This window comes from Diuraphis noxia, unplaced genomic scaffold, assembly GCF_037042655.1.
Source record: "Diuraphis noxia isolate RWA-SAM2 unplaced genomic scaffold, SU_Dnox_SAM2 contig0003, whole genome shotgun sequence".
Lineage (NCBI taxonomy): Eukaryota > Metazoa > Arthropoda > Insecta > Hemiptera > Aphididae > Diuraphis > Diuraphis noxia.
This window is the reverse complement of record NW_028301713.1, coordinates 24036372-24164502: the sequence shown is the minus strand read 5'-3', so window position 1 is coordinate 24164502 and position 128131 is coordinate 24036372. Positions and strand designations below refer to the sequence as shown.

The 128131-nt window shown below is 29.0% G+C and overlaps 4 protein-coding genes, 2 long non-coding RNA genes and 1 pseudogene across 16 annotated transcripts; 4 read left to right on the top strand and 3 right to left on the bottom strand.

Moving 5' to 3' along the window:
* The first annotated feature begins 5151 nt into the window (after positions 1 to 5151).
* LOC107165823 (uncharacterized) lies at positions 5152 to 20180 on the top strand. Of its 3 annotated transcripts, none has more exons than XM_089224201.1 (3): positions 5152 to 5327; positions 17341 to 17491; positions 17568 to 20180. In XM_089224201.1, the coding sequence occupies exons 2-3, from the start codon at positions 17432 to 17434 to the stop codon at positions 17802 to 17804; spliced, it is 297 nt and encodes a 98-aa protein (XP_089080327.1). In that variant the 5' UTR covers positions 5152 to 5327; positions 17341 to 17431; the 3' UTR covers positions 17805 to 20180. The 3 variants fall into 3 exon arrangements, with proteins under 3 accessions (XP_089080327.1, XP_089080326.1, XP_089080328.1); XM_089224200.1 differs by having other exon boundaries at positions 5156 to 5483; XM_089224202.1 differs by lacking the exon at positions 5152 to 5327 and adding an exon at positions 15756 to 15865.
* A 3653-nt stretch (positions 20181 to 23833) lies between these two features.
* Positions 23834 to 27081, top strand: LOC149057083 (uncharacterized). The gene is made up of 2 exons (XR_016191091.1): positions 23834 to 24076; positions 26371 to 27081. It is a non-coding gene; the product is annotated as an uncharacterized LOC149057083 (long non-coding RNA).
* Positions 27082 to 30096: 3015 nt separating this feature from the next.
* On the top strand, positions 30097 to 33327 carry LOC149057082 (uncharacterized; annotated as a pseudogene).
* Positions 33328 to 36963: 3636 nt separating this feature from the next.
* On the bottom strand, positions 36964 to 40171 carry LOC107171847 (transcription initiation factor TFIID subunit 9-like). The gene is made up of 5 exons (XM_089224992.1): positions 39843 to 40171; positions 39635 to 39771; positions 39265 to 39393; positions 38641 to 38740; positions 36964 to 37201 (listed from the first exon to the last, which is right to left on the bottom strand). Exons 1-5 carry the CDS (start codon positions 39964 to 39966, stop codon positions 37014 to 37016), a joined length of 678 nt encoding a protein of 225 aa, XP_089081118.1. The 5' UTR covers positions 39967 to 40171; the 3' UTR covers positions 36964 to 37013.
* Positions 40172 to 40367: 196 nt separating this feature from the next.
* On the top strand, positions 40368 to 48950 carry LOC107171844 (U6 small nuclear RNA (adenine-(43)-N(6))-methyltransferase). 5 transcript variants are annotated; one of them, XR_001506337.2, is made up of 8 exons: positions 40370 to 41024; positions 41150 to 41366; positions 43628 to 43768; positions 43833 to 44058; positions 45722 to 46013; positions 46076 to 46424; positions 46844 to 46979; positions 47906 to 48950. XR_001506337.2 is itself a non-coding variant. In XM_089224991.1 (7 exons), exons 1-6 carry the CDS (start codon positions 40920 to 40922, stop codon positions 46421 to 46423), a joined length of 1329 nt encoding a protein of 442 aa, XP_089081117.1. In that variant the 5' UTR covers positions 40368 to 40919; the 3' UTR covers positions 46424 to 46428; positions 46844 to 47592. The 5 variants fall into 5 exon arrangements, 4 of the variants coding, with proteins under 4 accessions (XP_089081117.1, XP_015377589.2, XP_015377588.2 ...); XM_089224991.1 differs by lacking the exon at positions 47906 to 48950 and having other exon boundaries at positions 40368 to 41024; positions 46076 to 46428; positions 46844 to 47592; XM_015522103.2 differs by lacking the exon at positions 47906 to 48950 and having other exon boundaries at positions 40369 to 41024; positions 46076 to 46428; positions 46847 to 47592.
* Positions 46426 to 60544, bottom strand: Traf4 (TNF receptor associated factor 4). Its single transcript, XM_089224990.1, has 7 exons — positions 60169 to 60544; positions 49018 to 49119; positions 48630 to 48884; positions 48339 to 48566; positions 48133 to 48277; positions 47787 to 48061; positions 46426 to 46963 (listed from the first exon to the last, which is right to left on the bottom strand). The coding sequence occupies exons 1-7, from the start codon at positions 60340 to 60342 to the stop codon at positions 46763 to 46765; spliced, it is 1380 nt and encodes a 459-aa protein (XP_089081116.1). The 5' UTR covers positions 60343 to 60544; the 3' UTR covers positions 46426 to 46762.
* Positions 60545 to 68184: 7640 nt separating this feature from the next.
* On the bottom strand, positions 68185 to 126471 carry LOC149057081 (uncharacterized). 5 transcript variants are annotated; one of them, XR_016191181.1, is made up of 5 exons: positions 126084 to 126471; positions 125324 to 125439; positions 123549 to 123671; positions 122638 to 122819; positions 121163 to 122065 (listed from the first exon to the last, which is right to left on the bottom strand). It is a non-coding gene; the product is annotated as an uncharacterized LOC149057081 (long non-coding RNA). The 5 variants fall into 5 exon arrangements; XR_016191180.1 differs by lacking the exon at positions 121163 to 122065 and having other exon boundaries at positions 122522 to 122819; XR_016191182.1 differs by lacking the exons at positions 121163 to 122065; positions 123549 to 123671 and having other exon boundaries at positions 122522 to 122819.
* Positions 126472 to 128131: the final 1660 nt, after the last annotated feature.

Here is a 128131-nt window from a genome sequence, read left to right as displayed (position 1 = left end):
CGTCAAGCGTTAAAAGACTTGCTTTTTATTCATTTGTTTTTTTCCTAAACTCATATAATATATGTATTATTATTTTTAATGTACATAAAAACTAAATAATAATAACCTAAACAGTTAAATGATTTTATAGTTGCCATAAAAAAAATGTAATTTTTAGCATTGCTTGACACATTAATATGATACAATTTTTTCGTTTCGTGAATTTTTTTTTTTTTTTTTTTTTTTTGGGGGGGGGGGAGAGATGCATCGCTCCCGTGGTCAACCTTGCATCCACATCTGCATGTATATTTAATTTCTATAGATAGGCGTAGGTACGTATACGAGTTAAATTAACGTAGATTTTATTTCTAAGGATTTATAATTCCGAATTTTGTCTTATAAACGAGAATATGTGTAAATGGGACGACTTATACGACTTGTTACTCGAATCGTGATGAGAATAATATTTGGCATTGCCGTGAGAATAAATATCTACCCAGTACCCATTATATATGGTGTCACATGTTATTATTATTTCACGTATGTTCCATACGTACACGAATCGTCTTCCTTATGTTATATATTATTATTTATCTTACGGTATCTATCTTATATTTGAACGCACGGTTAGGTGCAGTTATATGGTATATTATACCTATTTTGCTTTAGGAATGGTAATTTATCAGTTGTATACTGTTGATTGTGTTTGAACGTGAAAAGAACGAATTCGGTCACGATTAAAAGTAGATAGTAGAAGTAGGTAATTCAAATGTGCTTAATATAACATAGTTTATCCGTTATTTGTAGTGATATTATACTTAATCTAAAACAATAACGATACATTCAAATTATATTCATATTTACAGTATATACCCACTCGGTTTAGGTTTAAGTATTTCATTTATATTTTAACTGGTACACTTGTGTAAAATACTAAAATATTGTAACTATTCGTATTGTGTAGACTGTCGACTGTGTTAAGTCAGAGTAGATGGTATGAGAAAATAATAGGCATTTTTGTTTTGATTTACCTATGTTTCTAATTTCGAGCACAAAAAAAAATGATACCATATATGTACTATGTATATGTATTTTTTTAGACGATATATTAATTGTTTACCATATGCATGTCTATATTGTGTTTTTATTTACTCAGACGTAGGTACTTTTACATTTCTATTTTGTAAAATAATTTTTTAGATTCTGAACGAAGTGATGAATGTATTGATTTTACAATGATGTGTTTTTTTTTTTTTTTTTTTTGTGTCTGTGTACAGCATAACTAGTCGAAATAATGCTTCGATTTCAAACTTTGGGGGTGGTTTCCGATGTAAAATTGAAGATCCTTGGTGCATTATAGAGGTCAAAAGTAAACATTTTCCAACAGTTTTCAAAAAAATCGATTATTTTATATGGTTGTAATTCAAAAAATAATCACTTTAAATACTTGAAATTTTCACCAAATGTTTATGTTAGTGTTCTCTATATACAGTTTAATTTTCAAAAATGTTTGACTTTTTTTGAGTTATTTATAGACCACTGAAATTTACACTTTTTTTGAGAATTTTTTTTTGAAATGTCGGTAAAAAAATGTTGGACGACCAAAAAAACTTGAAAATTTAATACAAGGTTCCTTATGAGTTTTTCTTATTGTAGCTAAAAAAAATTAAAAATCGTAAGTCACAATTTTTTTTAATAAGCTTTTATAGTTCAAAATTTTACGAAATCTGTCGAAAACGCGAAATTTTGCAAGTAATTTTGAAGTTGAAAAATCATAAAATTTTTTGCGTTTATAACTAAGGATTAAAAATACAACACTAAGTTCTCCATAAGTTTTCCTTCAATTAGCTATAGAGAAAACTCGAAGTATCATTATAGAAAAAATTTTAAGTGCGTTTGAATTTTAAATTTTTACGAAATAGCGTAACGATAACGATTTATCCTGAAACGATTTTAAATATTTGTTATTATTCAAAAAGTATAAGTCATAGATACTTGAAAATTTTACCAGTTATTAGGATTGGTATTTTCTTTACATGATTAAATTTTCAAAATATTTTGACTTTTTTTGAGATATTTATAGACGACTGAAATTTTCAATTTGTCTGAAAATTTTTTTTTGAAGTGTCGATAAAATTTTTTTGGCCCTATCAAAATACTTGAAAATTTAATACAAAGTTCCTCATAAGTTATTCTTAAAGTGAATAAAAAATTATAAGGATACATAGGCATAATTTTTTTTTATTAGCATTTGAAGTTCAAATATTGACAAAAATTCGTCAAAACCATGAATATTTTTTTTTTGTGTTTGTCATTACGTTTTGGGGCAGTAAAATTGCTTTGACTTGTAACTTCAGTACCTTGTTAAACCAGAAAGTGAATCTAGTTGATACTTTGGGAGATAAAAAGTAAAAAATTCTTAATATTTTTCTAAATAATCGGGATAAACAAACTAAAAATTAACGGAAAAACAGGAAATTTTACGTACAATCAGTTTTTGGACAAAATCGATTTTGATTTTCGATGTAACTTTAAAACGAACGACCATTGATACATGAAATTTTCACTGAATGTTTATATAAGTACCTATATTCTATCCACCATGAAATTTTTAAAAATTTTGACTTAAGTTTAACTATTCATAGGTATATGCAATTTTCGATCATGATTAGTTTTTTTAAAATTAATATCGATAACATTTTTATTTTGTGGGTAGAAAATATTGAAGATTTTATACAAGGCTCTTAACATATTGTTACAATAGCAGTTGAAAAATAAAATAAATTCATAGTCACAATTTTTTTTTATAAGCATTCAAATTTTGAATTTTGACAAAAAACGTAATAACCACAAAAATTCACAAATTGTTTTAAGCTAGAAATTCATAAAATTTTTTTTTTTAAATCTAAGATTTGAAAATTTAATACAAGATTCCTTACAAATTTGTCAATCTTTATCACAAAAAAAAATGTCCACCGGAAATTCAAATTAAATTTTTATTAGCATTTGAATTTCAAATATTGACAAAAATTCGTCAAAACCATGAATATTTGCGAATTATTTTGTAGTTCAAAATTCATAATATTGTTTGTATTTATATCTAAGGTTATAAAATTTAACACCAAGTTTCCCATAAGTTTTGCTTCAAATAGCTATAGAGAAAATTTGAAGCGTCATTATAGGAAAAATGATTTGAGCGTTAGAGTTTTAAATTTTTATGAAATCGCGTAATGATAACGATTTATCCTCAAACCAGGTATATGTATATCTATGATGATATAAGTTATTATGAATTATGATAACTACATGCAATGTTTTTGGAAAAATTGATTAACCATGCCTTATGCAAAATGCGTCCTAATTGAAAAATAAAATATTTGTTTCAAAATAGAATATATATGACAATATTTAAATATAATATATCCTAGACTGACAAATCATCTTCGTTCAGAATTGTTTTTCGTATACAATGATACCTATCATTGCATTCAAATTTAATCCCATCCATTACAGTAACCTACTGTACATCATAGCGACATCCACGACTTACCCGCTTTTTTTTAACGTTGTTATTCTACCTGAAAAGTGTTTAAAATATTTTTTCTACTCATTATTAGTTCTCACGCAGTCTTATTCGATATATTATATATCAATATACCAATACCACAGTTTGAATATTCGGTAACACTAGCTAGCTTAACACATAATTAACGGCATTATATATTTAATATTTTATGTTTATGGTTTATTTAACTCTTCCATATGTAAATGCAGTTTTATTAAATATTGTATTATCATAATTATAAATAGTTTAAATATTAGTTATGACTTAAGATTGTTATGAACAATGCATAACATTTTTAAGATTTACTTGTGTGCACATACTTAAATTTTTGGACTGCAATTGATTTAATTATACAATTATACTAGAAAAAAATAAATAATAAATAATCTTTCAGCACTTTTATTACTGGCATTTAAAAACCGGAGTCAACAAAAATATGAATAGCAAAATGCAGTGTCTTACAACTATAGCCTATAGGTGAGTAATGCCAAGTAGTGCAAGTTCTAATATTTACCATGATAACTATAGGGCTCGAATGTTTATGCACTTAAAAATACTGCAATATGTATGCGTTTATGCACTAAAAAATTACAAAATATGCGCTAAACATAATTATAATTTAATATACATTTTAAGCTAATAAAAACAAAAAATATGTACAAAAAAATTATTATAATTCATAATACATAAATATTTTATTATTATTAATGTTTTGTTTTAATACAACAATTAATCGGTAATTTAGATACTAATTTAAGTAAAATAGCATAATATTATGATAAATACAAAGCTGCTTCCTTTTATTGTGAAATACTAATAGTTATGACTATCGCCTAAATGAGCATCCGCATCTTATAGTTACGTTTCGGTCAGGTTCAAGACTTATTAATACCATCGCCTGGAATAAATAAAATACAAAACTTATATTTACATCATTTATACCCCTTATACCTGCGAATGCAATGAACCACTGATTATTGATAATCTATCAATTATAAAATTTAGAGCTGGCAGAACCGCTCTTTCGTGCCTTTAAGTCATTATCGATAACAACAATTGAAAAAAAATAATAGTTGTAGATTCGATAAACGTAAAATCGTTTTCCACGGTCAGATATAATATATTGTTTCAAAAACGATTTAAAAGTCACGGCGGCATAACGCCGAATTCGATCGTAATATATTATTGTTATGTATAGGTGCTGACTGCTGACAGGCGGGAGAGCCATCGGACGGAGACTGCATCGGCAGGATGAGGTACCTATCGATACGAGCGTGACGAATAATAGGCAATAGTAATAAGTATATAATATATTATAATTGTCCACGTACGACCGGACACATAACTCTCTGTATAATGATAATAATAATATGTACGCATAATTGTTTACCGATATATGTATAATAGGAGTTTACATCTGTGTGATGTAGAAATTTTATATGGTCGTCCGAGCCGAGCAAATTTTGTGTACAAGAGAGAGGGAATACAGTTAGCGATGGAGACGCCGCGTGTACTAATATTATTAAACGAATAGATTGCCAGACACCGAAGACTCACACAGGTATACGTATAGGTAACCAGCTGGTATAAGTAGGTATGTACCTAACTGGCACACGGCTGCTTCGGGAAATGCTCTCGCGTTAGTCGTCACCGAACTTAACCATAACGAGGTACTCATCAGTCGTCATCGTTTCCTAGAATATACGTATTAAACACTCACCAAATGTGATCGCGTGAACACACAAGTTCATCAGCCGTTGATACTCATCATTATATAATCAACGTACGTCTATAATTTTTTTTTTTTTGTTTTTATCTTCCCTGCAGAATCGCGTTTTTTATTTTACCTAAAAAGCCGACATGAACAATAATTAATTTCGCGGAGGTATTTCTTCTGTAGTATATTTATATACGTGCAAGTACATATTTTAATTACCAGGTGAGTGTACAGACAAGTTTATAAAAAAAAAATGTACTAGTTTTAGTTTTGATACAAGTTTAAAAAACATTTTGTATTATTGAAATGATTTTTTTTTTAATATTTTACGAACCAAATATAGAGTTAACTGAAAAATGTTAAACATTAGGTACATCATCGTATGCGTATTAAGTAGGTACTACAAACAATGTAATGCAAAGAAACTGTTTGACAGATGAAAATATAATTTTATTTTTGCTGTTGTGAATTAACAACTGTGTTCATAAGACAGCTAGTTGTCATTCACGTAATTTTTTTAATTTTTTTTTTTATTTGTTTTATATAATATGAGAGGTATTATTATTTTATTTATTAGATTTTCAGTTGACCATATAGGTGCTACTCATTAAGTATATCTGCTTAGTTTTATGGTATTTTTTTGTCATTATTATCATTAAATATTTTCTTAAGAAGTGAAAAAGAAGTCAGCGCACTGTGTATGTTTTCTTTCTCTGATCCTCGTGCAACTTAGATAAAAACTATCAAGTATTGAGCTTTCACGCAGAATCATTTTTTTAAATTTTGTTATTGTTTTGAATAACCTTAGAGTAAAATCACTCATTACAAAAATTTTAGAGTAATAGAGAATAGTATTTCCCGAGGTATGGCTTATTGATTTGTATAAATAATATCCGGAAACAATTTAAACTTACAATTTTTTTTATTTTGTAATTCAAATAATAAAAAAACATCATACCCTCAAAAACATTATAGGTACTCTATAATTTTTGTAATAGGTGATTTTATTCTAGAAATTTTTAAAAATCATAAAAACGATTTTAGGTGAAAGTGTTTTGTTCATGTTTCGTATTGGAGATCCGAGTTAGAAAACAAATATTCCGCTGACATCCTGTTAATGTAACTATGTTTTATAATTAAGTTGTATACACGTACTCTTATACCTTTAGCAGGAAATTATCTTTTTTTACATTTATAGACACTAAACGGACGATTGCTTTTAATCCACATTTTTAAAAAAACTTTTATTGCCCCATACGGCCATTTCTATTCATATACGGTGAAATCGTATAAAGCATAATATATAATATCATATTATTATATTTATCCTATTTACAAGCGCTGTAAAATCGAAAATCCTATCCGCCCTGATTATGCTACCTACCCAAGTAAACAAATAAATCAAATAATAATTTGTAATGAATCACAATTATTTGTAAAATAGGTACTAAAATATAGTATCGTAATGTGACTATAAAATATAATTATTGTAATATGATCTATAAATAGTAAGGTGCAAAATACGCGTGATATTGTGCCAAAGATGGATTCAATCAACTTTATCAAACTTGACTTTTAATAATTATTGTTTTTGAACTCTTACTATATTTTATACTGTAATATATATTAATTAATTGTGACCTTATTAATCGTATAATATATACCTATTTACAATTATTGAGAATTGTAATGTTTCATCGTATCGAACTTGTATGGTATAATATTTTTGTTTTGGAAAAAATTTTACCCATTAATTTTACAAATTTTTACATTAAATTAACCGTCTAGATTTCAACGCTTATAACAACGCATCAACGAGTTTGTGGAATATTTCACGCATTCTTACTGAAATCAAATTCAAAACCGATTTAATTTAACGATAGGTACAAGAATATAACAATTATTCTCAATTCATTATTGTGATTGACACACCAATTTCATACTTAATTAAACATAACATACCGTGTACGGATTATAACTTATGTATACCTAAATCATTATTATTTTTATTATCATTGTAGTTTCACGCTGTAACGCCAAGTGCTCTATCTACCTATCTATTATTGTAAATTGTAATTATATTAATTAATATCACGATATTATCATAGTAATATTATATTATAGACTTGTATAGCTGGGTACTTCTGTACCATGTGATGTGTAAATTGTAAATTTCTAGTCACCTTAAATTTCCCGAAGAGTTTTCATACTAAAAATATTTTTGGAAGTTTTTGTTTACGTCAATATAGTTTTGATAAAATAACAACGCTGTGATTATTGTATCTAATCTAATCTTTAATTTTTTTTCTACATCAATGCCCATCAACCAATACCAATAAATATATTCAAGTTGTATTTCGAAAAAAAATGTAATTGTTTGTATTACATACATTTCAAAAAATAGTATCTACTGTATATTAATAACGATTATTATAATTTTAACAATTACAATTTCTAATTTCAAGATTTTAACCCAAAATGTTTCCATTCATTGTGCTTTTCGGTTGAAAATACGTACCTACCTAATTATTTGAAATAGGACTTGCAAGAAACTTTCCAATTATATTAATTATGAAACATATCAGGTATATCTCTCGCTTTACCTATGAATAATTTAATTATCGATTGACAATAAATTTCCTTCTTTGAAATTTTTTCTATAAAATTAGTAATATGATTGAATATAGGAATATGTGTGGTACGCGAACTATTAATATTTAATACTGATTAATAATTTTAATTAGTTTTCACGTTTTATTATTCTCTATATAAAATGTTACAGTGCTATATAAATCTATGAGTAATTAAGTGGACAATTATAAAACCGTCTTCTACAAATCCTGTCATATTATAGGTACCTAAAAATGGGAGCATCTTTACATGTACATTGCTATACTTTTGAAAAGGTCTCCAAATTAAAATACTTAGACATCATTTTTTATCATAACCTTACAAATGGAATGATCATATATACTATGTCTCGAACTAAATTAGAAAGTTATTTTATAAATTCAAAATATTAAAAAAGATTTTAAACTTAAAAAATATTAGAATAATTTACTTCACGCTTGCCCAATTTGTAATTTCTTATGGAATTTGTGTTTGAGGGTGTGCTTATACATCACATCTTTATTCTCTTAATATTACAATTAATAACTTATTAAGGATAATTTTAGAGAAACCTAGGCCATACCCGGTTAGAAGATTACTTTATTCTAATTTTAGTATCGATAATCTTAATTCTAATTACATAAAAATATTTTGTATTATATTATGTACTACCATAATTTTGAATTTATAAAGTTTAACCATTATTATAATATAAGGTCTAAACATAATTCTAATATTAGGTCTAAACATAATTCTAATATTAGATCTGTTTTACGTGCTATTACGTTTGGTCAACATAGCTCCGTTAATATTGGTATCTATTTAATTCATTAAACAGTTTAAAATGCATGTAAATTATTTTTCATTTAATAATTTTTTAATATAATATTGAATTCTGCATAATATTGTGTTCACAACAACAAATTTGTTAATCTCCCTTTATAAATTGTTTAATATACTGGTGTTATTTGTTTATTTATTTATATATTTTTTCTTTCTTTCTCTTATTACTGGATTTGTATCTTAATTTAACTATTTTATCTATCAGTTCTTCATTTTAATGTATTGAACTCTCTCTTTTTAGTAAAAGCCTAGCATTTAAAGATAGAATTAAAAACTTAATAACATTTAATTCTATATTAATTTTTATAATTTTGTTACTATTATTATAATTGTTTTTGATATTAATAAATATTATAATTACATCACTTGTAAGGCTTTGGAAAATGTATATCTTCCCAAAGTTACTAAAATATAAGTTAAGTAAGGATATGTCAAACATTATTTGTATAATTCAAGGTGTTGCTTTACACGAATTTGGAGTTAATCAAGAGTTCAAAATTATATTTTGATCATAACGGTTTTTGGCGACATAGTATCGAAATTCGTTGTTTGTGGTCCATTTTTCTGGGACTCTCCAAAAATCATAAATGCATATGTTAAGAACATCAATAAATAACTTTTGTACGTATAGTATGTAGATATAACTGGCACTTTATTTACGACGGTATGGATACTTTATTTATTGATTAAAAATAATTTAAAACTACCAGCTTAGCACTGACTTTTATCAGTTTTATCACTTCTATAAACATATGTTTTATTTTTGTACCTGAAACTATTGCATAGTGTAACCTGGGAAATAAGTGCGCACATATCGGTGCGAATAAATAAAATAACCGTAAAACAAATAAAATTTAAATAATATCAATTGTCAAATATTAAATTATTTATTCTGAGTTAATAAAATGTTTTTACTAAGGGTAATAGTCATTAAAAAGCGGGTAAGTCATGGATGTCGCTCTGTTGTACAGTAGGTGGGTTACTGAATGGATGGAATTAAATTTGAATCCAATGATATTATATTATCATTGTATACGAAAAACGATTCTGAGCGGAGACGGTTTATCTGTCTAGGATATATTATTTTAGATTATTAAAAACTTTCATATCTTAAATTTAAAAAGAAAAAAATTTTATGACTTTCTAGCTTAAAATAATTTTCGTGATTTTTACGTATGTTGTCAAAATTCAAACTTTGAATGCTTATAAAAAAACATTGCGACTATATATTTATATTATTTATCAACTACTATTGTAAAAATATGTTAGGCGCCTTGTATTAAATTTTCAACCTTTTCTACCCAAAAATTAAATTTTTATCGGTATTAATTTAAATAAAAACTAATAATAATTGAAAATTACATATATGACTATAAATAGTTCAACTTAATTCGAAATTTTTGAAAATTTTATTGTGGATAGAAAATACTTATATAAACATTTGGTGAAAATTTCATGTATCTATGGTTATTTGTTTTAAAGTTACATCAAAAACCAAAATCGATTTTGTCGAAAATTTTGCGTAGAAATTCCCGATTTTTCATTAATTTTTAGTTTATTTATCCCAATGATTAAGAAAAATATTGGGAACTTTTTACTTTGACCCTAAAGTACCAACTAGATTCACTTTCTGATCGAACGAGGTACTGAAGTCAAAAATTGAAGCACTTTTACTGCCCCAAAACGTGATGACACACCAAAAAAAAAATACACACGTCATCATAGTAAAATCAATAATACATTCCTTGCTCTGCTCAGAATCTAAAATGGTTTTATAAAAATAAAAAACTATATCTAATGTTAGATGTAGTATTTACTATACTTGGATAATTTTTACAAATTATTTATATTGATAAATCAATAGTTATTGCGAACTTTTTCAAATCGTCTAAGCTAAATTCTTAACCCATTGCCATATCGTTCTTAAAAAAACATTTATATAACTCGAAAACTACTAGCTTGAATTTTGATTTAGATACACCAAAATTCTCAACTAAAAAATCTAATTATTCATAAAAATAAAAAATGGAGTTTCCTTATTGAAAAACAGAAGTTTGTATTGTCACAAAAAATGTCAGTGATTTGAAAAATGGTTTTCAAAATAGGCTCAATTTTAATAAAGAAAAAACTAAGGGTGTTTATTGCTTAATAAGATATGCAATTTGTAATTTTTTTTCTTTGTAAGAAGTTTTCGATATATATAGCACGAACATCATTTGAAGGTGCTATATAATGTGAAAAAAAGAGTGTTAATAATACCCCCTAAGTCACCTCCTATTTGCGTCTATATGGTTTTCAAGTGTAATTAAAAATTCCAAAAATCTGAATTTTAATATAATACAGATGATTTAACCATAAAAGTATGATGAGAATGCTTAAAATATCATGAATAAGCACACACAAAATATATAATTATAATACCTATACATTTTGATATAATAGTATAATAATTATCATTATTTATAATATTTTTAGTTAACAGTAAACATTTTGAGAATACTGTATTTTTATATATTTAATTCAATATACGATATTATATTATATTCTTACCTCATGAACAGAAGATGATATTAAAAACTTGTTAAGAAATAATTTATAGACAATTTTATTTTACCTTATGGTTTGCGAAATATTGTAAAAAAATATAAAACATTCTCATAAATATTCAAAAATTGAATTAATTCAAACTTTAGGTTCAATTCGGCATGGGTTAACCTTGTTTGATTGCCTTAAAACTTTTCGAAATTCATTTGTAAATGCATATACCCGTTTTTAGGGGGTGAGCGGGTGAGCCAAAAAAATATTTAAATTTGAAAATAAAGGAACACCCTACTATACGTATTATATCTAGTTATCGATATTTTAAATGCGAAAAATGAACGCCTTATCGTTACTCGATTATTGCGTTAATTGAATATAATACTGAAGTAGGCTCTTAAAAAAATATTACACGCTGTTAAGTATTATACAATATAATGACAACCGTATTAGTGTCTTGTGTGAAATCGACTTGACAATGAGCGTATAACTAAGGTACCTACTTGTAATTATTATGTTATGTTATTGTTCGAGAAAAATAGTCGCGATTAAACGATATAATAGTGGACAGTTGTACGAATTCATTATGATTTGAATCGATGTTTGTCGGATCCGGTATGAATCGTGTAATATACGTTTGTATAAATGTATAATATATAGACGCCGGTCGGCTATTGCGCAGGTCACATCGCCTACCTACCTACATACGATGATATGTGTATACAGCGCGTTGTTTAATTTTTTTTTTTTTTTATCAGATAAATGCTATATAAAATATGCGCGAACGGTGAGAAAACTCGAAAAACTTAACGAAAAGAAACTCATCTGTTCGACACCCATCATCATTGTATTATACACAAACGACGACGTATCATCACAATAAATACACATCTCAATAATTGTAATAACAATTAATAATAATCGATAATGTACGACACGACATTTTGTGTATGATATTTGTATTGTAATGGGAACTTTCGCCGGACCATCGGCAATAATAAATAATAATAATAATAATATTATATTGGCTTTGGACACACATCACGCGCGTCGATCGTCTGCAGCGATGACCATTGTTCGAGATGGCGGTGGTGTTTGATTAATGAACGTCTGTCGCCGGGTCACGGACAATATCGTTATTAGTTTATTACAATAGAGCTGCATTGTTCTACGATAGAATATGATCGTCGACGGGACGGCGTCGTTTGAATGAATCGAAATCGCGGGTAAAAGTGGAGGACCGTCGTCGGTCGCCGGACTACGGGGGTGCCGAGAAAATATTAATACTAAATACATACCTAACATAATGCACTTGCGATGAATGGTGTTAATAATAAAATGAACGACTGTTCACCTATATATTGGACAACTTTACCGCTACGTATATATAGTATGTATACAGGGCGATTCACAGAGTATACCCTCGTCCTCGATTTTGTCTTCAACTGCAATAACGCAGATACTCAAAACCTGATTTTAAATATACCATATCAAGATAAAGGCCACATTTTAAAATTCTTGAGATTTTTGTACTACTCAACCACGCAGGGTCCTGTAAAGATACGCAAACTTCAAATGAGAACTCACCTTTTCTGTTGTTATAATTAAGTAGCGAAAATTATGTTTTTAAATAATCTTGACGAAGGTGTTAAAAAAAAAAAAATGTTGTAGTTTTGAGTTATCTGACTTTGTGCGTTGAGTATAATAGATGACCGTGATAACAATGGATTTGATGGATATACTGCAACTATTATATACGATGGTTTTAAAATTTGAACAATATATATTATATTAATATATTAACCTCTATATTATAATTTGTAAAATTGGTCCAAATATAATTAATATAAGATCCTACAATACCTATGATGACATCTATTTAAAATGTTTGTAAAACCATTTTTATGTTATATCCTCATTCCTTATAGTAGAAACATTTTAATGTCTCAGAAAATATACTAATTCAAATTTTGTTTGTAAAAAAAATAATAATATCATCCACTGAATAATTTACAAAAGAAGAGTGAGTTCTCATTCACAAAACTAACATTTAAATCGCCACGGGATGACTCTCGTTATATTATATAATCTCAATAATTTCGAAATATAATGGTCTTAAGTACCTATTTTTAAAAATTTAAAAATTATCAAAGGAAAAAATGACAATGAGCATACTTATAGCGAATCACTCTGTATAATACTAAAATGTATTTATATACACACGTAGTACCTAATAAAATAAAATATCGTTAGAAAGTCAAGGACGCAGCGTTTGTAGAATCTAGTCTATTGGAGACCAGTTTTAGGTAGTTCCGTTATTATTTTTTCCACTCCGACAATACCGAATAATATACTGACTACAGATGACAGTCAGTACCTTTAAATCATAATATGTTATATAGACATGAAACAACAAATTAATAAATATCTAGGAAATAATTACAAATATGTTTTGCATTTTATAAATTCATAAATAACAATATAATACATCGTTGTTTTATAGTTAATTTTTTGTCAACTAAATAATCTGTGTGACTATACTTTGTGAATTATTATGCTCATCTTATAATAAAATATAAATCAATAATATGTGGCCTGGTTTGGCGCTGATGGTTGGCCTCAGTCACAGAACAGTCAACAACGAAGTCCAGACAAGAACTCAGTCACAAAAGGACCATATGTAGATGTTGTACCTTTTAACTCATTAAAAAATAAAACATTAATATGTTACGAATATATTTCGTACGCCTAACTCAAAAATTTCACACGATTCTACAATCTAAATTAAAATGACTGACTGCGGATCGCCGGATACCGATATTTCTGTCTCATCTAGTCTCAAAAACTATGTCTTTAATAATTATTTTACATTTTACACTTCTCGATCTATAGTTAGGTGATAATAGCAAGGAAACAGGAGTATTCAAAAATGTATTCGGTTTTATCCACATGTATAGCAATGCAGCTATATAATATGCAATAAAATATGTAGTGCTATATAATGTGCTATATACATGCTTGTTTAGGTACTATATATATACATAGGTACAATAAAATATAATTACTTTGGGACAAGGACTTCTAAAAAAAATCATAAAATATGGATTTGTGCATACCAAAAAATTTAAAACAGGCGATCAAATATGTCCTGCATTTAAATTACATGCCCAAAATTAAATTTTTTTTTATTTGAATTATTATTTATTTTACTTAATTCAATTTTCTTTGTATCTATATGTAATGTATGTATAAAAAATTCAATAATACCATCCAATACTGCAGATCTTATTCTTTTAATTCTTCTATTGATGTATATAAAAACGTCTCCTCCGTGGTCCATTTATAGCTGTGTTAGCATACATATTATAGTTGTGACGTAAAACTTATTGAGTAACAAAATTAAATATATATATATTTTATAAACGAACTTAAAACTATGTTATTTCACAACTTACACTTCACAACCATAATCGTTTTGACACGTATAATAATCTAATAATAAATAACTACGACTTCATACAACATTCGTATTAATAAGTCAACCTTTTCGTGTGACATCTTAACCTGTCTATAGCCAATATACTGACGTAACAAGACGATCAGGGATCACTAATAAGACTGTTTTCTTAGAAATATTATATATTTAAGAGGATGCCAGCCCACTGCAGTTTGTTTTCTTTCACTGGCCCATGCGCAACATAAACAAAACGCATTTACGTAAAATCATATTTTTTAATGTTTTTAAGTATAATCACCTATCACAAAATGTATAGAGAATAATATTTTTGGGATATGACGTATCGATTTCAAATAATTTAAACGTTTAAATTTACAGTTTTATTTTTGTTTTTATTTTGCAAGTCGAATTCAAATACAGATGATGGCAATAAAATAAAAACCTCATCATATCGGATATATCATAATTTATATATTATCCTCTATGGCTCTATAATTTGTCTTTAAGATTACTCAAAAATCATAAAGAACGATTTTAGCTGAAAGATTTTTATCTATTTTGTCTTGTGATGGGTCTGAGAGATGATACAAAATACATTGTGCTGACACCCTCTTAACATTTATTTAAAAATGCTGACCTCCACAAAAAAAGTCCTAGATTCGTCAATGACTGACCTACGCATAATGTTTAAGTATTATAGCAGTGGCGGCTCTAGGGGAGGGGCCCAGGGGGGCATGCCCCCCTATAGCAGTGGCGGCTCTAGGTGAGGGGCCCAGGGGGGCATGCCCCCCCCCCGAAATCCAAAAAAAAAAAAATAGGCGAGTTTTATATAATATGATACGCTTTTATTATTACGGATTATATCGTTTATGATATCATTATATTATTTCGGGTTTTCCTGTGGCCGACCGCGATAGTATCCATCTGAACTGACCTTTTTTCTATTGTGAGTGTTTTATCGTCGGCGGCGTATAGATATGAATTGTTACGAGAATTCTCTATGTATCTATGTGTTCAGACGTTTTTCGTAGTTCAGAGTAATATCGTTTTAATGATTGTAGCTTCATTTTACAACAGCGATTTTAAGCGACCAGACGACCAATATAGTTACCATAGTAAAAAATTTAATCTCCGGCTTGCAATTTACGTTGTAATGGTACGTATTATTTTAGCATATAAAATTATTTGATTAATTTCTTTACTCTAAACTCTTTATTTGATTTCAATAAGTATTTACTGTATTATAACCACGGTTTATTATAGTATACCATGATTATAACATTAGAATTTTTAGATTATTAATTAGATTAAAAAAAAAAAATGTTTTTATGATTAATGTTTTCAATAACTACTATAAAATATAGTACATAATATGTATTTTAAAGTTTTTTAAACTACTGTAAGCCATTTTATACGGTACCTTACATTTTTAAATATTTTTACTCTCCAAAATTTTTTTTATCAACTTTTTTAAAATAAAACTTAAAAACCAAATATTTCAAATTCCTATAAATAGCTTAAAAATGATCGAAATATTTTGAAAATTAATGTATGTAAAGAAAATTCCAATTTAAGCATTTTGTAAAAGTTTAAAGTTTAAAGTTTCTACGGATAGTACCTACTTTTTTATAAAACGAAAAAAATTTAAAAAACATTATTATAATCAAAAATTATAATAAAATTACCAAAAATCTTTCCAAATTCCAATGTATGTTTTTAATGTTTTATAGGATAAAGAAAAAAATGTAACTTTTGGTGGTAGTAGGAAGAGACAATTATCTAAGCCAATAGATTTTTTTTTTACAAAAAAACCAAAGAATGAAAGTACTGATAATTATATAATAAAACCTACTGAGACTAACGCTAATGCTGGTGAGCCATCAACGATATCTACAACCAGCCCTACTAAAATTGAGAAAATTGAAAACAAAACTATAAATATAGATAGTGCATTTGATTATGATATAGGCCGTTATTTTGATAAAAATATTAGGTTGAATGATTTCACTAAATTTCAATTGTTAGAAAATCCATGGTTTCCATCCAATACATATAATTTTCTTTTCTCACTACATTCAAAAGGTGGTAGAGACGTTAAACGTTTTGTTGGACTCCATCATCTTAAAGCTCTTATGCACATTCACCGAGACATATCTATTTCTATAGATATAGAGAAAGTCATTGATAGATTTGCTAAAAATAAAAATAGAAAATTAGACTTTATTTTATAAATTGTAATGTATTTTTTATGTAATTTTTATGTTTATTTTGTGTATTTTTATAATGACTATTGACTAATGTGGGTAATATGTGGCACTAATTTTAATAAATATATTATTAAATATTAAAAAAAAAGTGTGATATTTTTGCCCCCTCCCCCCCCCCCAGAATCAAACTCTAGAACCGCCACTGTATTATAGATAGTGAATAGTTTCTAATTTTATCTTATACGATTCACATATTATTATTTATAAATTTGAAAACGAAAATATATGGACGACTAAGGAGCTATTTTAGTGCGTAGGTATATTTTAATATTACACGACGTTGATGTATTATAAAATATGAATATAAGTACGCGCAAATGCTTTCGACATTCATAATTCATAATGTTTGTAATATATTTTTCAGAGATGACGTAGTGATTATGTGAAAAACCAAAAAATATTTACCGTCCAATCGATACCTATTCAAATATATAGTTTACTGCGAGAACGTGATAATGACACTGCGACGTCACCTGACGTTAGCCCTTTGTATCGCTCTGTTTTGCGCGATAGAAGTGAGTTGGCGTTATAAAAACAAAATATGTCGAAAAAAGTCGAGTTTTTTTACGCGTGTGTGCGCAATTTTTATAGTGGACTTACGGTGCCAAGTTGAAGAAACAGCAGGAGACGACGATGATGAAGTTCGTCAAGTTACTGTTCTATAGGCTGATTTACGGTTTCGCCAACATGATCGGCTTGGGAGACGCGGCCGAAGAATTCGGTGACGGGATGCTGGCTCCTCCGGATTACCGACAAGAAGACACAGAGGACGACTACTACGACGACGACAACAACGATGATTATTACAGTAATTACGAAGCATATTAATGCCGAGACCGAATAAACGAACCCACCACTATATATATATACCTACGCTTATTATCACATATTTTATAAAAAATATTATAGTTATAATAATGTGTCTGATTAATACTATAATTACCTATACTAAACTCATCTGTTCGCGTCGAGTTGACCCACTTTTGCGCATGCCTTTATACTGAGTCTACAACCGTGAAAACGACAATGTATAATCTGCCGTCATATATTAAGCTACTGTAAGCAGTAAATCCATTTTTTTTGGCGGAATCGATTTTTCATTTGATGGTGTCTATCGATACCTATTTTAATAATATTCTCTATTGATTTCTCATTAGAAATTCATGCAAAAAGACAAAAGTTTACTGAGAAGGCCTTATGATGCAGTATAAATGGTTTTACTGTTTCCTGAAAAACTATGTTTTTTGGAGTTAGATATATTACTTTTGAAGTGGCTTTTGACGGCTGAACATACGCATGTCTCTCTATATTGGTTCCTTGGGCGGAAATCCATTGAAATTTCTGAGATACTTAATTTATTTAAACACAAATTATACCTAAACAAAGTTTGTACAAGCAATATGAAAGACAGAAATCCGGTGAGATAAGCCTCACTTTCCAAGTTCGAAACTTGTGCCCTCGTGGTGTCGACTCGAATACTGAGTAAGGCTTGTCGCTATATATACCATCTAAATTACCCAGCTTCACCCGAGTGTCAAGTGATGAATATTTATTTATACAAAACATTTAATATTTTTACTATTTTCAAAATTAGATTTACGCTCAAAATGTTATCTTGCAATGGCTGCATACGAATTGCATCCCAAAATACGAAAATATAGGTACATCGCGATATCCGAGTTGCGTCCGTGATTTTGCACAACACATCTGAGTTGCTTCCGCAATTTTTTCGCAACAAGTACAAGTTGCATCCTGGTTAATAATTGATTAATTGGTTAATAGTATACATATCTATACGCGATACGCCATATACATATTTTCCTTCCCGCTTTTACAGACTGAAGACTGCCATTTGTATAAATGGTGTGGTTTAATGATGTATTGTAGGTAATTAATGATTATATATATTAAATTATTTATTGTTCTAAAATGAATTATTAATTTTATGAAATGGTGTAGTTAAAAACTGTAATTGTATATTATTTTATAAAATGGGTAAATTTTTGTATGCTGATTTTTGAACGAACTAAGACCTGTTAAATTTGTGTTGATTTGTCGAACATGGAATGTCGAAGTGTGACTGATGCTAACAAGCTAACATGAACAGAATTCATTTCCAACAATAAATTGTAAGGGTGTATTTATAATTTCCGAGACAGATAAGGTATCGATAATTGAGATATCTATATACCATCTACGAGTTTATCACTTAACATAATTCTTAGTCGCTGAAAAACCTGTGGACACAACTCGTATATGTGACGAGAAAACCGCGGACGCAACTCGGACAAAATATAATTTAGGGACGCAATTCGAATACGCCGCTTGCAATAATGACATAGCGATATAGCTACATTGAATGTAGTACATTCTTGCTTAATGATTTGCAATACTCGTTTAGAAAATTTCTTAACAATAACGTATTGTAATGTAAATTTTTGTACCTTATAATATTATTTTTAATTATTATTGTAGGTAACGAAGTATTAAGTTATTATTTATTTATTTAATATAATATATATGTGTAAATGTGTATGTATAATACTTTTATATTTTATAATGATCTACATATAAGTAAACACATAGGTACAACATAATGTATACCATTTAGGCAAGTTATCTATACAGTTTGACATCTCTGGAATATCAGATTTAGTTGTCTCGATGGTATATGTAATACATATTATATGGTGCCCATTCATAGCGATGTAGATTGTATATATATAAAGACACATCAAAACAGGTCCTTCTACTTTCTATAGATATGTCGCAGCATCCAAAAGTCAGGTTTAAAGACGAATAATATTACACTTGAAATTATAATTTGGTTTCATATCTCATAGGCGAATCTCAAATTTTTAATTTTATTTTAATTATCGGCTGCTGCGATGATGGCATATTTTCGTGCATTTATCTTTGTTTATTTTATAATAAGCCGTTTGCAGAAATTTAAATTTGAGTGATGGTAAAAAAATGTATGTAAACATTATTTAGACATATTGACTGATTCCTGTCTATTACCCTATAGCAGCTGCTACTCATGTCTCATTATATTATATTATAATAAGGTTATAAACTTTTGTATGATTAATTTTAATACCTATAATTTATTAAACTGTAACTTTACCTATACATATGTAGCTAATTTATTATTGTATTGATGAGATTTTAGTTGCATAAAAATAAAGTGATATCCAGACATCAGACGCGTAGAGAGTTCAATTTAATTGTAAATATAGCAATCTGTACCTATACCCTAAATGTGTTGTGTTTTATAATATACAAATAATCAATGAAGTAAGTATTGGGCAGATTATTGGAGGGGGAGCACTGTAGTGATCAATCTTACGTTTTGATTTTACAACATTTTCGCGACTTCGGGCATCAAGGAGCCCGCTGTCAGTTTATCAAATTGTCCGCAATCCTACACAATTTTAAAACTATATTTTATATTGTAGTTGCCATCTTATTAGGGACGTCTCTGTGGTGGGAGGGGCGAAGGGAGCGACCGCCACCTCCCCAATAATGTGGACCTACTTGCATAGTAATTATTAGTAAATTTCACAATTAATATTTAAGTATAATTGAAATTTTTTTTTCACATGAATTTATAACATTATATCAAATTTCTTCATATATCGTTAACATAAACACATAAAATTCAAGTACAGCCACGTTAAATTAATAGGTAAGTATAGATTATGATCGTTTAATATATTTATTGTAATATAATATATGGAAAATTGATTATATATATAACTATATAAGCATGTATGATGTGATAAAGGTAACATCATTGTTTCAGTGTATTGAAAAGTGGTGAGTGATGACGTGGTCTTTTAAAATAAGGAGGGTATGCATTTTTTACTATAATAATAAATAAATAATATATTTAATATTTATAGTTAATTTCAAATTTTAAACAATAAGTTTAACTAGTTAAATTATGATTTTTTTTTCACCTTTTGAGCTCTTTCAACTATGATAATTAGCTATTGTGGGGGGGGGGCAAGGATTCGTTGCTAAAAACTCGGGTGGTCACCAATCCGGAAACTAGTGGCACCGGCCGGTACCGGCACTCAGAAGACATATAAGAAATGAAGCCAGTCAAGTCAGATACCGCGTGACACAATTATAATATTTATAGGAAAAAAAAATTAATTAAAAATTTATATTTTATTAAATACTTGAAATTACGCCACTGTCAATAAAAATAAATTTGACTTCTGTATTTTTCTAGTATATTATGTATAATTGCTATTACTGTTTATAACTTGTTTATTTTATTCGACAAGCATAACAACTAATTATTAATTTTATTTTGTATTTCTTATAGCAACTCAATAAAGTTTATTTATATAACGAATGCCATTAAACTGCATTTTTGCCATATAGAATATCTGAGTTTTTCCAGTAGCTGCAGGTACATCTAGGAAACATCTTTGAAAATATGGACGTACGTATAAACAGGGAATTTCAAAAACTCTTATACGTCAGTAAAACGGTGCACAAAATGCAAGAAAATATAGTGAAATCGACATTGAAACTATATCGTCTAAAAAGTATAAAATATATTATAATATTGCACATTTCTATATATTATTAAATTTCAATGTAAATTCGGAAATCGCTATCATCTGTAAACCTTCATTTTCATTTATGATGATACTTTTATAATAATTAAGGCACAGAAGTTATTACAATATATAATATATCGTTATAATATAATATATTATTACAATATATTTATAACACAATAAATCAAGTTCCGATTTATTGCTAGAAGTAAATTTTAAACTCGTTTCATGTTATATATTAGTACTAATTAAAATCTAAAAGTTTTATTGACTTTACTCATTACCATAAAACATGACAATGAATTTCTCAATTTTGTTCATTTAACTTAACTTTGGTTTTTACTTTTCAGGTAAAAATCTAAGAACGTTTGAATATTACATTTTTTTTTTTTTTAAACATATATTCATAGATAGGTAGTCCAATATTCAATGCAATGATGTTTGATTTAAGGTTTCGGTTTAAGTTAAACTAAATTTTTCTTTGAATTTAAATATCGTTTAAAAATAAATAAAGATGATTATTTATTACATTTTAATTTATAGTGCCTATACCTACTGTGAAGTAAGAATTGTAAAATAAAAAATAATAATAATATTCATAATGATAATAAGTTAATAACAACGAATTAAAAACATTTATAACGATACACGTTGTGACCTTTCAATGCAATTTTGGGTATTTATTTTTTTTTTATTTTTTTATATATTTTACGTGCGAAGCCCTCTTTGCATGAAGATGCAGTGGCGTAATTAGAAATTTGTCTTAGGGGGGGATAAACATTTTTTTCCACACAATATACTTAGATTTTCAAGTACAATATCTGGGAAAACTATTTTATCAAAAATTCTTAAACTAATATATATGTATACAAAATGTATTAATAAATGTGCTTTAAAATTCTACACAATTTAGTACCTATACAATATTATAATAATTTCTTCAAAATGTAAATTTTGAATATATTAGAATTAAAATTTACTTTTAAATTAAATAATAATTTATAGATTTCTTGATATTAATTATATTTAATATATTTCGTCGTGATGTCAGCACGATAAAACATATAATTCCATAAGCTTCAAATTAATATATAAATATACACATTATATAGGCTCTGGGGGGGATATATCCCCCTCACCCCCCTTAATTACGCCCCTGTGAAGATATGCATGAACTCGAGTTGACAAACCTACATAAATTATTTTTAAAATATAATAGATACTAAATATTAAGAAACCAAAAAAAAATATCATTATAGGTATTCTTAGTATAATGAGTTTTGTGGCTTGTTGAAGCGGGGTCGTAAGCTCAATTTGTGGAAACGAACTGAGCGTACGTACCGGCCGCAGTTGCTAGCTCCCGGGTGGGTGACCACCAGGGATTTTTAACAACATATCCTTGCCACATATACATGAAATACGCAAATACGTGTTACAACCTATCAAATTAAAAACCTACAAACACACAAAGATAACCCCTATACCGTACTGTCACCGGTTCCCCCTAAAAAAAAGTATTAATTGTAGTAGCACTAGTAGCAGAATAATTATTCATACCTTAAGCTAGTAAACTAGTCTCACTCTCTCTAACAGCTTACATTAACTGATAAAATATATGTGAGCAGTGTAAGGTATAATACTAAACAAAATATAACAAAGGTCATAGGAATACAAAATATACAAAAATTATAAAATAATCATTAAATGAATTCAAGTTAATTAATCCACGATAATACAATGCAACAATAAATTTTACCACCACAACATCCGTACACCATATCCGGTGTACAATTGAGTGACTTAAACTAAGTGATATTCTGTATAGATCTCAAATATGACCTCCCCGGTTTATGTCCATTAGCTATCCCATGGATATTACTAAAAATCTATCCCAAAAAGGACTTCCCTGTGTAGGGTTATTAAAATTTAAATTGTAATGCAAAATCATGAATCTCTATGTGAAGTTGTATAAAGATTTTAAAATTGACTACAAATTTAAATAATATTTATCACCACACGGAGTTCACTAAAATCGACTTACAATAAGGACTTCCGTGCGTATAAGTCTATAAATAAAATATAATACTATCTATATAGAGTATGTATAGGTATACTGATGAAGAGTGTAATCAGGGAAGTCGGCAGTGGGGCAAATCACACGAGTATTTTTAAATGTTTATCCAAAATTAAAATTTTGTTGAACATGAATAATATTTGTCAGCTAATATTCGTATTCCCTGGTGGGGGGGGGGGGAATAGCCGTGTCGTTGACAACGCGTATATTAGCCCTTTTTTTATGCAATATTGTTTTCCACATAGGTTCACCGTATAAATTAGTACGGGACAAACCGGTAAAATCTCGCATGGTCGAAATGTTGAGCTCGGGTAGTCAACCGATGATGGTGGGAATAATTAAGGACGAACGCAAAGAGCTTTTGCGGAGGTTGATGAAAATCACCGAAACGGTACACTGGATGAGAGACTATTTGACGAAAACGCAAATGGAGCTATATCGCCGAAAAAGTATATGATTTATAAAACAATATCAATATCCTGTTCCTGCCCATCATATAGTACCTAATTATTAACTGGCAAACAATTGTGCGTGTAGATTATTTGTTGATAAAAACCCGTCAGAATTTCGTACCAATAATAGGAAGTTTTTAATGATCCGAACATGACGCAATAATTTTTTAAAGTATTCAAAATATATATTCGAATACTTTATGATAATGATATTCCCAACTATTCGGAATGCTCAAAAAAAGTATTCTAAATATTTTTTGAACACTTTTTGTTAGTAGATTCAGCGATTTCTTTTTTTGATTTCAATAACAAAAATATTTATATATTTTTTATTTATTTTGTTTATAAATGAACATAATAATAATCTCAATAATACACGCCTATTTGGCTATATATATATATATATTTTATATAAAAATATACATAATATAAACAAGTGGAAAAGCGATATGTGATTGGACATAAAAAAAAGTATTTCGAATACTGCAGCATCCTGTAGAATGATACTCGTAAAAAGTAATCAAATACCGTATTGAATACTTAAAAAAAAATTTAGTATTTAAAAAGTGTTCCGAATACTAGTAATACTACCCAAGTCTGGTCGGCGCGAAGGTCTCGACCCCGAGAAAATGGTTGTTTTCGAGTTACACTCAAAATTAGGGGCGCTACAATCACACTCACGAGTCACGACGATACTAATTGCATCATTGACGACTAACACAAACGCCTCGGGTGGCAGCACCGCAAAATTTTGTCGCCTAAATATTATCATTACCTGCAAATTAAAGAAACATGCAAGCAGGCCTCTTTAAGAAACCGAACCCGAGCCATAGCCCCCCTAAGACATTTCCTGATTTTGTTTTCTCTAAGCTTATCTTACTCTACGGCTTATTCGCGGTCATCCCCTGCAGGAGGGGGCACGACGGGGCACTTGCCTCAACTAGAATTTTAAATATTTTGTCATCCAAAGCATTACCTATAACACGCCAATTTAATAAACATATAGATTACTTTTAAAATGTAAGCATTAAAAAATGTACAGACAATTCATCATATTATATTTTTAATTATATTTTGCCCCTCCCCACAGAAAAATTGCTGTGGACGCCCACGAGCTTATTCGATATCACTAGAGCTTCCCAAATCTCAAACGATAGATACTAAGCTCGGTCATTCGCGATATACTAATAATATTATAATATCATATCATATCGTTGCAAATATTTCTATATATTCTATCATAATCAATTAAATCGGCAATCGTTCATTTTGTAAAACTCAAACATTAAAATGTTCAGAGTCGTTACCTACATAATTTATTATTGTTATGCGGTTATGCCGCTTAGAGGACGTATATCGATTGCGCCAAAATTACCTTTTTACTTGTTAAAAATCTATTGCGATTCCGCCGGCTATCGACTCCGCCGAACTTAATCGCATCGGTTTTCATATATCTTAATCATTATAATCTATAAAATTGTAGACATATTTCGTTACACGTAAGTAGGTACATATTGATATTATTATTTATTGGAAATGCATAATATTATAGAGAATGCTCAATTCAACCAAGCACATCCTAATATATTTTTGTTTATGCATGTATTAAATTTAAAGATTCAAACTGTTTTATATATAATAATAAGAGGGCTCGATAATAAACTAATAAAATATATAACTAATAAAATAAGTAAAAATAAAAATTCTGAAAGAAAAAATAAATTTATAGAAACAATTTTTGAAGACTATTTAAATAAAAAAATTGATATTATATAATTTAAGTATATAAAACTGGCATCAAAGCATGCTTTGCATATATTGCAATATTCTGAAAAATAAATCAATTAATATTATTAATTATTATTATATTTTATTATTACATTTTAATTTCCATTTATATCTATTATTTATTTTATTTTTACTATAAGTATATTATTTTTGCTGTTTTGGCGTTAGCTAAATAAATTTTAAAACATATATTTTACTATTTTAATAATTTTTACTTACGAGAATGTTTGAATTGGTTTTTGCAATGTTTGTATTTAAATTTAAAAAAAATATGGTAAACTAGGTGAATCTTATTCTTATACCTATACTACCTATTGATTGAAAAAAATACAGTCAGTGGAATCAACGTAAACAAATATCCGTCTAAATTGATAGTCGGCGGAATCAATATAAACAAATATCGGGCGGAATTGATATTAAAACGGCGGAATCGATAAAACCCCCGCTAAGGCATAATTTATTAGCACGACTTGTCTCATGCAGTGTTTTTATTTTGCCTATAGGTTCGCCATATCACTGGACACGGGACATGCCAAAAAAATGTGCCGCCGTCGAAACGGTGTTTTTGACCTATTTAGAATTCGAAAACATGGACACGGTACATTAGATAGTTCCACAAATAGTTTCCTAAAACTGGTCCCAAAAAGTTTTACCATATCAAGTTACCTAAACTAGTATATAATATCAATGCAACTATCGTTGGATGTATGACAAACAAAACGTGGAACAGTACGCCATACCTTATATTATTATACACACGAAAGTGTATGACAAAGGACAAATTGTAAGCAGTAAGCACATGTCTACACTTTGTTGTATTTACATTTTGATATACGTGATACTTACTTTTGCCTTTTGTTATAGGCTTTCCATAACATAATTTTGGCGTATAGATTTTTATCATACGTACAACAATATTGTTGATACCCCAATAATATAACACACTATGTTCTATATAATATAATATATTAGGTAACTTGATTGGACGATTGTTTAAAAACTATTAATTGTGCAACTATCTGCTATGTGCCCATGTCTAAAATCTCTAGTTAGTAAACTACCATTGACAATATTATAATTACTGAAAAACTTTATTTTTCTTATATGTATCAAAATTAATAATCTCTAGTTAGATAACTACTATTAATTATAATTACTTGAAAAACCTTACTTTTTTGTATGTATTCAAATAAATGTGTTATGTTAATATTGTTCATTACCTATTGTCAGTTTTGTCTTTTCGCAGCACTTTTTATGTTTAAAATGGTAATTTCATTATAGTAGATAGGTCTACATTTACTTGTACACTAACTTTAAGAACTGAAAAATATAGTGTTAGAATTATTATGATGTCGAATCAGGCCCGTCGTAAGACATTTTCTGCCCTAAAGCGAATAAAAATAATAGTTAAATTTCTGTCTTTTTTGGAAATTTAATATTACAATTTGCCGCCTCAATTTTTTTAAATGTGATGCCGCCCTAAAGCAACGCATGGCTTGCTTGTACCCTAGCGACGGGCCTGATGTCGATGTATTAATACGTATGTTAAGAGGACGCTACGCACATCTATATCAGTGTTACAAATGCATATATTATATAAGTTTAAAAATTAGAGTAAAATTAGGTACCTATTGTGAAACTTAATGATAAGAACATTATCTGTGTTTGTATGTGCTTATCCTCTTCTGTTTTTCCATTTTTATACTTTCTCCTTGTCTCTATGAACTCTACTAGTCTAGACAGTGCTAATCGACGCCCGACGGCTTTATTGGACTGTTCTCAGTGGCGTATTTAGAGATTTGATGCCCTGGGTAAATATAATTTGGTGCCCCCAAAATTTTAACATTTATTTACCTTTGTTTTATGATCATTAAAAAATAACAACATAACCATACATAGAAGTTTAGAACATAATATAATATAAATTGAAACATTTAATTAAACAAAAGAAACATTAACATTTATATTTTACGATGAGATTTTTGGGCAGCAAAATCTTCAATGCCCTCATTATAACTAATTGATTTAGTCATCTCACATTTTATATTTAAAATTGCCAAATTGTTTAAACGGTTGTCATTCATTGAAGATCTCAAGTATGATTTCACTCTTTTCAGAACACTAAATGACCGTTCAGCTGAAGTATTAGAAACCGGACAGCATAAATACATACGTAACGCAATATCTACATATGGGTAGACATCTGCTATATTGTGATCTTCGATGATTTTGCACAATTCTAAAACAGATTTTGGTGATACCTTTCCTGGTAAACTTTTTAAGTGTCCATGAAAATGAATACATTCATTCAGGGCCGGTGTTAGGGGGGGGGGGGGGGTATAGGGGGGATGTCACCCCCCCACACTCGGCAAATTTGATTGTATCGAGTCAGCACAATTACAATTTAAATAGCGGTCGTCAAATTGTTTTTCGTATAATGAAAAATACAAAAACATGTCGATGTAAATAATTTATCATTTATCGTATTTTCGTATCTATGAAGATAAGGGACTGTCGACTGAAATTTTAAATTAGGAATATTATCATTGAACATTTAAATGTCTATGTGTTGTTGTGAATAGTACGAGTACACAAATATATTTATTAATAGGCTGTGTGTACATTATTGTACTTGTACATTGCTTATCATTTTACTAATCGCTCGGGCCCGACGCCTACGTACAAAGCATTTTATTATTGTGGTGAACCATTTCCCAGCTATTCAATATAAAGTATCAATTTCTAAATTAGCTAATTTATTTTATAATGAGTGATTTTGAAAAAGAAAAACGCAAAAGGAAGAGGATAAAACTTGAGTGCTTGTCTTGTGGTAGTACATTTGATGACGACTACCGTCGAAAGCACGGAAAACAAGTGCCCAACGGAGCAAAGGTTAAGCTGCACCGTGGAGCAGCAGATAATCCGCTCGTATATGCTCGGTTGAATTTCGAACGAAAGGTATGCGATATCTGAAAATAATTAGAGGGTACGTAGAATAGTGTTTGTACATTGTACGTTATTGATACGTACCTATCTATGAAACTAGGTAGGTAGGTATCCTTCATTTCATTCATATTTATCGTCATACCTATCCTTATAAAGGTTTATATTCTATTTATTTTCTTAATAAAATTCAATTTGAAATAATATTAAATGTGTATTAAAAATAGCGGATCTAATAAAATAATATACTAAATAGGTTAAGTTAGGTACCTGTATAAATGTAGCAGTGATTTATACTTTGATTTTGAAGTGTTTGTACTACTTATCTAATAATAATTTTTTTTTTAACATTCAATAAAATATATACAATCTGTAAAACAGTTTACAACAATATTAGAACTGAAGATGTCGAAAAAGCTTGTGGATTATTTCCACCTTCATATGAAGCTTCATTGGTTACTGATTACGATGCTATATTATGTCAAATAAACATACTTCGTTATAAAACGGAACATGAAAATACATTGGAGAAGGTTTTGAATGTTTCTGAATCTTTGAAAACTCTTGTTCCTATAGCAAATTCACTTTGTCGATTAAGTTTTACAGCCCCCGTGACAACAGCCTCTAACGAACGTTCGTTTAGTAAACTAAAAATTATTAAAAACCACCTTCGTACAGCAATGGCAGCAAATAGACTTGATGACCTCATGATTTTAAAATCGGCCAAAGATATCTTTGATAACTTAAATTTGGAAGATCTTATAATCAATTGGGCTGCATTAAAAGAACGTTGAATCAAAATTTAATTTTTTTTTATATCTATAGAAGTGTGAACTATAAATTTAAATACTTTTGTTAGTTACTTACAAATTATAATTTTAATAGGATGTTTTTGCAATCTAGGAAAGTTTCTCTTAAATAAATTTAATTTTGTTTTTATTTGTCATAAACTGAAAAAGTATTTTTTTTTAAATTAACTTATTATATAATATTGTTTATTATTAGTTATTTACACATAACAATGTATTTACAAAAAGGTCACATTAAATTCAGGAAGGTAAAATAAATATTTAAGTCAGCATTTTATTATTTTGACACCCCCTTTCCCCCATCATGAATAATTTTTCGCGCCGGCCCTGCATTCATTTATAAATGATCCATCGAGATCTTCAGGATACTGACTCTGTAATTTGGTAGCTTTTTTTCTCACTTCAGTTCCTGGTAACTTTATTAAACAATATCATGGAGCACGGACGTACTAAGGTCTATTCACACACAGCGGTGACGTGACAGTGCCGTGACCGTTCCGGGATTCCCCCGGCGAGGTTAATAATATTCTTAAAGGAAAGATAAGCATGACGTTCTCACACGTCCGGCGCGTGACCGTACCGACGCAAACAGTGTTGTCGCCGTCATCGCACCGTGCGCGTCCGATTACTTACGTCCGATATTTTTCATATTTCACGGTCATCATTTTCATCGCAGTACAAAAATGAATGACGAAAAACTGATAGAGTTAGTGCGAAGATATTCCGTATTATACGATTTATCACATCCCAAGTATATGAACACGGACTTCAAAAATATCATATGGGCTAAAATAGCAGAGGAAATGGAAACAACTGGTAAGAAATACAATAATTAAAAAAAATTAATACAATAAATTATTTCTAATTATTTTATTATTTTATTATTAATTTGAATAATCCCAGTAGTACCTTTTTACATATTTTTTCATACTAACATTATCTTATATAATATATTATAAGTATTTCATATCCAAGGAAGAGAACCAGCTTCGGAATTAAAGTATTCAGTGAATATTTCCCTTGTACGAAATGCATCTGTAGTTGCGTTTCCTCCTTGCAAATGTAAATTTTGTAGTGTATGTCCCTTACTTGTGAAATCCACTTGCTGATTTACGTAGTTATACGTACACGAATCATATTTTTTTATAAAATTATGTAGTAAGCAAGAAGCCAAAATTATGTAATCTACGTTTTTTGGACACGCCTGAATCCGCCTATTGTAAAGTCTAAACTTTTGTGTCAAAATACCGAATGTGTTTTCTGATGTCCTCCTGGCACGGCTCAAACGGTAATTGAAGTTACGTTTTCGATCATCCAAATTATCTCCTGGATAAGGTCTCATTAAGTAGTTCTTCAGAGGAAATGCCTCGTCAGCAACAATAACATATGGCACTTGAATCTCTGTGTTAGGTATGGTAGAATTTTCTGGAACATTCAATGAACCACGTTGAAGTGCTTTGCCTAAACTTGAATTAGCAAAAACTCCCCCATCACTATTCTTGCCATATGCTCCTACATGGACAGCAATAAAGTTACAGTGAGCGTCTACAAGAGCCAACAAAACAATAGAGAACGTCTTTTTGTAATTAAAGAACATCGATCCGGTATTCGGAGGGGCCTGGATAGTAACATGTTTCCCATCCATAGCTCCTATGCAGTTGGGAAAATTCCACATACGAAAAAAATCATCAGCGATGTTCTTCCACATTTCTTCTGTCGGAGTAGGCATCAATTCGTTCATAAGATTTTCAGAAATTATCTTACAGGTTTCTCGTACGATCTGGTAAACAGTACTATGCCCCATGCGATAACTAAATGAAATTGTCTTAAGCGAATCACCAGTAGCCAAATACCTGAAAGAAATTAAATTAAAATAATAAAACTTATTTATTCGTTGTAAATAGTACGTTTTGGTCTAACTGCTATTTTTCACAAAGTGATTTCATATGTATATACTCAATTTCGAAAAACAAGCCAATAGCACGTTTTGGATTATATGCGAAAGTATATTTGATGATATTAAGGTGAATAAAGTAATTTATTTACGTGGATTTATAACCTATTTACGTGGAACCTTGTTTTAAATTTTCAATCCTTAGCTATAAAAGTTGAACATTTTATAAATTTTTAACTACAAAATAATTATTAAATTTTTAATTTGATAATTTTTGTCAAAATTCGAACTTTAAATGCTTATAAAAAAAACTGTCACAAACGATTTTTGATTTTTTTCATCTGCCTTTGAAACAATATACTAGGAGCCTTCTATTAAATTTTCAAGCTTTTTTAACCAACAAATAAAATTTTATTGATATTTATAGAAAAAAAAACTAAAAAAATTGAAAACTGACAATGTCCGTAAACAGTTCAAAAAAAGTCAAATTATTTTCAAAATTCTATTGTGTATAGAAAATGCAAATATAAACAACCAGTGAAAATTATTTCGACTACTTATCGTGTACACAGACACAAAAAAAAAAACACACATCATTGTAAAATCAATACATTCATAGTTTCACTCAGAATCTAAAACAAAAGTTTACAACTAAATTATTAATTTTTTCTATTTATTGTTTTTATTTGATTAAAATATGGAAAATGTATTACTTAATACATTTTTCATGCGATATTATTTATTTCCTAAAAATTAAGAATAATTAGACATTAGTCAGGTTGACAATCAATAGAAAGAATCGGAGACTTTTATTTAAAAAAACGTAGCAAATTAATATAATATCAATAATTTTAATAATTTTTGAATTACCGCAAGACCCACTTACTTTTTTGTGGTTGCAAGTATTTAACACATGTTTTTTGTCTGTGTTACAGGACCTTCTTGTAAAACAAGGTGGGGTAATATTAGAGACAATTTTAGAAAATCTCTAAAGAAAAATAAAACTGTAAGTGGTCAAAGAGCGAAAAATACTAAGCAGTATAAATATTCGCAGCAGTTAACCTTTTTAACAAAGTTCTTCGAGGAGAGGGATACAATGACTAACATAGATTTTGAAGTACCAACTCAAGAGAATGCAGGTAATGATGTCGTTGATGAATCAGGTCAATATGAAAATGAAGAAAACTCCATAGACTGTACAAAAGACGTGGTTAATCCTGAGATTGTAGAATCTCAAAGTTGTACTTCGTCCAATTTAAAACAAGCTGAGTGTTTTACATTGCCTACACCACGAAAGAAAACAAAACAGTCGGTACCAGACACTCCTCCCTCGAAAACTGCCGCTGCTACTGTCATGGAGTATCTCGTCAAAAAAAATGAAAATATACAACCATTGGCCCCACAGCATCCAGTTGACGCTTTCCTATCAGGAATAGCTCCAGTCTTAAAAAACTTACCCCCACGCTACTGGCATTACGCCAAGTCTGATATATTTGCTACGGTTCAAAATTACGAATTCAAAATGATTATGGAGCAAGATCAATCTACGGAGCCACCTCCAAACCCAACGTATTCTACCCGAGCATACTATGAACAACCTACCAATGCAGCCTATTCTCCACCTAACCTTGCATCTATTTCAGCGACTAGTTCTTTCACCAACTCTCCAGGTGATCAAAGCCAAGACTCTAGTTTTGGTGCATTCCAAAAGTATGATTAGTAACTGTATGATTTAAAAGTATAATAAAAAAAAATAAATACTTAAATATGTTATTATAAAGATGATGTACTTAATATAAATTGTAAAACTTGTATCTAATTCTTATTTTATGTCTTAACCAGGTGCGTCATTTTTTTTCGTGATGCACCCTATATATATATATTATTTTTTTTTAAAACCGCCATGTTAAAATTGGTCCACTTTTAAATACAGTAATCCAGGAAAAAAACTGAAATTACGTCCCTGGTCTTAACTTATATTTACATCAGATTATACAACTACCTCAAACAAACGGCAAGCCGTTCTCTTGGTGTGATAGCTTTCCTCCAATGTGTGTCTTGCTTTTTCAGATGCACTTCCAACTTGCTCAACAGTAAGTTGAACGAATATTCAGATAACCTAAAATATTCAAAAAACTTTGTTCCATCATCCATCAACTCCTTATAGAGAGTGGAAAATTCTCCTTCAGTTGGTCTTTTCTTCCATGCCTTATGGACCCACATCCGTTTTTTCACTGCTTTTTCTTCCTCTTCTTCATCCAAAATCAAAGCAATCATCAATAGATCATTTTCTGAAAACATAGTCATCTTTGCCACGAGGTTTGGTCAATGACAGCGATACAGCACTTTACTCAACGATGACGGATGAAACACTGACTACTGTGAATACAAATCACGGCTGGTAGAATCACGGAACGGATACGCCACGGTCACGGCACTGTCACGTCACCGCTGTGTGTGAATAGACCTCTAGTCAGAGCAACCGCAGCGTAATTAATATTTAATAGTCGCCGCCATAATAGTTAGTACAATATATACGCCGCGCCGCCCGCTGACAAAGTAAAAATAGGTTTTATTGACGACTGATGACTGACGGGTTTCGCCTTTCGGGGTGTCTCTGAATTTCCCATAGAATAATTTCCTGATATGTACTATAATTCATCACAGTCTACAGATTAAGTCATCGCTATAATTATACAATATACAAGTCATACAACATACTATATACTATACAACTGCTATCGTGTTTTATAAATAACCAATTTTTATTTCTGAAATTCCGCGTGTTTGGTCGAGTATTATTTATATAATAATTGAGGCAGTAAGCACAAATAACTTATTATATAAAACTATAATTATTAGCTTTTTCAAATGAAAAAGCAATGCCCCTTGAAATTTGATGCCCGGGGCGATTGCCCCCCTCCCCCCTAAATACGCCACTGACTGTTCTTCGGTTTTCCTAATATCTTATCAGCCGTAATTGATTGCTTTTTTAAACCTTTGCCATGCATTCTAATAATTTTCCAGTTTTTCTGTTTGTTATATTCTTGTTATTCTATTTACCTCCTTGAAAAATTGTTTTATTGTTCCTTCCTGTCTAAGTTTTTCTACACACCATTTTTTCTTTGTTTCTTGATTTCTTGTAGACTTTTTGAGACATAATCTTGTTTTCATGATTACTAGATTTTGATCTGAATTTATGTCTGTCCCTGGGTAACTTTTACTTTGCTTTACCTGATTTATATATCTTTTTTTTACTAGTATGCAATCCAACTGATATCTGTTACCTCCTCCTGGCATGGTCCAAGTGTATCTCCTCCGTTTTGGTTGTGAGAATAACGTGTTAGTGATCATCATATTATTATCCCTTTCCTTACAGAATTCTATAAGTCTGTCACCTCTTTAATTTCTTATTCCAAGTCCAAACTTTTCTGCTACTTCTGGTTCTGTTTTCTCGCCCACAACGGCATTCCAATCCCCCAAAATGATTAAATTGTCTTTTTCTTTTGCTATTTCTATTACTTCTGAAATGTTATCGTACAATTCCTCGATTTCTTCGACTTTGTGACTAAATATTGGTATGCAAATCTATATTATAAATATAACAGTTTGTTTAGTTTCTATTTTGATACCTATGAATCTTTCGTTAATGTGGATAATACTCTTGATCTTGTGACTAGTCTTTATTTACTATTATCCCCACTCCTGCAATTTTGTTCTCGTCATCATTAAATATTATTCTATAGTTTCCAGACCAGAAATCTCCAAGTCCTGTCCATTTAATTTCGCTAATACCTAGGACATCAATTTTATAACGTTCCATTTCAAACTTCAAGTTTTCCACATACTCCTAGTGATCTGTCATTCCACGTCGGCATTATCCTCTTCAACTTCTCTTTTGATGACCTTGTATTGGTAGTCCCCACCTAGAGATCCGAATGGGGGACTATTTTAATTCTGGAATTTTTTTCCTCTACAATCATCATTTCAACATTATAGGAAAATTAATACAGTAGTTTCCTCTTGCTTTTTGCATCGCAGTTGGTGAGCCATTACTTGAACTATCTTCAAGCTGCCTCCAACCTGACCTTCCATTGCGGTTAGTTCTGCTACAAAACTCGCCAAATGGTCGGTAGTAGCGGTTGTTTCTTTCCTCCGCTACCTCTTTTTAATCTCCACGTACAATAAGCAGGAGTTACTGTGGTCCTATTCTAACCCCGGACCCAGTACATATATGAATAATAATGAGATTATTTGAGATAATGATAATTTTACCGTGGAATTATGATTAGTTTTACACAAATTCTAGACTTATATTAAACAATCTTATAAGTTATAAACTTACAATCGTAAATTACATTTCTAATAAATTATAACCATGAAAAAATCAGTTGACTACACTAAAACCTAACCTACCTATTAGTCACATACTACATTATGTACAACTATATAATATATTTTAAATAGTGGTTGTAGAGGTAAGGAACTCAGGACTGATGTACGTCTAATCTTGTCTAAATGAAATGAACAGGATGGGTTGAGGCTTAGAAAAAAAAAATTTTAAGAATCAAGTTAAGTTGACTGATAAAATCATTATATAATAAACCAATTCTTGATATACTGTCTAAAAGATTTATAAATTATTCAAGAAAAATATTTAAATGCATTTATAAACCAAAACTTGAATATTCAAAACAAATTTATGGTAGTATTCTTGTTTATAATCAATAAAAATACTAATTATTATGCAGTAAAAAATATTTTAACCACATTATGCTTACATATTTAATTTCACTAAATATAATTGGTTACTATATTAGGTATAATATATTAGGTACTTTAAGTAAAGAATTGTAAAAGTATAAAAAAATTACTTATAACTATATAGTTAATTCAAATTAAATTTATATATTGATATAGATGTTATAAATTCTTAAAACAATGTACTCGTAGATAATAATACTATTTAAGTTTGTATAATACAATTATTTATCATTATAGTCTTATGTATAAAGCTATACTACATCAAACCCTGACTTAAAATAAAAGCTTAAAGTTGAATAATTTATACTTGGTTTTAACAAGTTGACTGCCATGATTATACTAGTGGTAAGCCATGAATATTTTTTCATATAATTCTAAATTTGTATATACCAACTATTTTATTTGAAAGTATAAAAATAATTGTAAATTATTGTAGAACCAGAGAAAAATTAATAAAGTTAGTTAATAGACCATAATTAATTTATGGTCACCAGTGATCATTTAATGAAGTGGTAATCATAAACTATGGGCATCGGTGGTTAGGTTAGCATTTTATGCTTTTGCTGAGAAAAAGCATAAAATTACAGATGACGAACGGCGGTAACATGGCAGTCAAAATGAAAATAAGCTTAACTATACCCTAAAACAAAATTTAAAATATAATATTGAAAAAAATAGAATGATGATACTATTTTATACTATTTTTATTTTTATAATATTATTCATGATATCTAATTTACATATCATTAAGTTGTTTTTCAACAGCATCATCGAGTGCAATATCAGAATATGAGCGGTTTTCATATGATTGAGCATCCATAAGTTCATCTTTATCATTTTCTCCAATGCTTTCTTGGCTGCTTTGACGATTTTCAATCATTTCTTGTAGATCAAACTCCAATGAATTATTCATAATTTCATTGGCTATTGAAAATATGAATGTTATCATTAAAAATTAAGAATAATAAATTCTTAAAAATAAAATGGTTACAGTATTACTAGCTATGTTGAAAATAAATCTATCTGAATTGCATGTGACTATGTTATAAAACAAATAATTTAATTTGTTTAACCTATCTATCATTTTACACTAAGTAAATGTACCTATAAAGTAAACACTTTGATATTTGAAAAGTGTAAGCAGGTATTTATTTTTTAATTTAAAAATACAGTGAAATCTCTCTTAACAGATGATTATACTATTTAAGAATATTTAAGAAACTGATGGCAGAGGCGATTTGAATGTATTTTACTTAGTGGTGCAAGACAATATCTAAACACACACCCCCCCCCCCCCCACCACCATCATAATAGAAATTACAAATAAATATTTTTTAATAAGTTTATAGTTTATAATTATAAGGCCCTTATATTCTTAACTCTACGCTTTCAACAGTTTCAGCCACGATTATCATTTATCATATGTCATTGATTAGGTACTTTATTACTTTTTTCAATTATTGAACATTAAAATTAAACATTGCGGTCAGCACATGCTCAACCAAGACAACCAACCCCCCTAACATTGGCGGTGCAGTGCACAAAAAACAGTATACTCAAACCGCTTCTGATTGATGGTGATATTGACTTGTAGTCTGTAGACCAGATAAAATAATAAGGTATATTTCAATGTCATATTTCTGTTTTGAGGTATGTATATAGTATATACAATAAGAAATATTTATAATTGGTCTGCTAAAATAAACTGCCACAAATCTAAGTATGATAAATGATTAATAATTACAGATATAATCACGATGAATTTAGAAAAAAAACATAATCCAATAATACTGTTTCACAAGAGAAGGTACATGTTTTGTGCATAAGACTGACACCAGATAAAGCACAAGGGCAAAATTTCTCTCATTTCTTATTGGCCGATAGCAAGTGAATCATTGATGACCACTAAATATTCGATTATTGTAACTAAATAGGTAAATGGTAGAGATGCTTTCTATCCTTACTATCATGAAACATGGTAAATATATTGCTGCTTTTTGGAGACAAATTTTTAAATGAACAAATTATCTTGCTAAATGATTAAGTTTATTTATTCAATTCACAGTACCGAAAAATATAATTTTACAGGACGATAAATTTACTATTAATAGATAAAATATAAAAACATTATTTTTAGACGGTATATAACAGCCTTTTTCTAAAATGCTATTTTAAATTCGATAATTAAGATGTATTATATTAGGGAACCCAAATAATGTTATTATCATGCACTATTATTAAATATAAAAACATTTGATAATTAACCTGGGTAATATCATTTTTATATGACATAGTTTATAAGTTTAATACATAGTATGCAATTCAGAAGAATCAAAATTAAATAATTAAATAAAAATTATTACACTCCGGGAAAGGATTTTCTTCAATATCTAATTTTCTAGATGCCTCCAACATTTCTGCAGCTGTTGTTTTAGTGTCCTTACGCATATTTCCTGCAGAATACTATCAGAAATCAAAATGTTAAAAATATTAATATGAATAAAAAAAATATTGCATTGACAGCTTATAGTGCATACATAACATTTATATCAGTATTACCATTGGTTATTAATACTATTACTATCAATGGTATTACAAATATATACTATACTTTGTTCAAAATGAGATCAGTAACGGGTGGTCAAGGTTTTGGCTTCTTAAGCCTCGTATATAGACTCGGTTGAGAAAGTGTCTGACAAAATGTTTGACCCTTGTGGACAAAAACTCATAGCTGTCTGCTACTGATCTCATTATGAACATATACTTATATATCAACCTACAACATAAAATTAATAGCTGATATCTTGATAAAAAACTTCATTAAGATAGTGTCAGAAATTGTTACCTTAAAATCACGAGAACTTTTGATAGTTAGTAATATATTTTATGTAAAATAGCCTACATTAACTAATTATTAATAAATTGATTGAAAAACGTATACAACAAACACAATTAACAAAAGAATTTTAGATATACTATTTTATTACCAAATCATTCTTAAGCCTATAGTTTGTTTGTAAGAAATTTGAACGATCATGAGGAATTCGCAGTCCACTGGCAGGCCTTACTGGAGGTAATGGTATTTTATTTACTTCGCGACTTGCTGTCATTAATACCTAAAAAATTAAAACAGTAGGTCATTAACTCTAAGTCTCAACTTTAGTTGTAATTAAAACTAAAACATTTATAACATTCAATAAAGTTAACACATTTGTAGAATTCCATCGTCTTGTCATCATTCAACATCTTAATTTGCATGATTTTAAAATCTAATAAATCTACCTACATAATAAAATTGAAAAATTGACTTTGACAATATGTAGGTATTGCAAGTGATTTTAGCCAAATTAATCTTACATCACGCGGTGGAGGTCGACAAAATATTCCATCTTGAGCCAATTGTATTGCAACTTTCACATCATCAGCATCAACATTCTTCTTTTTTGCAAAGTTTGAAAATGTCTTGGCATCGTCCAGCAATAACGTTGTGTATCCTAACAAATGAAATAAATACTATTCATAACAGAGAAAAACAACACATATGTTTCGTTGTATTAATAATTACTGTAGTTAAATTCTAAGAGATGATTTAAAACTTGTTGGTCGTATTCAACAATTCCCAAATCTTTCATAATCGACACAATGATTTGAGTGTCTTTGGGCATGTGTTTTCCTTGTGAAGACGCCATTTTACTAAATCCGAGTTATAAAAAGTTTTGTAACAACAGAGAAGTATAATGTGAGAGATAGTGAACGATTTTACTTTTAGTTACATAAGCTACAGAGAATAATAATAACGTCACAGAACACGACCGGACAATGACCGGACCGGACAGTATGAACTGCCTGAACTTGAACTAGCAACTGCTAAGCTAATCGGGGAATGTCTGATAAAGCGGCTAAAATAGTAAAATCAGTTATCAGTTATCACGTTTAAATAGGCATTTCCAATATTAATGTTGGGTCGTGGTTGGTAAGCAAGTTGTACCAGAGGCCACAAACACCAACGATACTGATAACATGATTGGTAAAACAGATTATCTTATAGATGCATTGATTTCGTAATAATATAATAATATTTAAAATCAATAATACAGATCCAAGACCATACGTAATCGTAACAATTTAACAATATTATTTCAACATTTCCAGAATTATTTTAATTAAAACCTACGATGTTCTGGCGATAATTCAATAACGATTTAATACGTGCTTTAGAATAATCATATTTGACATTTTGACAATAGGCGCAGTGCGCGTGCGCAGCCAGGACGGTTTTACACACAAACGTAAATATTTACACACCAGCTCGTGCAGTTGTGCCTTGTGCGTGTGAGTTCGTCATTATATTTTATTTAGCGTCATATATTTATATTATTATTGTATAATGTATTTTGGGCGTCTAACGTATACAGTCGATAATATCGGATTTTACCGTTTCTAAAGCTGACACGCGATATGATATGATATTTTTATTAATTATTTTCGTCATAGACACTAAACAGTAATTCCAAATACCTATTCGTCTCGATCGTCTGTCGCGACCACGACGCTCGTTGGTCGATATTATTATTTTTATATAAATTAATCAGATTGCCGTTTACCCGCAACTTACCTCCACCGGTCTTGTTGAGCGTGGACGATGCCGAACAACCAGCTCATGCACCCTAGAAATATTTACAGGACACCACCTGCTTTCAAGGAGCTGGCGGTAATGTATCCAGAGTTCAATAAATACGCGTCAGTTGTAAGTACACCTAAGTAGTTGTTTATTTTTTTTCTCCAAAATTTTGATAAATAATAAATTTTAGCAACTTTTTATTCCTCCGTTATTCGGTGTTGTGTATTGTTTGAAAATTTTTCTTAACACAGGGTTTGAATGGCAAAATCGTTTTCGACTTCAAAAATCAGGACGGTCTCAGATTGTTGACCACTATACTGTTGAAGAAAGACTTTGATTTAGACGTGGATTTGCCAGTCGGTAGACTGGTACCAACCATCCCGTTACGACTTAACTATTTACTGTGGATTGAGGATCTTTTCAACTTAAACTATGACAACACAAAGAAGATCAAAGGAATCGATATAGGTATAATAAATATTATATTTAATTAATTTTCATTTTAAAATTGTATAATAACAATAAGCACATTTGCACATGTTAGGTAGCAAATATTTAACCAATATTGAACTCATATATCAATTAATAGTTATTTGTTTGTATTTTTCCAAATAATTGGTAAAAACAGTCATCTCGACATAAAACCAGTATTTGACAATGTTAATACATAGTAATACATAGTTGTACATATTATTTTTTATAAGTGTTTAAATCTAATATTTTGAAAAAATTATAAAAAAAATAATAAAATATATCATTCAAAATTCCCAAAAAAATTATATTCATACCTACTATTTAAAATTAAAATTGCATTAATACAAGATTCCTCATAAGTTTTTAAAATTGGGTTTTAAAAAAATATGAGAATAATTCCATTAATATTTTTATGATTTTCTAAAGTTTAAATTTGGTAAAATAGAATATTCGTGGATAAAGTTACAATTTTCTTAAGCTTTTGTATTTTCAATACAAATAACCTATATAGTAGAATGCAAATGTCTAGATTTGGCTTAAGTAAGTCACAGCAGTGGCATCATTTGGGGTGGGACAGGGTGGGCATTTGCCTCCCCCCCCCTTATCATTAGTGGGTCGAATATGGGCCCCAAGCCCACTATAAATTAACATTTCAAATTATTTCTTTAGCTTCACTAATATATAGATTTAAATCAAGCTGTTGACATATTTGGTACTATGAAGAAAAGAAGATACCCAGTTAATATCTAGCATCTTACATTCTAACTATCTAAGTTGCACTTTAAAAACATAAATTAATAATAAATATTTAATAAATATTTAATAGTTTATTGTAGGTATGTATTGTTGTTTATTTTTTGTTTAATACATTTATACTCATATTTGTCGTAAATAGGAGACATCAATGGTGATAAATTTCCTCTTAAAATAAGTCATATAATAACTAATAGGTAACATTAGGTTGGTGGCAGTATTGTGATAAACAATTCCCACCCGTTTTCCCGGTTTTTGAACTGGAAAAAAAAAGGTAATATTGTGTATGCCTCTACAAATTACATAGTAAATATTATTATATATGTGTATAATAATATATTAATATGTATTATTTAGTCATTGTTATCCCTCAAAAAGTGAGTTATTTATGTCTTTGTCTTATCTCAGATAACCGTAATAGTTACTAGTATGTATAAAATTATATAAAAAGGCTATTCTGTATTGACATAAAAATGTAATTGTTAGCTAGTGGTTTTAATTTTTTTTTTAGTTATATTATGGGTCGATCAAAACTTTTGCCCCTCCCTCTCAAAAACTGAAATGACGCTACTGCGTCACAGTGCATCACTTGCTTACCCATAATATCATAGTAACATATTGTCATTAAAATCCTTTCAAAAGATTTGGCCATCAAAAAGTTACAATCATATATTTTTGTTTATATCACGGTATAGTAGTATATACTTGAAAAATTTCAGTCCGTCAAAAATCTTGACAATTTAATACAAGGTTACTCATAAGTTTTATAAATATTAAAGATTATGTAATGTAAGCATGATTTTTTAATTTTTAATCATCTGAAGTTCAAATTTTGATAAAATTAAACAAAATTTTTATAGCAAGTGCTTACCTTACCACTCAAACACAAGGTTCTCCATAAATAGTTCATACTTGAATCGAAATATGCAAATTTAATTTTTGTTTTTAATCATTTGAAATTAAAATTTCATGTATTAATAATAAATAACTATTTTATTTATATTGTTGTTATTCAAAAATATTGTACTTGGATATTTGCAAATTTTACGTATACCTTTTATAAGTTATTATATTTTGTACATACAATAACATCATCAAAAGATTGAGATTGATTTTATTCTATTGCCTTTATAATTCAATATTTATTTATTTATACTATTACTTTTATAATTAATAGTAATATATTTATAAAATTATAGGTTTACACTTTGACACTGTCTTTTCTATATGCAACGATGTATCATTAATTGAATTATATTTAATAGGTACATCTATTAAAGTGACCTACTTGATGACGAGTTACTATCGACTCTTGCTGTACAGCAAAGTAGTTACCTACTTCCCCCCCTCCCTTTTATAAATTATTTTAATTTTATCGTTAGTTATTTTAATTAATCATCTACTATGTGTAAACTGTTAATACAAACTTAATTTTATTTATTTTTTATTAGCATGCTTGGTAGTTGATAATTAAAATCAAACCAAATATTTTATTTTTTCAGGCACAGGTTCATCGTGTATTTATCCATTATTAGCAGCTAAACAATTTCAGTGGTCCATGGTCGGTACTGATATCAATAAAGAAGCTGTTAAAAATGCTAATAAAAATGTAGAAAAAAATAATTTACAAAATTTAATTCAAGGTAATTACTTAACTAGAATTATGAAGTATAATGAAATTTTTTAATTCAATTTTTCTGTGTTTAGTTCTAGAGGTATCAGAGTGGGAGAGATTATTGCCAGTAGCTGTAGATGAACATTATGACTTTTGTATGTGTAATCCACCTTTTCATAGTTTCTCAAATTTAAATTCATCAGATGATGAAGCAGATAGCGCAGTTGGAATTACTTCTGAAATGTATACAATGGGTGGAGAAGTTGATTTTATAAAAAAAATGATTAAAGAAAGTGAAATATTACAGAACTCGATAAGGTAACAATAACATAGTATTATTTATGTATTATAATACATTAGTCTTACTTAGAAATCTGTTTTGTGTAAAACTATTCTTATAGATTAATAATTATTTTTGTCATAACCAATGATATTATTGTTTGTTTAAAGTTATAAATTAATAAAGCTTATGTTTGCATAATTCTATTTAAGCTCTTAGGAAAACTTTTTTAATCATGTGTTTTATGATGGAAAAAATTAAGATACAATCATGTTTGTTACTTGAACTCAGTTTTCAAATTATAATACTTAAAATTGTGTTTATTTGTTAGGTGGTACTGCAGAACAATCACAGACTAAGATGAATAACAATTAATTTAATAGGCTCGACTAATTTTTATTATATTACTTGCTTATGGTAGTATAATAATTCAAGGAGTATCCCCCCTCTATAAAAATGTCTCTGTTTCATCAACATTGCACTTTATGAATATGATGCAACTTTGTAAGCACTATTTGTTAAAAATCAGATAAAAATTAATATTGTTTTTCCATAAATACTTTGTCACTTTTATTTTTGAGGCAATTGTTTTTGTTAAATAAATGTCATTGCCATCTTTTTAATAGAGATCTAAAAGCAAGTAAGCATATCTGACTTGTTTTTAAAGTTCCCCTAAAAATGGAAAGAAAAAATATTAAACAATTAGGCTGTGAGCAAAACTAGAATATTGTTTCCACATTTTACTGTATATCTGATGAGTGTATGCAATAATTTTGTAAATTAGATAAAATGATAAACTTGGCTAGTTAAAAAGAGATATTGGCTAAAGTTGAATTTTTATTATTTATTTACATGTTCCCCAGACTAGGAAAATGTAAACAAAAATATCTTATATCTCCATCTTGATACATAAACAATTTCTTGATATTTAATCTTAGTCTGAAAAACATGTCATCCGCAATATCATAATCTTATATTACTATTTATTATTATATTATTTATTTAGGCATGGTGTATACAAAATTGAGTTCAATAATCATAAACAAAAAACATTAGAAACATTTCATAGCTAAATCATATCGATCATAGCCCATAGCATAATTTAATAGCAATTTTTTAGTTGTTAAAAAATTATTTTTAAGATTTTTGTTCAGACTTCAGCAACACAATGCATCCAGGCCTATTGTGTTAAATTGTAATTTACCTTCCTAAATAAAACAATTCATACCTTATTATTTTACTGTAATAAAATGTAATAAATATGAAATAAATAAAGGACAGATTCTCAGACTTAATGATATTCTAATTGTTTAAAAATTGAAGAAAAAAAAAATTACAAGTATTAATATAATCAAGTTTGTAAGACTTGAGTATATGGCAGTCAATAGTTTTTTAAGGGGGAATAATACTTTACTAATCACCTTTGAATTTTAAAATTTGTCAAGGTTACACTTTTTTAAAGTTTGGCAAAATTCAAGAAACATTTCATTTTGAATTTTGCAAACTTAAATTTTACCGATCCCTAATAAATGCCTAACTAAATATACTTTTATACTTTAAATCACATGAATATTATTATAGATTTTATATTTTTCTACACAATATTTATTTGAAAAATATTTTACCCTCAACAATTTCCATATTACCTGCAAAGGAAATATATTGCATTTATACTATAACTTTTTAATTTTTTGTTATTAGTATTTATACAACAATGGTTGGTTATAAAGCTTCATTAGATCCTCTAAAAAATGAACTGAAAGCTATTGGAGCATGTACAATTGCAGAAGCTGGTTTCTATCAAGGTCGGAATGCTCGTTGGGGAATTGCTTGGACGTTTCAACCAGATATAAAATTAAAAGATTTTTTGCCTAATAAAGAGTTTCAAAAAGAGAAATTGAAACTTAGACCTCCAGTGTCTTTTAAAATTCCAGAATCGTACGACTCTACAACAGCGCTTACTAAACTATCAGAACTTCTAGATAGTCTTAAGGTAAATAACTATCAATAGTATTTTTAACTATAATTTTTTAATACTTTGTTATTTGTATTTAGTTGCCAATCTCAGTATTAAAATCAAAAATTGATGAAAGTATTTTATACCAAGCCGACATTAAAGCATATGAAAATACATGGACTCATCAAAGAAGAAAAAGGCGTATGGAAAAAAGATTAGCTTATTGCAAACGTCAAAAAATTAATGACCGTTGTTTACACATTATATCTGATGATGAAAAGATTGATCAGAATTTAGATACCACACTCAATGCCAAACCATTATTTGCAGCTACATTAGTTTTAAGAAAAACGGACAATACAATTTCGATAGACATGTTGCACCTAGACGGCAATAGAGACAATTCACACCAAGTTTTTCAGTTCCTTAAGAATAGATTTATATAATGTAGGTTTGTTTATAATTTATTTAAAACACTTAATTACATAATACTTAAAATCAAATAGGTTTAATGTGTATAACAATATAGTATAGTGTAAAATATAATATAAAATAAAATGTATTTGGTATAGTATTCTTAAAGGAAAAAATGAATAAATAAAGTAAATCAATTGACTCAACCGGTGTAAGAATTAACACTAACAAACAGTCACATTTTGTACATTACCATATGTGATAAAAGACAGCCAAAACACACACACACACAAAAAAAATTGAATATGAACAATTATTTTCATATACATTTTACGAGATCATATAATATACATTATAAACTGAAAATATTTTTAAACTGCTACTATTTTGCTGGGATCTACTTTAATGCGTAGAAATATTGTATCGTCTTTAATGAACTGTCTTTTTTTTAGTAGAGTTTCGTGTGACACAAATTTAGGAAAACCAAATCCAAGGCTATCTGGCTGCGTGCTTGGTCGTTGAAAATTCTCCCAAGATGGATCAGGCACAAAACTCTCAACTATGTTGCATGGCTATGAAATGACAAAGGTAGTTAAAATATTAGTAATTTATAATGTATTTTACATTTGTACATAACCACTAGAATAATATATTTGCACATTACAATGCAAAATTTAAATTGGCTTATTAATGTTTTTTTTTTTAAATATATATACATAATATCAATGTTAGAAAGGGAAAAGGTCATAAACAATAAAATAGTCGTTAACGACATTTATTATTCTTTGTAAAGAGAGCAGCATTCTGTATGTGTACAAGTAGCACTGCCTTTTCTACAATAATTTAACAGCTGTTTATTGTCATTTGAAAGTTCTATAGTAAGCGACATTAATTAGCAGGTAAGGATAAAGTTGTATGCATAAACGCCATTTGACGTCATTAATGATAGGGATGGGACTAGTTGTTCACTTTGGTGAAAAGTTCAATTGAAATGAACAAAACATCTCTAATAAATAACATAAAAAAGCTTTTTTTTTTTTTTGCTCCTGAACAATTAAAAATATTCATAAATTGTTATTTATGACCTTTCGCCTTTCCACCATTGATATACTTATAATGATGTATAGTATTATAAAATGTATTGTTATTTTTGACTGAAAATTATATTTATGTAAAATTATAAATATGTTATCAACATTTATATGGGCTATTTTTTAAATTACATTTGACATTCTATTTTTAACTAAAATATATTTAAACCTTTGTATACATTTCAGCTATCCCTATTATATAAATCCAATTTATACATAGTACATTCAGCTCTAATGTGCAAATATATCTTTCCTAATAGGCTAGTTTTTTTATAAATGTAAACAATATTTTTCGATTACACACCTTTTCACTTTGGTCAAATAATGTGAATGACACTGAATGTGAAAATGACCATTTCAGTAAAGCATCAAATTCACCAGGCAGTATTTTTATATAAACAGATACATGTGTATTTTCACCAGATCCGTTGCCATTCAAAAACACCGATGCTTGCAACTTGTATCCAAATTGGCTGGTGTAGAACGGCGTACTGATGAGTTCTAGACCATCACCACATAGTTTTTGACGACCCTCTTCAAGTTTTTCCAGTACATCGCTGATTTTCCAAATCAGCGTACCTATTTAAGTAATTAGATCTTTATAAGCTTTGTATTCAAATTGAATGTACTGTTTAAAACATGTTATGTACCTGACTGATTAACAGCTAAATTATTTATCACTTTTTTCATGGATACAATTTGTTGTTGTTGTTTAGTGACCATTGAACACATTAATGATAAATGTTGTTGGCTTGCTTCATCCATGTGTGTGTCCATTTGCTTTCCTCTTAAACTCTATAATTGAAAATATGAAAGTTAGTAAAAATGTACTTAATTAATATCTATATCATTTTACTTTGAATCGACAACCAACATCTTTGAAGCTACAAGATATTAACATTGAATGGCATGCATGTTTAATGTGATGTTCTAAATCTTCACGTGCTACAGTGACAATTTCACATCGATTAGGACAAGTTAGAGGGAATCGTGGGCATGATGTTGTGTGTGAGTTTATAGTGTCAGCTACAAATTGCCGTCCACAATGACGACATGGTACTAATCTTTTTGAACATTCTGTGACCTGTTAAAAAAAATTATATTTATAGTTAATCATTCAAAATGTTATAATTTTTAAATTGTCTACCTTATGTTTGGCCAACATTCGTCTTGGAATTTTTACACCACATTTAGCTTCACAATGGATTGGCTCTACTGGACATGTTCTACTATGTTCTTCTCCGGCTGCTTCTCCTTTCATTTCACCATTACAATATTCACACTTGATGACACGTTCAATACATGTGTATCTCACATGATCATCCATTAAAATTCTGGCAATTTGAGCTCCACAGTGGTTTGTGCAAGGTAACGCATCATATTTACATGTTTGCAAATGTCCCTGTTGATATAATATTAAATTTTGACTAATTAAAATAAAATCTTTAAAAAGAGAGAGAAAACTCAATTATTTTTTTTGTTTATTTACTTTTCCTAATCATAATCACTCAACAATGTTTATATTAAGTGCTTACTTTTAAACGTCGTAATTGATCACTCCATTTGCAACCTTCTTTGTGGTGAATGCAATAGACAATAGATCCCATTATATCCTTGTCTTTTTCACAATCTGAAACCTGAAACATGAAATATATTATTTTTAATTATGCAAAGTTTTAAAAACAAAAATCAATTTAACACATGATGTAGACATCCTATTAAGATTAAATCTGAAAGTATCTGGAAATATTGTGGATAAACTAAATTTAATGAAATTACCGGCAAGTTCTTAAAAATAGTTAAATATTTTTTGTAAAACTTAAAAACATACAAAATAGAAAGCTAATCTCGTAGTAATCTAAGGATGACTTAATTTTTAAAGTTAGAATGTAAAAGTAAAATCCTAATTTTTTAATTTTAGAGTTGAGATCAACAATAGGCTGTTATTGTTCACAATAATAATATGCATTTAAAGCTTATAATTTAAAATATTATATAATTTAAGGTGCTATATTGGTAAGTTGCTTCATCTTCAATCTTAAATTAGTTCCAATAGTATAACAATTCGTAGAATAGTGTTGTATTAAATGTTTGAAATCATAAATAAATGGTGTTTATACACATTAAAAGGTTATGCTTCCCACACAAATCCAATGGGTTTATTTATTATATGCTCGCTCACTATTATTAAATTTGTGAGAAGTGAATTTTAACGAAATAAATTAACTTGAAAACATCTACCTAAACTTTGCAAATCTTATATCGTGTATGTTATATGTATTGATTGTTCAATAACAAAAGAATAAAATATTGCACTCATATTATATTTCATTAAATTTTCAAATAATTTAAATTTTATTGGTACATTATCTTTTATAAAAACTTAAATACCTAATACAATAGCCAATAATACAACATAAGGTTTTTAAGAACAATCGTGTACACTTATATTGGTTTTACAATAGGTTGGAAATCAATCGTTTTCCATGTGTTAGGTGTAGTGTAACTATATTGTGCGTGATATCTTTAATAATTGTGATCAGCCGACGTATTTCCTTTCACAGTTGGGTTTAAAAAGATACGTAAACGGGACATAATATGTTTATCGCCCGTACATTGTTGGTTCATGCAACCCATAAACATTATTTTATTTATTTATTTTTTTTTTTGTATAAAAATGAATAAAGTACGAGCTTCAAGAATCAATAAGCAATCTATGTTCAAAAGAAAAATAAAAAAATCGAGTTGAAAAATGTTCTACATCATAATGTACAAAAATATTATATTGTCGTAACGTCGTGTGTAAGTATATAGGTATTTCTATTCGTTTATGGTCGAGTGACGACCGTTGGGAAAGAAACCGCAAAAATCGATTAAACTGTTTAATACTGCGGGATATGATGATGGGTAAAAGTTAATTCAAGTTCTCATGGTAATATGGTATAGTGATTGAATTACCATGTAAGTCTCCACAACTGGTAAATGTCGAGCAGCTTCTGGTATAATGTATATCGGATTCCTTTATACCTAATAATGTTGTAAATGATTTTTTCAACATAATGTTATAATACGTTGCGACTCAAATCCTCATAAAATAATGTGCCTATTATTGTTTTAGGTTTAAGTGGTTTAACAACAACATTTGGTCTACGTGTTGTTTTTCTTCAGAGTTCGTTATATATAGTATTGCGTTTCTCAAAGCGGCAAGCACCTACACCTGCCTAATTAAAAATGCTATTTAAAAAAACATATAGATACCAGCCGGGGTCAGCCCGTTTCTGCTCGATGAATGTAAAATCCCACCAGGCCGTATTAATACCTATATATATGTGCACGGTGTTTATTAAATCGATATCACAATATTATATATTATAATAGTGCCTAGTGTGTATGTAATAACTTAATGTTATTTTTTGACGTCGTCGCGTCAAGGAACACTGAACATTATTATAAGATGAACTAGACCAGGTGTGATTCCTATTGCGCGCGTATAATACCCATATATTATGCGGGTACCGCCACGAAAATAATATAATAATGAAAGGCGTTTCGAGCCAAAGGATATACGCTTGGTGAAGCTTAAAAGGGAGGCCCGTAAACAGTTCTGGTCAAATCATTATAATATTACAGAAGTTACGGTCGCTGAAACACGCACCTGCTCGACCACATGGACCTCCTGCGGGCTCGGGGTCCGAAACTGTTCGGTAGATTAAGACGATTATACGTTGTTTTTGGAGAACTGGCCGAGTCCAAGCAGTGATTAAGACTACTTTTAAATATCGACCGCTAACCTCTAAAAAAGTTATTCTTGCAGATGAACACCACTACACCAGGGTGTCGCGTGTAATCGAGGTATTTTCATCGCTTAAAAAAATCGATTGTGGCCATTTAAGTCATTTGAATGTAAAAATCGATCTAAAACTTCGGTAGGTGCCTATATAATATACTTAAATGTATAATGACGAAGAAGTTTACACGATAGGTTATTATATTATTATAATATTCTTGATGTTGTACGTTACATTATTAAATTTAAATACTATATTGTACGGGTACGATCCAAGAAGATCATTAGTCACTCGACAAAAGAACAGAGGTATTTTGACAGCCCTAAAACATTCCAAATTTCCAATGACAATCGTATCGAATTTTCCTTTTAATAAATAAGACTATATACCTACCATAGAGTTGCATAACGCACATAACTTATTTTTGAAAAATATGCCCAACAAACTAGTAACTGCCTATACCTATATATCTGACCTCCCGATAACATTCAAGTCACACCACTCACACAATACGCACGAATACAATTATTATGAATTACTTAGTTCGGAATAAATACATCCGAACAGATGTCTGCTGTTTAGGAATGTCTATAATAATGTATATACCCGGCCGAATAGGGTCATATTATTTTTTCCCCCCCCACACACACATGTGTTGGATCCGTGACAGATGATTTCGTATTGTGATTAAGTGAATCCTCCCTTAGTCGGGGTCACGTTCGGCTTGTTCCATTTTCCTGCCGGTTTCGGATTACGAGAAAAATAAAGGACTGTATAAAATATTCTTCATATGTAAAACATAACTCATTCATCAAATAATATTGTTAACAAAATATAACAATGACGCAAGATAAGTTTGACAAATATTTTTCTCGTTTTTATGAATACCTACATTGAAAAAAATATATATCGAATGATCTAAGGACTTTGGTTAGGCACATAATATTATATATTACCAATTTATTATGAATATCATTTTAAATATTTATAAGCACATCTGAACAGTATTGATATTCTCTTACCGTTGAAAATATCAAAATAGAATAGTCATTCGATCTGTATCATCTGTCTAAAGAATTCAATAATATTATTCTAATTTACATTTTTTTTTTTTTAAACGATAAAAAAAACACGACATTATAGTGTTGTCAAGTTTCTTATACCTACTTGTTAGGTATACCATTATATCGGTATAATAACAATATCAAATAATAAATTATACGTATCCTATGTCATTTGACATGTCAAGGACATAGTACATTATTATTTAATTATAATTATCAAAATAATGCACCAATTATTAATCTTTAGAATTGCATACGAGTGGTTTCGGCGGTTACCAACGTTTTTGCCAAATAAAGTTGTTTGATTATTTTTTTGTAGTTCATCATCGTTGGTAAACAATTACTTTTCGGACACCTCAACTGTTCCTGATAAAGTTAATGCAATGATTAATTATAATTGAACAATGTACATAATAATATTATGATGATCATTAGTCATATAAAGCTGCACAGTAGCCAGCGGTGATTTTCGCGGTATAAGATTATATCATTACTCATTAGGTATACCTATGGTACGAGCAAAATGACCTACATCACAAACGATGCGTTATTATATTTTGAATTTTCGTTGTTTCAACCAAAACCGTTTAAAGACTATGAATATATATATGTAGGTACCGCACCGAACATCGGCCGATGGGCTCCTAAATTAAGTGTTTCGTGTGCTTTTGATTGTTACGTTATTGTAGCCTATAGCATTATACATACAAAATAATAATAATAATAGTAATAAATCACCCACAACCGCCAGACGGTCGGCAGGGCGATCGGCGATCACACAACTGCAGCAGCAGCTGCAACACGACGTGTATATAATAATTACTTTCGAATTAATAGGTCGCCATTAAAATTGCATAAGGATTTTTTTTTTTTTTTTTTTGATTTGCACAGGAGAAATGGAACATAATATTATACACGAAGATGAATATAATAATAATAAAAATAACATATCATATTATTGTGACGGGACAGCAGCGGCAGGTTAGGTTATTATGTGTGCACGCCATGCAGAATGTCTCGCGATGATCTGACATATGGAATAACTTTTGTTGTATTCAATATTTTAAAATTGTAGACACTTGCGCTACATTTTTAGTATTATTTTTTGGATAAATTTAAAACAACCTATTTTTGTGAATCTGATTATAAGAAGAATTTTGACGGTTAAAAGATTTATCTTAGTCAAGTGGTTTATTTTTTAGAATTTTTTAAAAATATGATTTTTGAGAATTTGCTATTATGAGTATATTTCTTAAAAACTCATCCCACAATATTAACAATTTTTGTCATACGTTTAATTAGCATAATTTTTTTTTTAGTCGGATCCTTCTGAGACACCCTGTATAGTTAACAATAATACATAACAGCCAGTATAATATATATATATATATATATTATATCATCTCTTGTTTTCGACGAGGTATACAATAAATGCCAAAATGACCGTTAGCTATAATATAGGACTACATCAATTTGCGAGATGATTATACAATAATGAATGAATATAATCGCCGATTAAGATGAGAATGATGTCAGCTAGCGTACTATTTGTTTTCTCTCTCTGGCCCACGCGCAACATGATGGACAAAACGTATTTACGCAGAATCATTTTTTCTGTTTTTAAGTAATGTTATGGTAAATCACTCACTACAAAAAAAGTTAGAGAATAATATTTTTGAGGGAATGACATATCGATTTGTCTAAATATTGTCTGAAAACAATTTAAAAATCATTTAAATCGACAACATTTTTTTGTTTACTTTGAAAGCCCAATAAAAAATTAAAAAACAATAACATACCTATATAATATCGATAATAAGTCATTCCCTCAAAAACATATTATTCTTTATCTGTTTTTTAATGGATGATTTTCTCCAAGATTACTTAAAAACATAAAATGATTCTGCGTAAATGCGTTTTGTCTCATCTATGTTGCGCCAGAGAGAAAACAAACAGCGCGATGACATCCACTTAATGAGTTTGTATACATAATATAAACCATGATAGAAATAACTTATAAGTTATCATGATATAAACTATAAACAATCCATTTCGGCGTTCGTTTTATGCTTGAGACGCGACGCCGCCACAGTCGTTGACCGTTGTACTTACCTGCCTATAACATTATTATATGATAATGAAGACTATACCACGCGATAGCAACCGTCTGTTGGGGGGAGGTGGAGGGCGACGAACAGTGAAAATCATTACCGGACATCCTGTGAAGAAAAAAAAAATGAACATTCGACCACCCCCAATGGAATTTTTTACACTCGCACTATACCATAATATTACACTCGACCTATTCGCCGGTATTTAATTTCGACACCGGCAATCCGATATAATATTATGTATACATATTATATTATTATTATTATTATATTTTATACAGCCGCGGATGAGCGCCAAAGCCATATAGTTATAGGTCGGGTCGTCGCATTTTACGAACGGTTCCTCTTTTCGTGACTCTCGAGACGGAAACTAATATAGTTAACACCTGTTGCGGCGAGTGTGGTGCTGAGCGCGTGTCTCGCATAGAAAATATTATACGGTATACACAATAATATAATATACGATTATTATTATTATTATTATGTGAGACGAGAATTTAATATGAATGTAGCGTGTAAAGTATAATAATAAACTGCAGACATCGCCGCTTTTTAAACGTGCGTAGGTACAGAAACACGAAGACGACGGCACGGCGTACGAAATTCGGTCGGAAGTCGCATAATCAGATGGTGGATTGGTTTTTTTTGTGTATCTAGTTACCTTGGATAAAATAATTTCAAAAAAGTATTTCGAACATACATATTTTGAATACTTAAAAAATAGTATTCAGGATATGTATTCGAATACTATTTATGACGATAATATTCCCAAGCATAAGGTTGAGGGAGGCAGGGGGGTTTATACATTTATAATATTTATATATAATAGACATCATATATAGGCACCCATTCACTAAGCTGTGTTGCCGCCATTAAGAAAATTACGATTAAAATTTTATATTTTTTATTTTTTATTTTATGGCGACTCAAAAATTTTCCGCCCAATCAAATATAAAATATGTACTTGAAAAATACTATACGAGAACATATAACTCTTGATTAGTCATTAATAAGTTTTAAGTAATTGTATTTGATTGATTATAATACAAATAAACGAAAGTACAGATTTTATGGCGCTAGTTTTGTGTCATAACACTAAGTGACACTATACGTTACGCAATTATTAAAGTAATAATTAAGTTAACTAAAGTATGTCAGGCAAAAACAAAATGACAACTTTTTTGTATTTTACTTCATATTTAATGACGTTTTATGATATTATGTACGTAATTAATCGACGGTGACGCAACAGAGTGTATAATGTATATCTGATAATTATTATTACGAATAACTGTACTCCGAATGCGGCTAATATTAGAATATCTATGCATATTATATTGCACTAAATAAGAATGCCGTTTTTATATATTTTCATTGATGGCCATTGGCACCCCCGTAATAGGTCTTAAATTTTAATCAGCGATCGAGACATAAGTTTATTTATACAAGATAACGTAATCGTGTAAAAACGAGTTGTTGTTGTTGTTATGGTCGTGGTCGTTCTTTGATCGAGATGTTTATACAGTGTGAGAAATTCAACAAAAAAAAGGGTGGGCGGCAGCGGGAAACTATTTCTCGCGTTTCTCCAACGACGACGATCGAAAAATTGTTTCGAACAATTTGCTACCTATATTTTTTACTGAGTGCTCGCCGTAGCGGATATCATTCGCATAACGCCCGCGATAATGTAAACAATTATTATGCAACGGCGAACGGTCCAACTTACCGACGTAATAATATTATACGTGTATGGTCCTCCGTACTTATTATGCAATGTTATGATAATTTTATGCTGTATAATATTACAAGCAGGCAATAGATTAGTGCGCGGGGACTGACGGATATTTTTTTTCTAATAATTTCTATTACGCATTACTTGCAGCTAGGGTTATGACTGTTATGAGTATGAAATGTTTCACATGAAATTTTTACTTTGAAATATTTCAAAACTTTCAGCCTTCTTGAAATATTGAAAAATATAATATTTTAATATTTTAAAAAAAAATTTTTATTTCTGGTATGTTTTACAATAACATCACTATAGATGGTTACAATGATATATATTAATATACACATATGATATTATATTAGCCCTATATAGGCAGTAAATTATAAATTTAAAAATACTATTATACTAAGGATTTAACGCATACAACATTTTTATTATATTTGCATTCAAATAGGAATACCATATATGGTTTTAACTTTTTCTGCCTGCAATAATACTATCTCTCATACATGCAGGATTTGAACAAAAAAAAAACACTCGGTTGTCTCAAGATAAGGTTTGAACAATAAATTAAGCACAGACACTTCCTTAGTCATATATAATATTATGTATAGTAGTTATATGTAATTATGTATATTATGTTTGTAATAATTAGGTAAACACGGGATTTAATGAGACATTATATTATTAAATAATGGGTAAGTATATATAAAAACAAATAATAATAGATAATATTATCAATGGTGGAGGGGGGCTTCAAACCGTTTACCCCTCGCCCACCACTGACCTCTCTGTTTATAAATATTGTAATTTATTATCATATTTTTTATAATATTATAATTTTAGTTCCAAAACGATGTCGGTCGCGGGTCGACACTCGACAATTGTATGGTAATGTTTCGAGTTTCGACGGACAATATTATAATATAATATTATCAATGTTATGTGTCGCCGTCTTGTAAGTTGTGTATAGCACTATTGTAGTATAAATATATAAATAAAAACACAATACACGTCATATATGTATACCGGGTACCTATATGGTATATTATTATGAAACTTAAACTTATATTATATTGTTATTATTTATACATACATTTTGATACGTTTTCGTCCATTAACAACCGTTTTTGTTCAAAACCGTAAACGGAATGATAATAATAATAATGTAATTTCTATTGTTGTGCTAATACGGTGGTTTTACTCTGATATTATGATTAAATAAATATTAAAATTTAAAATTTATAAACGAAACAACTATTTACGATAGCATTATTACGCAGAGCAAAATATTTGTGTTGGTCACCACCTCCCCCGCGGATATTAATACCTCCCGTTATAGGCTATATCTCGTCAAAGGATCAACGAAAAATGAAAATAATATCTTTATAAGTTTATGAAATGTTAAGTTTGTGTCATTTGAAAACCAAAAAATGATAGCGGTTTACCCGATAAATATATGGGTAAAAAATATTAAACAATAATATAGTTTTAGAACAAGATGGATCTTGATCAATTGAAAAATTGAAAAAAGTTAATAATTTTTTTAATAATGAGTGTTGTTTGATAAAAAAATTATACCCTTACTTAAACAGTTAAAACCAGCAGTGCCCTTTTCGGATTAAACACAGTCACATCAGTATCCTGCTGTGAATACCATCATATGAAAGACTGCAGGACAAAAAATGCTCATTAAAAACGAATTTTTGAAGTAAAAAAAAATTTTACGCACTTTGAATTATTTATGATAAGCACATAGGCGCAAGTAAACAAAAAATATTATGGTAACTTTAATCACCTAAAACGTTGTATAGGAAGCAAAGTCGTGAAGGTTTTTATCCTTCACACGACTTCTCATTATGTATTGATATATATTACTCCTCCTTATAACCATTACATACCTATACATGTCCTATCTCTATTAAAAAAATATAAATAAAAAATTTAAACAAAATAATATATTGTATATGTCTGTAAATTTGTACAAAAAATTTCAATTTTTGTTTAGCTTATTATATGAAAAACATAATTTTCAAATAAATCATCAAAAAGTTTGAACGAGATACGAGATTCGATGGGATAGCATTAAAATTCAAGGTGCGCTTAGCACTTTTAGCACCCCTGCGATTTGTGCCAATGGTAGACCGCACGGTCCCCTTAAAAAGTGCTCGTGGTGCATAGTTTGGGAACCGCTGAGTTTAACATAATATTAAATACAGTGATATGATAATAATATAGTAATATTGTTTGTAACCATATTTCCCAGACGTGAAATTTTATAATGTTAAGAACAATCTCGTCCACATGACCGGATATTAGATTTTGTCTGAATAATAATAAACGGTCTGTTCAAAAAATTACGCAATCATCATTCTACACAGAACGACGAGACATTATTCGCTCAAGACTTATAATATGACAAAATGGATTTCTATTTCTATATGGTATATTATACGTTTATTCGGTTCATATACTTTAAAGTATTTATTTTACAAACGCCTACGCTTCTTATGCATATTCACTTTATATTTACTCTTAGGCAGTAGGCTGAATCTCGCGTGTGTACACACTACTGCACAGAATTCACAACACACAATATTATCCGAATAGACCTTCGAAACTTATCAAACCTCTGCACCTCTCGCACTACATATAACATATACATATGTATATATATATGTATATATATGTATATAATATATAATAATAACAAGCACTTGACAAAAAAATAATTATCATAATATAATAGAATGCGCCTATCTATATTTTTCTTCATTGTACGTATATAAAATTCTGGGTTAATCATTTTAATAACAATTATTATGCCTACAAAACAACACAACAATAACGGAAGTAACCGATCATTAGTCATTTCAGAAATGTGTACTAACTATAATAATATTATTATGTGATAATATAAATTATAATGAAACTATTTCTCATATACTTAGGCAATATAATATTTTTACGTTTTGTTTTACCCCTCAAATTTGTGCTTCTTAATAATATTAATAAAACAAACAAACATTTAGCGTTAGATAAGGGAGAAAAATTAAAAATTAAAATTAATTTTTATAAATACTTTAACTGGTCTTTTTTTGACAAATTACAGAATCACTTAACACCATGGATACTCTGTACAGTGCAGGACACTATGGTCTATTGATGTAGATACGGAAGCCATTTGGTGAATTATATAATAATGAATTGTAATATATATGCAAACATTGCAAACTGAGGTTTTGTGTCATAGATTACAATCGGCATGTACAAAATAAAACAAATTATGAATAACGAAAAAAAAGCTGAAAGGTATAGCACACTCTTGAGGTTATATCTCCTGTTAAATAACATTTAAAATCGAACTATAGTGCGAACTAAGTACCTTAAATATAAACCTATTTAAAACAATTTTTTTCTATTGAGATTTTAACATAACATAACATAACATATAATATCTCGATAACTTATAATAACGAACACCCATTAATTCATATATATAATATGTATGAGTTGGTAACATTCGCAAATTCTGAGGGCTGATTGCAGTATAGTATAATATTGAGCTTACGTTTATAATTATATTTACATTATTGTCGGTTGATAGAGCGTCGATGAATTTATACCAATTAATAGCAGTATAATATTACAATTCGAATAATTTATAAGATCCGTTAACGTCGGACGAATTTTTTAACGGTATCATGATGAAAAAAAAACATTAGACAAATAAAAACTTTTGGAAACCGGAAGACGCAGATGACCAATAGAGTTGAACATCTCTATGTTAACATAAGCGTCACCTGTAGGAGCGTAAATAATAAGGACAGAATTTAATGAATTTATTTTAATTTTCTTTTTTAAGGCGGGGAGGGGTTGACAACTAATTTTTGACAAATTTCATCTGAAAACAATTTATTAATGGAAAATGTCTCAACGATTTTCGAGGAGGGGATGGGACACCGGAGATTTGATAAGATGAATGTGGACTTACGTCTGGAGTGGACGCGGGCGTAATGTTGTCTTTGGTGGGCGTCGTGGCGGGCGCGAAAATGGTGCACGACGACGTGTTGATGGACGTGGTGATACTGTGCTTGGACGATTTGTTGGGCGAGTTTCGGGACGGGAAGCTCAACGTCTTCGTCCACAAAGCAAGGCTTCGGCCCATGTCGGAAAACTTGTGGATAATGTCTGTCTTTAACAATACGAGACGAAGAGCGAACGATGTCGCGGGTCGACGGGCAGCGATACGCGGAGTGTAACGCAGCGATAATACTATGACGAGGAGCGAGAGACGCAGCGCGTGTGCTGTACGTGCGGCTAACGTGACACGACTGTAACCGAACGGTGAAGACTGAAGAGTGAAGACTGAACGGCGAACTGTAGCGATACCATGCTCGGTGGTAGTGGTAGCGGTGGCGGTGGCGGTGGCGGTGGTGGCGGTGCTTGTGCGCGATACTCCCGCAGACAACAGCTGTGCACCGCAATGACAGTGGTCCCCCGCCGAGGTCGTGGACGTGCACCGACTTGCGGCCACACGTCACTGCCGTGTTCCAGAATGTTTGTTGTTATTGTATTTAACTGCATCGCAAATCCGGTAACAAGAACGTACGCGCGGGGGCTAGGAGTCAAACCTCCCCCCTCCCCGGAATATAAAAGTTTTTTTAATAACGTATCGTGTTTATTGAAAAAAAATTTCATAATTTTTTTCGAAAACCAATTTTAAAAAACATCCCCCGGAACTTAGACGTTTATGTCTCGGTTTATGTCTTCCTCCCTAACCGTAAGGGATCGGCAGTTCAAATTAAGCATGTTAAAAAATTTCAATTCAGCTCGGAAAATGGCGCAATTCATTCTGATTTCTTGTGAAACGCGACAGATATTTTTTCACGAGAGAAATTATATTTTGACTTTTAAAACTTGAAAGGGCTTAGACAATATAATGATGTTGTTGTTTTTTGAAAATTGTTTTACTACTAATAGTTCAAAACAATTTAAATTTTATTTAAATACATAATACAAGGATCTTCAAATATGTACTATTTCGGTATAGCAATAAGTTTAAAAATATCGAAAACAAGTGCAGATTAACATTTTTTTTTTAGACAACTGAATAGTTCTTATTTTGACAAAAAAATAGTAATTGATTTCATTTATTATGTCGAAATTCAATAAGTATAATTTTAAGACTTGAAACTTTTGGCATGTAATTTTACATATAGGTATATTAATATCATAATATTTTCAAAATCTTTATACCACATACCTATTCACACTGTTCTATAAGTATATACAACACGTCGGTTCGTCAGTATTGACTTATTACGATTTAATTTTGTCAACAAAAACGACAAGGTAGGTATTTCAAAACCTATAGTACCTACTAAAAAGCAGAACGACTTATTCGTTTTCTCCCATTGAGGTTTTCGTGCTATTTACATATAAAATAACATTTGTTAAATGATAAACTGTTTTAAAATGTTTTTCTTTGGGTCATATAATAGAACTGTTTTTTAGCTCTAAGAACACCGATCAATCGTTATAAATTATAATATTATAAGACATAGGTACAAGACCAATTTGTATGGTCCACTGGTCGCTAATAATAACCTTTGGCAATGTCATTATTCATTATGTATAATAATTAATAAATAATAAGGACTACAGTGGCGATTAATATTTATTATATAAGTGCTTAAAATGTATGACGAAATTCATCAGTTATTAAAATATTTATAATATTATGCTTAGTCTGATCTATGCACATAAGGTTCTGGTTAATCGCATAATTTGTTCAAGGGTATTTTAATTATAGATCCTAATTAATTATATTAATTAGTATACATTTGAGTGGTTTTTCTGAAATTAAATTAATAAACGATCGTCGCATCGGTTTTCTTTGAATATAAAATATTAAAAATAATAATTATAATGAAACATTTTACACCTATAAGTGTATATAATATTATTAATAACTATAAATTACAATTTATACGTTTGAAATATCAATATAATAATAATATGTATAACGATAGTCATATTGTTAATAACCGTATTTGATAAAAATGTCAGTATAATACTATTTTCCCGATTAGGAAAATTAAATAACGTTTGACATTTAATTACCTATTTTGTTATTTCCTAACTGTACGCCTGCGGTTGGCCTAATATACATATGCATACAATTAAAAAACATTAATAATAAAATACATTCATAGTTTTAACTTAAAGATTCTCACTTTGAAAAATCACTAATGCTCCACCCTATGTCTCAAACCTGATCATACATAAAAACCTAGGTGTGTAAAACAGTAGAAGAAGAGGCTGTTGTATTCTATGAACGTTTTTATATTAGACTTAAAAAAAAATGACGTAGAGTTCATTATCTAACTTAACGCAACTTCCAAGCTAAGTGCTACTTGCCTACTTATAATGGATGGCTCCTTATTCATGTAACCTCATAATGTTTTTATAATTCACATTACACATATATTTATTGTGTCTAACTGTATAGATAGTCCGATAGTGTATATTCTTGTAAGAATAAAAAACTTATAGATTATTAGATAGTACAACAATATTACAATAAAAATTTAACTTTTATAAAAATAGTTTCAAAAAATAATAATTTATAAACTATAGATGATTTTTGTTTTTTTGACAATATACCTTAACAGACATTGTTTGATTTTGTTCACACGTCAAAATATAATCTTTTTTTTTAACAAATTAAATTATTTTTTGGTATACGCGTAGATATAGAATACTCTCTATTTTAAATTTGTTTAAATTTAACGTTTTAAGTGGCAATTATAGCTATATTTAATATTATACGAATGTAATGAATTTTATGAATTTAATTTTCTATGTACTATATAGTGTACACAGTTGTATCTGTATTACAGACTTACTGTAAATGTGTAATTCAAATCTATAAAATTATGTTTCTCTACTCCCCCCCTCAAGAAAAAAAAATAATAATAATAAGCCCAAAACACGTCATCACTGACCTATTATGTTTTTGTTAGGTATAGTTTATGGACCCGATGACGGTGTGGCGGGTGTGCTGGACGTACTTCCATTCCATGTACACCAATAAATTGTATTATTTATGCCAGGTTCCGTATGCGCATAAAAATTAAAATGAATCGACGGAATCTGACGAGAGAGTGGAACACGCCGTTTGTATAATACTATGTGTACCTATAATAATATTATGGTAAATATTGGACGGGCGCACGCGTTAAATTGCAACTTTGCGACACCACCGTCGCACTTTCTCTGCGCTTCAAACACTTATACCAACGACTCCGCTAACGCGACGGTACGCGTTTTGCCGCGTTTTAGGTGTATCGAATTTGATCGAATTACCAGTTTTTTAGAAACGTGTAGCGTTGGTGTACGAGCAACAATCAAATAATTAGGTCGGGCATTTTCGCGAACGAACGACGTGTTTCTTTTTTTTTACCAAAGATCTTTGGTAAAAATAAATATGTTTTGAAATACACTGCTGTAGACATTCAAACCATTCAATTATAAAAACATTAAACATGTTGTATTATACAGAGCGATTCACCAAGAATATGCTCCTCCCCCCTTGCTTTTCCTTTAATCATGCAAACTTTTCAAATTCTGAACATTTTAACGAAATCGGAGCAGTGGCATATCCCGAGTGCGTCCCGTTTTCAATTTTTACCCTTTTTATAGCCTGAGTGCGTCGGCAGTCTTATCGACAAATTATATTGAATGTCTCGAGTGCGTCCTCAAAAATTTCCTATTTCTATCTGCAGGGCTGAAATGAGTGATGGTAGTTCTGATGTTCTGAAAATAGACAACAAATACTTGTTAAAGTTTTGATCATAAGTACAATTTGTTAATTTATACACATCATCCAAATATATATCCATTTAAAAACAAACACCAGCCTATATAAATATACTAATAAAATAAATTAATAACATTTTTTCTTAAATAAATAAAAAAAACCATTTAAAATAGTTAGGACGCTCACTCAAATTCAAGGATGAAAGCTAAAATAAAAAATATTATAAGAATCACAAAATAATTTTGTGGTGTAAGCCAGTTCACCTTCTCGTGGTGCATCCTGGGTAACTCTAAATGAATTGGGACGCACTAAGGCTATGTCAAAAATATGACCTTTTTTTAGGACGCACTCAGAACATTAAAAAAAAGGTAATTTGTAGACACATTTGGAAAACTCCCCGAAGTAGAATAGAAATTAAAAAAAAATAGGTTTTTAGCTATCTAATTTTGTGTATGTTGGGTAATAGGTCTAACGACAATGAGTTTTTAAAATATTGGGGCAATGGCGATTTAAAAATGTTGGTGATTACTGATTAATATTAATATTAATTTATTAATGTACAAGCAGTTTATTAGAAACTAGATCCAACATTACATCTGTTTTATATATTTTTTAAACAACTTTTAAGAATGATTATCCTTAGATTAAACATTTTAATAATCGAGAAACTACTCGTCCGAATTTTACATTGAATACATAAATACACTATTCAAATTTTCTAAAATATATTCATTTGATAATTTACTGTAACTAAAGGGCTATCTATTTTAAAAACTAAATTTGTATTGCCACACGACACTCCTAAATTATAACAAATTTCTATAAAATTTGATATTTTTGCTTTTTCGGTAATAATAAAAATAAACATAATTAGGTAAATATTACATTACATAACATTTATGATTATTCTAATTTCTTTGAATCATAAATTTAGACAATTTTCAGTATTTACCATCGGAGTTTGAACAACAAAACAAGTATACAAATATACAATATTTTTGTATTAGGCATATGGATAGGTATAAAACGTACATATTATCTTATAATATTCATATCAAACAATTAAAATATAATTATACTTTTGTAAAAACACAATATAGGTATGAGATAAAAATTTAAAATGTTTCTAAGTATTATTTTATAGTTCCAATTGAAAGGTATATTTTTACAGTTATTAGTGGTATTAACGATCGAGTAATTAAGTTGGTTATAATTAACAGATAGGTATAATAATATGTTTACACATTTCAAATGGACAGTTGTACGAGTTTTTTTTATGTTGTTACTAAAATTTAAATTAACAAAAATAAAAACAAATGTTCGTCACATTATTTAACAGGTGAAGATTTTAAATCGGAATTTTTAATTTTTGAAGTAAAATTTGTTTGATCAGTTATTTAAAAAAATATTTAGAGTATCTTTAATAAATTCTTATATTCTTTCCATCAATTTTTTTGTAAAATTGGCTTGTATTATATTATAAATTATTAGTTACAACCCATTTAATATTAATAATAATTAATAGTAAATTTATACTCAGGTACGCACTATTTCATATTCATAAATAATTAAAAACTCGTCTAATAACTAAAATCATAATTAATTAATATAAATTATGTAATAAAAATTAAAAAATATAACCACAGGAGGGAATAATTATCAAACATAATGTTATTATTATGTATTATTAAATGTACCCCTAGTCATGTTCGTTGTTGAGTATAAAATGTACCATACCCTGATGACCCAACGTATACTTAGCCCGTATGAATTATTCAACTAAAATGAGTTTTAAGTTTTAACATATTATTATTTTAATTTACATTTTTTTTTTCAATGAACCATTGACATTATTACCAGAAAACATTCAAAAGTGTAACATTTGAAACACTAAAACAAACCATGTTATTTTGGCCGTATTTAATATATACAGTAAACTACGACACACGAGGAGTCGAAGAAGTAGATAATATTATATATTTTATGTTTTGAACGTAATTCAAAGGGTGTTCAAGGTCAAAACTATTGATGTTTTCCATAAAATATAATAGGAAGTATAGACTATCACAAAATTATGTATGAATACCTACATTATTGTTAAGTACTATAATGGAAGACATTCAGCGACATGAAATAATATTTACCAATGCAGTTACAATAAATTTGTATGTAAATAATGGTAATTATAAATCAGGAGGTGAAATGTTTTAAACATACATTTGTATTATGAGACTATTGACTGTAATATATCAATTGTGTTAGACAGAAAATCAATATTAATATTAACGGTATTTAACATTTTGAATTAATTTTGTCGTAAAAATAATCGATAAATTAATATATAACTCTTAAATCATAAGTCATAAAGGCCATTAGGCCATGATATATTATACAGGTGTACAATATAATATGTACTAAAATGATGTATGTCTTCGTGCTGCGCAGTAGTGAATATCTACATATACATATAGTATATAGGTTAATATATTGTATTATAGACATAGGTACGAGAGAGAAACGTTCACGAAAAATAAGAAATTTCGATATCATCTTTTTATCTAAATCCACAATTACAGTTGTACCTAAGTCATTAGACGATTAATGACCCCAACATTTTTCGAAACGTGCCTATACAATGTAGAAACCGTAGTGGTTTTTCAGATACGACATGTATTTTTATATTAACCGCGTGTTCTAATTAGCTTAAGAAAATAAATCATATCGCGCGGTTAAATACGTTTTACTGGGTTCGTATATTAAATTATATATTTAAATAAACGAAATTCGGCGAACAATATTAATATAATTTTTCATATTTTTTTATGTTTGCACTTTTGAAAATTAATGAGCTGATTTTAACGCGTTGTAAATTCTGATGAAATCTCAATAATTTTAATATTAAAAAAAAAAAAAAACATTGATTCCTGGCGCTGATTTTGGTAATTAAATTTTGGTTTCATTTTTTACGTGTTGTCCGAATAACATTATAAAATATAAAATATAATCTATCTATAGCCTCTCAAATAGTCAAATATAATTATAAATAAATAAATATGTACTTGCATTCTAAATTCGTCTGTTTCATTGATTTTATCAGTTGGCAAAAAAAAATCAGCATTCGTCTAATTAGTAATTAACTACACTCGCCACAAATTTTAATTTTTATAATTGATTTTCGAAATTGATTTTATTTTTTATTTGTTTCAATTTAACGTTTGAAGTAGCCATTATAGCTATACCTATTTAATATTATGAATTTTATGAATTAATTGTATCTGTACTACAGACTACAGTAAATGTGTTATTCAAATTTATATATATTTTGTTTAGCAAAATTGTTCATAGCATATCGGATAAAAATTTTGTTATCATATTTAAAGATCTATTTATTTAAATTTAAAAACCTATATGTGCATACTTTCTACGTGTCGCACAATTATGTGCGACTATAATAATTGTAAGCTAACCATACAATAAATTATAAATAACGGCCGTAGAGGCGTCCTAGACACCTAGATAGCACATAAGAAACCGGTAAATAACTTACTAAATAATTTGATAATATCTATATCCCCGTCACGAAAGTGACGAGGCTCGCAAATCTACAAAAAGACTAGTTTTGCCAGATTATCGTCATATTGCACAATAACATATTAATATTTTTACTACTATTTAAAAATTAAAGCGTTTGCAGTGATGCGAAAATTGCTGTGTAATAGATACCTGTATATTAGACGGCAATGGCGGACCCGCGTCCGTGGAGAAAACGTTCGCTGGCCATCACTGTATATAGTCAGTTTTCCTATAGATTTCAGAGCACTGTTTGTGTTTTCTCTCTCTCTGGCCCGTGTAAACATGGACGAAACGAATTGACGCCAAATCATTTTTTTTTGCAATCTTTCAGGAGTAAATCATCAATAAAAAAAATATTAGAGAGATTATAATATTTTTGAGGGCATGACATATCTATATTCGTAAAAATATATTGTCCCAAACAATATATTTCAAACATCAATCATATTTATAATATATTTTTTTTATTATTCTGAAACACCGTGTATATGTCAAACACTTAAAAATTAAATTATTATTTATAAGTTTTGTAATTTTTGATTTTACTCTAACATTAATCAAAAATCAAAAAAAAAATCAAAACGATTTTATGTGTAACCGTTGTATCTTTATGTAGAACGCCGCCATCGTGGATCTGAGAGAGAAAAAAAATTTACTATAATGCGTTGACCGCTGACATCTTCATAATATAGACAGAACAACGGAAAATATTAAATAATATAATATTATGCTCGCAAGTAACGTCAACACATAGACCTTATGTTATATACCACAATAACCTAACCCTAACCTTTTTTTTTTTTAATAGACAAGAACTTTAAATAACAAGTACTAATTACAGCTTAACCATCGGTGGCGTCAAAACATCTCGCAGTGATGCGTATGCTGTCTTGACGAAAAATACAGTGATGTAGCCTGTCTTGACGACAAAATACAATAATCTATCACTGTACATATACTGAGAAAACAAACTTAGTATAAGGTTTATACCATATAAACAGAGGTTTCCTTGGACGTGATAAATTATAAACTTGGTATAAAGTCTGCCGCTAGAACCGCGGTATACAATCTGCCGCCTTGACCGCAGTCCCTATTATGTATGGTAAATACGCACAAGAAGAAAGCTGCGGTGATTTCCGTCGTCGGGCTGTCATTTTGTTGGGAAATGCGATCGTCGTCGATGATTTTTTCTGCGTAACGAAATTCCGTTGGAATTTGAAAACGAAAAACTGGAAACGATGTAGAAATGGCGAGGCTCGCATTTTCTGGTTCGACGCCTCTTGTCGAATAGTTGATGGTGACGCTACCAACTACCAAGTAAGTCGCATATTATGTCTCATATTATTATTGTACACATGTCCTCATTATTTGTAAATGACTCAATAAATATGACAACAAGATTGATTTAAATTAATAAATAATATTAATCCAAAAAGCAATTTCATCGCAATGGGTTTATACTATTCTGCAAAACAGTCATCCCATCATATTATATATTTTATTATTTTCAACACATTTGCTTATTGTTTCTCATCTGCTGCAGAACACTAAAATAAAAAACAAAAAAATATGATAATTATTAATGGTACGATGACTTAGCATAGTATGGAAACGAGGGTACTCCCTAAACCAGTGGTTCCCAAACTGTGCACCATGATACACTAGGACTACTTTCTAAGGGCGCTGCGGTTTACGGCTCATTATAAATTTAATAATTTAAAATGCATGGACATTTTTTTTTAAATTCGTTACTATAATAAGAACTTTTCTGATCTATTTTTCATGGCATTCACAGAAGGGGAACGTGACTATATTTGGTCCAAAAAAGGGCAGCACGGAAAAAATATTTGGGAACTATTATAAAAATATATTATTATTAATTATTATATTATCATGATATTAACCTACCGTAAAAACCCACTACAGTTAACATTTAGATATACCGAGTAGTTTGCCATTATATCGGTGAAATCTATGGTTTATAAATTATTGTTATAGAAATTCGTTATTATTTATAATCGTACAAGACTAGTACCTAATACCTATATGTAGGTTGTATAGAAACGATTACCCATAATATTATTATAACTTCATGGATAAACAGTGCAGTCTCATATTATTATTAAATTGCGACAATTCTGCACCAGTAGCGTCTTGGTCAAGAGTTGAAATATCACTCACATTCAGGAATATTAAATAATTATGCCAATAATATCATTACTGGTCAAACTTATTTAAAAAAAAACGTTTGAACGTAATATTATTATCGAGACCATAATATTGTTATTATTGTTATATACCTACCGCAAAAAAACACTATACGACGGCTAAATCTAGTCACCGATAAACTAGCGTGTAATTTCAAATTTGACATACTTGAATTATGATATACCATAGTGAAATCAATGAATTATTATTGTTACGGATTCTGATGCATCCGATAATCACATTATAATGTAATGCAGTATAGGTACTATTTTTATTGTACTAGTTTGTGACTACCTAGACTGTTTGTATAACCACACCGCGATATCGAAATTATTGAGATTCGCAGTTTCAATTATTATTATACCGTGTTTATTATTCAGTGCCAGTGGTGTCGTGGCGAAGAGTTGAAATGTCGCACAGATACGAGTATTAATAATATTATATAGATTTTATAAGATATAAAAGCATATAAGAAATAAAACTTATAATAAGTGGTTTTCTTAAAGTTATCAAAAACATTATTAAAGCTATTATACCTACCGTAAGAATAAGAAATCACACTATTATAGTTACGGATATACACTAGCGTGTAATTTGGCATACTTAAATCATAATATTTTATTAGTGAAATCGGTGATTGTTATAGATTTTGATGCATCCGATAATCATTTACAAAACGTATAGCAATACAGTATAATATTGTATGGGTATATAATACTATATATAGTATACTGCATAGTGTCTGAAAATGCATCGATGGACGATGGTCGATACGCAGTCACATATTATTATTATTATTATGATTATATTGTGTTAATTCTGCGCACCGGTGGCGAAAAGGTGAAATGTCACAAACGTTCGAGTGTGCGGTGTATATATTAAAATTTATTATTATTGGAAACAGGTTTAGCGCCTCCGCCAGTCTCGCGTGTCCTTAACGACAACATCCGCGTCCTTGCCACCGGCGCTGACACCGCCACCCATGTCCGTGATAGGGAGTGAGAGGAAAACGCGCCGTTTCGTCGCGACTCGCCTATATAATTTATTATTGTAGTCACCTGCCCCGCCGCCCCGGGGAATGGCATTTCGAATAGTTCCGGTCAGTTTCTCGCACAGTCGACGCCGGATGACCTGTGCTATTATACAGTCGATGGCCGATACATATTATACTATTATATAACGTAATAAATGAATAGGAATATATGTATATATATATATACGAGTATATATATATACGCGAGCAGTAGATATAAACTACTACGAAAATACGATCGGAAATTACGGTATAAGACAATACTAATTGAAGGGTTCCTTGAGCGCACAAACATGACAAATCCATTTCTATCGAAAATCGGGTGTAAATAATTATTATATTTGATAAAGAAGAAATATTACTAGTTTATTTTTGAGGAAGAACCACAAATCCAACAACCTGTACCTATAAAAGAAAGTATACAATAACGTACTTGTGGAATTATTGTCTGGCTTTTTTTAGTTTCTTGCAAAAAAACCAGATAGCTCTAACGCTTCTGAGAGAATATTAAAATTGAATACTAAAAGCTCTACTGATTAAAATACAAAATAGCTCTTAACATTAAAATCGTTTAAAAAGTTTTGAAAAATGCAATCTTTGGGATTTTGCTCGAACTTATTCAATTATTCTTTAAACGTTATTTTTTCCAACCTTCTTTGTATATGGTCAATTATAGTACTATGCTTTTTAGTGCTCGCGTGTAACACATATTATATTGAAAGAGGTTAACGAGAGAAAGGGAATGGTTTATGTGATATGTACACATAATCGTCCGAGAAAATCGATACTGGTTGAGGGCGGTTGCGACTGCTCAAAACCTTAAATTATGCGCCACGTTTCGGTTTATATATTTTTGTAAACGCGATCTAAAGGTAGTTTGTATTAGATCGTCTCAAACGTGTTTAATCGGGTTACCCACCCACTCACTCACGGATAATGTATATATATTTATGGAATATCGGTATATAGGTACACATCATCTTGCTACCGTTGACGTGGTAGGGTATATAAAATATTATTATGTACTTACACGCCTAAATGTATGTAAGTATGTAACGTATGGTTCGGAGAAAGAAAAAAAGCTCTAACTATTATAATAATATATCATATTCCATATTATATACCCACGAGAGCAATATAATTATTTTTTACTGTACGTACCTACCTAAATGATAAACATAATATACGTATTATTAAGCATACGTATACATTACGAAATTACTATTGTGTTTACCTATCAATACACTAGATATATGGTAAGTTAATCGCTTAAACAAGCCGATTCCCTCGAGATCGAGAATTATATCCTTCAACAGAAGCATTTTAAATAGGAATTATGCGGTGGCTGATTGGTATCGTGCGTTATTATTATTATTTCTAAAAAACACCGAAAGACTATGTATATACGTAATGTTATATAAGTATAACAATAAAAAAATACTCGTTTAAATTCCTAACAATTTCTATTACTGCGCGTCTGCGCCACTTAGTCCCCATCACACAAATAACATATATGGTTGTGACTGCTGTGAGAAATAATAATTTATACTGACCACGCGTTATCTACTCGTATGACTAGCTCTGTTTAATATGTCAATACAAAAATCATTGATATTTAAATTAAACAGTTAAATCGTATATTGTGCATAATTCCACAATGTTGACACTATTACTATATTATATTATACTTATTATCGAATATAGACTAAGGGACCGTGGGACTATGTGGTAATGTAAACACGCGAAGCATAGAAGTATAGAAAGAAATTTATAAAACTTTACAGAAGAAATCATTTTATGCGTATAGAATATTATATATATCATATACGTTTAAATTACAAAGCAAACCATCCACCACATACATCGTTAACTATAAATTAATTTCTATTAAGTAAGCATTTTTATTTATAGGTCATATATTATACATATCGTAATTATATGTCTTATATTATAATATTATCTGCTTCATGTATTATAATAATAACACTTTTTTGAATTCTTAAATATTTACGTTTATATTTTATTCTAATGTACCGTAAAATGTATAAATATATTAGGGTGAATCATATAAAATTGGTATCGTGGTGTATTTATTATTATTATTATATGTTTTATTCGTATAAACGACTTACGAAGGTCGTACAGCGGTTTCAATGGTGGTTGTTGTTGTTTTTTTCTCTACAATAGTTTTATTATTTCGGACAGGTGTAAAACAATGGCGAGGACGTTCGAGGACGTATTATAGAGCGGTCGTAATACGGTGGGAAAAGCATCTCAGGAATTCGGTCTGACAGGAAATGTGTGAATTAGAAAATCCGTTTCGAAAACTCGGGTCATGCCTTTTTATTTATTATATATACGCGCAAGTCGTTTCCTGTGTGACTATACGATCATACCCATATCATGTACAATGTATATACTTACATATTTGTAAGAAAACAAATGCAAACATTAACAGTTCCGCCAAAAACGGTTTTGCGAGATTCACGCATTAATCGTATACTGTAGCAACGTATAATTTTTCAAGTACTTATATACTTTCTTCACGGTATTGTGTACTTATGTTTGCATATTGTATAGATATAAAGCATATACAGGACGATTTATTTAAGTGTCCACACTCATTATTTCGAAAAATTTAAACTTTTTTGATAATATGTTCTTCTTCTTCACATAATTTTATGTAAAAAAGTTTTCTGACTATTTCAATGTAAAAACTCAATTTTTGTAGAGTATGGTAATTTCTAATAAATTAGTTATATAAGTACGTATTTAAAGTTATAACTAACGAAATACTTCTCTGAAATTTGATCTTTATAGATTGAAATAGTCTGAATAATATTCTGCTTCGGAATATGAAATAAAAAAATGTTCGGGGTCATTCAAAAAAGTGAAAACTTAAAAAATGATAATGATAAGAAATAGTAAAAAATATTATTAATTTTACAGTTTGTTTTGAAATTACATCCAATTATAAAGAAAGAATATTTTCAAAAAAATAAAATTTTTCGAAATAATGAGCGAATAAACACTTTAATAGATCACCTGGTATAGATTTAGACTATAGAGTATATTATCCATGTATATATAGGTACTTACTACATACAAGTGTATTATACATATATTATTTATAATAATATTAAGAGTTAAGACTTTATGTGGCGTAATAAAATCTGCTGCAGCGGAAATAGGTGAAAGAAGAGTAGATGGTTTGGAAAAAAAAATGAGTTAATTAAACCGTTTTTAATTTTCACCTTGTGTGCTTCTTTTTTTTAACAATTAATATAGTATCCGTAGACGTATAACGTATTAATTATAGCAATGCCATATTAATAAATAGAGATTAACGTCAAACTACGTTCTCGCGTAGGTATAATCTTATTAAGTCCAACTTAAGTATTAAATAGAAAAAGTTGTCTTAAATATAAAAGCAATGTAAAATATAAAAATACCTATATGATTTTTAAATTACACGGTGACAAAAATATAAATTCGCACAGTTAAAAAAGTAAAAACTGTACCTATTTTAAGAAAATTAATACAATGGGGAAAAGTTTAAACGTAACTGCAGCTCTGCTGCGCAGTAAAATCGAGTGTACCTATCGTTGGTCATCACTCATCATCGATTAAACATAATGATACATCATTTTATATACCATGGAAAACGATTCTAAGCGAATAAAACGGTCCTTATTTTTTGATAACTAAAATTACCAAATTATTTTGTTAAAAAAAAATTCATATTTTTTCCTCCGATTATTTAAAAAAAATATTTCCAATTTTTACCTCAAGAGATCTAGATCTACTTTTCTATCTGAAAGTTCTTTCGAAGTGGATAATCAGAGCATTTTTTTACTAAAAAATTGCCTGGGTATACGAAAATAAAACGCATGGTTGTAAAATATTTAATACTCACATTCATGGTTCCACCCATGATCCAAAATATGAATAACAATTATGTGTAAATAAACCAAGAGTAGTTGAATTATAGTTTGAATTTTGAAATATGAATTAATTTAAAAAATTAAAAATTTAATGGCTGTTGATATAGTTGACTGTATAATAACTTTGACAGTTTCACGTGATATAGGTCTTGCGGCACTTTTATCAGATTTGCTTATGAAATTGCTTAGACGTTATTTTCAATAAGCATAGGTAATAATATAGTACATAACTATTTACTCATATAATATTCAGCTGTTCAGTTTAAGTTTTTAGAAACATGCTTACATGGTTGTTTGTAAATTAATATGTATAAGTACTTGAGTACTGGATTTGGTTATTATTAGTATACATTTACCATTAACTGGCATACATTATGGATAATATATAATAATTAACAATAGTATTAGCTTGTAATTAATAATAAGTTATAATATTCATTACAATTGTCTGCAATTATCTATATTTATATTAACTTGACATCCAACTTAACTGTGATTGAAAGAAAGTACATTCAAAATATTATTCATGATGATGTATTTAATTTGGGTGTTGCAATAGTTTATATTTTGTATGATACTTATAACACGTAATATGATGGTGACACATTTAAGATCTTAAGCTCATGTCTATTGGTTCATGCGACCATCATCTGTATAGGTACTATTTTTCTTTCAAAGATTTAATAAAATATTTTGACTCATTAACAATATTGTGTTATGGTACCGAATACGTCAACGTCATTAAATGGTAATATAATATTCAAATTCAAAACTTATCATTTACTGAAAATGTGCAATTCAGAACATAAACAAGTTTAAACAACTGATGAAAGTTTTTCGGTATGCGCACAGGAGGACTGTATGACATAAGCGCCAAAGGTATAAAATGACCTATCATTTGCGCCAAAATCTATAGAACATAAGCGCCAATCTAATATTGTATACCTGCTATACCCAACATATGACATAAGCGCCAAAGGTACAAAAATGACCTATCATTTGCATAAAAATTAATATTTTATATAAGTATTAAGTAGGTAGTTATTTAAAAATTTCTATATCTTATAAAAATTATATTATATTAATATTATTATGTTGATAGTAAATTATAATATAGGTAGGTACATCCACATCATATTTAATAGATTTAATAAATTGGTTGATTTTTTATAAAAATAAAATTATGCTTACACGGATGCTTACGAAATAGGTACTAACAATATAATGTTATAACACAAACTGCTCACACACTGTCTATTTGACAATCTATCGTAATCAGATAATACATATTTTGTCGATTAAGATTAAGCGTTTGGAGTTTTTGAGCGATATAGTTCTAAATTTAATATCTGTTATTTAATTTTTGGCGCTTTTGTACGACACGACTTGTTTTTCTTATCCCATTTTGGCGCTTATGAACGATACGATTTTGGCACTTTTGTACGATACGACTTTTTTTATCTTATCTTATTTTGGCGCCTTATGTGCATCCCCAAACCTTTTACCCAAGATTCTAATTATTATAATTTCATTAACAAGTACAACATGGATTAGTTCAATAGGTAGTGTGAAATTAGTTTTGATATCAAATTGAATTGACCTTTTATCATACGGATATGAATGTTATCTGTGATTTTGGGTCGACAATTTTTTAGCTATTTTAATTTTCAAACGAGGTATGGATATATGGATAGGTATCACAAAATAAAAATCGTTCATATCTCTCTCGAACATTAAAATATCGAATAAAAGCCGACTTTCAAGCACAGCTAATGACGTAATATTCTTAGATAAAAATTCTATGCTAGGCCAAATCATTCTAATATCAAAAATAATAGCCATCTATTGAAATTTGAAACTTGTAAACAAATATTTTCGTACGTTTGTAAGACGGAGACAAAAAATGTATGGGTAGCGTCATAACAAAAAGTTATGCGGTACTTTTGTGATGAACGATTAAGTCATTTTCATTTAAAATCATCTTTATCGTATTTTATTGTATATGTTTATACACGGCGTTTCTAATCACGTCATTTGCTCGTCCTTTGTCCCTATTTATCCATTGTCAGTTATATTCCTATTACTAAAATATATGAATAATCTTTAGTTGTAAACATCATGCAAACAAGTTAAAAATGTGTACTTGAACAGTTGAACCTTTTGAGTTATGATTGTTTACACCGAGTACTTTATCCTTAAGATAAGTATAATAATATAATATACCTACAGTCGTGTCAACCATATGTTAAACTATAATATAATATGTAACTAACAAATTAAGTAAATAATAGATGGACTTTGCTCGGCTCTGACATTCAAAAAACATTCAAATGTTATTAATTATTTTTAGTGAATTATACTTTTAACTTTAATTTGTCGTTTAATCCAAGGCAGGTCACGCTTCATAGTTCTCTTTTTAAACAGTATATTATATATATTACGTGATTCTAAAATCGAAATATTATCAATTATTTACAATATTTAAAGCTTATAATCAATAAATACCATTTATAGATATTATCATAGACTCATATAGTGCATGCAACGTCAATAATAAAATATATAGCATCTACCTAACTATACTAACTACGGTCATGTTTAAAACAAATCAATTTTATAATAAATATAATATTTAAATAGTAAATTATATAAATAATAGTAATTCAAATACGGAACAGATATTTTAAATGTCGTTATAACAAATACATTAGGACAGGTACAGTTTGTTATTATTTTTATTAATTATTATGTATACGCTACTATATTTTGTGATCTAAGTTGGACGGTATAGTCGTGGGATGGTCTTCTCTGGATGATGGATGATAGTATAGGAACTCAATTCACATAATTGTGCTATTTTCATCTTATATTTTGTGGTTGCATTTTTATCCAAACTTCAGGATGTCATTGATTAGCATTAGTCTTAATCAATATTAAATTGATTGTATTAAACTATTGTGTTTTTTAATAATAATATAAATACCTAAACTAAGCAATTGTTCCATCAAAAAATATGGGAATTTATTATAGTAAAATTGTGTAAAAAATACTACTATTCGCGATACACATTTTTAATTTTTTACAAATATTAAAATATAGATTGCATAAAATTCCAAGCACTGAATTAACTGTGTTATTAAAGACATAATATTATATACTGTAGGTATATATAAATTATACACCGTAAACTTTAGTGAGCTAGGAGAATTTTGATTATACATTATATTTATATTATTATAATTAATTTAATTAATAACAACATAAAATCGTCAGAGCAAAATATTTTTACCCTGGATATTTTTACCGAATATTATGGTGGAGTACAGTGAACAATATAATTATTTATTGTTATTAATTAAAAGTCTATAATGTTATTATTATAATTTACCTACAGTGGAATGCATTATTTAAATAATTTAATCATAGATAAAAAATAATATAAAATAGATATTTAAATAAAATATTTATTTAAGATAATAATGTCTCGATAATTCTAAAATTTAAAGTTTTATTATATACATTCTGAGCGGAGCGCTTAATGCATTGATTTTATAATTATGTGTGTTTTTTAAATTTTTTGTGCTTGAGTACACAATAAGTAGTCGAAATAATACTTTGATTTTCAACTTTTGTACTTTTACCGATAGGAAAATGAAACTATATAATTTTGGGGGAGGGCATAATGATAGCTTTGAACTTTCTATACTAAATTTTATATATAATAATATGTTGTAAGCACTTATTATATTGTTAGATATTTTTAAGGGATCGACGAAAACACAATATTTGGATTGACAGAATTTTCCTGTGGGTGTGCGTACTGCATATTTGTCTCGAAATCACCAGACCGTAAATATGTAATTCGAATTTACGAACTGGTGGCAATAGTACTTATAATACCCGGCTGTCGGTGCAGATACCTAGGAAATATACTCTTGTACGGACCGACGACCTCTTTTATGTAAGACGCTCTAATATGTACTTTGTTACGTTTCCTGTCTATAGTCGTCGCCTGCAATGTGGTAGTAATATACTGGATGATACATTTAACACAAGACACACACATCATATCAAAAAATATTAACTGTTTTTAAAATAAAATGAAAAGGCGCTGTTAATTCCTTATTTCAAAGCAGAATAATTTTTAGAATACTTCGGAATTTTATTTTGGATGTGGATAGTTTTTCTTAAATTTCCCTATTTTTCTCCTCGGTAAACCTCATTCGGAATATTACAAACATTAAAAAAAAACCAATGAGGCAAATCGGTCTAGCCGTTCTCGATTGATGCTTTTACCAACGAACAGCTCAGCTTTTCATTTTTATTATATTAGATAATAAACACTCTAATGCGTGCCTATTATATTATAGCAGTGTATAATAATAAATAACAAATGGCTCGTACCTAGGTAGGTATATAAAATTTCGTTCTTCGCGTACCGTAGCGGCAGCGGTGGCAAACGAATATGTAAAAAAATGTGTTTTACCTTCACCGTACGACTAATTATTACACAGATCTGTGCGCGAGTGTATGACGCCGCCGCCGCGCGCCGCCTCTATATACGTTATAATAATAATTTATGTATTAAAACACACAACACACACATTATGTATATCGTGTGCGCCGCACGTGTTTCTTTAGGTACTTAATCCGGTCGGCGTTTCCTTTTTATTAATTTTATAAGTAACAATAATAATAATAATATCATGAGCTCGAAACGAACTGAGACGAAGACGTCTGCAGTATTTTATATAATGCTGTATTATACTATACTATATGGTAATGTGTATACCGCGGTCGACGAAAACAGGGTACTCTGAAAAAATGAAATTGTTGCGCATCCGAAAAATACAAGAGTTAAAAAAGTCATATGCTGGATTGCATAAACAATTTATTAAATTTAACGGTTCAGTCGGTTCACTAAAAATTTAATGGGCCAATCGTAGTCCATGAAATTTTTTTTAAAGCACCGTTGACTCACTATTGATTTGTTAAATATCTTGCAGTGCAACCCGGTAATAGGGGTTTATGATTCAAATATACATAAGTCTCGTATCTCACATATAGAATTAAAAAAAGCGGGTAATAGTCGTGGATGTCGCTCTGCTGTACAGTAGGTTACAAGTGGGTTACCTACTGTAATGGATGGAATTAAATTTGAATCTAATGATATTATATCATTGTATACGAAAAACGATTCTGAGCGGAGACGGTTTATCGGTCTAGGATATATTATAGATTATTAAAAATTTTCAAATCTTAGATTTAAAAAGAAAATTTTTTTATGCATTTCTAGCTTAAAATAATTTACAAATTTTCGTAATTTTTACGTATGTTGTCAAAATTAAAATTTGAATACTTGTAAAAAAAATTATGACTATGTATTTCTTTTATTTTTCAACTGCTATTGTAAAAATATTTTAGAAGCCTTGTATTAAATTTTAAAATCTTAGATTTAAATAGAAAAATTATTATGAATTTCTAGCATAAGATAATTTACGAATTTTCGTGATTTTTACGTATGTTGTAAAAATTCAAATTTCGAATGCTTATAAAAAAAAATTGTGCTAATGTATTCTTATAATTTTTTAATTACTGTAAGAATAACTTATGAGGAACTTTGTATTAAATTTTCAAGTATTTTGATAGGGCAAAAAAAATTTTATCGAATCTTCAACAAAAAATGTTCAGAAAAATTGAAAATTTCAGTTGTCTATAAATATCTAAAAAAAAGTCAAAATATTTCGAAAAATAAATCATGTAAAGAAAATGCCAATCTAAATAACTGATAAAATTTTCAAGTATCTATGACTTATACTTTTTGAATAATAACAAATATTTAAAATCGTTTCAGGATAAATCGTTATCGTTACGCTATTTCGTAAAAATTTAAAATTCAAACGCACTTAAAATTTTTCCTATAATGATGCTTCGAGTTTTCTCTATAGCTACTTGAAGGAAAACTTATGGAAAACTTAGTGTTGTATTTTTAATCCTTAGTTATAAACTCAAAAAATTTTATGATTTTTCAACTTCAAAATTACTTGAAAATTTTCGCGTTTTCGACAGATTTCGTAAAAATTTGAACTATAAACGCTTTTAAAAATAATTGTGACTAACGATTTTTAATTTTTTTTTGCTACAATAAGAACAACTCATAAGAAACCTCGTATTAAATTTTCAAGTTTTTTTGGTCATCCAAACTATTTTTACAGACACTTCAAAAAATAATTCTCATAAAAATCGAAAATTTCAGTTGTCTATAAATAACTCAAAAAAATTCAACAATTTTTAAAAATTAAACTGTATATAGATAACACTAACATAAACATTTGGTAATAATTTCAAGTATTTACAGTGATTAGTTTTTGAATTACAATAAAACCATATAAAAAATTGATTTGGTCGAAAACTGGTTTTGCGTAAAAATTCCCGTTTTTCTGTCACTTTTTTTTGGTTTTCTCGATTTTTTTGAAAACTGTTGGAAAATGTTTACTTTTGACCTCTATAATGCACCAAGGATATTCAATTTCCCATCGGAAACCACCCCCAAAGTTTGAAATTGAAGCATTATTTCGACTAATAGTTATGCTGTACAGACACAAAAAAAAAAACACTCATCATTGTAAAATCAATACATTCATCACTCCGTTCAGAATCTAAAATATAAATATGTATTGGGTACTGAGTAATATAAGCGAATATGTTAAAGATTCTATTTACTCTGTTTCTTTTTTTTTTTATCACAATAGGTATAAAATATAATTTCGATGAAAAAGTTGAAAGTGATGCTAAGGTCCCTTATTTTTTCAGTTAGTCCACAAATGACATAAATGTGAGATTGGTTATTCCAAAGCTAGGGGTGTAGGGTGCTATCACCTATAATCACCCATAACCATCACTCAAATTACGCTTCTGATTATAAATATTATAAAAATTAAAAAAATCGAGAAAAAGTCAACGTATTACACTATAATAGTAGAAACTCGGTCACACGAGTAATGTCCTTAGCTTAAAGTTTGATAACAGCAGGTGGATAATACAGGGTTTGTTCTAATAAATATTTGTGTGTTGGTCAAAGAGAAAGAGAGAGAGAGAGAGAAAACAGATGGAGCACTGAATATCCTTTTAATAAGTCTCATGTCCCGTATATGGAATATTTAAATGTATGTATATAGTATATAGTAAACTGAGTAATATAAGTGACTGCAGAGTGTATCATGTTTTTTTGGACACACGATATATATGTATTGCACGTAACCGGTTAAATATGTGTATAAGAAGCATACGTTGGTATGCGCTCCTGTAGCTTCTCTTATAGTTTATAACCACAGAATCAGATAACGAAACGTCGCCGCCGTGGCGTTCAGCGGCGTGTCGGGAAGCGTCTTTCCCGTCCTTTGTCACTATTACAAACATGATGCACATGCATCGTTATTAGGCAGCCAGCGGCGACATTCTTCGACATTTACCGCCGAAACCACCGAAATCTATTTTTACAAGGTGTACAGTTGAACATGACTCGACAGATGAATTAATAACTAAGTACTTTTGATTTAAACGATGTTATAAAATTATTGTTTTTATATACATATTATACAAAAGAATCAGATTTTTATAATATCATTACCGTACAGCGTATAGGTTATAGGTACCTAACGATATTCCGGATAAAACGATTCCTAGCTAATAGCTATGTATTTCAGTATTTGATTGGCTTTATATCTCACTTGTAGTATATGTTATTGTCATCCGGAATCCGGATAGGTAGTTCTGATAGGTATAACAATCTGATTCTCTGATCCCTGGAAGATCGTTATGAGTGAATTTTGCTTAAATTTATATTATATAAGCCTGTACTATGTACCGGTTCTATGTATACACAATAATTGTTAAATACTTATTATTGATATTATTATATGATTACTCTGATAACAATTCCATTAGTGACAACGTTTTTAATGTATACTTACGTGAATATAAAAACCTCATAAATTTGAAACGTATTAGTACCTTACCTAGCCGTGCTCAACGATTTAGAAACTATATTATGTGTATTCTATATAAGTCTGAAGTCATATAATTATTTCATACTTTCGTTTTAATTGGTATTGCTTAACTTTTTAGTCATCCATGGACGATTAACAAATATTTTTATTAAAAACAATAATCTCAATACATTTTTGTGATTACTGATAATTTGTGTAATGGATATAACTTTATAAGTACTTACCTATGATATTATTCGATGCGTGATCCTGAATATAGTACACGCAAAATATAATATTTAAAAACAGATAAATGCTATACGCATTACATTCACCATTCGATTACAGATGATTAATTTTTCTTTTCGTTTCTTGTTATGTCACGTTTTTAAATAATTATAACATATTATATTGCACGTGAAGATAAATATATAGGTACTTAAACTAATTTTAACATAAATTAATTTTTATTTGGAATGCCACACGAATAATAAAAATAATGGTAAGTGAGGCATAATATAATATTGTATTATTGTATAATTTGCAAAAATAAATGTTATACATGCATTGCTACTTTTATGTTATGATAATTATGTTCAGCTGGTATTCATGTACCAACTAATAAATAACCTAAAATTTTTGAAAATCAATAAAACTATTTAATAACTATATACTATAACAGGAAATTGAACAAGTCCATATTATAGTATAGTAGGTAATTGCTTTAGTAATTAGTAGACTACTGACTAGATGATAATTATTTTAAATATTTTACAAGTTTCTTGTTAGCGAGTTTTGCCCGTCCCACGCGTAGGTTGGTTAACTAGTTGGTTAACATCCCACTCAAAAAGTTTGTTTTTCTACTATATATTTTAATATTTCTAGAAAAAAGGTATATAATTGAATGGTATAAAGGACCAAACCTTAATTATTATTAACATTTAAATTTATTTCAAAAATAGAAATTAAAGCAATTTCAAGTGTTTAATTACGGTTATTTAAAAATAATACATTTTGTTAAATAATCGAACACATAATATAGCGTAATATCTATATTTACAAATTTCATAACATAATATATAATTTTATACAATTTATTCAGCACAATATACAATATTTATTAAACATAAAGCCATGATAAACCTGACCTTTTGGCTTTTATTATTATTAAATGTCTGTATACCTACCAAGATTTCAATAATACCTACGAGTATACGTTTAAGCTATATAAATAAAATAAAATACAATATTATAAGAATCTACTTATTTTTGATAACAGTTAATGCACCTATATCATTAAACATCTTTTTCATAGTTTCAAAATTATGCAGTTTTAATAAATTTGAAATATAATATGTCCTTTCCGAACACTTTTAATCAATATCAATACATATTATGATGTTTTCAGTATATTTAAATTTTTTTAACATTTAAGAACCTATAATAATCCACTGTTTAATTATAATATACTGGTATAATATTTTATTATATAATAATAATATAAATTGTTAAAATATTATTATTTATTATTAAATCGATTCAATTTTTGGAAAAATAATTTATTTTAATAATATTATAAAATAAAGATAATGACAAAATAGTATTTGTTTTGTTCTTCATTAAATTTAATCAAGATATCTTAAATAAGGCAAAATAATATTGTTTGCAATGATAAATATTAAACTACCTATATTAAATTGTATATATGTTTCTAGATCGAAACGACTACAGAAATCACGAATCTTCTTGAAGAAATAAATGCGAATCATTTTAATGTGTATCTGCACATTGCACTTAGCAGTAACAATAATTGCACCACGAGAGGTACATTTGAATTTTGAATAATTTTGCATTTGTGTGGGTTCTTAAAAATTTTAATTTTTTAAAATATATTTCCAGTGTGTAGGTACTTAAATTATAATAAAAATGACGAATATAACACATGGTTGCATTTAAGTCTTTATATCATGTCGAACCGTACAGTTAAGAATCCTGTACGTGAGTTCTGCTTTGCAATCACTGGTTAATAGAATCAACCTTTTATTTGAATCAAAATGGATAAATCCCAACTAAATCATAGGTTAGGTTAAATTGATCTTTTATTATAACCACTATGTACCGGATAGTTGAATTACTTTTATAATCATTTTTTTCTTCAATTTTATAGCTTTTCAAACTGATTATATTAGGAGACCAACAGCTGGTATAGACTATAATAGGTATTATATATCATTGAATTTGTGAACTTATAAATGTATCGATATACATCCTGTCGTTCGTTTTTGCAATTTTGTTCAACATTTTTCCTTTCATTACGTATCGTCTAAATGGAACGATTTATCAATAAGAGAAAAAAAGTTTACTCTTTTGATAAATTTACAAAATGAAACCGAATTAATTTTGAAAACTTCACAGCTTCATGAAATTTTGGCTTATTTATGAAAATGGAGAAACAAATTGTTTTATTTTTTAAAACAGAAACGGTAAATTTCATAATATTATATGGATTTTAATTTAAAATTATTATGAAGATCAAATTACAAGTCACTCAAATCCAATTTAAAATATAAATTTGATAGTTTTTTTACCGTATTTTCATTATATTGTATTCTGATATTTTAATTTTATTAGAAATTTACGTAAAAATAAAGAACCATAAAAAAATTGTTTTATGTAATTGGATATTTAATAGAATCAAAATTACTTGCACTAATGAGATCACATTAAGCAGAACTCGTTGGTCTCGTTGTATTATAGTATCTAAATCACAGGCAGGTAAATACTAAGTGATTAATTTCACTTTGAACACTACTTAATTGTAGCATAACTGTGAATGATTTAAATCAATGGTAAATTCGTTATTTTAGTTTATTAATTATCGTATCTGATTATCACACTAATAATGAAACCAAAACTTGCAAGTGAACATGATCTTTCAGTCGACATTTTTATTCGTGTACCCGCCAGGTGAACTGTACCTTAAAGATTCCGTATTTTCTTGTTTGTTAATTTTTTCCTCTTACTTCCTATAGCCTCTCAAAAATTGCAGTTATATGTATTAACATAATGAATTCTGATTTTACCGCTACCTATATAGTATATATATATTATCCATGTACGCGCGCGCGTTCTATCGCCGGAACCGTCTCCGGAAGTACCTTCGTAGTAGCTTAGTATAATAATAATAATATTATTATAAGTATATACACGAAGCACATCGCGTATATACATGTAATACGTATATAATAATAATAATAATAATAACATAATGTCCGGTGATCAACAGTTTGGTCACGTCTCGTCGGGGAAAGAAGAACTACCGATATACCAACCTATAGACGATAATATAAATAAATCGACAAAATGATAATGTACAACTAACGTTCACAGACATAATTATATAATATTATAGTAATTATTATTATTATTATACATTAAGCGAGTATCGTTTATTTTCTATAAGTTTTCGTTATAGGTTTTTCCTTCTAAAAATCTGCGTGGCGTTTATTTTTTTATCTATTATCTTTATTTATAATAGGATGTATAATTTGTAGACCACATACTTAAAAAAAACTCACGCGCAGTGAGGAAAGATAAACTACCTACTTACCTAACAATCGATATATAGATGATTAATTGACAAAATTATAAATACATTAACTAGGTAACCTGAACCTGAAGGAATTATATTACATTATAACTATTATATAGTACATTTTTCATTATTTTCCATAGATTTTCCGCTAAACTTTTTTTTCATGCAAAAATGTGCACAACGTTATTTTAATAGATGCTATTATTGTATAATTTGTAGACTACGATTTAAAAAACTCAGGAAAGCAAAAATTACAGATATTGACAAAATTATAATACATGCATTTAATGTACAGGCATAATATTATTTTACATTATAATAATTATTATACATTATGCGCGCATCGTTTATTTTCCGTGAGTTTTCTGCTAACCGTTTTTCCTGCTAAAAATGTGCGCGGCGTTTTTTAAAAGAAGCTATTGTATGATTTGTAGACCGCGCGCATATTTAAAAAACTCGCGTTATATATTTACGAGCGGCGGCCGCTCTTTGTTATTGTAATATATTACTATTATGTTGTTATTATATTACTATTACAGTAGGTACCTACCTATCCCCGTATCTAAATAATATTATTATTATTACATTGTGCACACGCGCTTTTGTCTATCGGTCAAGTGCCTAGTGCCATACTGTGTTGTATTTCGTGATGATAATAATAGGACGTGGCGGTCACTGTATGATGATGAATCGCCAAGACCGAGCAAGACGTACACACCGTATAATATACACGTTTATGTTTTATATTATATACCTATTTTGATAATGATAACAATAATAATATTTTTTTTCTCGCTCTTTAACTTTTTTTCGGGCGTACAAAATAAATACGCGTGAGAAAATCTTGATCATGATCGTCCCGCGACTATCTGCGGCAGCAACAGCTAATACGTGCGCACTCTCATTTCGGACAGAAAAAAATTTAAACGTATTTTACACATACAGGTAAATTAGTTCGTACATAAACACATACATACACAATATGTACGATCTGTTGTACGTGCACTATATGCGCTGCACGTTTATAGCGACCATCATAGAGTAAACTATTGCGTTTTACGCGTTTAAAAACCGATCGTGTTTGTTTTGTCTATGTTTCTATTTTTATTCACATATTGTCTATTATAATATACTCATGAGTATAATATTAAAATACATTTTTTCCACGGGAAACTAGTTCCCGAAACTTTCCTACGCCATTCCAGGCAACTATTATCATGATATTGTGTCCGGTGTCACTATATCATTTCACATACGGTATGATTCAACTAGCTTACTCACCACCATTTTACTGTTTAAATATAATTCTGTAACTAGTTGTTCTAAATTTGATTTTTTTAAATGTTTAAATATGCCTACTAAAACGTATCAAAATCAAAATTCTAACTAGTTGGTTTTGAGTTATTTAACTTTGTGTACTATAGTCTATCTATAAGGTTACATCCATGAAAATGTTCTATAGGTCTATGAGGATTCGAAAATTGTAGTAATTATAGGTAATATATATTAATCTATTAACAATAATTCTCGTTATTAAAAATAGCTTAAATACAATAAATATCAAACTATCCAATATTAGGTAAATCTTGTTTTATATTTTTGCAAAACCATTTTTTAGGACTATAATAAATTATCCTTTATTTATATTAATATATTATATATTTTTATTCATATATCGCCTATTACATAATGGCAAGTATATTAAAATTAAAAATATATATTTTTCACGGGAAACCAGTTCTTAACATTGTCCTACGCCATTCCAGGTGATTAGTAGTAAAGTGTCGTATCGTTTCGCATATACGAGATATCGGAGATATGTATTGTAGGCATAATACACATAATTAAAATAGGTAGGTAGTTCGTATGTAAAATATTGACAATGGGCGGACCAGTGTTGTAGTAAACGACTATCAATCCGTCGATTATATTTATATGATATCGGAAGTCTTGTAACACCAAAAATATCATATATTATTATCATTATCATTTTCGTCCATCGGTAAAATATCAGTGGGACACATGTGCGAGTGTTATGATGTGGCCACTGGCCGCAGTACCTATATATAGTAATGATGCACACGTAGTCATTCGTATTAATATACAGTGGAACTTCCATTTAGCAAAATGTTCTGTCTAACGAAATATTTTTGAGAACCAAACCAAATTATAGAACCAAATTTATTAAATTTTATTTGACGAAATTCTTTACATACAATGATCCTATAAACAGTCTAAACTAATAACCAGACAATTTCGGCATGACTGTAATGTTGTCAACTATTCTGAGATAACTGTTATTCGCAGAGAGCTCAGTTTGTAGAAAGTTTTAAGTGTCCTATTGGGAAGGTTGTTTACAAATTTTTTGTTTTGATGCTCCTGATAATTTGAAATATGGAGGTTGTATTGTAATATATATTCGTATGATTTACTATTCAATAATATAGAGTATAATAACAATAATAATAATAATAATAATAATAATATATTATTCCTATTCTTCGCAAACACCTGCTAATGTCCGCTGCGAGTAAAGGGTGAAAACAACACTATTATCTACCCGATCCAACTATACACGAGTATAGTTGAGTTTGACCCGGCGTATGTATACCTAACAAAAAAAAATACATTTTATTCTTTGAGAATTTTCACACGCTTCCAAAACTGATTGCAAATACTTAATAGGTTTTTATATAGCATGGCGTTTCAATTAGTACGCCTGTGCACATCAGTATATTGTATATATTATTGTTATTATATAAGTTAGGTAGGCATACTTACAATAATATATTATGAAATTATAAAAATGTTATACGTACATAAATAATTAATCATTTATAATTTTATATCAATTTATAATTGGCACCTACCCATCTGGCCCAATTATTATGTAAAATTGTATATATAGACTACATAATATATAATGACTTATTCATATTCGTCTCAGAAATCATCATATTATATTGATAAGTTATACACTTATAATACTCGTATATTAATATGTATATGAAAATGTATCTGAAATCTGAATATACACATTTATATGCATACATATAAGTAATATATAATACGATTTGTATCCCTATAAATTATAATAATTCCAGGCTTACATCATCAGATGACAAAACTGAAATGCGCTCTGTTTTCTGAAAAATAGGAAACAAAATGGATTCAGGTCCACGGCATTATCCAAACTGGTAAGTGGTGATACAATAATATATTCGTGTTCTAGAGACATTATCGTGTTCGATCGAAAGCGGTAAATATCAAAGGATTTCTGTTTAGACCTTGTTTAAATGTTAGTATATTTGGTGTAAAACTGTAAACACATCATGTATAGTATAGACGTGACACTTTATAACATAAAATAAAAAAAATAATTAGTAAATATTTTAATATCAGCAATCAAAACTATAATCATTATGTTTGACGATCATGGCTATAGAATTTATCTACTTGATCTTATATTACCTGCAGCTATACTTTTCATAATTATTTTTATTTTTTTCGTTCCTGGCCACTCTGGGGTAATCAGACTACTGGAAAATTGAAATAGATTCAAAACTAATTTGTAGAGTTTTGTTTTTATGTTTTACATACATTTTTATATAAAGAACTCTCCAAAAATTACTAATAGGTACATCTACGTTTATTGGGCTCGATTGTAGACTACAACTGACCCTGGCACCAAAAAGTATATAAGCACAAAATTTATTTCACACATTAGTACCAATCCATAATAATTTGGTACCAACAATTATATTGTTAAGAAAAGATTTATCGCCAAGTGTGTACAAACTTAATTTTGGGTGGTTATACTTGAGTCACAAATTCCAAATGTATGGTTACGAATCATCACGAATTCGTTACTATAATTTGTGAAACCATTTTTATATAAAAATGCTAACTTTGTTGTGCCAGGGTCTGTGATCTCTAGGTTGTCTATTTTTTTCCCTAAGTCTTATGATACTAATGAAGTGACTTCTTGCATTTTTCAATTGTTTAGATGATTTTAATAGCAAAATTCGACGAGCTTTATAGTAATATTTAATTTTAACATCATCGTTCAAAACTAAAGTTGGTTTTTTACACAGACCTTTTACTCATAGACCGACCCATCCGATACCAAATGCAAAGATAGTCACATGCCCGCGTAGCGCAGTGATGCAGTCCTTTTCATATATACATATATAATAATATATATATAAATATGTGTTGTACATTTGTACTGCAACAGAGTAACTCTGTAACCAAAAAGCGCCACCTATGTTGACACGGTGTAAACGTGAAGAGGGCCGGTCTTTGAGTAAAAGGTCTATGCATAGTTTTGAAAAAATAAAAAATAATAAAAAATAATAATAAACCGTAATATACATTTTGGACTCGGTGTACCTATATAACAAGTTTCCGATTTGTTGCTGTATGGAACCAGTGTACCTATGTCGTTAAATTAAAAAAAAAAACAAAAAGTTGATCTATCTTTGCTATTTTCAGGTGGTTAGACCCCAGCGATATTTAAACGTGTAAGCTTATACAGAAGCCAGTAAGCCACTATAATGATATAATAGATTTGAAGTTTACCAAAGGTACAGCATTGCAAACGTTGTTGGGTATTATGTTTCGAAATAAATTGTAATTAGGTAATAATATTATATTATGCAGTTTACCATGTGTTTGCCGATTAGGGAAACACTGCATTTTATCGGACTGATTACACCGTTGGATTAACGACCAACGTACGTACACTGTTTTTCCAAGTAGTTTTTGTAATTTACCACTATACAAATGTTCGTAAATAGTAAATACCTACTCATGTAAAAGAATACACAAAACTTAAAATCGATATTGGCTGAACGAGAGTCTTCAAAATTATAGTATATATCTACAATTTGTATTAAGATAAAAATGTAATTTTAATTTTAATGTGATGTGATTGTTAGTAAGTGATTTTTTTCAGATTTATTACCCAGCCCATCAAAATGTTTGTCTCTCTTCTCAAAACCCGAAATGACGCCATTGTATGTATCTTAAATTATTGTCGCCTAGTTTAATATGACTACGTATCTACCAAGATATTGAATGTTCATTAAATCGATAAATACTACACACATGGTAAGAGAATGAATTATAATTTTATCATTTAAACATGCGTATAGGTAGGTATCTATTACCATCTACATATTTCATGAAACTATCATATTTTACATCGATACAATTAAAATTCACAGTTATACATATTATAGCCTATTGATTGTGTATCATGTATAGTGCATAAAATATACATAACTGGTGTTTGGCAAACAGATATTTTCTGTCTAACAAAATATTATTGAGAACCAAACCAAATCAGAATAAAATGTATTCTATTAAACGAATTTGTATTATCGTCCATGAGACTATTTGATATGAAAGTTTCACTTTACCTAGGTACCTAAACATATAAAACTGGTTGTAATTATGTATTTTGAAATTGTAAAATAATATGTACCTATAAGGCTTTATGTATAAACAATAAATATATAATATAATATAGTAACTATATTCCAAAACTATACCTACATCATATTAGTAGTTAATAAGTAATAATATATCACTGCGATAAGTTTATTGTAAATCTCTAACTTTCTCCAAAAATAATTTATTGAACATCGCATTGTGCACGATATATTATTATATTTATATATAATAAACCTATCATAATAAGATATGTACTAAATGTATATAGTAAGTGCATTTATATTATATAAAGTTATATGTACAAGATCGTGACATATGTATAATAGATATTATATTATCCTATTGTTACGCGCTGCAAGCGTAATACTTATTAACCAATCATTTTGAAATTGCGCCACTGCTGTTTCCTCCGCGTGTCAAAATAAAAGAAATAATACATTCGTCTGCACCTACTATAACTATAACTTGTGCACGGAGGTTACGTTCATTCGTGTACCTACTGATAACATCATTTTCATATTGTTTGAGACGATCTTAATATTATAATGTTATGCCTACGCGCAAACACTTCTTCTACCCAACAATTATTATTTATTACACATTTACACATATCTAGGTATAGGTATTATATAAACAATATTTCTCGATGATATACCTCCATGTCCCAGGCACGTAGATCGAAATCAATTTCTGGCTGGGGGTGTATTTATCAATGAAAAAATGTAACTATTTCTCCCGCTTAAAAATAAAAGAAATAACACATTGTCTAAAATAGGTTAGCATCTATCAACTTGTACATGTAGTTGTCAACCTTTTCCGGATGTAATTTGCAGTAATATTTTATAATCGACCATAAGATTTCAAATTAAATATTTCTAATTCAAATACCCATGTTCATTCGTTTATTTATAATTTATAGTATCATCATTATAAAGCTTAAAACGATCTTAATATTTTACTATGGCGTTGTAACTACTCGCGAATAATACTTCTCACTACATAAAATCCTTAGGTATATTAACAATATTTAATGGTGATGATATATAGTAGCTACAAATACTCCCATATTTCACGGACACGTATACAATATTTCTGAATGGAATCAGTAAAAAGTTAGAAGTCTTTATCGTTTATCTTAAATTAATATTGGCGAATAATTGTGTACCCAAACATTATACCGTATAATAAATATAATATTCAATATAATATACAAGTTCATCTTACGTGACTATGTAAAAAAATATATATTTTTTCTAAAAATGTCTGGTCAGAAAGGGGGAGAGGTAACAACTATAGTATCATCTATATCTATACGTATACAGTAAAGATCTGAAATCGAAATATTCGAAAGTAACATCATCGTCTTCACATGATGTCCGACGGGTGCATTTATAAGGCGACTACTTGTAATAATATTTTGTATTACTATCGCCTATAGGTATACCAGCTAAGGTTATTTATTATCAACGCATCAGAATAAGACTATCATCCATCACACGCAATATCAATAATCCGCAGTAATTACTATTTATTTCTAATCAGTCGTTCACGTCGTCACTTATAAAGTATATAATATTATGTTTTATTAACTCTGAGTAGATTATATTTTTAAACCTATATGCGAAAACGTCTTCTCACGTAACGAGATTAATTTTATGATTATTATGATATGCGCAAGTAGGACATGCAGGTATTACTTTTGCAATATATTACATGTATTATACAATATATTATATCGATGGTGCAACCAGAGTTTTTTTCAAAGGGGGCCATACTTGTTAGAACATAGACATTTTTAACTAGAAAAAAAAAAGTGGTATCTATTATTTATTCATGTAACATATACAATACATTTTTCAATAAACCAATGTTTAATAATATTTTAGTATTCAATCAGAAGAAAATACATGTAATATTTTTGCGATTTAAAAAAAAAAGTAAAATACTTCACAATATAAAATCTAAACGATTAGTCAAATTAGGTAATGTATTTATAACTTCTTCAGATGTTATATTGCAGACGTTAAAATGAATATTTAGAGCAGCTAATCCATTGAATCTTGATTCCGATGTTGAGTTTCGTAAAATCTTTGACCCTTTAGAGTGACGTCACAACGATACACAACTGAAACGGTGTGTATTATAATCACACGAGGAAAGTCACATATGACACGCAATCATATGATTCTGTATGTTGGTAGGTAAATGCATTTATACTCGTAATATAAATTTCATATACCATCTATATACTTAGTAATAAATTAGTGTAATTATTGTGCGTATGTCACATCAAACTGTAGGTATGTACAATGTACATTATGTATACGTTCAGTACCTAGTATAGTAATAATAACATGAGTAGAAATCGACGGTTTCCAGAGGTAAGTACTTAAATACAATATCTACCTAGGTATAACCGAAGCGCCGAGGAAGACCGAATTTTTATTAATCGACTAGCTGTCGTCCGAGGATGATGATGAGGAGCATGAGAAGGAGGAAGAGGAACGATCAGAGCAGGGGAATTATTGCGCACGCGTGGATTAATGCGTGTGCGTATATACTACCTATACAATAACTGGTCTCTGCAGCAGTCGCGCTCACGTGAAATCCATTTATAATCGGATGAAAAAAAAAAACATTAATAATAATATATAAAAAAGAACTCCAAACAATACAAAGAACGACGACGGTAATAATTTCGACATTATATTATTATTATTACTTATAGATATTATTATGTAGAGCTCGTCAGACAAGAGCGCGCGCGCGACCATATAGCACGTGCATGCAATAAAACATTTAAACCTATCCGATATATCTATTATTTTGATCCGAGAGTAAACGGCGATTGAACTCAGCAGCGTAGAGTCGTCGATGATATCGTTTTATACCAAAGACCGCGTTATTGATGGTATAATACAACAATCATCACCAAAAACATATTATCAGTGCGCAAATGATTTGTAATATTGTACATTTTTTAAGCATATTACTCACCCTCACTCATTTCTTTATTTTATTTTCAATATTAGTTATTACATTTATCAAATTCTGATTTTTGGAATTTTTAGTTATACCGCTTGACGTAATAAAGAACTCACATTTTAAAATTGTTGGGTTTTTAACGTAATTGTTAAAAGTTATCAAAGGAAGGTAAAATTGTATTGGTAAATCGTTAAACATGTATTTCAGTGAATAATAATTATAATGTTAAAAGTGAGAAATTATTTTAAAATTACCTGTCAGCATTCAGCTATATAGTCAACATAAAAGCTTCGAAGCGAGAAAAGTTGAGGCTTACCTACAGTATTTTACTTGTAGGATTGATATTTTAAATGGTAGGATACGTTATGAGCTTTTTAGGGTAAATTGTACGTTGCAATGAAATATAAATAATGGCTGGTGGGTCACAGTGAAGGTAACAATAATCGAGTGGAACGTCGTGAGATACATTGACATAATATTATGTTGATATTTCAGGTTAGGTATACGGTATTCTTAAATGAAATCAGTTTAAATAACCCGTCACAGCTTAGTATTAAACGAATGTTTTGAGTCTATACATTACTTATTGGAAAAAATTTGTAGAGTTAAGCAGGGTTACATCCCTTGCAAATTTTCCATCATCGATGTTTGCGAACATTTTTCGCAAAAATCGATCCTACTGTGCATAAACTTATTATATTTGTGTTTTATAAATGTTTTAAGTTAACTTAAAACGTTAAATATTACTGTGTAAATTATGTAAATTTAAAATTGTATGAACAATTAATTGTTATATAAATGTGCCAGAAAATTAACTTGCTGATAATGTTATCTTTATATAAATATTAAAAATAGCAAATAGTAAATATCAATTTCATGTTAGACTATGTAGTTTGACTTAAATTTAAAATGTTGTTATATAGTTTGTTGCAATATATTCAGTGGATAATGCGATTTGGCCGACAATATAATATATATAATATTATATGATCGTAAAAAAGTTCAATGGTCGTACAGAAGATGAGCTGAGCCGCCTGAGCCATACATATTTTACGACATATTGCCTATAACATATTAACATGTACGAAACACAAAATATTTTATACGAAATGGAAAAGCGCGAGAGAAAAGTTCACACACAGTATAATAGACGAAATAATACAGGTCGTATATACACAACTACTACGCTTAGTGTGTTTAATTATTCGAAGCGCTTTGAGTGTGTATTTGGGAAAAAAGTCTGTTTCAACACGTAATTTTAGTAATTGTTTTTTTAATTCAATATAATTTTTATTTTTTTATTTTTCTGCACTCATTTAAAACATTGCGAAAACATGTAATATATTATTATTAAATAATATATTATAAAATACCTATAGCTTATAAAGTTATAACTCTTACATCTAAGATGTAAGAGAACCTATATAGATATACGGCGGTGTATCCAAGGGGGATGCTTGGGGGTTATGCGACAACGACATGTCATACACTCATAATGATATGTAATTTTACCTAACTATTAATTACTAACCCGTATCCAAAATTAAAGAGGTTAAGTAAATAAAATCGAATGTAATCTTAGAAAATCTCATTGAACGCAATCATATAAAGTGACTGTAACAAAAACTTTCTGTTCAAATTATAATTAGGTATTTATTACAATGCGTTTAAAGGAAAGCTTTGGATTTTAATCGTTTTTATACAGTGTAAGTAATTTTTCACGTATCGTTATTTTAAGAGTCTTCTCAGCCAACCCCCACGCAGAGTTTCTTGAATCAAGTTGAAGGGACTTACTCATTTGTGACAATCCAAAGTTTTTGTATGACTGAATTCAATGTGAAAGAATTTGAATTACGACGTAGCAATCTTTTGCAGGTATAATAGAAAATATTCCAAGTCGGAGGCCAAGCTGGTGTTTTTCTGGTTAAGTCGTAGTATAAAGGATAATATTATTATAGAATAATATAATTTTGCAGATAAAAATATACCTATGTTGAATAGTGAAGACGTTGAAGTGGAGACTTTAACGGTCGTAAGTATATTATATTAATATTTAATGTGTATCGTACGACGTGGCGTACGCGTGCCTCGTACACGTCTATAAGTGCAGGCGACGACCGTCATTTATTAACCGACAACGACGACGGTGTGTACACACGCATAGATTTAATAATAATAATAATATATAAGTTTATTATTATTTTATACCGGCACACACGTGATACGCGTGTTTTATAATGCGGAAAAAAATATTATCGTGTACCACGTCGTGGGAACAATATTATTATTATTATATATTGTCTATATGCGCATGCAACGGTTAATATAATACTTATATATATATATAGGTACCTATATATTCTGTAGTTCTGTACATATGAATATGTGCAGTCGTCGTTTGTACCATGATATATTTTTATATACCGGGTGATTCATTTAACTTAAAAAACTCATTGTTTCAAAAACGATTAATGTTTTAGAAAATATTTTAATTTCATCTTCTTCGAAGGGAGAATATTTTTCTGAGTATTTATCAATATACATAAAAATCGGATTTGGGAAGAGAAGTTATTATAAGTACCTATTTAAAGTTTAAATGAGCGGAATGGAGTGGTAGGTACGCAGTTATTTTGCAAAGTGTTGGATCTCTACCCAAACATCTAAATTCTAAATAATATCAGTAGCGTACCTGTGGGCATTTGCCCCCCCTCCCCCCCGAGAAGTTTTTTGATGTCATAATGCAAATTTATCGCCCAGCTTAAATAATGTAAATAATAAATATTTTTAATTTTCACTGATTTTAATCGTGTTTGATATCAAAAGTTTTTGATATCACTTATCAATGTATTATAAAATAATGATAGTATATTATCTAGGTATAAAATGTCAATATTCCACTAAATTTGGATTAGGAGTAATGATATATAGTCAGAATATATAGTCACTATATCATAATGTGGTTATCACTTATCATTGATATCAAGTGATCAACATGAGGACGTTATCATTATACTTATTTTGTATATTATGATTCATATTTTGTTTCAGATTATATTATAATTTATAAATTATAACCATAAAAAATTGTGCAATTAATTTATGCCCCCCTCCCAAAAAAAAATGTTTCACAGGTACGCCACTGAATAATATTACTTATAACTCAGAAACTACATATTATTTTAAATTCAGTTTGTATTTATCAAAATACTAAAAAAAACTGGAATTAAAACTGTACGTGATCATCGAAAAGAGTAAAAAACTTAAGAAATATTACAAATAGTTTATATATTTTAAAAATATGTGATACTTTTTGAAATAATGAGTAGTTCACGATAAACGAATCACCTTGTATAATAATGCCGGCCTGTTTGACTGTATGTTGGTCGAAACAGGTTGTGGGTTTTACGCACGAGGCAAACGATGACGAAAAAGTCCTATCCCATCACTGATCATTGAATTTCGCTATTATGTATTATTTTAGACAAGCTTTGATCGTGTGCGGACTTTTCGTGATTGGAATACGTGAATATATAATATAAAATTATACTTAATGCGTGATGACGATAAGACATATTTATATAGATACGATGATCGCAGATATTTACTAAATGCGTCAAAGAGAGACACGTTATTCCATAATGAGTATAGGTATAATGCACTAACTTTCAATTATAATATTTTATTTGCCTTTGAATATTTCAATGGAGACTCGTCGAGATTTGTCGCCATTTATATAGATAATTTTCAAAATAGGAAATGCTTTCGTTTGGTTGACAAAAAGTTGAAGCTACATTAAACACATAAGGTTGCAGACATGCAGCAGAATAGCTTGTTGCCTTGTTCATGAGTTGCATGAAGCTCGGAGGTGGAGAGGGATCTTGCAGTTAGGTTAAATGTTGCATTAATATTTTTGTAATTTTTATTTTTACTTAAAATGTTGGTGATTATATTATAACTAGATATATTGTGTTAACGTATACGTTATAGTCCGCAACTTTTCGACGCTGTAGACGGGTCATAAACCTTTTAAATCATCACCTACGTATCACCGATTAACATAATATATTCACATACCTAGTATTATTTGACTACACATTTAAAATAGTAGGCGCTTTATAATTATTGTTAAAAATCTGATAACAAGTATAACATATTTTGTGTAATTGTGTGAAAAAAAAATATTATCTTTGCATCATTTTGGAGACTTCTGTACGAATAAATAATATATAATATACCTAGGTATAATGTAAACGATAACTTACCATTTTGATATATTATATACTGCAATGTAATTAGAAATAAATGTTTGAACTAAGCTTGATGTCATATTTGTCATGTTATATTTTTAGAGATCTTCTTCAAATTAATTATATAAATTAATATATAGCTGTTTTATCAATTTTTATCAATTATCATCATTCTTCAAATGTTGTTCAAATTTAGCTTTTTATAAAATAAAAAAATTTCTAAACAATGATACAGCTAGTTCACAGTTGAGGATTAAAATTTATTTGTACTAAAATTTCCAAATCAGATCATATAACCTACTTACCAAACTTTCCTGTTGTATATATAATACATTCATCATTTAAGACCATGCTACGAAAACAACAATATCGTAACTGCAGCCATTAAAAAGTAAAATAACACGAAATATATTATTGTATAATAAAAAAAAAAAGTTTTAAAAATGCTTCTGGTGTGTTGAAATGTTCAAATGTTTTGAGTTATGCCCCAAATACAGCTGAACCCGATATTCTTTTTTAGTGCATTCCTACATTTTTGGTACGAAGGTATACCTACCATATGAACATTTCGAATATCATTATAGTTCATATTATTAAACGGTTGACGATAGTAGGTACCTACTCTACGCAGATCGGTCAATTGTTAAATTAGTCGGTCAGTCAGTCAGTCAAAACACGTTCGATTATATATCATGTACATGATCGTATTAATAAAATAATTATTCCGTATACATATACTATAATATTTTTCAAAAAGACTAAGGCGAGTATTTATGTTATGTCTTATGTATTATATGTTGTATAATAATACTGTTTGTTGAGTTGGCTACCTATATAATAAAGCACAACATTGTAGCTCCCGGTGATGTTACAATTTACATAATTATTTATAGTAATTATGTTTTTAAATATATTATTATTTACCATAAATATTATTGTTTAGGTTGTCGTGTTCTATATATTTGACATAATATATAATATTATGAACGTAACTGCAGTGTCCAGTGTGCTTGTGAAAAACCTTGTCGTTCCGCAACGGTTTATTATTATTTAATTATTTTCTAACCAGACCAGTGTCGGTCGACTTTGACGAAACGCCCATGCTCCAGGGTTGTGCTAATTGATTATGCGCGTCGTTCGAAACCGGCCCAGTGGATATTATAATATGCGAGTATTGCTTAAAATTTTACGACAAACATTTTTGATGACGATTTCTTAAGCTAACGCGTGTAAGTGCAGCCAGTGGCGTTATTTGGGGTGGTGGACGATGGTTACGGCTTGCGACATACACCTACTCATATGCGTCTTATATGAAAACGAAATATTAGGTATGTATTATTATCTACAAAATATAAAAACGCATATAAAAACAAGACTTGTTTGTTATAGGTAAATTGTTAAATTTTACATTAAGTTTTTTTTAAATTCAATCTTTATTTTTATTTTTTAACTATAAAACGATCATTATTATGGTATAAACTATCGTTTTAAATTATTTTCCATTTCAATATAAATTTTAAACATCATTATAAGAAATGTCGATATCTATGTAGTTTTGATATCTTAGATGATTCTTGACGAACTTTATCGATATTCAAAATCAATTTTAAATTTGATTTCACGCCCTGCTTCTTGTTTATTATTATATCTAAAAAGCGAACTATACAACAAAATATGAACACGTGAACTCCGAAACTACCGTTGATTATTTGTTTTCTTTTATTTAAAAAAAAAAACAATGTTTACAAAATTTGTAGTTGGTTTGTTATACAACCGGACTTGAGAATTAACTTTATACACTCGCTATTAAGCATTACAAAAACGGCCATCAACCATAAACATAAAAAGTAATAATACTTAATCGTATGTAAGGTATAGTAGTGCGGTGATGGAATTTGGGCAGTGGAGCAAAATATTAAACGGTATATTTTTAATTAAATCACCCCGCACGCGTAACAAATGGAATAAAATTAACGAATCACACGTATAGCTATATTGAGGATGGATTTAATGATGGTGAGTAACAATAATAATAATATGTTACGTCTTTTGAATATAATTATCGTTATTTCGCATATTATACAGAACAATCTCAGAAGTAGTTTTATGCAGTTACTTAGGTGTGTTATAATAATATAATATATATACATAACATAAATAACAGTACTTGATAATTATTATTGTTGTTATCAATCGCAATAATTTGGAATATTTTATGCACTCGAATTAAATAATAATAATAATTACCTACATTGATATATATAGTGGCCGGTATATGTGGTATACGCGCGTGCCTAAACAATCGTTAATATCTTGTAGCTACAAATGTATAGAATAAAATATTTCCACGAAAGATATATAATTATCGTGCCGGAACAATAAAAAAAAAAAACAATATACGTTATGTGGTCATTGGTAGCACTTAGCGTGGTTCAGTTCGTAAAGATATATATATAATAATACAAATATATACCTACTGAAACACGTGTGTGGTTTGTACCTATAAGGATTCGACTCGATCGATATACCTATTACTGGCCGACTATTCCTCCACAACATAAAACAGAACTTCTGTTACAGAAGTATAATAATAATAAACCTAAGTATATGTTTTCGTATTGCATTCCTAAAATGAGTCTCCGATGCAGCACCTCGAACCTGCCTTATCCATCGTTGGCGTATTTTTCTTTAATCGTCTAATTAAAAAATTCAACTCTACTCTTCCCCAAACCTACAAATGAGAGAGATAAAGAGACGGTGGTGTTTCCTTGGTCAGCTTGAAATATAGTTATGATCTCTTATTTTTCAGCCATTTAAAAAAATACGTTATGTGTAGGTCATATATTTAGTTAATGATAAGTATTTCAATTCATATAATTATATTTATAAATTTTAACGGGTACCTATTAATCTTTTTATATTTTTTTTACAATATGTAAATATTTATACATATAATTTGAATATTTTCAATAGAATGTAAACTAAACAATACTTTATAAGAAAATATAAAAACTGGATTCGCACTGGCATTTGATATAAGCACACATAAGACGTCACTTCATTTATTCGTTGGATGATGCAAGTGAAAATACACAATAAAGAACAGTCAGAACAGAGCGTGTGATCTGCCGTGTCTTCGAGGAACTTTAAAATGCATTAGAGATAAAAGGTAAGGAAACTAATTAAAGATATTGACAATATATATATATATAAGTATATGCATGCATATGTTGTTTGTACCGATAGATTCGACTCGATCGATATAATATTATTGGCAGACTATCCTTACTGCTATAGGTACAATATAATATATAAATAAATATACGATGTACTTTTTTTTTTAAACAATAAAAATTATTTTCAATTTTAATAATTTTAAATTGAGTTCTGAGGAGCAATGAATGTATTGATTTTATAGTGGAGTATTATTAAGAGAAACAAACTTTTTTGTGACTGCGATTACTTTTTGAAACACTAAAAATGATTTGATTTTCTATTTTATCACTTTTTCTCGTAGGAAAGCTGCGAATCTAGTTGGTAATTAAGATTTTCATAAAAATCAGTAACTTAATTACATGTATATGACTATATAATATTGTACATAAATTCTTTCTTTTCTTAAGTTATTATAATAGCAAATAACATACATTTAAGATACTTAGGCATGAATTGAAAATAAACAAAAAAAATCTGGTAAGTCGTGGATGTACAGTAGGTTACAAATGGGTTACTGTAATGGATGGAATTAAATTTGAATCCAATGAGTATTATATCATTGTATACGAAAAACGATTCTGAGCGGAGACAATTTATCTACAGACTGTCTATAGGATATATTATAGATTATTAAAAATTTTCAAATCTTAGATTTAAAAAGAAAATTTTTATGAATTTCTAGCTTAAAATAATTTTTGAATTTTCGTGATTTTTACGTATGTTGTAGTTGTCAAAATTCAAACTTTGAATGCTTGTAAAAAAAATTGTGACTATATATTTCTTTTATTTTTCAACTGCTATTGTAAAAATATATTTTAGAAGCCTATTGTATTAAAGTTTTAAACGTTTCTACCCAACAGATAAATTTTTTTGAAGTTCAAATTTTGACAAAATATTTCAAAAATTGCAAATTAATTTACTGTTGAAAATTTATAAAATGTTCAATATTTTTATAGCTAAGGAATAGAAATTTAGAACATTGTTTATCCAAATAAACCAAAAAGTATGAACTAAAGTTTGAGTTTTTAATTTCAAATTCGTCCTTTTTGTAATTTTTGAGAAATAGCAATTCTGAATGAGAGGTAGGTATGTAGCTTTTATTTTTTCAGCTTACATACAGCAGTTCCAATTTTTTGTTTTTTTGTTAGTTTAAATATGAGAATGAATTGACCTATCATCAAACTTAAATGTTAGAACATTATTGCTGTGTTTTCTCATAGGTATTTTTAATTTTTTAGAGAATTATGAGTACCTATGTGGCTATGTAAAATATTAATGTTTAAAAGTTACGTCACTGCGTACCCAACAGTGATGAATAGTCATAAATTATGGCAATGTTGTCTATTGCACGTAGTACGTTTGAAATTAAACTAAAACAATACGTCAAGTGTTCTAAAAGTAAATGAAAACTACATTTATCTCGACAGTTTAATAATATAATATTTTCACACGTTTATCACAACATCATAGGTAGGTAGTAAATTAATTAATATTTTCCTAAGGAGATAAACCGCCAAAGGATAAGACATAATAATATAATAAATGTATAAAGTACCATATCTAATCATTAATACTGTGTAAAATAATATTTCAAGATTATTATGATTATTATTATTTTTTTTTATATAAATATGTCAAAACTTTCTTCGAATCCAATGTATTTCATTTTTATTTTTCAAAGCGAGCGTTTTATTTTGGTATACTTACCGATAATAATAATAATAATTGAATTAATAGATAGATAGACAGTTGAAAATAAATAAAAAGTTGAAACAAATAACAATTGATTGGGAAGAAACCATTTTACACAATTCAAGAAAAACCTATTTGTAGCAGCTATCACGAATATTTAGAACTATGTTATACGGTCAATTTTCAATTTCTTTCAATTGCTATAATCCAACGTACGTTATAAACAATAAATATATATAGGTAATCTAATCTATATATTATATATATTTATTTTTTATTTTTTGTTTTTATTTAGTCAAGTTAATGCTAACAGTCGCTACAGTGTTGTAGCAATGTTTTTGAGTAAAAATACTAAAATATGTATTTTAAATACTTTCACAAAGTATCTGTACTAAAAACCAAATAAATTAATAATTCTTTGAATTTTATAGATTTTATATTTTAATTTTGTCCATGTAAAAAAATAATTGAGGATATATATATATAGTAATTAATGATTAGTAATGTATCTTTTACTGTGAATTATACCTCAATAAAAATCAAATATTTTCGACTAATAAAACAGTAGGTAGAGTTCCACCAAATTATATTGTAAAATATAATATGCTCTATGAAAGTAAGGTATTACATGAAAATCGGTTCAGTTGATTTAAGGTAGGTAATAAAAGTACCTACGCTGCTATTAGTTGTATGAACATTTTGAAGTGTCTATAAATACTGTTTTAAAATATTTGTAGGTATTTGTACTCACATATTTTTTTGTTGAGTATTTTAATTACTTTTAAAAATTATCAACTGCATCTGTATTTGAATAATTTTAATAAATATCTATTACTAGAATGCAGTAATAATAGGTACACGATTTTTTAATAAATTAATGTCGTACAAGCTTGAAGAAAGTTAAAAGTAAATTATTATAGATTAACATAGGAGCGACAAATGTATTGATTTTACAACTGTTTTCAAAATATTTTGAATTGGTAGTTGTATAATATGTACGTGAAATTTTTTGATTTCTTTATGTTTTCAAAATGTCAACTTTATTTTCTGCACATAAAGATATGTCGTTCGAAAATCGTAAGGTAATAACCATTTATCTAACTTATTATTACCTTGTGAACTCTCTTCTCTAGCATAGCCTTTGGCTTTTAAGGAGATTCATCAATTTTTTTAAACTTAAGCTTAGGATAATATTATTATTACTTGTTATGTAAACTTTTTTGATGGAAATAAACTTATTATTATTATTAAAAAAAAAGATTCCCCCTATTGCCCTATTCAAATAATTATTTCTTTATTTCTATCTTCAGTTCTTTAATTGATTCTTTAACTATAGTAAAAGTTGAAAATATCATCGGTAACAGAGTACACCACGTGGCTCTGTAACATTGAATATAATGATTTTCAATACATTTAGAAAATTTTTACGTATTTATAATTATCTATCTATAGCATATTTAGTATAACTACTATACACAGTTTATTGAGTTAGTACTGTATTTTTGTACGTAGAAACTGTTTATACTGACATATCAGGTGTAATGACCTTAGATTGAAGGTCCCGGCCAAACTCCTAATAAGATTAATATGACGTATTCTATACCAATTTGTATCGATTATTATGACGTTTGTATGATGACTAAACGAATGTTATGACGGCTATTTTTAGTTTTATTGGAAAAATATTTTAATTCTAATGACAGAACTAAACTTTTATCGGAGTTGATAATATAACAATTAGCAATACTAAAAAAAATATTATAAACAAAATTTACTGAAATTGAAAAAAAATACTGCATGAATTTGATATAGTATAATAATCAAGGTAATAGTTTTTTTTTTTTAATGTAAATTTAATTTTAAGCTAATATCATAGGCGCAACTAGACCTCTAAGACGTGGGGTACTATATACTATTCAAAACATAAAATTGATGTTATTTCATTATAATTATAATAGTTAGATCTAAAATATCAAGGGGTGCTAAATTAGAACTTGGGGGTGCTAAAGACCCTTTTGCATCAATGGCTAATATAACAACCTTTTTTATTCTATTTTTGTCTGCATGTATTGAAAATACAATATTATATTCAAAGAAATATAAAATCAAATTTTTAAATTTTATTTTTCATTTTGGATACAATGACTAATTTCGACTAGTCCCTTGTATGCCATTATAAACGGTTTCTACTGCAATTATTAAAATAAATAACTTAAATAATTCATAGGCTCATAGCAATTATATATTTTATGACAGTAGTTCGACAGATCAGAATTTTTTTTTTTGTTATAAAATTATTATTTATCATTGTATTCAAATTTAACATATCATCCACTATATAAAAGACCTACTCAATGACGATATAGGCACACTCGACTTCCATACGTGCTATGCAGCAACAGAGTGGTTACCTACTTTCCTCCTTTTTTTACTAAGTAATTATAATTATAATATAATATTATGGCAAGTAAACTTGTTTCGTTTGATCTCCTTGGAAATAAAGTGATTAATTATTATAATAGGTATGCTAATTACGGTACTTATTATTACTTACGCCTAAATAGGAATAAAATATAAATGTACCTAGGACGCTCACCCCCCCCCCCCCCCACACACACACATACACACACCATTTTTCCCAAATAATGAAATTCATCAAATTCTGATTTTTTAAATTTTTAAATATAGGTACCTATTCTAAAAGACCATTTTTTTAAACTCTTGAATGTTTTCGGAGTACTTAAGGAATATCCTATGGTCACTCAAACTTATGTTTTTAAAATGAGAACCTCCTTTCTCGAATGTAATTTAATTGCCAGATAATTTTTCTGAAATTTTTGATTATAAAGAATCAAAATTCAAACAATTAGTTTTTGAGATACTTAACTTTGTGAACCATATACTATAGGAAAATAGGTCATCGTTTATGTAATAATGGATTTGGAAGATATTGAGGCTATGATGGTTTAAAATTATTTGTGATTAATAATAATTTATCAACAATAATCATTTGTGAAAATGATCCAAGTATACTAAATATACTAGATCCAATAGGTACTACAACTGTTTATAATTTTGTAAAATTATTTTTAAGGACTATAATAGCTTTAGAAATTTAGAATAAACATTTTAATAACTGAAAAACTATTCATCCAAATTTTGAATTGCCTAAATCAACAGTAAAAAAAAAAAATTACCATTAATTTATTTACCTACATTCAAAAGGGGGATTGTCATTTGAAAATATGGGGTTTTTGAATAGGTCTAAAGATTCTAATAATCAGAATTTGAATAATTTCATTATTAAGGTAAATAATGGGAGTGAGCATGCTTGGGGAATCACTCTGTATACTATTAAAATTATAAATATTTCTGGACACATTTGGTGGGATTTGCCACTTTGATATAATATGTAATATTTACATATTATTACATTTTTCCGTTAATTTATACAAGTTCTTCACAGTTACATAAAAAATAATAAATAAACTTGACATTCCTGACTAATTAAAATCTTCTGAGATGCTCATGCCCGTGATTAAAATTGTATACAAAATACTGAAACATTTCTCTTTATACCTATATTATATGCTATATATCTAAGAGTAGCCCCGAACTAATTAAACGTTTATCGTACATTAATGCATAATATTAAACTCAAAAATTCGAAAACGTTGAATACTTACGTCTTATTATTATAAAACCGTGTGAATTTTTTGAATCTCCTTAATTATATATCTTATTTTTTAAGGAATTTAATTTTACGACTGTTTTCAAATGTTTTTACTACTTCCCTATATTATATAGTTAAATAAACAATTTTAATATCTTCAGATTCAACACATAAATTGATATAATATATATTATATCAATCGATATAATATCATGATGGTACTCGCATAATATATTTATGTGTGACCTCATAATATGAAGATAATATTTGGCGAAAATAATATTATACTATGTAACAACAATCGATACACCGTGTAACATACACGTCTGCAATAGTAATTATTAATTATTGATAAGAATTGAATATGATGAGATACGATTTGAAGTAATGAGTGGTTCACGATAAAATAATATTACCAGGTGTGCATATCTAAAAAACAACGTAAAACATTTAAGATGATATACGTATAAAAAGTATTATATATTTTTTAAAAAGCTGATGGTATTCAAAATCTCAGAAACTCAATACTAAAATTCGGTTTGCTATACAATGTTGTAACTTTCTTAATTTCTTAAATCTACTACGATTATGACGAGTAGGATACTCTTATTTTGATATTTAAAAACACCTTGAGCTTATTAATATTTCGTCGTAATTAGTGAAAAAATTATAATACAAATGATTGCGCAAATACGTCGTAAGCGGAACGCATCATTAAGTTCTGGGTGGCTCATAGATTATTTTTAATGTGGTGAGTTCCATTTGAATGACTCTGTTAAATCTGCAGGTGCGATATTAAAATAATATTCATAAATCATGATGCTATTACGGTCGGCTGCAGGTTTCATAATCAAATAAATATTAAATATATTGCATTTCGGCTTGTTAATAGCACAACACCTTAACGAGGTTATGATCAGGTGAATAATATTGTAACAAAAACCCTATGATTTTTAAATGTACATATTATTAATATTTATATTATAATTACAGGACGCAGTTTTTATCACTAAGAAAGAGTCAAAATATGCAGTCAAAATCATCAGAATATGTGACAAAATTCGCACTTCCATAACAAGAATGCCACAGCTCAAAATTCATCAATAGTAATTATTATACTTTATAACTATACAAGACCATTATTTCGATTTATTTATACTGACAGATAAATTATTATTTAGTAATAAATCTCTAATATTAATTTTCAAATCTCATCAAGTCGCATATAAAATAATCAACTCATTTCCATAGACATATTATTAACCGTGTAACACATAAAAGTTATATAAATCAAACACTATTCATCTGAATTTGAATTTTGATACTTAAAAAAATCACAAAAAAAAATCAAATTAATAATTGTATTGTACTTTTATGATTGGAAAAAATATGTCAATATATTTTTATTAAAACTTAAAATTTCAAATAAGCGGATGATTCAAAATTCAAAATGAATACACAGTGATGAGTCAGAACGGTAACCTAAAGTTACTAGGTACTGATAAAAATGGTATTATTGCTGAACCATATATCAAAACTTTGGGAATGCTGCCCCATGGATGTTTACTATAACATATCCATTGTATAGTAGGTATTCATATCCAAAGGGATAAAATATTTTTTCGGTGATTTTATTCAACATTTAGGTATATTGAATTATTGAAAAGGATAATTTATACCAAAATTATACTCATTTTTGAATTTTTGAATTTTACGAATCGATTGAAAAAAAAAATTTAATTTAACAATAACCGATAGGCTTGTATTGTTACTCATAATATTTAGGTAATCATAAATAACTAATATTTCGTTTGACTGTTACGCTGCTGGACTAACAACGACAGGTTTCTCCTAGTTAGAAATCGAAATAGGTAATCAAATTTTTTTTAGTAAAATCATAAAAATGTAAAATTTATATTTAAATCGAAAAAATAACAAAAATATGTTTATTAAAAATGGTAATACAATTAAATCGATATTGTGCAACAAAATAAAAATCATAAAATTACATTAAACTATCAATATATTATTTTTTAAATTTCGGCTTGTCACTAGCACAATATTCCGTAAATCCGTAACAAGGTTATGAACATGTAATTAATATTGTATAAGCATAATAACCCTATATATTTGAAATGTATATTATAATTAATTTATGAACTATAGAATAAGTAAATTATCTAACCTGACCTAATATACCTGATTGGGTATATTATACAAAGTGTAACAGAATTACAGAATGAATAATAGACAAATGAAATAACTATTGTTTTAATCAATATTTAAATAATATTTTCTTTTATACATTTGCGCAAAAAGTAGGTACATATAAACATTTTTATTTTTTTAAACTGAAAATTTTAGATTTTAAATTGAATTACATGTTTTTGGTAAAATTGGTAAAAAATTTCTTTTGGTTTAGGTATTTTTAAATAATTTTTGCTGTAAATTAATACGAAACGGCATAGCTATTTAATTTCAAAATAATATTTTTGAGCATTTTTAGACCAGATAAAATATTTAATTATTTATTACGTTTAGCTGGTATACATTTTTCATTTTTATTCGTCAGGTTTTTCTGCTGTTAAACCCTGCACCAATATTATATATTTTTAGATGTTTTATAGTTTTATACCATAGACATGACAATAGAGAATAAACAAAATATGACCGATCCGTTAATTCATTAAAAATCAACCCACTTTATTATATTTACCTTTTTTTATTATGGAATTTAAAAACAGTCAAATTAGATATTTTTTTTAAAAGTAATTTTCTATGTAGGTACAAAACTACAAAGTGGTGATGATTTCAAATGGTTATATAAGTTTAAATCTGGTGTATGAAATAATTGTTCAAACAATAATATTCTTTATTTTGTCAGTCGGATTTAAACAAATTTACAGGTTTCTATAACCCCGGTGATATGTGGGATTTTTACTCTCCAAAGTGTCTTATTATTACATGGTGAAAATGTTAACCGTTATAATAATGAATTATGTTTATATTGTTTCAAACTGTGTATCTACTTAAGAATAGTTGACGTCTATTGTTCGCGATTGTTTCTAGGAAAAATAGAAACTTAAAGTGATAATAACATATAAAATACGAGTATAACTTTCGACTAAATAACTTTATAAATTGTACAATAATTGTAGGTTTTGAAAACAGTTGTAAATCATTGCACTTTCATAAAATTATTACGTCGATAATATTCTAAAAAAAAAGAAGTTTATATAAGAATCGGTTTTTGTTAAAAGGTCACATGTACAGCACAAGCGAATTTTGTGACACAAAGAAGACATTGGACGTTAAAATCTTAGATGAACATAAAGACTATATATTATCTACTAAAAATATTGTTTCCGGTTATCTCAAAGATGATGGTATGTAGATTTTATAATAGTTGCCATATTTTAAAGCTGTGCAGTTTTATAAAAGCGATTCATATATTAAATAGGTAATTAATAAATTAATAAACTCAGATATAAACAGGGCAAGGTGGTGAAAAATAATATTTGAATAATATTTATATAGTAAGATAATAGGGCAAAAAATATACAAGTGTGAGTAAGAGAGAATTTAAATAATCTAATTTATAACGCTTAAATAAATAATAATATTGATAATTTATCGATGATTAGAAAAACATCGAATGTCTATAGATCTAATTTTATAAAGTCTCTATTAAGGCGTAGGTGAATAGTAGGTATGCATAAATACATAATACATAAATATAAGTGAGTAGTGCGTACCTAATTAATTACAACCAGTTTTTTGGTTAGTGGCCAGCACATTAAATTTGCGTTTATACCTTAAAACAGCGTTTCTCGGCCTGTATGGTAAGTGGAAAGTTCATAATTTGGTACCGGAATGCTAAGTAAATCTCACTTCATGATAAAAACTGGAATGGATCATCAATCGCATTAAATATATTACTTGTTTCATTCGATGTCGATATAATAATAATAATAATTGCGAGTATTTCATTTTCCATTAATAATTGTGCATTAAACGCTTAAACAATCATAATTTCGTAGTTCCTAGAGAAATAATAATAATAATAACTTGTAAAATAACGTTTACATTTTTTATGAGCAAAAAAAAAACGTTATTTGGTTAAGTGGTGCACGAACATTTTCAAACTGTGTAGGCGTTACGCATACATAAAAAGGTTGAGAACCGTCGCCTTAAAATATTCGGTTAATGGAAAAACCAGAAGTCATGGCTTCTCGTGTAACAATTACCAACTGCTATACAGCTATAGGTGAATCAATGTGCACCCAATTTATTTTCTCCAAAAATGCTACAATTATAAACTTGTTTAAAGTCTGATTTTTGGTATTTTTAAATATAATTAAATATTACGTTAAGATAAAATATTTTCAAATTGTTGAGGTTCCTTGAACTCCACTTATACTTAAGCAGAGTTCTGCGGAGGTTTAAACTTTTACAGTTTTTCAAATCATCAGATTTTAGGGGATACTTTTTTAGGAAATCCGATCAACATCAAATTTGAACGAGTAATCAGTTATTTAACACTTTGTTTTAACTTCTAGTGATAATATAGGTCCATAATAATAGATTTATGAGGTATTAGGGCTTTGTTTTTTTATTTATCAGTAATATTTTTAAAAAATGGTCCAACTATAATAAATACTAGATCTAATATTACATCTACTTTACACTTTTGTAAGGCCTTTTTTAAGGACTATTATCCTTGGTATAAATATATTTTGACGACTGAGAATTTACTCGTTTGAATTTTAAATCATTCACAAGATAATTTATGCTCTCTTTTTAAAAATAGAAGTTTGCATCTGCAAAGGTCACTCCATCAGTGGTGCAATACATTTGAAAAAAAAATATAGTCTTTAAATATGATATTTAAAAATTCCAAAAGTTAGGATTTTAAATTGTAATAAATTCATTTTTAAACGAAAACACGGAGTTGAGCACGTTCGCTGATGAATCACTATTATCTGTATATTTTTGTGTGTGAAACTCTCGGCAGTGTACCTATACACTTATAAACGTATAATTGTAGGTGGATAAATAGCAAAAAACAACACATCATGTCTGAATTTTAAAATAAGATAATATTATTTGAATATATTATACCCAAGTTATAGATTTCTTTTCTTGACCAACACGTTGTAATAATAATATTTAATAATACATAATAATAGTCGATTGATACCTATAAATATTTTATGTACTTGACAGGCTGTCAGTGGCGTATAACAAAATTGGCTGGAGTAATCGTGAACATTGTTTACGATGATGAATATATATGGATATCCTATATATATAGTATATACCTACAGATCAATTGTCGCCGAACAGCGACGTAACTGAAGACATGTGAGAGACCCGATCGTGTAATCGTGTGTCTTCTATATGGTCGTTAATATTCTTATATGAGTGTGTATATGTAATCGTTTACACCGACGATACTTCAGTTAAATAGATTATCGTGAGACCAGAAAATATTAAAACGTATTTATATAAAAGGGTTACCTATACTGCAGCTCTTCCATATGGATCGTCGTTTTCAGTAATCCGATGCCGACCGGAACGTGAAATTAAATAGTGGCTTGTCATCTCCTCAAGCTGTCATGGAATAGGTGTATGATAGGTACCTACATATTATATAAAATTCATGACTAAAAGAGGGCTATACGTCATTTTACGTGCTCTCGCGCGTCGTGAACCATATTATATAGTTATACGTATTACGTATACATATATATTAACTGTGTAATTACTTTAATTACCGTAAAGGTCGATTACTAGTGAAGCAAAGTTGTGTTTCCTGTACAATATATACCGGGCGATTGATTTAACGTAGGACGTGTTCTCTGCATTATTCAAAAATTATTAACGTTTTTTAATTTTTTTTTTTGCGTAAAAATCACAGTTTTCAGTTTTTCTGAACTTCTTGAAGTTATCGGTTTGAATTAAGTTGTCAAGACGGCGATCATCCGTTAACCGTGATCTAAAATTATTTTTTTGTGTATTTTTATGCTTATTTCTTCTTTGGCATACCTGCATTACATTTTTTTTCGATCATAACATAAAAATGCAAACCATAAAAAATATAAGTAGGTGCAATAATTTATAGTCATTTATAGAGGGAAGTAATGCTCTGCAGTGGCATAGCGTCAGTGCTTTAGTGCCCCCCTTGCTATGTGGTAAAACGGAATAATAATAAAAAAAATCTATTTACGTGGGTAAACGCCGTCTATAGGGTGTATAAAAATGTAACCAAGGTCTGTCAGTTAGTGACCCTTGACCTATTGGTAGTACCTACACAATACAATATAAAAATGGCATGGGAAATACTCACTGCAAGTTACGCCACCAATAGGCAATGAGGCAATAACTTTTTTTTCATTTATTAAATTTTTATTGTTTCAAAATATCTTTGTTTTTACAATGTTTTTTTGTTAAAGGCAATAACTTAATGGCTATAATAATTTCCAAGTCCTATATCGGTGCATAGACAATGCGCATTGGTGATTGACACCTATTATATATATACTCATAAATCAATAAATTAGATGTGTAAATGTAATTTCTAATTATTATCGCTTAAGCATAATATTATTAAAATTAAAATTAAATCTTAATTTATCTTTTATTTTCCATCCGCACGTAACTATATAATATAATATTGTTACATTACGTAACAATTGATTTTTTCTTTCCGCATAAATATATTATGGATCATTACTGTTGCAATATTGATATGATACTATATTTTTATTTAAACTTTAATTTTGATGTTCATATAAAAAATATCCATTTCAGGAGTAGGTATTGAAATGCATTATATGTAACTATTATTTATTATAGACTCTTATATAATATAATTTTTATTACTATATGACACTGTTAATTTAAAATTTGTGCATTCCTGAATGTTTCTATAGTAAAATCCTGCAGTGACCATCTGCTGACACCTATACACAATATCGGCCTTTTGTGCGCACACCATGCACAACAGAGCAAAAAAAATAATAATTCTTGTGTGGAGTTATATTTTTTCGAACGTTTCTCATATTATTACACAATATTATTAACACGCGTTCCAAATGTCTTACTGCAGTTTGGCGTTAATTTATTTGTTTTCGATTTACATTGAATTTTACAACGAAAATAATAAGTGCGTTTTCGGGGAGATACTGAGAGCAAACAGTTTGCTCAACTTTGCCGATTGTTCACTGATATGGCATATCAAATCTGTTCATCGCTAAAACGCGATTTGGTCTAAAAGTGATAAGTTCATTATAAGCATTATCAAAGGTACCAGAAACACTAAACAACTTGAAATAGTCGTTTAGTGATAGCACCAAACATTTTAGTAAACAGTAAACAGTTTTGACATAAAATTATCGCCAAAACGGGTTTTAATAAACTGTTTGCTATTATTCTAAATATACGCATTGGCGGTATAGTATGATAAAAAATATTACCGATCGTTAAAATCATTTCGATAACGAGCGGGTGTCTATAGAGATTTTAATAACGTTGGTTTATACTGAAGTATATAAATTATTGAATCTCATAATGGCTTCTATATCACGACAATTGGAAATTTTAAATTCGAACGTTTCCGCAGAACATAATATGACATCGTATATCTGGCTTTATTATTGCGTATCTGCAAACGCACAAATAGCACAAAATATGATTTTGATCTGAGCAATAATTCACAATTTTTCGATGATTTTTATGTTTTCGATGAATTTTATCACACTTCTTAATAATATCCAAAATCAAATACATAACGTCGTATCCTGTACATAATTGGTACGCGTTTGTGCATTTATATAATATGCGCATTAGCGATTGAAATCGAAAATTATATTACCGATCGTCGCGACGACAACGACGAGCTAGGCGTCTATAACTGCAGCGTGCAATGTGCATATTACATAATTTGTTGTCGTCTACCTTTAGATTTTGCTATATTATTATGACATGAGCGATTTTAAATTTTTTGATTTTCTCAACGTTTCTATAGTTTAGATAGGTAGCTTAGAACATCAAATGAATACCTGACACCGACGATAATAGTGCTTTTACTGCGGTAGTACGCTTACGCCTCAATAATTGTGTTTAAAAATATTATATAGACTTGTGCGGGTCAATCGTTTATCATATGCGCGTTTTCCACGATATTATATATTACGTTGAGGTAGGCACATCACGCGTGTATCAAATTTTATATTGTTTTGTACGCTGATTTGTTTATTTTAGATTTTCTATGTCTTCTATTATAGACCCTGCAACATTAATATCCGACGTCAAAGATATAATACAAAGTACATATTTATATGCATATTGGCGATTGAAATCGAAAATTATTACCGACTGTCAACATTACATTACGGCAACAACCGGATGTCGCTATACGACTCAAGTGCAGCATAAGTCAATTATTATTGTCGTTGGTTATAGGCTCATTATATAGCTTATGATACGGTCGTATCCCGTTTCGCCGCCGAATTAATCCCATCTTTCCGCCGCTGAATTCTCTGATTATTTTTATTTTATACATTATAGTTACAATTTTATATTTCATACATTTTGTCAAAATTTGAACTTTAAATTATGCTTATGTTTACTGTAGCGCGTGCATCATGCGCGCACGCCGCACAGAAATAACAAATAATATAATATGATGGTCTTGCAATCCTTTTATTCACGAGTTTTTCTCAATATTACATTTAGGATATGCATGCACGCGTGTTCCGAACGGTGTATTATTATAGTTCGGCGTTGATTTATGTATTTTCGATTTTACAATAATAATAATGATAATAATATCCGATGTTAAAGATTATCAAGTCGTACCTACAGGGCCATATATTATTAAAATCAGCCGTGGGTATGATGTGCGCAGGTGATTTGAACGCGTGTCGGCCACGTTCCTACTTGTAATATTATAATATGCCGCACACTTCATCTGCGGCCGCGGATATAATAATAATAATAATAATATACATTTATATAGTTGCAACACACATATCACCCAAAAAAGCGGCGGGGTGGCCCTCCATGAACGACGTCGTACAGCGTTATATTTATTATATTAAATATATTATTATCGGCACTCGAAACGGTCTGTGTGTGTGGGGGAGGGAGAGGGGAGGGAGATGGGTCGCGACGACGACTGCTCAGTGGTCGTGTCGGCGGGTGCAGTTTATGCGTGTTATTATTATGTGTGTACAATAAAAATATAAAATACAGCTCATATAATGTGGGCACGGGCAAACGGATACAAAATTATTGTTCGTATATACGGAAAAGAAAAAAAAACATATTAAACGAAATTCCTGTGTTCCAGGTGGTATGGTCGTCGCCGTCGTATACGGGAGGAGGAGGTGCCCATCATATGTACAAATGCTATGTATGTATATAGGTATATATATTATACTATACCGATGGTATATATAATACATTGTATTGTGCGGACGATCTCGTCTGGGACAGACCGGAACATCTGCCACGCGTCAGACGCAGGCGGCATCCGAGATTATTGCCCTTGACGAAAAATAATAAAGGGAAAATCGAACCGATGGCGATGGAGAAGGAGGGATAAAGAGACAAGACGCGCGCCCGCAGCAGCCGCCTCGCGAGACTGCACAATGACGATGAACGAGATCCGCGGCGACCGAGTGGTATAGTAATAATAATAATAATAATAATGAATAATGATAATGCGCAGACCATAATAAGATAATAGGTGTTCCACTGCACCCCCATGTCGGATATAACGTCTCCGATGAGCAGCAGTGTGTGAGTTTGTGTTCGGGGGCGCGAAGTGTATGGTATATTGTAGAAAAAAAAAATGTTTACCGAACGAAATGCGCGTAACGTCACACTGAATACAATCAAACATTATTATTATTATTAAATATATTTGTAGAGGTAATTTGTTTCGGGTTAAAATTTTAAATTCGAGAGCTACAACGGCGGGGACCTGAAGTATGATATTGTAAAAAAAAAAAATGTTTACCGAAAGAACTATGCGTAACGTCATATTATATTATGTTATAGAATAAATGATTTTATGATTGTAATAATATTTGTAGAAGTATTAATTTATTTTGTGTTATAATATGATAAATATCAATTTTAAATTTGTATGGAGGATAAATCACAATAATTTTTCAAAACAGAAAAAAAATGTAATATAAATATAAATTAAATAAATTAGAAAATAATAAGTCAATGGCAATTGATTGAATGTAAATTAAGGTATAAATAAATAATTATAATTATTTTAGAAAATAGACTAATTCAGACATTTAAATAATAATAGGAAATATCGTAGCTTCCTTTTTATTAATTAAAAAAAAAATAATCTTAATAGGTAATAATAAAAAACAATCAATGTATAAAACAATTTAGATGAAATATCTATCATCATAATATTATACAGTCAATAATGTAAGTTCAATAATGATACGTATTGTATCTTAATGTTTTCGAGTTTAAAATTTATACGCCAATTATATAATATTGAAATTTTGAAAATTAATTCGACGTGTTTAATTTCCCAATAGTTCAGTAATAAATTATAAGACAAAAATAAAAACATTCTAGTACCGTGTCCGTTATTGATTTTATTTATTTAGTATAATAGTATAGCGGTATTTATAACATATATTGTGTACTAATAATAATCTATATAGTCATGATATCGGTAAAAATATTTAAATCAAAACCATGATCGTTCATCTTTGAAATTCAAATAAAAACTATAAGCAATATTATAACTTACGATTAGTAGTTTGTAGGTAACTATATATTATACATATTAAAATGTATCATTTTTTTCCCACAGATTTTCGCGAACCAGCACTCCTTTAATACCTAATACCTATATACATTATACCGCTGGTACCTACCACATTAAATTATGCATTTATGTGTACGTGTTTGGAAAACGGACGAGTAAATATTAGAAATCTCGGAGCGACTGCAAATAGAATGACAGATGATAAAATATCGTTTTTACAGTTTAAAAGAGCAAAATATGTTTTTGTTTTTTTTTCATCGTTCACCGCCATCGATCTTGTGGGTTTTACGACCGAACAGCGAAGTGAGCAGCTGCACCGTGTGCGTTTCAATTCAAGTATCGTGTATCTTACGAAGTGTATTTCAATACCGTAACACAATCCACGTTAGAGTGAACGTTATTATATGTGCAATGCACCTAAAGTATGTACTTGAAAAATAATAATAAAAAGTTACACTCATCGTGAAACTTGTACAAAACGGAAACCGTTAACATAATAGGTATATATATAGGTAATATAGTACCAATTTGTCCTCTTCATTGAACGGACTTCCGTTTTATAATAATTTACAGTATATGGGTGCGTATCTATAAGCAAAAGGCAGGCATTAACTAGTTACCTAGTTAATTTTCTAATCAACTTATGAACTAAACTAGTTTGAAATAATGACTTAGCATAGTACCCTCAATTCTCAATTTTCCGTTTTTATGGTTTTATACGTAAATAATGATATGAAAATATAAATATTCCAATACAACTCGTATAATAATACAAACTGTTGTTTTTCTTGATAAAATAATTTCGTATAATGTATAGACTTGAATAGATTAGATAGGCATAATTTTATATACGATCTTAAATTACTATTTGATAAAAAAAAAAAAAAAATTATACTTATTAAATTATTAATTGATGAAATTATGTGCATAGATTAAATATTGAATAACTATGTAAAGTAATGTATACAGGGTGTACCTAACAGAAAAACCTGACCAAAAAAAAAAAAAATTATGCCAATGCATCGTAGGTATGACAATTTTTTTTAATATTATATGATGAATAAATAATTTAAGAAATATACTCATGTCAGTAAATTATCAAAAATCATATTTTTTTAAAAGTTACTGCGTTCCAAATTCATTTAAACAAAAAAGTATTGAATTTAAAAAAAAAATTCTAAAAAATAAACTACTTGATTTAGATAAATCTTCACCATCAAAATTGTTCTTATAATCAGACTCATAAATAGGCTATTTTGAATTTATCCAACATTGTTTTTCTTAAATTAATTTTTTTTTTCAGTACTAAAAAATGTATTATACATGTAATGCTAGGTTCACTTAATGAACAAAATAAAAAATATTAATGTGAAAAAAAGTTAGTCCAAATGTCAGTTCTATCAGTTACACCTTGTAAATATAGTCATATATAGTATATACTATACATGTTCAATAAAATTGTTTATGTTCAATAATTATAATTTAGTGTATTAGAAGAGACGCAGTTACTCTTTGTGTGTGACCTATACATATACTAATTATTTAAAAAAGTAGGTTAACTTTTTTTAGACTGAGTTTAGTTAATAATATCCACGATGTTCTAAGATATAAAAATATATACCAAAAACAAATGGTTTGTGATTCACCATAATTAATTAACGATTCAATTTCCGGAATTTTCGAAAGCCACTTTTTGATCACGAAGTGATGGTCACCCGTTTTCTCACCAAATTATTTGTCGAAATTCGCAAAAGAGTTTAAATTTGTATGACGTATTATACTTTATGTTGGCATAGTAATCTTTGATTTTGCTGACTATTATTGCCAAACTGAACAGAATTTTGATATTTTGCACTGGATTTGTATATTTGGTAAATATTCGTGTGTATAGAGCGTGCAACGGAAATACCTGACTAAAAAAAGAAATTGATACTAGTTAAATGAATGACAGCAACTATGAAATTTTAAAAACTAAACTAATTTATTTAAATAAATAACATTTTCATTACCATAAAAATTTGTCTAAAAATTAGATTTGCAAATTGGCTATTTTGAAGTTATCAGCAAAGAAAATCTAATAAAGTCAATTTTTTTTTTCTATATTGAAACAAAAAATGTTCAAATAATATTGATTAAAACTAAAGTTGTTATTTTATTGTCATGTATTTCTGTCACAAGCCGTATGATAGAGGCACCTACGTGACAAACTTTTAAGAGATTTCTTAGATATTATTTTCGAACACTAAAGGCACGAGAGTATAAAATAATATCGTTGTATTTTAATCGAGCCAAAGCGATGACGACCATATTATATTGTGTTTCAGTGTTTCGCACTGAAAACGGAATGGATCGTTTTCCGTCAGAACGACAACAACAACAACAACGGTGATGAGCATTTCCTTAATTCGATAGCGACCGTTGCCTATACAGGCGGCTCACAGTGCTCCAGATTATCCGGTAGTGGTGTTGTGGGCTTATAGGAACAGGAAATTGGTTGAGCAGTAACCAGATACCGTAATACGGGTGTAGTACATAATAATATGTATAATACTCCACTAATGTAATGCACATGGTGAGTGGCGGCGGCGACGGCGGGAAGTAAACCACACGCCAGACGCGCTTAACCTTTTTTCTCTCCCGACAACAGACCTGCAATCGGTTAATTAACTTTGATGTGTATAGCTGATGATTATTACAAGAACAAAAGATAATATAGTATTATAATACACGTCCGTTGAAATATTTAATCGTCATTTTATACAATATAACATAATAATATCCTATAAAATGAGTATAACCATATGTTTATGATAGCTATTATAATTGACAGATTATTGGTAGGTACATAATACCATATTATTTTATTTTGATAATATACAGGCCTGGGCCCAAAACAAAAGTGAACATATGATAGTGATTGATTTACAATAACTTAAAATGAATGAAGAACAAATATAAAAAAATTAACAATTTATCAATGAAACAAAAACTTAATTGTGTTTGAAATAATATTTGCATAGACCCAATTGAACAATATTTTTAAGAATAATTATTGTAGGTGACCCCCACCTTATTGTAAGTGGGGGTTTTCATTAGCTATTCGCATAAAACGGCTAATAGGGGAGTCACACAAGTAATTAGAAGAAGAAAATGGAATTAAAAACGAAGGAGCGTATATCTATATAGTCGGACGTGGTGGAACTTTAAAATTTATTTGAGAGAGTAGGGTAGGGCAGTCAATAACGTTAGATAAAAGTTTTTTTTTAAATGTTATATTAGCACTACGCGCCTACGATCAATAAGACTAGATTAACTTAAAGCAATACGGACAGGTTCGTAATCATGAGGAGGACAGGGTATTTTTAATGAAAAAGCAGCAATTGATATACATTTCCGTTGGACCCTTTCTACCACGCATTAAAGAGTCTATATAGATATTAAATAAGTGATGCGCTATTACAGTTTATTGAGACACCAACAAAAATATTCTGAAAGGCCACTGACGTGGGTACAAATATGAGAGAAAACGCGAGTTGGGTCCCGAGATATTTGATATTGATTGTATATTTGATATGTGTGTTTTCGGTTTACCATTTTTGAAATCAGATGACGTGTTTGATTATTTTATTGAAGACTTAATGCCTATAAAACCAGTAAATACAACTGTCGATAAATTTTGTGATTATCTTCCAAAAACATATACATTTAGATCAAGATGCATTATTTCCACCTAATATTTGGGCCGAGTTTGCAGCAACCACAAATTGCACCACAAATAGTTGTGAAAGTTAACATGCAAAATTAAATGCTAGTATCAGTGCAGCTATCACCTTAATATTTTTGTTTTAATTGAAATTTTGCTAGAGATTCAGAGTGAAATTTACGTATCACTTCGAAGCTCAGCCAATCAAAAATACTGCAGAAAAGGAACATTTTTAAGAGAAAATATGCTTTCTTTTACTAGTGAAGAATTGATCCGGTTAAATTTTGTAAAAGAAGTGTTATTTAAATGTATTCACTAGCTTATGTTTATTATAATACGAATACTTATAACTAAATAATTTATAATATTTCTTATTTTTTAAAATTAATCTAATTAATAATAATTTTTACACCAGACCGTTATCGTTACCTTAACGTAACAAAAATCAAAATCTATATTTATCTTTGACTTATGTAGTTATGTATAATATTGTAATAATGTATATAGGTACCTATTTGATTATAAATAGATAGCAGTTTCTTATGGCCAATTCGATAACGACGAAAACCAAACGTTTATTTGAGATTTGAGTGGTTCGCACGTCAATAATTTAGCGATCGTCAACAATAACCGTACATAATACGGACTTAAATCGCGCGTATGACCGTTCAATCGACTACGTTAAGAAGCGATCTGCAAAAAAAAAAACAAAAAAAAAAATTTAGATTTGATGGACGTGAAAGGCGTATCGATATAATATGATGACGAGTGCGACGCGCGACGGTGATGTACGGGAATGCAGTATACAGGGTCTCTCACGATGATCTGACAAATGGGATAACATATTTTGTTGTATTCAATATTAAAAATTTTTTTTCTATAATATAGAAATTTTATTATCTTTCATAGACACGTTTGCTATATTTTTAGTATAATTTTTTTATTTTTAATACTGAAGATAAAAAACTTAAGAATTGATAAAAAAAATGTTTTGGACAAATTCAAAAAAGTCTATTTGTGAATCTGATTATAAGAACAATTCTGATGGTAAAAAGATTTATCTAAGTCGAGTGGTTTATTTTTTAGAATTTTTTTAAAATTCAATATTTTTTTGGTTAAATTAATTTGGAATGTAATAACTATTTTGAGAATTTGCTGGTATATGAGTATAAATTCTTAAATTATTTATACTTATTACTTATCATATAATATCAACAATTTTTGTCATACGTTTAATTAGCAAAATGTTTTTTTTTATCTTTCTGAGACACCCGTACCTATATGTTATATAATATAATATAAATATTATTATTATCGTCACACGTCCTTTATGTACGAAAACGTTGACCTTGGCCACGTGTTTATAATTTATATCGTCCGAATTTGGGAAAGTCGTTTCAATGTAAATTAAACAAAGCATACCTATACGTGTGGCCATCATTCGCGGACTTCCTTTTGCCGTCCGGTCTCGTGCAGTACATACTAAATGTGTTGAATTAAAATTATTAATATTATTGATTCACGATGAGCAAAATCACCGGACACCTGTTTTAATAGAATAAATAATATTATGCGCTCATTTATTTTTTTTTTTTTTTTTAACTCGGTATGTATAATATGCAAAATACAATACATATCTGCAGCCCACGTAATATAAATAATTGACAATAACGCGTTTATTACGTATTTGAATTATTTATTGAAAATATCTATTTAGTGTATTTATCTATTCTATAGTATGAATCCGAGAAGGGCAATATGCAGCGGCGAAGTAGTAAAAATTAGGGATCGGAAGTTACGGGAAACAAAAAAGAAAAATTATGCACTTCAAAATATATGGTTAAAAATTGGGAAAATGTTTCAAAAATATTTTTGACCCGATCTGTCGGTTAATTCTTGAAATAATATTGAGTTTTATATTCAGTATTATTGTTATTATAATAAAATATACTGTTTAAGAAATAAAAAGATCAATTTTTTTTAGGAAATATTAAATAATGTGCGCACTTTCCTAATGGGGCTAATTGAGGCTCAAGAATTTGGGTAGTTGTATTTTAAAATTAATTTAAAATTTTAAGTTTTACTAATATGTGAATAATTGTTTTTTGTTATGTATTTGTTTCAATATAACAACATATTATAAAAAGTTATATACTGCTATCAACTTTCATCTGAAACCATTTATAACAGTAATTATATTAAAGTAATAACAAAAATGAACTGTTTATTTGAAAAAAAATATTAATATTACATTATTAATTCCAAGTTTATTTTTGTAACTTTTGAAAATTGTTCAATGATAAATTATCTGTTGAGACCATATTCTTATAATAATTATATTGATAGGTGTTTCACAATACTCGTCTTAGAAAAATAAATAGCTATTGTTCCTAAGGGGGGGGGGGATAATGCCCTCATAGCTCTTCCCTTAAACCCACCACTGCTCGGAATCGCAGTGGCATGGAATAAACTCACGCACGCGTCCGTCATTATGACGACGTATATTAACATTTAAAAAAATGTATGATTGATATGTGATCCGGAGAAAATCAAAAAAAAAACATTCGGATTTTGAGTGCTTAGTCCAAGTGGACGGCGGCGGAATGAAACATTACGTGTTATATTATTAATAGTTTCACGACGAAATGATGATATATAATATATAGTCATTTGTGAACGCGTTTTTTCAAGTAGATAGACCGACGAGCTCTCGAGGAGTCGAGTTTCATATACATAGTTCATCTCCTCTAGAGATTGACAACCTCTGAGGAAGAAAACACGGCCTAAGTTATTGTTTGGGTGCACCGCGATTTCGATCGACGACATTACTATTCCATTTTAGAGTAATCGCAGCGGTTCCCAAACTGCATGTGCACCGCGGTGCACTATATTAGGGCATCGCGAGCACTTTCTATAAGGGCAACGCGGTCCCCGACGGCTCAGAATAAATAATTTATAATGTAAAGAACTTTATTTTTCGAAAATTCTTTATCTTAATGAATATTTTTTGTCCTGTCTTTCGTGGCGAGCTCACAGTAGAAAGTAGAACACCGGAGAATGACTATATTTGGTCCAAAAAAGGGCACCGTGAAAAAAAGTTTGAGAACCACTGGACTTACGTATATTCGACATTGTTATTTAGAATATATTATCATAATCTTAGAGTGTTGTTCACATTAACTGTATTTATCACATACTTATATTATTATTGTACATGTTACAATCACGAACAATTCAATTATATTATTTGACTGATGAGAAATATCTTTAAATGGTTTTGGTTGCTTGGTCTGGTAATCGAACAATTAAACACCTATGTACATAGAATAATATATTATTATTAAACTATTTTATCAATATCATTCAATGCGTTATTATACATATATATAATATAATATGACGTTTATCATCGAATGATTCAACCAATCACATTTAATATTATTATGTGTCATTAAAATTAATTTTTATCTCTTCCCTTGATCTTTGATACTTAATTGATACTTATTACTAATTTTAAATAATATTAACTTTGTTTACACTATTATAATAATATTATTTAACTCTCGTGCAATACAATATAATATGTCAGATGCCTACTTATTATGTATTACCATTAGTTTATTGGACATTATGTGGAAATAAATGAACAAAATAAATTATAACTTACGGCTACGATGATACATACGTCGAAACATATTATCTTTTTGAGAACCCTTTTTTATTTATTTAAAAAATTAATAAATGATGACCTAACCCGAAGGCTGACTTTTAATGTTTAAAGTAATAAGACAAACAATTCGTTGACGCTTTCATTAGTATCAATAATAATAATTTTAAAAAAACTGTAACTAGATCGAAAACAATTATTTTACATAAGTAATAAAAATGGACAAACTCAGATCGATGCCTTAGTCATAAAGATAAAAAATATAATACATTTATCCATTAAATACATACTTCTATATGGACTCCGGAGCACTGCCATATCTGCAGAGGAAACGAAAGAGCAGACAAAGCAGCCCGAAATGCTATTAGTAACTCCAGTACTATTAGTAACTCTTTCATTATTATGTCTCCAGTTGATATAATCAAGAACGTTGACAAATCTTCCATACAATTATGGGGCTCAGATTGGTATCAAAATTACCGAAAACGAATTAAAGGAAACCAAACACACTGTCGGGCCTTGGCCAAAACTCAACTATTCAAATCGAAAAGAAGAAGTAATGTTATGTATTATAAATATAAATAATAACATAAACGTATTATATAGACATTTATTGTTAACAGTATAAATCGTAATGACGTACAATATATTTCTACTCGCTAATAACCGATGGACAGTCCCCACCGATCGCAATATGATACTTATGATTATTGTTAGTATAAACAGTATCGGTGTAATATCATATAATATAAATGCTGAATATGCAACATTTTTTTCCTTAAAAAAAAAAAATATATATATATATAAGTAGTATTTTGTGTATTGCTTAATCGCTATGTTAGTGTGTTAGTAAGTTTAATTACATTAATTATAATTACTTGGAGAATATCGCTGAGGTGGTTTTCTAGATCTAATTGGTCTGGGTGTTTTATTTATTATTATAGTATCAGGATTTTGTTTTGCACCTACGGTTTCGATATTTTCAGTATTTTCATTTATTTGTCTAGTGGGTGTAAGTGAAATTGAATTATTCGCTGGTGTCAGCGATTTATCAATGAGTAATTGATCATTGTGTCTCTTCCAAATAGTTCCGTCATCGAGCTCTACATCGTGTGTATTACAACTAATGGATTTGATAATTTTACCCTTTTGCCATTTATTATTATTATTCCTATAATTTCTCGCTAAAACATTATCACCTGTATTATATGATACTATCCTATTACCACCATTGTTTATTTGTGATATTTGTCGTTCAATAACCACTTCACTTGTATTCGGCATTAACGCGTCAAATTGTAAACGTGTTGATCGACCTAACATTAGTTTAGCTGGCGTTTCTTGTGTTGTTGAATGAGGTGTATTACGATAAATCAAAAGAAATTTATATAATTGGGATTGTGCAGTCGAGCATTTAAAAAAAAAAATTTTTATTGTTTTGACTGCTGATTCCGCACAGCCGTTTGATTCTGGGTGAAATGGAGCGCCTGTCATATGCCTTATACCTAGATTTTTGCAATATGCTTGAAGTTCAAAACCAGTGAAACATTTTGCACCATCTGATGTAATTGTTTTTGGAATTCCAAATCGTGCTATCGTTTCTGAAAATTTTTGAATAACAATTTCTGCTGTCATAGAATTTATTTGAAATACTTCTAACCATTTTGTGGTTGCGTCAACAATGACAAAAAAATATTTATTTTGAAATGGTCCAAGAAAATCGCAATGCACTCTAGTCCACGGTTTTTCTGGCCATTTCCAAGGTGATGTTACAGATTTTGGCGGATTTTGCCTGACATTAATACAATTGTCGCAACTTTGTGTGATATTTTCGATTTCTTTGTCCATTCCTGGCCACCAAAAGTATGATCTCGCTAAACTTTTTATACTGGAAGAACCCATATGACATGAATGAAGTTCCTTGAGTATATTATTTCGAAATTTAGCTGGTATAATAACACGGTAACCCCAAGTTCTAAATTTTTAGAAAAATCACTATTCCATTCTCCTGTTTTGACTGCGTTTAATACTTTGGCGAGAATTGTGTCTCTACTTGTTTCAATTTTTATTTTAGACCAGTCTAATGTGAAAGGTGATTGTTCGTGAATAAAATTAAGACTAATACATTCTTCATTATGATTTTCAATTTTTAATTTTGAACCTTTTATTCGTGATAAAAAATCGGCTGTATTATCTTCGGATTTCACATATTTTATGTCGAAATCGAATGATGATAAAACATAGGCCCATCGTTGTAACCTATTAGCCGCGTAAATTGGGATACCTTTCTTATCAACGAAAATATATATTAACGGTTTATGGTCGGTTTCTAATAGAA

Bases quoted from the DNA above. Each gene is read 5' to 3' on its own strand.
- LOC107165823 (XM_089224201.1), top strand. From the start codon at position 17,432: ATGACACTGCGACGTCACCTGACGTTAGCCCTTTGTATCGCTCTGTTT. The intron at 17,492-17,567 runs GTGAGTTGGCGT...CAATTTTTATAG, and splicing joins CTCTGTTTTGCGCGATAGAA to TGGACTTACGGTGCCAAGTT.
- LOC107171847 (XM_089224992.1), bottom strand. From the start codon at position 39,966: ATGGCGTCTTCACAAGGAAAACACATGCCCAAAGACACTCAAATCATT. The intron at 39,394-39,634 runs GTAAGATTAATT...TTAATTTTTTAG, and splicing joins GTCGACCTCCACCGCGTGAT to GTATTAATGACAGCAAGTCG. The intron at 37,202-38,640 runs GTAATAATTTTT...TATTTTCAATAG, and splicing joins AGAAAATCCTTTCCCGGAGT to CCAATGAAATTATGAATAAT.
- LOC107171844 (XM_089224991.1), top strand. From the start codon at position 40,920: ATGCCGAACAACCAGCTCATGCACCCTAGAAATATTTACAGGACACCA. The intron at 41,367-43,627 runs GTATAATAAATA...TTATTTTTTCAG, and splicing joins GATCAAAGGAATCGATATAG to GCACAGGTTCATCGTGTATT. The intron at 43,769-43,832 runs GTAATTACTTAA...TTCTGTGTTTAG, and splicing joins TTTACAAAATTTAATTCAAG to TTCTAGAGGTATCAGAGTGG.
- Traf4 (XM_089224990.1), bottom strand. From the start codon at position 60,342: ATGGGCCGAAGCCTTGCTTTGTGGACGAAGACGTTGAGCTTCCCGTCC. The intron at 49,120-60,168 runs GTAAGTCCACAT...TTCATGTTTCAG, and splicing joins CGCCCGCGTCCACTCCAGAC to GTTTCAGATTGTGAAAAAGA. The intron at 48,885-49,017 runs GTAAGCACTTAA...TTATATCAACAG, and splicing joins ATCAATTACGACGTTTAAAA to GGACATTTGCAAACATGTAA.